The sequence below is a fragment of the Alexandromys fortis genome, unplaced genomic scaffold (genome assembly GCF_014885135.2).
Source record: "Alexandromys fortis isolate MF-2015 unplaced genomic scaffold, M_Fortis_MF-2015_v1.1 scaffold_75, whole genome shotgun sequence".
Lineage (NCBI taxonomy): Eukaryota > Metazoa > Chordata > Mammalia > Rodentia > Cricetidae > Alexandromys > Alexandromys fortis.
In genome coordinates, this window is record NW_026067956.1 from 751,264 (window position 1) to 895,042 (window position 143,779).

The 143,779-nt window shown below is 48.2% G+C and overlaps 2 protein-coding genes across 2 annotated transcripts in view; both read right to left on the reverse strand.

Annotated features, from left to right (window-relative positions):
• Positions 1-23,848: 23,848 nt before the first annotated feature.
• Positions 23,849-116,022, reverse strand: Scara5 (scavenger receptor class A member 5). Its single transcript, XM_050152353.1, has 9 exons — positions 115,686-116,022; positions 110,656-110,790; positions 92,022-92,150; positions 56,507-57,181; positions 50,652-50,732; positions 48,735-48,833; positions 46,888-46,935; positions 31,363-31,557; positions 23,849-25,930 (listed from the first exon to the last, which is right to left on the reverse strand). Exons 2-9 carry the CDS (start codon positions 110,765-110,767, stop codon positions 25,794-25,796), a joined length of 1,476 nt encoding a protein of 491 aa, XP_050008310.1. The 5' UTR covers positions 110,768-110,790; positions 115,686-116,022; the 3' UTR covers positions 23,849-25,793.
• Positions 116,023-123,359: 7,337 nt separating this feature from the next.
• Positions 123,360-143,779, reverse strand: part of Nuggc (nuclear GTPase, germinal center associated) — a 35,657-nt gene continuing 15,237 nt past the window's right edge. The window contains exons 8-16 of the mRNA XM_050152281.1: positions 142,019-142,124; positions 141,117-141,250; positions 136,536-136,700; positions 133,038-133,195; positions 131,657-131,795; positions 130,396-130,504; positions 129,756-129,892; positions 126,727-126,817; positions 123,360-123,632 (exon numbers count right to left, since the gene is read on the reverse strand). Of these exons, the coding sequence (XP_050008238.1) occupies positions 123,487-123,632; positions 126,727-126,817; positions 129,756-129,892; positions 130,396-130,504; positions 131,657-131,795; positions 133,038-133,195; positions 136,536-136,700; positions 141,117-141,250; positions 142,019-142,124 (1,185 nt within the window). The 3' untranslated portion in view covers positions 123,360-123,486. The remainder of the gene's footprint in view (positions 123,633-126,726; positions 126,818-129,755; positions 129,893-130,395; positions 130,505-131,656; positions 131,796-133,037; positions 133,196-136,535; positions 136,701-141,116; positions 141,251-142,018; positions 142,125-143,779) is intronic.

Genomic DNA, 143,779 nt, shown 5'->3' on the forward strand with positions numbered 1-143,779 from the left:
GAAGCAGCTAGGAGGCCTGCCTCTGGGCAGGTCTGAGAGACCATTAAGGAAGGATTAAGAGAGGGGAGAAGATCTTCTTGAGTAGAGCGACACCCTCCAGCACTACCCAGATAATGTAACCCAGGAGTCAGAGGGCCTGAGAGATGTGACCTAAAAGCCTCTTTTTTCTACCTAGCTGTGACACGTATGAGCCACAGAAATGGCCAGCATGGCAAGATATCCCTAAGGGTGCAATGGTGGTCCTCTTGTCTTGGCAGTAACCAACAGCTGTCTAATTGGACCCGTGGCCTCCTGAACAGGAGGGCAAACGTGCTTTCCTATGGCTGTGATAAGACACCACGACCTTATAAAAGAAAGCATTTTATCTGCCGTTGAAAGTCATTGTTACCCCAAGGGCACTTGCTTTTCACCTGTGCTATCTTCTAGGGGTTTCATCATTTTCCATTATACTCTGGAATCTGTGATCCGTGTAGTTAGTTACGCTTTGTAAAGGCTGTGAGTCTGGGTGGCTGTGTCAATTTCCCTCTCAGCATGTGACTATCCAGTTTGCTCCAGGCCATCCTGTCTCCACTGTCCTGCTTGTGTTCCTTTGACGTGGTCGTCTTTTCTGACCCAATGATGTCCTTGTCTATTTGCCACTGAAAAGGATTACGGTGGAGAGCAACAGGGCGGACCCGGCTATCTGCTTCTGGGCTCCGTGCACATGCTTGGTGTCCGTGCACATGCTTGGTGTCCGTGCACATGCTTGGTCTTTGTGCACATGCTTGGTGTCCGTGCACATGCTTGGTGTCCGTGCACATGCTTGGTCTCCGTGCACATGCTTGCAAACGTGGGCACTTGAGCATACATATTTTTATCTAATGCCTTAGTGTTGGCTACATCTTTACTCCTACTCCCCAAAGCAGCCTTATCCAAATCACAAGCTTCGGAACCTGTTGGCCTTTTAGCTCCAGGCTCAGCTTTCTCTCTTCTCACGTCTGCTGGCTCATCTGGAACTTATACATCATTTCCACTTTCAGAATTGTTGAGTTTCTGCCCTACCGCCACTGGCTCATTCTTATGACTATATGGCTATGAATGATTTGCATTATTTTAGTTTCACTAGGGCTTGGGGAGTCAGTAGAAGAAGATGCATATGTCCAGTCTTACAGCTTTGAGTTATCATCTTGATATCATACATACACACACATACGCACATTCCCACAACATACACATACACACACATATGTAGGTGTGTTGTGGGAATGTGTGCGTATGTGTATGGATATTCTCATATGTATATATGTGCATGTTTAGGGGAGTGCATTGTGCATGCGTGCACACATGCGTGTATGTGTGTGTTTGTGGTCAAAATTTATGTTAGGAGTCTTCCTCAGTGGCTCTTCCCTTTATGTATGGAGGCAGGGTCTCTTGTTCAACCCAGAGATCATCAACTCTGGCTAGTCCAGCTGTCAGCTTTTCCCTGAGAGCTCCTGACTCTGTCTTCCAAGTGCTGGGATCACCTGCAGCTGCCATGTCCGCCCAGGGAGTCTGAACTCTGGTGTCCATGCCTGGATGGCAAGCATGCTGTCTACTGAGCCATCTCATACGTATGCTTTAGTGCCCTTCAGCAAATATTAACGGAATAGAATTAAGTTCTCCTGAGTTTTCTTGAGATGAGTTTCTTTCACCCCACTGAGGTGGGGTTGCCCTCTGTATGCTGTGAATATGTTTTATTACCATTGGCTAATAAAGAAGCTGCTTAGTCCTATGGCAGGGCAGAATAAAATCAGGTGGGAAATCCAAACAGAGGTATGGGGAGAGAGTAGGAGAAGACAGGAGACACCATGTAGCTGCCAAAGGAAAAGAACCAAGACTCTTACTACTAAGTCACAGCCTCATGTCAATACACAGATTAATAGAAGTGGGTTAATTTAAGATGTAAGAGTTAGTTAATAAGAAACCTGAGCTAATAGGCCAATCTGTGTTGTAATTAATATAGTTTCTGTATGATTATTCAGGTCTGAGCAACCAGGAAATGAACAAGCTGCCTCCACTTACACCCTACTCCCTTTGCCTTGTGTGTTCCTCATTACTCGGGTTTCTAAGACCCCAAGTCTGTGTTCCCCTAAGCACCTCTAGATTCAACACATATGCAATTGATCTGGACTTTCTGATTCTGTCAGAGTTGGACTCTTGCTGTAGTTTGATAGGACTTATATCCACCAAAGGTTTGTGTGCTAAGAGTGTTGAGCATCCCTACCCCCAGCTTTGCAGGGTTAAGATGATGGAATGTCATCACAAAAGTATGGTGAGATGTCCTCCATATTCTCGGATATCCAAATACTTGGTCCCCAGTTGGTGATACTGTTTGGGTAGGTTTAGGAGATGTGGCTTCCTAGAGGAAGTATGTCACTGGAGGAGGGCTTTGAGTTTTCAAAAGCCATGTATTGTTTATAGTGTGCTAGCCACTGCCTGTGGCTAGAGATGTGAACTCTCAGCTGTCCCTGCTGCCATGTTCACACACACTGTAATGCTTACACACCTTCATGGTGATGGACTCTCATCCCTCTGGAACCTTAAGCCCCAAATAAACTCTTCCTCCTATAAATTTCCTTAGTTACAGTGTTTTGTTTCAGTAATAGAAAATTAACTGATGCAGAAGATAACTAGGTCTTCGGTTCCATCCACGGAAAGGATCCATGCATGCCTCCTGGAACTGGATTAGTTCCTTTGGGAATGGATTGTCATAAGAGAACTTGGCACCTCTCCAGGATGCCTCTCTGCATGTGCCATTTGCCACTCTTGTCTCGGCTGCCACCACTGTGATGTGATTTTCTGTGCTCTCATGCCAGAGCTAAGCAGAAGTCATTCCATGCTCTTGAGCCCCCTGAACTGTGAGCCCAAGAAACCAGACTATCCAGACTCAGATTCGATGTAACAACAGAACGTGGATCAACACAAGTCTTTCTGTTATTGCTAACCTTGACATGGACTGACTGGTTACCAAAACGATACCAACAGCCCTTCCTCATTCCTAGGTTCTGTTTGTTAGGTTTGGCCAGCTGTGAACCACAACCAAAGCCCTCAGATCTGCAGAATCCCTGATCCATCCTTACTCTAAGGCAGGCAACCCTTCTCAAACAGGAAGAGAATTTCATGAAAGGGCCTTTCTACCCTATGAAGCACGGAACAGCATAACCTGGATTCCGGCTCCATCAGGATCTAATCTTGCCTCCTTGTTCTAATTGTCATAGGAGATCTTTCCAGAGTTATGATCTATTTCTAAGGATGTGATGGCCTACAGAAAGTTTTAAAGAAAAGACTTGACACTGTTTGTTTTGAAAGAGATTTTTATTTTGCCCCAATTGATCTTGCTACTCCAAATAATTTGCAGGAAGAGTGGATGACTTGATTCCCCTCGCTAAGAGGAAAGATGGCAGAGAAGATTAAAAACCCTTTAGAGTTCTTTGGAGGCACAACATGAAATTAGAGATGGAAAACGAGACCCCAGTGGCAGGCTGTTTACCTCTGGGGAACATGACATGGGGATGCCTTGACCACAGACGTGCTCACGCCAGAGGGAGTGCCCACTCTCTTTGTCTCTCTTTGTCAAGTTCCACAGAACTTGATTCTGCTCTTAGCTCGTACTGCCTGTGGCCACTCAGTTACTGGAAACCTGCTGTGCCAGTTCTCTGCTAAGTGGCTTTGGCAAGGCCTCAGCTAGCATTTAATCACCGTAAGAAGCCTCGGGAGGCTTCATTAGATGTAGGACGGCTTACAGAAGATGTTAGCCTGAGCTGGATGAAGTCCAGCGCAGCTGCAATATTCTTCAAGTACAAAACTTCTCAGAGCGATGTTAAGCTAGACGAAAAGCATTCTGGGATTTAGCCTCAAATCATATTACTAAAGATCACAACTATCCCATCATTCATAGCATTCTTGGACGCTGTTATGTAAATCCTACTTTCCCATTCAATATATTTTGATTTCAGACATGCTTAATCGGTATTCATGGCTAAATGTCAATGTATATACTCTTATCTCTCTTCCTGGAGAAATTCCTCTGGCTTCACAAAGTTTCTTTGGCAGCTAGTTAAATACGACAATGTAAACACACCAGGGTGTCTATCTAGTTAAAGGAGTACTTATTGAACATTTTTGGTAAGTGAATATCCATTTAGGGTTTTGCTATTTTATGTGTTACGAGAATTAAGCCTTAGCTTCTCCCAGAATGTTTAATTTGGCTCACTTAACCAGGCGAATTTCACCTTCTAAGAATGTAAGCCATGGTTTGAATCTGGTGTCCCCTGCAGGTTTGTGTTTTGCTTGCTTAGTCCCCAGCCTTGTGGCACTGTTGCGGGCCACAGAGGAGGTACGGTCTGGACGACAGAAGGAGGTCACTATGGGTTTGCCTTTGGAGTTTTACTTGCTTTGATTTGGCCTATTTCCTCTGCCTCTTCATCAACAGCCCTGCTAACCAGCTCCTGCCACTCACCTTCACTGCCATGGAGCAAACCCATTGTCCTTTCCCTCTTTGAGGGGATTCTGACTCTCTGAAAACATGAGCCCAAACAAGTCTTTTTTTTCCTTGAGGTGTTTCTAACTGGCATTTTGTCATGGGAAAAGGAATGACTGTAGAAAACAATACTGTCTTGGTTAGGGTTCCTATTGCTATGGCACATGACCACAGCAACTCTAAAAAAGGAAAACATTTCTTTGAGGTGGCAGCTTCAGTTTCAGAGGGTCAGTCCGTTATCATCATGGTGGGGAGCATGGTGGCATGCAGGCAGACATGGTGCTGGAGAAAGAGTTTAGAGTTTTACAGCTTGCAGGCAACAGGAAGAGGTCTGTCTCACTGGGCATATATAAGACCTCAGAGCCCATCTCCACAGTGACATACTTCCTCCAACATGGCCATATCTACTCCAACAAAGCCACACCTCCCAATAGGGCCACTCCCTTTGGGGACCATTTTCTTTCAAACCACCACAAGTACCAAGGAGCGGTGTCATTGCTGTATAAACTCAACCATTTGGTCTTTTAGGCCTTGGAACTAGACTGTAGGAGGAATACGAGTATGAATATATTGAATATATATGAATATAGTCCTAGAGTACTATAAGCAGAACCTAATGAACCATTCTTGTGGAAGTTCAGAAGACCAGACTAGCACCGGAAATATGGACAGTAAAATTGTTCATGAGGTTAAGATAGTAATAAGGACTCTATCAGGAATTGAAGTAGAGACCATTTGTGTTACCTCTGGCAAAAAAAGAAAAATCTGGCTACATTTTACCTATGTCCTTAATTTTGTGTGAGTTGAATTTACAAGTAATGAATTCGTCCATCAGCAGAGCATAGCAAGACAACATACATTCTGTGTCGCGGTTGATGATGCCTGCATTTAGCAGGGTTTTAGAGTAACCAAGAAGATGTAAAGGCATGCCATTTGGTAAGGAAAGGAGCATGGGCACATTTAAAGCTGCAGGTATAAGGTGACTGTCATTAGGATTGTTAGTTCTGTTAAAGAAAACCTGACCTTGCACCAGGACACAGAAAAGGTCCTGGAGGGACCCAAGGTGCCCAAATGCAAATGCCTTAGAAAGATCTTCTCTGGAGAAGAAAATATCTGGGTCAGAGGTATAGTTGGATGGTAGCGCATTTGACCAGTACGTGCAAGCCCCTGGTTTAATCCCCAGTAATACGAAGAAAAGGACAAGAAAGGAGAGAGTGTCTGAAAAGAAGCGGTCTCGGGACGCTGAGAAGGAAAGGACCTGGGAAAGCATTTCCCTCTTTCTGTCACCCAGGCACCTGGAGGCCACTGACCAAAGCTATTATAAAAGGGGCCCTGTGCAAGATGTGGCACATGCTTGAAAACCCAGAGCTTGGCAGACGGTATACATGATAAATAAATAAATCTTATAAAATATAATAATAAAAAAGAACTATCAAGAAACAAGCATAAGCTCAAGGCCAAGCATTCCTAGCCAATATTAAGTCTCTGTGTCATGATTAGGAGCTGGTTGGTGGTCTAAGAGAAAGCCTGCGACACTGAACTAAACGCACTATACAACCTTCACACAATAGTGTCCAGCCGGGCGGTGGTGGCGCACGCCTTTAATCCCAGCACCCGGGAGGCAGAGGCAGGCGGATCTCTGTGAGTTCGAGGCCAGCCTGGTCTACAAGAGCTAGTTCCGGGACAGGCTCCAAGCTATAGAGAAACCCTGTCTCAAAAAGCCAAAAACAAACAAACACAAAACAATAGTGTCTAGCTGGCCGAGGTAGGTCACTACACACATGCTTTTGGAGGTTATATTTACTTCAGGTTCTAGCCTGTTTTTCCTCTACCTACTGGTCAGTGGCCACGGGAACAAGTTACTACCACACTGTCCACCACCAAGGACTGAGATGCTTTGCTTTGCCATGCTGAACTATGACGTTCTGACCCCATGAGCCAATATAAACCTTTCTTAAGTTGTTTCTGTCACGTATTTTATCCCAGCAAAAGTAAGTCACACAGCAAACACAATGCTTTTGCCTGTGACTAATGTCTACTCCCAACAGGTGGCAGTGTTTTCGATACTGACTATTCAGCATTCTAAAATAATGTTTTAAAATATTTCATTTTAAAAATAAGACGATCAGTATTTTTTTTTTATCTTTTTGAGACAAGATCTCCTGTAGCAGCCCAAACTTACCGTGTAGCAGGTGACCTTGGAACTTCTGGCCCTCTGCTTCCACCTCTGACGCAGAGCACTGGGATTCCAAGTGAGTACCACCACACTCGCTGTGCACAGCGCTGGAGATGTGTGCACTGGACAAGCATTGCGCTACATCCGCAGCCCCGTTGACTGTAGGTATTTTCCTTTTCAACTTAGCCTACTTATCACCTTATTTCAGTGCTTGCTTATATCAATTTCCCTTCAATGGGAACTCTAGTCCTCTGCACGGCACTTTTCTATGCCACAAAACAAATGGCCACACTCTTATTACCTTAAAACAACAAACACTGTGGTTTCCACTCACTGAGCAACAGGTCCCCAGCCAAGCCAACAAACTGGTGAAGTTGGTGGAGTCAAACTCAAAACTCTGGAAATTATCCTAAGGGCAGGCAGCAAATAAAGAAGAGTTTATTCAAGAAAAACCAGTAAAACTTGTTTAGAGGAGTGGGAATCTGTGAGGGTTGAACCCTGATTCCCGTCCTCCCCAGACCAGTTCACTGTGTCAGAAACTCCGCCCTCGATGGTGACGAACAGGCTGCCACAAGTCTCCATGCCATCTTCTCAGCCACACACTGAAGCCCAGGTGAATACAGTGTAAAGACCAAATGCTCTCTCCTCTGCTCAGCATCCGCCTAAAGGGTTAAGATTCCATAGCAGAAAGATCACAAATACAAAGGCTCCAATCATCTGGGCCCCAGCTCCTTGCTAGGGAGAGGGTTTAGTGATAGGAGGCCAGCCAAGGAGGCCAGAGGTGACCACTTCCGCCCTGTCATTTGCTTAAAGCGAGGTGCTACTCACAAGAGAAGCAGGCCACTTCCAATTCAGCAGCTCCAGGCTTGTGGCTTAGAGATTTCATTAAGGGGAGAGACAGAAAATGCCTCGCTTGCCCTCAGAGGACCCAACTTAATTCAAAACAGACGGTAAGGAGGTTGAAGCCTCAGCAGCAACTGGAGGTCTGGATTGGAAGTAATTAACACGAGTGTGTTAGCTTCATCTGTTTACCAGAGAGCATCAGGGAAGGAGCTAAGAGCATTCTTGTTCTCAGGATAAAACCCTGGCATCAAAGCCCATCCTTGCGAGTGTCCCCACCTTGTTGGATCAGACTGTGATGAGGTTTCTAACCCGGAGCATTAGTAGAGAAACCGTAGAGCGATACACAGAATTGTCATGATATATTTCAATCACATTCTGACAATAAAGTTTGCTTTGAGTCTTAACGGAGCTAGCCATTAGCTGACCAAAATTAACCATAGAGGTTTTGGAGGGCTGAGGACAGATAGGAGACAGGATGTAGTAAGATGGGGATGAGAAGATCTCAGCCCTTTTGGATGGAGGAATGGGAAAGAGAGGAGCTCACTGGTGGCTTCTCTGCCACTTCTCTGATCATTTAGGTTCTTACGCCAATATCTGATTCCTGATTTTTTTTACAGTTTTTTTAATGTCTTTATTGACTCTTTGGGAGTTTTACATCATGCACTCCAATTCTGCTCACCTCCTGATCCCCCCCATACCCTCCCCTCATCCCTGCTGCAATCCCACCAACAAAAGGAAACAAATCAAAGTAAGCAAGCAAGCAAACAAAATCAAAAACAAACAAAAACACCAAAACCAAACCAAAACATAAACCACCACAACAGAAAAATCTCTGCTTCTCCTTTCCTGCCTCTCCATCACCTCTTCATTCATCCTGGTGACATTGGAGGCTTCAGTGTAACCTATAGGATACCTCTTTGTCCCATCAGTTTTACTGGCAAATGTTCATTGCCAGTGAGTCACTGGTCTAGTTCAAGGCTTCTGGTTTCTGGTACACCACCATCTCTGTATCCTCACTGGAACTGCTCTAGGACATCCTGTGGCTGCCATGAGTCTTGGTGATCTTGCAGGTATTGTTCTACAGGACTAGTCCCTTAAAAGCTCCAGCAGGTCCAAAATGGGGTAGGTGCCATCGTTGGCCAACCCAAGGCCCGACTGTGGGCCTGGGGTGGCAGCCAAGCTGGTCAGTCCGGGCCCCTGGGACCACCTGCCTAGGGCAAGGTGATGGAGTCTGCCCTCTTACACATGCATGCACTGAGGGTCAGTTAATCCTGGCCGGTGGTGTGGGGTGGGGGCCATCTTTTCAACAAGCAGGGGCCAGCTTTCTTGCTGTAGTAGCCAGGCAAGGCCAGCTTTCCCAGGGCCAGCGAAAGGCGGGATGGGCTCAGCATGGCGCTGATCTCATCTTGCATGGTTCCTAAGGCCTCCTGAGGTGACACAGGCCACAGACATCCACACAGACCCCAGTTGTATCTGGACCACAGACCCAGACATGGCCTTTGGCTGCAACTTGGTCCCAGACAACATCCTGGCTCTGTGTGGAAGAAATGGCCCCTTATGTGGGAATGGTTCTGGTGGCCATATGACCACCAGACACCGCCAAGGCCTCAGGATGTGGCCCTGACCCTGGACCTTTATGTGACCTTTGGTGGCAATTCAGGATCTGGACTTCAGCACAGACCCCAGCCATGGTAGAACCATGGACCCCAGCATGGTCCTTGGCAGCAGCTAGGTCTTAACTCCCAATTTTTTATTGATAAAGAATAATTAGATAAACGTATCACAGAATTAGTGTAGCCTAGAAGATTGGTGTGGCCGGGGAAAGAGATGGCCAAAGAGAACCCTGAAAAATAGCTCTCCTCCCAGGAAGAATATGAGCAAGCCCAAGGCCGTGTACCTGAGGGAAAACCAGAAGCTTCACAGCTCAAGGAGCCGTGGGCTGGTCAGAATCCCGTCCTGGGTTGGGGAGGGGCTCGTGAAGCAGAGGAGTTTCTGGCATTGCTGGTTGCTGTGGGAGGAAGAATCAGAGTTCCTATGGGTGTGTGGCTTCTGGTAGATTGTCCCTGCTGGGAGCACTGCTGGACTTAGGTAAAGAAAAGAGCACGAAGCTGGGAGACTGCTGTGTCCTTCTAAACTCTTGGTGAAACTTATTCCCTAGTCAAGCATTAAGAGGCATGCTCTAAAGAGGGGAATAAGCCATGTGGGCTCCACCTTCATGAGTGGGGTTATTTCTTCATAAAAAAGCATGAAGCCAAGTTCTGGCTCCCACCTGTAATCTCAGTGTCCGAGAGGCTGAGGCAGCAGGATTACCATGAGTTCTAGGCCAGTCTAGACTGTGGAGAAATGGAAACTTGTCTCAAAATTAAAAACAAACAAACAAAAAACCACATTAAGCAATAGTAGTGGCAACAACAGCACCACCACAGAACAGAGGGCTGAAGAAGGCACGCGTGGCCTTTCTATTCCCTCTCCTGAGTGAGTATACAGTGTGCATCGCTCTTAGCTTCCCAGGTCTCCTTCCCTCTGAGGACACAGTGTCCTCTTCTCCAGAGGGCACAGCAACAAAATGCCATGGGCTGTTGGCTCCCTGAGAAGCGGGCTCTGGAAGTAGGGTTGTACCTGCCCCAACTCAGACCCAAGTGTGTATTTCAAGTGTCCTTCAAGAAGCCTACTCTGGAGAAGGTCTGGCACCCTGAACTCTGGGACAGAGAGAGAACTCTGTGAGAGAAGGGAACAAAATGACCCAAGAGTAAAAGCACAGGGTCCTTCAAAACAGAGAGAGGGCGAACCACGGTTCATAGTTGTTTACGCCACTATGTGAGCATGCCTGCGCGAGAAACAGACGCTGCATTTCAGCCATGGTGGGAGAGCCAGCCAACTTCCTCAACTCCCCCAGTGGGTTTCTGCAGGATGCTACGAGCATTTGTTGTGATGATGGCCTTACTGATTCTGTTTCTTCTTTTACTTGGAAGCCTCATCCAAGGAGACTCTCTGGGACTCTTTGTCAGAACCTCCAGCTGGCTGCCTTAACGGGACGTTGTTGGCTGATTTTCAAAGGATGTTTTGAGTATCTGATTTAATGATCGCTCTCTCTTCTCTACTTTATTTTTGCTTGCAGTATACTTATTAAACTCACTCACTCAAAATGCACAGTATGGCAGGCATTCATTCTCTGACTGCACAGAGCAATCATTGATGGAGCTGGACTTTGCAGTGTTTCAGAAGCTCATGGTAGGGACTAGGGGCTGCAAAAGCTTTGCTAGGGATTCGCCACTATGGGGGTTGGAAGGATAACAGGTATGAACAAAGGCCCCAGGAGCGTGCCACACACAGGGGAAGCTGGACAACAGAGTTAAGTGGTGGCTGTGTCAACCAGTGATGTGGCCAAGGCCCTTTTGTCCTACTTGAATAGATATTGGCTATAAGCAATGAGTAGCTTTTGTAGCATGGGGCTATTGAGTATCAAAGGCTTGTGGGTGGGCCTGAAAAATGTAGATGCTCATAGCCTTGAGAACTAGAGAGTCATGTCTAGATACTCAGATAGGAGGCTTAGTGATCCGGGATTTTGTTGCCAGTGGGTTCCTGGCACTTGGCAATGGCGGCAACAGTCAATAGCTGTTAGTGCCAGCCAGCTACAGCTCCTAACCTTGGTGTCAAGACCCTTGGCCTCCAAGGTTTAGCAGCTCCCTAGTACTCTTCCAGAATCCAGGGCTAGTGATCTGTTTGAACCTTAGATCTTTTCCTTCCTTCCTTCCTTCCTTCCTTTCTTCCTTCCTTCCTTCCTTCCTTCTTTCTTTGTAGACCAGGTTGGCCTCGAACTCACAGAGATCTGCCTGCCTCTGACTCCCAAGAGCTGGTATTAAAGACATGCATCATCACCTGCTGGCCTGACTTTGGACTTTAACAGCCATCTGACTCTCCCTTTCTCATTCTGTACCCCCGCAGCTTTTGTTATCCCCATCACCTACACGCTTTGCCTTTTCTGCTCCCCACCATGTCCCCCTCTAGAACACGTACTCATACCTCTGCTGCTGCCCTCACTGCTACAGTAAGAATGGAGTCTCCCTCTGGGTGGAGACGTGCCGTTGTCTCTTCCAAGTTCAGCTGGCCAGTCACCTGGCCAAGGGACCACCCCCTCAGGAGGATGAATCTACCTTAAACCATGCTGAAGAGATAAAAAAGATGAATAATTATCCCTTTAATGAGATAATGTGTGTTCCCCCCTCCCCCACCCCTTCCCAGAATTCCTGTCCTCTGTGCAGTCGTCCCAGGGCTGCCATGGGGTTCTGTCGGGTCTGCCTCAGAAACAGTCACTTTTCCTTCTTCTGTCTTCTCACCTATATTTTTCTTCTGGATGTTAACCAGAGCCTAAGCAGCTTTCCTAACCCTCCAGGCTTTGATCTTTCTCTAGCGCCCTCCTCCTTGACATGTGACTGCCTTGTCCATCAAGTGCTAACCTCCATGCCGGCTTAATGCAGACAGGCAAACAGACATGGGCGTTTCCTCCTCTTCCCTGTCCTCCTCCTCCAGGCACCTGCTGAGATAGACAACTTGTCTGCCCTGGCTGTAAAGGTAAAAATAAAACAGTACCGTTCCCCCAGTGCTGGGACTAAAGGCATGTGCCACCACTACCCAGCTTCAATTCCTTTTTTTAAAAACAAGATTAAGAATCTCTGGACAGTGGGGAAAAAAAAAGAATCTTATAAAGAGACACTGGTTTCTATGGTAACACGCAGCAACTCCACCAGACTCCCCCAGATACTCAGCAAAGCTGCCACTGAGGCAGCGGCTGCTGTCACCTCTGTGGCTTGACCATCGACTACGTCCTCTTAATGATACTAACTCAGCCTGTCCTAATTATGACAAATTCAGAGGTGGGTGAAGAAATGACCCTTACACTGTTGTCACACCATGGGACAGCACCCAGTTCCACATACAGGAGCATGGTATGGCGTTAGTGTGGTGTCCAAACGTGGTGACCCGAACACCAGTTGTAACACAGCTTCCAAGCTCTCCCATCTGGCGACTACAGGGTTTCGCTGATTCACAAGAATGGTCTCCCTCCTCTACTATAGTCCCTGCAAAGTCCAGAACAGCCTCTGGCAGACTCCCGTAAACTTGCTCCATGCTTCTCTTGCTTGGGCTAAAGGTTCCTGTCACAGTGCTTCCAGAAAAGTGCCTTAATACCATAAACACCATTTCATCTGCGTGATGAAGCGTAATACCAGTCCCGGTCCCTAGGGAGAGTTCTCTGGTTTGCCAACGCTGTAGTCTCTGGTGAGCTTTGGCTTATCTCAGTGGCCCTGAACGAGAAGAAGGATTGGAATCTGCTGGTCAGGGCATGGGAATAAGGAAACGGACCAGGCAGAGCATTGCGTTTGGTATTTGCTTTGAAGAGGAGACAGGACCATGGTTGGAAGTACAGTCAAGAAAACCATGTTCTTAAGTCACGGCCAGCAAGTGAAGGTTCTATTTGCTCATTTCACTCAGCGTTGACAGGGTCTTGACATGTGCCAAAAATCTGTGCTGTTTGCTGAGGAGAGGATGCTGAGTGGGACGAGGCCCCAGGTGACAGGCAACTGGCTGTATACACAGTTTTCTCAGAAACACCGGAGAGGAAAATGGCCTTGAGTGTGGCATACAGGACAAAAGAGTTCTGTCTCGTAGGAGCAGATTTTTCTGCTGTATTGGTTTGGCAGAGTAGGGTGTTTGGGTTTTGCTGTTGCTGGGTTTTGGTTTTGTTGTTGTTTATGTTTGTGAATTTGTGTGTGTGTGTGTGTGTGTGTGTGTGTGTGCACCTCACAATGCATGCTTTGCTCAGGGGACAACTTGTGTGAGTCGGTTCTCTCTGTCTACCATGTGGGTTGTGGGAATTAAATGTAGGTTTGTGTGGCAAGCGTTTTTAGCTGCTGAGACACCTTGCCAGCAGGTGAAGAGGTTTAGCAGTAATACAATACTGGACCCTATAGAGAACAGAGATACCATCTAATTCCAGTCCTTCGTTTTACAAACACAAAAATTGAGTTCCTCAGAGGCTAAGAAGCTTTGCCCAAGGACACATTCGGCCAGTGGCCAACTCTGGAAGAAACCTCTTATCTTCTTCTCTGCAGAGAATTTTCCACTGCCCTGTGCCAGATTACACACACACACACACACACACACACACACACACACACACACGTCACTTCTGCAGTCTAACTCCAATACCTTAGCCACTTCTTTAAATGGTAATGTTAGCAAATTCCATGAGCCAGGGCTCATTTTCCATATTCTGCCCATTAATTGTGGTTTGGGGATAATCTGTTCCAAGTCCCTTGGTTATAAAACATGGCATTGGCTAATCTGTTTTTCAAGGTAATTCATTCCAAAGTTTGGATCAATTATACCTATTATAGCTGAGGGTTAGCTCAGTCTTCCAGTTAAACATCAATAGTGCTATTTGTTACCCTCATGGCACGATTCCCGGGAGGAACTGTTCCCCGTTCATAGACAGGATCTTACTCCGTAGCCCCGGCTGGTCTGGAGCTGGCCTCGAACTCACAGCAATCTGACTGTCTGCCTCCAGAATGCTGGGATTAAAGGCCTGCACCATCATACCTGGCTCTGGGAGCCACCACCACTGTGGGTGCGGGCTCTCCACAAGACATGGTGACATAGATATTCTGGGGAGTGAAAAGGGTCAGGATTGAAGGAACCCCGTCATCACTTGGTGGGTGACAGGCAGGAGCAGTCTGATGTCTGCTTTCTTCTATGGTCTGCAGCCAGAGGCCACAGAAAGAAGGACCCACTGTTATTTGGAAGCCCCATGCCCCCACTTTCTCCCAGTAGTCTGCAGTGGGTCACCACCATCTGGAAAATAGGAAATTTGTTTGGAAGACAGAAGCACCTTCCACTGCATCTAAAGTGGGTTACTTCCATAGCCAAAGGCACATCCCAAATAAGAAAACAATTAGCTATTGTATCAACAAGCATTTTCATAGCCAAGACTTCCGGCTATCAAATTCATTTCTGGTGGCCTCTGCCTCACAAACCACTCTCTCTCAAAGAGGCAAAGAGGTGGTGTACACTCGAGGGAAGAGGTGGCTTTATGGGCCAGGATGTGTTTATTTTTGCTGGGTGTTTTTTTNCTGGACTTCACTCTGTAGAACATGCAGTCTTTTAACTCGGAGATCCGCCTGCCTCTGTCTCCTGAGTGAGTGTCTCCCACTCACTCACTAAACACACCAGCCAGGGTGTGTTTAGACAACATGGCACTGATATGGCTTTCCCTTGGTTTCCAGTGTGGGTCAAGAATGCATAAAATACCTTAGTGTGGTGTCCAGGCTGCTAGGGGTCGTAAGTCATCTCGGGTGATCAATTTAGTCCCTACTGGTAGAGAGGGGAGGAGGGACAACCTTAAAAAGTTCTACACCACTCTAGGAGGAAGGAAGGAAGGAAGGAAGGAAGGAAGGAAGGAAGGAAGGAAGGAAGGAAGGAAGGAAGGAAGGAAGGAAGGAAGGTAGTTTCAGTGTGTTTTTCTTTCAGCTCAAAACAGTCCTTATGTCAAAGTGGCGTTTGTTTTTGGGGGCAGGGGATGTATATCCTACTGCCCTTTGAAAACCTTTCTCATGGTTCTGGATTTCAGAAGGCTTGGGACATAAGGCTTAGGAAACGAAACACCAAATTGTTTGTTGGAGTACCCACTTCCGCTCTGCAGCTTTCTCACCTATAAACAAGAAAGCTGGTTAAGACAAGCTCTAATATCCTTTCCATCTCTGACAGTTCTTGCTCTGAAAGCTTTGTTGAGCCTTGTTGCTCCTTAAATGGCTGTGGGCAAGCAGCTGCAGCAGCACCTAGGAGCTTCTCAGAGACGCAGAACGCTGAGCCCTGCCCTAGTACTTCCCAAGGAACAGTGTGGTGATTGCCTTGTGCTTAGACCTGGCTTCACTCTTGGTAGGCGTTTCTCAGCCGGCTCCAGTCTGTTTCTCTCATGAGCTGGTAGATGTCACCAGAGAGCTGACAGCAGGTTTGTGGAAGCAGGAGGTAAACTTCCTGAAACACAGTTTGATTTGCCCCCTGCCTTTCAGGGAATTCTCTTTTGCTCTCTGACCAGATGCCCTGTGACAGTACAGAGAATAGAGCCCCAATAAGAGTTTCGAAGCTACCCACACTGCAGACACGGAAGTGCCTGTCAATTCAGGAAAGAGCTGCCCCCAAGGGCCTCTGAGTAGACAACTCACACAAAATGATTTTTAAAAAAAAATAAAAATTCTGGGCCTGGCGAAGGTGGCGCAGGCCTTTAATCCCAGCACTCGGGGGGGAGAGGCAGGCAGATCTCTGTGAGTTCGAGACCAGCCTGGTCTACAGAGCTAGCTCCAGGACAGGCTCCAAAGCCACAGAGAAACCCTGTCTCGAAAACCAAAAAAAAATTCTGGTGTGTTCTCTTTGTTTTTTTGTGTTTTGAGATAGGATCTCACCATTCCCAGCTGACTGAAGATAAAACTGAAATTGATCTTGAACTTCTGATTCTCCCAACTCCTCATCCCAGGGGCTAGTACTACAAGCCTATGCCACCACCCTCACCTGCTTCCTTGCATTGCTATGCTTGCTGGCAAGCACCCTAGCAACGGATCTATATCCCTAGCCCATCCATTTATCCATCCATCCATCCATCCATCCATCCATCATCTATCTACGTATCTATCTACATATCTATCTACGTATCTATCTACGTATGCATCTATCTATCTATCTATCTATCTATCTATCTATCTATCTACTTCTTTATTTTCAAATTTAGATAAAACTATGTTGGATGTTTTCACTCTAATAATGCCATCTAATGAAACACAGTCTATTCTGGTCCTAGAATATTCATGAAGGTATCTATGTCATACATTAGTTTTTTAAAATGCAATTTGTTTTATTTTATGTGCATGGGTGTTTGGACTGCATTTGTGGGCATCATGTGTGTGTGTGCCTGGTACTCAAGACCAGAAGAGGGCACCAGAGTCCCTGGACCTGGAGTTACAGATGGCTGTGAGCTACCACGCAGGTGCCAGGAATTGAACCTGGGTCCTCTATAAGAGCAGCCAGTGCTCTTAACTGCTGAGCCATCCCTGTTACACTGTATTGGACACCAATTCCCCACAGCTTTAAATGATAATGACTCCTCTCCCATTAAGCCAGAATCTTCCATGTTATCCAAGCTGTTATTTATATAATGCTTCGGAGTGTGCAAACCACTTCCAGATGAACACTTTCAGCCCTCTTCACTAAAGGTGCACAGGATACATAACGATGACCCCGAAGCCATTGTTCGTCCATGAGTTTGTGAAAGCACACTCAGCATCTAGGTCCTTCAACCCCATATTCCTGTCAAATAAAATTTTATAGGAGACATTGATTTGGCCTAAGCCCAACAGTCAAGCAATATGGGCTTTAATCACAGTAGCAGGCCTTTATTTAGCTCATGGCAGGAGGCTCTGTAACCAATTATCTAATTAAGCTGTAACCAATTAAATTGTCTCTCACAGTTCCATTCTCTATAAATGTCAGGTTACGTTGTTGGTTGGCGTTCTCAGAATCTGTTCCAGTTTTGGAAGCAGCCTGATTCTTGAACCGTTTTTTTGGCTTTTGCTTTTCCTTTTGCTTATTTTTGTTTGGTTTTCCTTGCTCACACTAATTTCGCTAAATGTAATCGGTCACAGGAATTTTCCTTTCAACATTCCATAATTTTTTTATTACACTAACAATCTCCACTAATTATAATAAAATTTCTGCTCTAGGATGATGCCAAGACGTAGTCACCCACCATTGAGAAGTTTCATGTGTGGACTTAATATCTTTATTTTTGTGTTAAAACTCATCATTATTGTTAATATTACTACTACTACTACTATTATTATTATTAGTGTGATGTATGTGTGTGTGGACATGCACATGCCACAGTGTGCATTTGGAAGTTAGAAGACAACTTAAAAGGGTCAATTCTCCCCTTTCACCATGCAGTCTGTCTGGCTGAATTCAAGTCAGGTTTGGGAGGCAAGCACTTTTACCGACTGAGCTATATCACCAGCCCTCCATCTTTATCTGCTAATATTTTTTCAACAGTAATGAAGAAGGTAGGTACTACCATTCCCAAAGATGACCCCATTGTGTCTGCAATTGGGAAGCTGCTTCCGGTTTTGAAGGTGATGTTCCATCAAAAAGTGATGACATCTACCTAGAAAGCAAACCACGTCCCTAGTTCCCATGTACCACCATTCTTTTCTCTTCTTTCCAGGGCAACGAGAACCCCCTCCATCTCCCTTCATGCTCAGATACTAAATCTGAGCCTCCGACAATGTGGGCTGTGGTAGCAAACTGCCATAACTAGTAGCTAACAGAGAATGGGACTCTATCGCTTATAGTTCTGGAGGCTAGGAAGCAGAGCACCCAAGGATGGACAGATTTGATGCTTGGTAAAGTCCCGCTTCTGGCTCAGAGAGAGCCATTTTCTTACTGTGGATGTGACAAAAGACTCGGCCTCTTAGAGGGGGCCACTAAGGAGGGTACCAATCCCTGCCCTAGCCACTGCCTGAGGACTCGGATTTCTACCATCACTTTGGGGGTTAGGATTTTAATGTATGCATTAAGAGGGCACACAGACATTTAGACTTGTACCCAGAACGGATGGCACAGTGAGTGACTACCACCCTGTTCCTGCCCTCACGGAACTGTCTATTGCAGTTGGACACTGGGCAAACAGAAGTGGTAGCGTGGAGGGAAAGGATGGGGTTTCATGACAGCTAATAGCAAGGGGACCCCAGCATGGGAATCAGGCAAGTGTGTGGTTCCTGCTCTCCGGTGGGGGAAGAACATGGTTGTCTCTTTTCTCTCAATACTTGTTTCTTGGTTTTTCTAAACATCCAGTTAAGACTCTATCAGGAGTGAGGAGACTTTGAAGTTTGAAGTTTAAATCTTCGTTATACTCACGCACAAGGAAGGTGTCTTCATCTTAGCAATTTCCCATTGGTTGTTCGGTTTTGTAAAATGGTCTGTGTGTCGGGGCAGGGTAGTTGGGTGTTATGTGTGCACAGGAAGTGGACAGAGGAAGATATCTGAGACAGGGTCTGGCCCTCGATTGGCAGCCGGTATATCTTAGCAATCCCTGTCTCTTTCCCCTACAGTGCAGGGGAAAGCACACAAAGCCACGCCCAGATGTTGACATGGGTGCTGGGGATTTGAACTCAGATCTTCATGCTTTTACCTACTGAGCCATCTGTTGAGCTCCTTATTCGGGAGTTTTATAAATGTGAGTCTCTCACCTATACACGCTAAAGTCGGTTTTCTTCCCAGTCCCCATAGCGTTCCTCTCCTTGCCGTGCATGCCGGCATCTCTGGACATGGTGGAAGAACAGCAAAGACAGCCTGATGCTTCTCTCTGTTTATTTCCACGTTCACACTTGAAATGTTTACGTTCACATCTGTTTCTTCTCTGCTGTTGACAGAGTTCTTAATGGGAAGTCCCCACCTCTCCTTAGCCCATTAAAAGTTCTGATTGCATATAAATATTGAATTTTCTGTGTTTACTGAGAGAGTTGTTTATTTTTCTCCTTGAGTTTGTTAATGTGAAGAATTACAATTATGGAATTTTATTATGTCAAACCAAGTTTGCATTTCTAGGAAAACTCCAGCTCAGCCCGTACGCATAATTCTTGGTGCTTGGTGGGTTCTGTCTACTAAAATGTCGTTTGTGGCTTTTGTATTTGTGTTGGTGAGTGAGAATGGCCTGGAATCTTTCTGCTTTCCTATGCTTTTGTCTCATTTTGTTATGAAAGTGATTCAAGTTTCACAAAATGACCCAGGACAGTGTTTTCCCCCTTCCATGTTTCAAAGCTGCCTGGACAGTGTTCTGCAAGGGCTGGGGTTCACCCTGTAAGTCACTGGATGCTGCTTCCTTTGTAGGAAGTGTTTTCAACGACAGATTCTCTTCTCTTGGACTGACTGCACTATCTTGATTCTGTTTCCACATGTGTCTTAAACTATAGTCTCATCTAATCTCCCAAAATTGCATTGGCATAAACTTGCTCATAATAGTGTTTTGCCATGTTTTCCTATGTGGCTACACCTCTTCTTTGCCCTCATTTGCATTCCAAATATTTTTATTTACTTTATTTATTTACTTTAAAAGTGTTTGGATTAGATATTATTATTATTAGTTTGCGGTAGGAGGGGCTGAACTCAGGTCTTGCACGTGCTCTGTCAGCACTGTCCCGGAGCTGCATCCTGGTCCTTTGAGACGTCTATTTTGAAAAGGCCGTGCTCACTTTACTTGGGTTAACCTTGAACTCACTATGGAACCCAGGCAGGCCTTGAAGTTGCAATGCCTAAGTCTCCTGACTAGCTGAGATTACAGACTAATATGTCACCACACCCAATTTATTTTTAATTTTAAAGCTTCATGACCAAAGCGACCAAAGCGATTTAGGAAGGAAAGGGCTTCTTTGACTTACACTTCCACATAACAGCCTATTATGGAAGGAGTCGGGGTCGGAGCCTGGAGGTAGGCACGGAGCCAGAAGCCGGAAGGGGAGGAACACTTGTAGTCATTGTGCTTTGCGAACAAGCACCTTCACGTCCCTGTGCATTTCCTGTCGATGGATAGTATTCTCCATGGGTGGTCAGGGTTGTCTGAAAGGCAGTGACAAGAACAGTTTTTGTGATCATAAGGACCAAACTTTACACGTGTGCACCTTTCTCTCTTGTCCTTTTGCAAAGAATGCCAGGCAGGTCCTGTTGACACCTGTTAATCATGGTAAACGGGCCTCATGCGTGATGGATACTCAGTAGCTCATGATGAGTGAATACGTAAACAAAGGGCGTGAGAACTGTGTCGGCGCTACTTCCCCATGGATGGGGCATGAGTTTCTGCAAGGAGAGAATGCTCTCATGGTGCCCACGAAAGTGAGTCTGCCTTTGTCCACTGCACATGTGTGAGGCCTGTCCTCAGGACCACAACCACGTCTCCAGGAATGGAGCTCAGGGGGACGTCAGGGGAACAGGCACTACCTTGGTTCACAGAGAACACAGCTCGGGGAATAGGAAATTGCCACTGGTGAGTACTGTAAAGGACCTGAGAGGCTAGCAAGCTGGGGGAGGGGCCATCCAAGTGTTACCAGTTCTTTGGGGCCACAACACAAGCAGCTGCTGTATAGCCTACTTGGACATCTTGTCTGGTTTAAACCCGTTGTATCTGTGTGGAAATGATTTCCTTGTTGTTCACCCGTGGCTTAGGTCTTCAAATGCTAAAGGAGAACCGGTGGAGAGCCTTGGGACTGACCTTCAAAGGGAGTCTAGTCTGGGGCAGAGGGGCTGAGAGGGAGACTCTACGAGGGAAGGTTACAGGAAACTTTTGCTTGTTCAGTCACCCCTTCCTACCAGATCTTTCCAGAGCTCATCTTTGCCAAATGGTGCTGTGTTTGAACAAAAACTTTCCCTTATGATTCTCCTGGACCAGTAAGTAGCCACAGGGAAGGCTCCCGGCCTTGTGGGACACTTACCAGAATTACCCATCTTCTGACATAATAGGAAAATCGCAAATTGCCCAACTTTCTTGAAACCTATCATTTAAGACATCGAACAATGAGTAAAGCGAAGACTGTGATCCCCGAGATGAGGTGAGCAACTGGGCAGATCAACCTTGGCCTAGATTCCTTCCCGGCAGCCTGAGGAGCAAGCCAAGTCTAGCAGCTGTGTGGAGGTGAGGGCTGATGACCGGGGTTCAGAGGCCAAGGTTCGCAGAATTTCTCAGTATGTGAGAGAGTGGAACGGCAAGGTGAAAGTTCCAGAAAGGTGCACGGGCATCCCTGTGAAGCCTTGGCAACTCAACATTGATCAGCACATAGGTGAAGCTCATGTGGCCAGTACAACTTCTAAAGAAAGACCTATGAGGAGAGCCCACACTACTGACTCCACTTGGACTTGCTCAAGGTTTCCCCCTTTCTTCTAGAAAGTTCCTTTACCTATTCGGCTTGGTGGATAGGGTTGACTAACAAGGCCCTGGCAGGCAGAACCAGCTTCAGCTCCTACAGGTGGAGGAGGAGAGAAACATAAAGCTTGGGTGAGGTGTGTTCTACGGAAGGTTATAGGGAGGCCCCTAGTTTACAAACAACCAAACTGATCCACACCCTGGGCCTGTTATGGAATGTTTACAAGACTTTTATTATTTTGTCCTCAGAGTCACTGAAGAAACTAGGGTAGGGACTCCAAAACCTTGTCCATTACACACATTTGTGTACTGGAGGTGACTCTGTTTGACTTCTGGACAGTAGAGAGAACAGCAAAAGGTGGTGGGTGCTGCCTTCCTCCAGCACCCTGTCCACATAGAACCACTACGGTACGTATGGGGGGCCAGGCCACCATTCAGGGGGGCAGGCTACTATTCAGGGGGGCAAGCTACCATCCAGGGGGGGCAGAGAAAATAAGTAGGAGAAATCTAGGGGAGGGAGGGAGGGGGAGGGGAGGGGAGGAAGGAAGGAGGAGGAGGAGGAGAATGAGGGAGAAAGAGAGGGAGACTGGGACATAGAAAGAAAGGTAAAAAGTCCCAAGGCAAAACACAGATGAAGAGAAACAGATTAGTTTAAGTTAAAGAAAAACAAGCTAGCCAGAACGAGCACAAGCTAAGGCTGAGCACTCAACTACGGGACTATGATGCTCAGACCTTCCCTCACAGGCTACTGTGGTTCTGTGCCTACGACATTCCCGCCCATCTTTAGACAACAGAGTCCAGGAACTGCACACCCAGTACCTAACTGGACCACCTTAGCACCCATGGGACCCCAAGGGAAGCATGCTCCCATGTTCTAGAGGTGAGAAGAAAAATACAGGTGTCCTTTGATGGTGGTTTGAATGAGAAGGACTCCCATAGGCTCACAGGGAACAGCACTATTTGAAACGATTAGGATATGCTGACTTGTTGGAGTAGGTGTGGCCTTGTTGGAGGAAGTGTATCCACTGGGAATGAGCTTGGGGGTTTCAGAAGCCCAAGCCAGACTGAGGATTTCTCTCTTCCTGCAGCCTGCCAATCCAGATGTAGAACTCTCCACCACTGCTCCGGCACCTTTGTCTGCCTGCGTGCTGCCCTGCTCTCCGCCATGAGATAATGGACTGAACCTCTGAACTGTAAGCCAGCTCCAGCGGAGTGTTTCCCTTTATAAGAGTGGCCGTGGTCATGGTGTCTCTTCACAGCAACAAAACCCTAACTGAGACACTTTTCCTTTGTCGACACAAACACGAATACTTCCTTTTGACGTAGATAAAGTGAATTTCAAACCCATCCTGTCATGAATGGGCCCTGGGGGCTGTTCTCCAAATGGGGCTTAAACACCATGGTTCTGCTGTGATTTGAGTGTGTCCCCCACGCACGCATGTGTTGGAACCGTGGTTCCTCAATATGGCAGTTTGGCGGGGTGTCTGGGTAACAGGGGTGGAGTCCCCCTGGATGGGTGAGTGCCTTTCTCCCCAGAGGTCACAGGACTAGTTTAATGATGCTGTTCCTAGTTTGTTCTAAAACAAGCCTGTCTCCATGCGTGGTCTCTGTGGCACAGACCCATGTGTCATCTTCCTTCTCTGGTGAGTCGAAGCAGCATGGGTCCCTTGCTAGATGTGGCTGCTACCTCTTCTCAGACGTTCTGTTACAGCAACAGAAAACAGACTACACGTCCTATCAGTCTGGCCAATGTGTGCTGAGTATCTTCTGGAAGCATTGAGGAGTCTTCTAATGTACCGCACATGCTAACAACCCCCCTGCTGGAGGATAATCAGATGGCTTTACCATCCTCCACACTCCCTGGGTCTTCATGATAAAGAATATGATGGACCACTGTGACGGCTACTCCTGGTTGTCAACTTGACTGTATCTGGAAAGAGTTATAACAGAGAAATGGAGGGCACGCTTGTGATCTGGAGCTTGAGGCCCGAGGACACATGCCTTTAATCTTGAGGCTGGAAGGCGCACCTTTAATCTGGGCTGCCCCTTCTGTTAGAATGCTCTGCTTTATAAGGACGACAGAAGAAGGGAGGATGTTCTTAGCCTGCTTGCCCTAACCTCCATCAGCCCATTCATTCCTTCTTTGAAATCCTAGCAAACCAGCTGAGACACCCAGCCTCATGGGACTGAGCAGCTACTAGATTCTTGGACTTTCCATTCATAACTAGACATTGGTGGACTGCAGCCTGGAAATCATTCCAATAAATTCACACACACACACACACACACACACACACACACACACACACGTATAGAGATTCATTCCATTAGTTCTGTGACTCTAGAGAACCCTGACTAATTCGACCACTCGTCAGTGACATCTTTTTCAAACGTTTGCTTTATTGAAATTCTTTCTTACAAAAGGTCTGAAGTATTTGAGGCCTAGTTTCCATTAGTCCCTGAAATACAGTCCACGGTCATTTCCATGTCCTCATAGGTAGGTCTGTAAACTAGTCGACTTTTATTTTTATGGTTAAAATACTTTTCAACATCTCTTTTATAGATATAAAACCAAACTTGTGTGTGTGTGTCCCCCCCCCCCCATGTAAAGACCAAGTGAGAAAGTTACCTAAGTCTTCATCAGTGGGGTAACTGGGCTCTTTCCCAGAATTATCAAAGTGATATTTATGCAATTTTAAAATATCTTTTTTTCTAAATAAAGACAACAACCTTTAGTATATCTTTTAAAACATAACCATTGTGATGTGCTGAGCTATGTGAAAAGGAGAGCCACACTATACAGGCATACATACATCGGCTCTGGAAGAAGATGCATGAGTACATGCATGTTATGTAAACATAACAGTTGGTCAGATCATGAGGACAGTAGTGAGTAACGCAGCTTGCAAGCAAGAAGGATCAAGATCACATATAGGCTTAGTGGCCAGCCAGGATCTCTCGGGAGAACTGTACCTGGGGGTACCTAGGTCTTCCTCCCAGCAAGATAACGCTCACTTCATGGGATATGTGACTGTGTCTGTGGCCCTGCTATAGCCAGACAGGTCTGCCTTCAATTGCTGTTCCCCAACCCCCAGTTCTGGAACACACATACCATCTAGTTCAACCTCCTCCTTGTGTCAATAGCAGAACGGGGCTCTCTCTGTAACCAAGAGGGGAGGGTGGCTCACAGGATTCATTTCCCATGAAAGGTTATAGGGAATTCACACTTCTTCCTGACCTTGGGGGATTTATCAGGACCCTTTCCCCTCTGATCACATGGTTATATTTAAAGGGGCCTGGAAGGTACACTGTCACCAGCTGCCCTAGGACAGAGCCTCTAATGACTGGTGGCCTCAGGTTACTATAGATGGCTTCCTTGTCACCCTCCAAGTCAGCCCTCCTGTGGGGATATTTGACTTGGAAACCCATCCTGTCTGATACATACTTGCTATAAGATCTGGAGTACACAACTTTCCAATAACCAATGTCTACAGCCCAAGCTTGTTGCTCAGGCCTAATAAGGGTATACCAAGGTTCATGGGGGAACCTTGTCTTAGTCTTGATCATCCCTGGTCTTCTAACTGGAGGCCAGATGAATGGGCCAGGTGAGCACTACCTGGAGGCAGGGTCCTGCCCTGATTGCCTTGTATTAACACAGCAAAGTGGTTAAGTGATGTCAGCACCCAAGATACAACGTAGCACAGCACAGTAGTCACTCCCCTCTCTTCCCAGCTCCAGCCCGGTTTCTGGCTTCTTCCGGCAGCTGGAATTTTCTTAGGTCTCCTCTGCCCCTTCCTCAAACTAACATAGAGTGTGAAGAGGCAGAGGAAAAAAGGGGAAACAGAGTCAGTAAGGGTTTCACGTGCAGGGGAGGTGGATGGTGAAACTCTGGAATTTAGGAATTACCTGTAAAGCCAATGACCCATAACCCCTCCCACCTCCATTGCAGCTCTTGCCTGTGACATCATATCAGCATCCATCTGTAACCAAGAGACCGTCTGTAACATAGATTCCCTAGGCCTGTGAATAGTCTTCAGATAGCTGAGCATACTGGTGGTTCAGCTGACTAGCGCCCCCCATGTAGAAACCCGCGTGGAAAGGAAAGACAGAAAGTAGGTCCCGCTGAGCACTTTGGAGCAGTCGTCTGGAAGGACAGTGACAGCAGGTCGCCTTGGAACCAGAGTAGGGCCGGCTGGCAGCAGGGTTGGGGATGGTGCTGAACTGGGCATGAGCCACGGTCAGGTGGCTCCAAGCAATCCTCCTACCTCCCCAGAGACACAGGAATGTGGTCGAGGCCGGGCGCTGGCCTTGGGCTGCACCCACTTTCAGAAGGTGGTACAGGTCACCCCGGCATCCTCGGCGTGCCCACAGTTTGTCACTCCCCATTTAGCAAACTGGCAGTGGAAGATGGAGAGCTCGATTCCCTTGCAGTTCACGTCATCCATCCAAATCTTCCCTGTGCCTGGGGAGAGAGGTGCACACAGCTCCTTAGCAGCGATTCCGGAGGCAGAAAGGAAAAGGAGGGCTATGCCTGTAAATGACATCACCGTGGCCCATTTGGCCCCGCAGGCTCTCTCTAATCCGGTAGAGGCCATCTTCCCTCTCTGCTCTACTGAGAATGCATCTTTATTATAGGCTTAACTTCCTATAGGTGGACAAGCAATAAGAGATGATATTGGCGTTTGCATCTTCTATGCGTCAGGCCTCTTTCAGGGAGACTCTGCAGTCCTCACCATTATACTCTGGGGCAGATAGTAAGAAATACTTATGCTCAGAGAGCCATCGGGAGCAGATTACACAGTTTGCCACAGGCCGGGTCTAATTTCCAACTCAAATCTTGCCACCCAACCACCTAGCCCAGATTCACACCTAATGACTGACTCGCCCTGACACTGAGATTCAGTGCCTTGAAGCTTTTATGAATGAACAGTTTGGCAAGGCCTAATCAGAAGGGTAATGTCAGACAGACCCTGGATTATCCCGTGGCCCAGAACTGATATTTTAGAACCAAATTGCTACAATGGTTCCACTCTGGGAGTCCCAGACCATAGTTCCAGAAAGATAAAGGGTCCCCAAATCTGACATTATAGTCAGACATCCTCAAAACATTAAGTCATTGGATTAGTCCCGCTAATACAGAGTCCCTAAGACTCTGCTAGGGATGGGTCGGTCTGCTGGTCTGAAGGTGAGCACACATGGAGCTTTAGTGGGTTGTCACAGAATAGCGTCCGAGCTCCAAATGGTATTAATGTGGCACTGGTATCTTTCTAGAATACCGGGGCTTAGGGCAGCTGGGATAACCTTCCAGAGTGAACAGAGGGCTTGCCTGTGAGGAGAAGGAAGCAAGCTGTGCGAATTACCCTGGACTCCTACTGATGAACTGGGCAGCAGGGGCCTGGGGGTGGTGGTGCCAGTGAACTCTTTGTGTTGATGTCTATGCCTGGTTCTAGATGCTGGCGGCCTTCCAGAAGGATGACTAACGCCATGAGTCCCATGGAAGCAGTAGGGTCAGTGTTTGTATCACCAGAACTTGTAAGAGATGCAGAACGATGGGTCCCACCCTGTCCTGCTAAGGCAGAACCTGCGTTTTCAGGGAAGCTGAACTCTGCTACTTCGTAAGCCCTGGTGACAGCAGCAAACGCAAGCCCGCACCGCACCATGCAGCATGCCTCAACCCAGGGCTCAGCACCATGGCAGGGGTACGCTTTGGTTTTCCTAGTGGGCGGAGTCTTCCAGGATATGGGATTTTTCCTGTGAATCCTGATATGACCTGGGCAAACCTGCACAGCTGCTCGCCCCAGCACCCTGATTGGTTAGTCCTACGATGTGTAGTATAGTATGAAGCGGAAGTGTCTCCCTCCCAGGGCCTTGTTCTAAGCATTTGTTTCTTTGAGGTGGCCCTGTTTGGGGAGGCTGTGGAACCTTTAAAAGGTGGGGCCTATTTAGCAAAAGAAAGTAGGTCACTGAAGTCCAGGCTTGTTGGGAGCAGTGAGACCCCAGATCCTGAATTTCTTGTAATCCCCTGATCTGAGTGCCTACAGCTGCTCTGAGCACGAGACCTTCAGGAGTTCCTGATGGCAGGAGAGTGGTTTCTGGTGGTTTGGCTGGAGCGTGGCTATCTCTATATAATCTGCCCCTGAACACAAGAAAGGGGGCATTTTTGGGGAACTCAAGGATGACCCGTGTTGCTGTCTCTCTGTCTGTGTGTGTCTGTGTATTTTAACCTCCAGCCCCCTTGCCCGAAGCTCGCAAACTGGGTGCCAGCGCACAGAGTACAGACACGGGGGAGCGGTGTGTGGCACAGGCTCTGGAAGTTATATGCACCCCCTGGCTCCGGCCTGATTTCTCTGTTTCCCCGTCCACTGGGATGCAAGAGGGGGCCACCTCCCCACTACCACTAGGAGTGGTTGTCACCAAGCTTTCCCGACCAGGATGAGCTGCAACTCTCTGAAACCAGGCTTTCCTTCCTTGAGTTGTTTGTGTACGGGATTTTGGTTGCAATAGTAATAAAAAAAAATAATGAATACAACAGAGGAGCATAAAGCACAGGGTTGGAGGTTTTAACCCAGGTTCCAGTGTCACTGGCCTTGTCACCCCGCAGCAGTCAACACGATGTTTCTGTATTGGGAAGGACTTTGGTATCCATGGTAGCCAATAGGAGAGGTAGCCAGGGACTAGACCTGTAACTGACGTCCATCCTGTGTCCTCCCCCACAGCCAGATAATCCCTCCTTTTTTTTTTTTTTAGTGGAATCCTTGAGACTATGAAAACCTCCAGCTTTGTCACCCGTCCTAGACCCGCCCACAACATCGCTTTACATAGAGGCTCAAGGGACTGACTAAGCCACGGTGCTCTTGATGAAACCAACTACATGAATGAAGCAGCCTTAGACACTCCATGGAGATGCCCAGTGTCCTCTGTCACAGGATTGCCGTGCAGTGTGAATCCAGGACAGGACAAGGAGTAGGGAGGGGCCTCCTTTCGCCGTCTGCTTGGGCCCCATCTTCACCAGAGCCTTTATCTGGCTCTTACACAATAAAGCCCTTTGAGGCCCAGCAATAGCTTGCAGATTAAATGTCTCCTGGAAAGCGCATCACTTCACAAATTACCCAGGAAAAGGCGGCAGGCCCCGGAACTCTGCGGGGTTAGTCACACCCAAAGCGAATAAAGGGAACTAACAAATAGAGAACTGGCCAAAGGCCGCGCATCCCAAATGTGCATGCAGGATGTGGACACTGGAAGCCCAGCCTGGGGCTCTGCCAGGACTGGCCAGTGTCCAGCCTCAAGAAGGCCAGTACACTTGGAGCAGGGTCATCTCAAGAGTAGCCTCCAAAGTGCAGCTCTGACAGGCGTGGGGCACTGCTAAAAGAAGCTGCAGACATCTGTGTCCCCCAGCCCACGTCACAGAAGCCAGTGCTCTGAAGACACCAGGCACTCATCGTCACCTCCGGCTGCACAAGGTGAGGTTCCAGGACCAGCCTGGAAACTTCTTAGGACTTTATCTTGTCCTGGGTGATCCAGGGATCTATGTAGGTCTGAGGAGCCCTGTGCAGGCTAGGCAGACTCCACCCTGGTTGTGTCTCTTGAGGTTCACAGTAAAGCTCCAGGGCCAAAGGGCTCAGCACAGAGCCTCCTGGTGAACAGAAAACAAAACAAATGGGTGCTTCTTACCATGGGGTGAGATTGAGACCCAGCCCAGGCTGGTCTCATAGAGCACTAGGTTGAAGGTGACCATTCGTTCACCAAACAAATAATCTGGGGGTCTCCCCTCCACTCGGTGCTCTTCTGGGTGTTTAGAATAAACCAGTGAACAGCGTGGGTGACAAGAGACATGCAGAGTATGCCACAGGAGTTAAAGCGTGTGTTCATCATGAGCTGAGGAGGCATCAGAGAGCCTGGAAAGCTCCTTCCGGGAGACAAAACCGAGCTGACTTTTAGAGCTGATGGGGAAAGGTAATGTGCAGAGACAGGCTGACAGGAGATAGCATCAGGTGCCTCTGAGAAGCACAGTAAATAGAAGCGCCCTGTGACAACTGGTGAGTGGTAGGAGGTGGCTTAGGAAGGGCTTTGGTCAGGGAGGGCTTGGTAGTAGGGGTGCATACTTAAAACTCCTTCACCTGGGGGAGGAGAAGAAGGATTGTGTCTTAGAGAGTAGCCTGAGCTACATAGTGAGCCCAAGGCAAGCCTGAGCTATATCATGAGACTGTCTCAAAGAATAGTTAGGGGGAGGGGTTAAAAAGAAGGACTTTGTTGCTGAGCCAAGGGAAGCTAATCTGATCCCAAGAGCAATACAGGCCCACTGAAGAGTCAGAACTGGGCTAACACAGGCACCCACTCATCTTAGGCAGGCGGCTGGCAGCTAGAGAAGGCAGGCCCACGAACTGACCTGCAGGTTGTGCCGAGACAGCACAAATGATAGTGGTGGCTAAAATCTCAGAGCTACTATCAGGTCCCTTGGGCCAACAGCCATCTTCACACAAGAGAATAGTGAAAAGAGATGAGCCATGGTGCCGGCACCATGCTAAGAGGTCAACACACACAACCCCATCTACCACCGGCAGCCCGTCCTTAGAAAGAGAAGATGCGTGGACAGGTTAAGGAACCTGCTCAAGGATGTCACTGGATTCAAGCACAGGAGTCTGAGTCCAGTTTCCACCCTAAGCATTCCTCTGCACTTAGGAACACTGTCTAAGGTGGGGCAGTCAGGAGGAAGAGGAAGAGGCAGTTCAAAAGACCCTGGACAGGTGGACACTGTTGACTCTGTAAGACTTGAGGATGGAGCAGACAGGGAGTTGGTGATGGGGTGAACGTGCCCAGGGCCTGGTTTAGTTGGAGTCTAACAGAAGATGGTGCTAGAGGCCCTGATAGAGGTAAGGATCTGGTGGGAAGAAAGTGTGGCCCATTTGACAGGCGCGTGAAGTGTCTGAGTGGAGCTCTCTGGACACAGAAGGGCCTGAGGCTCAGGGGCCTATTCCAGGGCAGAGAGAATGAGCCAGTCGTGACTGGAGCCCCAGATGTAGAGATAAGCTCCTGGGACAGCCTGTGGAGTGTAAGGAGAGGCTGGGGAGGAAGAGAAGGAAGTAGAGAGCTCAGGACGCAGGGGTGTTGAACTGGTGGTCACTCATCAGGTGGCACCAAGAACCAATACACAACGGGACTCTGCAGACGGCTCCCAGAACTAGAACCGCAGCAGTCTATCACAGGATAAGAAGCTAGGCAGCTGTGAGGAGTGGGGACCTTCGGGGACAATCCATTTAGCAGAGGACAAGCCACCCACCCTCTCCCCTCAGGCTACACTATGAGTCCCTGTAACTATTTTAGCTCAGAGGAACAGAAAGCTTAAGCCTTGGGCAAGGTGGTGGGCCTGCCCGGTACCTCACGTCCACTCCAAGCCCCTATGGTGGGCATCTGCCACTCTGAGTGTCAGGTCACCAATAGCTGATGTGATCTGATGAGCTCAAATCCTGGTCCCCTGTGCACGGGAAGGCAGGTGTTCATGACAGCTGAGCGGCAACATCTTAGCTCCCAGGGGCCTAGACTAGAAAGCATCCCAGAGCCTGTAAGCCCCTTTCCCAGACAAGCATACCAAGATGCAGAATGGAGAGAAGCCAGGCCCAAGTGCACACAGCTCAGGAACAGGGAACACAGAATTGAATGGGCAACAGATCTGATCCATGCACTGGGAACTATTGTTTTGGATTCGAGTTCACCCAAGTTTCTCCATGTTTAAAGAAATCGTTTATCGGTATGAGGTGTGTACTGAGAACAGGAATGAGGGATGGGGCCCCCAGGGCACAGTTGGCTAGATCACATGAAGGTGATGCAGGCCTTGGTGGGAAAAGGCCAGGCCTGGAATCCTTCGATCACTTCCCCGTCATCTAATCCGTACCTTACCTTGCCCAAAGCGAGCTGTCCGGTACACGTCCTCAACGCCATGGAAGCCCAACATGCGGCACACGACAGCCCCATCCTTCCTGTCCCAGCCGTCGTCACACACCGTGCCCCAGCGACGCTCATGGAACACCTCCACTCGGCCCTCGTGTGGTCCAGAGCCATTCACCAGGCGAATCATTGTGAAATCCACACCATCTGCCAAGAGAGTCACCATGACTACCTGTCTCTGGGCACTCCAGGACCCCACCCAGGCCTTGTCAATGACCTCCACACTATCTGCCAAGAGAGTCACCATGACTACCTATCTCTGGACACTCCTGGACCCCACCCAGGCCTTGTCAGTGACCTCCACACCATCTGCCAAGAGAGTCACCATGACTACCTATCTCTGGGCACTCCAGAACCCCACCCAGACCTTGTCAATGACCCTCCTTCCATACAGGGCTAAAGACATGAGGTCTCAGTGTGTCATTCCTGCTTTTTTTGGTCTGTTTGGTTTGTTTCGAGACAGGGTCTCATGTAGCCCTGCTGACCCTCCAAATGCTTGGATTACGGCTGTATGCCACCATGTGCGGCTTTTGTTTTAGTCTTTGACATCTCTCTTCCTGACTACTGATTTCTAAAACAGAGTTTAAGTGTATAGCAGAATTGACTCGAAAAACCTCTTCTCAGTATTGAGTTTCAACTCCCTGAACCAGTTTCTATTCATTTCGTGGATCAGACAACTAGCCACCTCTGAGAGTGACTGAAAACCCAGCTCCCACCAGCACTCAAGGGGGACACGGGGTGGGTGGGGGAGTGTAATGGGAGAACACGGGAACCTTGAAGAGGAAACTGTGGTGGGGAGGTGGAACCCAGAGGCTACGTGTGACCAGGGAAACTCCCTGGGGACTGTAGGGAAACCAGTGACGCCAGAAGTCAGGTGAGATTCCTGCCTGAGGCTTGACCTCAGACTGGCTACAGGTTTTCCCAGACCTGCCTTGCCTCTGTCAACACCAGGTCACTTGAGAGTGCGTGTATCATCCTATGCAGTGAGGCTCAGAACAGAAGCCTGTTGAGGTCAGAGGTCACAAGCCAGGTAGCCTTGAGGATCAGGTGAGAGCAAGAGCAAAAGCTGGACCATGACAGGGCGGTGGGGTTGATGTTCAGGGAGCCCCTGATTTAGTCTTGCTTTGCTTTGTCTAGACTGGCCTAATTCGGTTCCCTAACTCATGGAGCCGAACGAATGACCGAGAATCTGTTAGAGCACAGTGGATACACCTGTGTGTAAAAGATGTGCCTTCATGAAGCTGATGCTGGAGCAGGGTCGGGGAGACTGACAAACACCTAGGAAACAAGTGGTAAAGCCAGGTGTCATGGCATCCATCTCTAATTCCAGCACTTGGGAGGCTGAAGTAGGAGTAGCATTAGTCCATAGGCTAGCCTAGGCTACGTGCTAAGAACCTGTCTCAATATATGCATTTCCAAGTGGTGTTAAGTGCATAGCTAGGGACAGAAGATGGGAATAGGAGGTGTGGAAGGCATCATTTTAGAAGTGTAGACAAGGAAGTGGGTGGAATGAGGTGAGGTACCATCTGGAAGGATGAACAAGAGAGACACAAACACTGAGGTTTTCCTGGTAAGATCCAGACTGCCCAAACTCAGGGACTCAGGTCCAGAGGTAGGTCCCTCGACAGTCCTTGACCTCCTGGGCTCTGAAAGGGAACATGGAGGCTACGGATACACAACTTCCATCAGTGTATCTGGAGAGTCACCAAGCCTTTTGCTGAGAGTCTGTCTCTAGCCCAAGTAGAATGCCATGTCTCACTTAGAAATTTAGGTTTTCTCTGGGTAGAGGATTTCAACCCGGCTTATTCCCAGCAGTTTCTTCCCCAGCCAGAGTTTTCCTATTAAACAATCTCACATCATCCAGAAATGCTCCTGCCCCATCTTTTATAGATCAACCTCCACTTAGCCAGATCTGGTGCCTGAGAGGCAGCCTCAGCCAGTGCGATGGTTTGAGTGCAGAATGTTCCTGCAGGCTACTGAGTCTGAAGGTCCCAAGCTGGCGGTATTCTTCAGAAAGTTTTGGACTCTTGGGAGGTAATGGGAAACTAGCCTGGCCTAATGTCCTGTTTGCTCTCTGCTTCCTGATGGCAATGTGACCAGCTTGGTTCACTCTCTGACCACCATGCATTCCCCACCACGACTTCCCTGCCCTGCTGTTCCGCAGCTGGGAAACCCCAGTTGCTTAAGCAATCATTCCTCATCTGAAACATGACAGACAAGGGACGTGATCTTAACTTGACAGCTTGTCCCCAACCTGCAGTTAACAGCTCTTGGGCGGAGCTCCCCCTCTGTAGCCTCCACCTTTTAAGCTTAGCTGAGATACCAAGATGCCCACAGGATTGTACATCAGTTCTTTTCTCTTCTGTTCTAGGGTTGAGGATTGTGGACACCACAACGCCTGCGGGTAGAGGTTTTCCCTTTTATACTGAAAAGACTGCAGTTACCCCAAGCCTTAGCCCAGAAGCATCCCTGCTTGGAAAACACTAATCAAGTAACCAGGGCAGGGGGTTGGCTGCTTGCAGCCATGTGGCCACCTTGCTCTTGCAGTTCAGTGGCTCATTGTTTGCTTAAAAGCTTCCTGGGGTGTCAGTGGTTCTGACCTCTGCTTATGCCTTTCTACTTTGCTTCCCCAGCTCCTAGAAACTGCCTCCTGTTCCTAGACCCGCTGAATTGCCTTGCCCATTACCCAGGCTGCTCCTGGTGAGGGCTCCTATAGCCCTCACCCACGCTGAAAAATGTCTTAGGGTTCCTACACCCAGACCTCCCTCTCGAGTCAAAAATGGAAAGGGACACACTTGGGTCAGGTCATGGAGAAACGAGTGGGTCCAGACTAGAAAGTTCTGCAGTTCCCGAGACTGTGGAGGGCAGCATCTTGCTGCCGTTTAGCTGTGGGCTTCGGATGTCCCATCATGTAGCAGCAGCCTCACGCTCTCCCAGGCGAGCACTAAGGGCAAGACCTCTGTGTTCAGCATCTGTCCAACAAGAGCTGCCTGCTTTGATAACCATCAGTTACCAAGCCCATATGGGCTGCCCTGGCACTCCTCAACTTCCTTCCTTTTGTAACTCCCCTTTCCCAGCCTTGCCAAGCCCTGCACCTCCTTCTTGGCCCCTCTTGCCTTTAGTGCATGTCACCGCTGTCCAAATCAATAGAGAACTCACTTGGTGCCAAATTCTTTTCCCTGTGGCAATAGTGACTGATGTTTGGATCTGCTCAGCACCTTGCCACCAGTGCCAGTTTGACTTTGCCAATTAATGTGATAAAGCTGTGACATTTGATAATATGATCAAGGGGTGTGCTGTTCCCACAGTCCGTGGCACTTCCTTCTATGTGGGAAAGGTCCAGAAGAGAGGTTTAGCTCGGAACATCTGTCCAAGCCACTGTAATGAAAATTCCAGAATCACTTAGAATCTATCAAGAATATGAGCTGGGAACTGTGGAGAGAGGGAATTGGAGGCAGGAGCAACAAGTCTGAGAATCAGGAATTGGCGTCCCCAGGCCAAGTCTGAGATGAGACACAAGACGAGCTGACCCCTTAACTTACGGCAGTGGCCCAGAGCCTCCTTGGGTTCCTTCATTCCTGACTGTACGAGACTTGCCAATATGATGGGCCTTTTCCCAGACCCATTATCTAAAGCGACTCAGATGACTCTGATGACTCCCAGAAACAGCTGAAGAGGACAGAACGCGGAGCAAGGCCACACCCACCCGGGGGTTGACCTGCCTCAGAGAACTCCCTTTGTGAGCAGAGGTCTCTGCATAATGTCTAGCAGGTGGCCCTAATCACAGAAGTGGGCCTGCCTCTGCCTTCAGGGCTGGCTTAGAGTGTTAGTGTCACTAGCCAGTTCCACCTCTGGACACATAGGTAGAATGGTGCCAGTGAAATCACTAGTGGGTGTCAAGGACTTAGAACATCCACCGTGAACTCCAGAGGATCATCCAGCAGCACTGAGGTTGACTCTGGGCATCTCCATGCCCTGTGGAGGACACTCGGATAGCAGGGGCCGCATGCAGGAAGCCTATCAGCACACCATCAGGGGCTGCTCTCTCCAGTTGGACTGGTCTCCTCATTTCCTCTACTCTCCCCAGCTTCTGGCTCCTTTGCTTGCTAGAGGGGAGGGAGTGGGGGTGCAGAAGCCTGGCTGCTGCTGTCAGCAACTCTCGGCACACTAATGCAAACTGGATGTGACTTGTAAAGCAAGGCAGTTCCGGAATGATCTGGGAATTCCGCACCGTGGCCCAGGCCATTCATGGGTGGCTAACACAGTCCTTATAAATCTAATGTGTGTGGGGGATTCTTCTCGCAGAAGCATTGCTTTGCTCTCGCTATCCTGTAGGAGAAGCAGGAACCTGGGGAAGAAGTCAGGATCTGGGTCACTGTTCCCTGAGCCCCAGGTGGGAAGTGGTCTTGGACTTGGGTCCTTCCCCAAAGCCAGACTCAGATTACTGATCTTTCCAAGGGCCCGACAGCTGCTTACGCTACCTCTGCGTATGGGAGGGAAGGCAGAGTATCTCTGGGGAATCCACCCCAGGACTTTCTAACTGGCATCTGGTTTTATTTATAGGGTGCTGGCATCTCTGGCTGTCCCTGGCATTTCTTCATCCACGGGCTCCTTTACCTTGTTAGCTCGCCCTGTGTGGGGTGTTTCGTGGCTTCTACTGGGGGGCACACTGTGAACTATCTTTCTACTCTCAGCATAGCTGAGCCAACTTGCTTCAATCCCCTGCTGCTGGGCAGATCTGGGAGGGTCACAGAAATGGCCCTGTAGCTGCCACCCCTCAGAGATGGTGTCCGGGCTAAAGCAGGTCTGGAACTCCCAGCATGCTTTGGTCAAGAATGGCTCAGAGCTGTCCCCAGGCCCGACCCCATCAGAACCCAGTCCTGGGGAGGTTTCGGGTAAATCAGGAGCAGTGCAGGGAATGGAAGTCTGTCAAATGAGTGCCCGAATGCCAGGTACGATGGCAAGGTGCCCCATACGTGTATCCTGTGCCGTCCACAACAACTCCATGAGTTAGTCGTCATAGCTTCTCCCATTCGACAGAAGAAATGGGCCCAGAAGTGTCAAGTGATTTGCCAAGGGTCACACAGGGGTGCTTAAAACCATAGCCTCTCCTTTGCCAAACAGAGCGAGCCCCTGGCCTAACACTGGTGGCCGCTGTCTACGAGCAGCCCTCTCCAAATGTAAGGTGCTTTTCTCTCTGTTTAGGAGTCCCATTGGGTCTTCAGCACTTCCTGTCCTGAGATACAGGGTATGTCTCCGACTTAAAGCCTTGTCTGACTGCACATAGGAATCAGCCAGGGAGATTCGGAAGCCTCTAACACAAGGACAATCTTGAACAGTCTGGAGTACTATGAATACTTTGAAGGAAGTCTTCATGCACAGCCACAGCAGTATTAGAGCAGATCAGTATTAGGTCAGATGTAGCTATATGCTCACGACCTGTCCAGCCTTGTCACACACATAGAGATCACCTCTGGGAAGGCTTCCCTGAAGGGTGCCCCCTGTATCTGCGGATTATTACACTGCAATTTCCTCTCCTGGATTCCTGTGCGCCCCACCCCTCCACTACGTGTGAGACGATGACAGCCACCCAACATCCCGTTGTGTCCCCATTTACACACAGAGACCCTGGTGTGGCAGGAAAGTAGGGGTGGAGAAAGTCATCGAGATTAAGATACAGGGTTAGAGAGATGACGGTTCGGTGCTTAAGGGCGCTGGCTCCTGCTGCTCTTCCAGAGAACCAGAACTTGGTTTCCAGCACTCATGCTGGACAGTGCACAACTGGTTGTAACTTCAGCCCCAGGGGTCTGACACCTTTGTCTTGCCTCCATGGGCACTGCACACACACACACACACACACACACACACACACACACGCACACACGCACACATGCACGCGCGCACACACGCACACATGCACACACGCATACACGTACACACATGCACACACACAGGCAAAAATAAATAATAAATCAGATCTTTAGAAAAAAAGGTTACTATAAGAAAAAAGAAAAACAGTTGGCAGAAGGACTGGAAAACAAAACAGGAAAGTCCCATCTGGGAAGTCAGTGCTGTGTAAATGACCTATAAAGGGTCATAAATGGGCGCTGAGAGGACTCAAGGCTTTTGAGTCTGGGACCTGTCCCAGCTCTCCAGTGCACTTCCACTCTCAGGAGTTCCTCCCTCTCCCCTTATACCTTTTCTATCGCTATTCATGGTCTGTGTCTTTGTTCTGGTACGCAAGAATATGGAAATCGTAGCAGGTACCCTCTGGACGCAAACCCAAGCTTTAGCAATGGCACAGCGAAAGTATTCAGTGCATTGCACGGAATGAGAAAGTAGATGCGTTGGATGGGTGGGTGAGTGGGATCCAGATCACTGTTTAAGGGCTCTAAGAACAGGGTGGAGTACTAAGTAACTCAGAGCCTTCTGCGGCTAGGTATGGGAGGGTCCCAGAACCCGGAGAACTCTGCTTCTAAAGCGAGCCCAAGCTACGGTCAAAATAGTCCAGCCCCTTGATGTTTGTTTTTCCTGCCTTGCAGTCCCCGCTGCCAAAGCCAAACAAGAAGCAAGAAAGGAGGTTGTGGAGAGTAGAAATAAACACACGGGGCTGGGAAAATGGGCTCTGCAGTTTCTGCAGCTGCGGAGCGGGGCGGGGGGTGGGGGGCCCAGGGATAATTTGGACCATCTGCCCATTGAGAAAGTTGAACTTTCATTCTCTTATAAAGGAAGAACTCCTCATGCCCTGAGCTGGCCTGGAGTCCCCTAACCCCTAGGCTGGGGTGACACTTCTCAACAGGAAATGTGATCCATATGGGAGCCTGGGAGCCATCCCTGAAGAGAAGGAAGGCGTTTCTGGGAGGCTCTCCTGGAGGGCATTGCCCGAGGGTGTGGGTGTAGGAAACACCATTTGTGGGGGGAGGGGGTCTGCTCTGATCCTAATGGGGACCTGGTGCCTCTTCAGGGTGTTTTGTTAGAGGTTCTAGGTTGGCCAGTGCCACCACCCCCTCCAAGGAGAACGAAGAAGGGAGAAGACTCTGTCTAGGTCACCTGAAGAAGTGACCCCTCCTGGGCTGTCCCTGGGCTGTGTCTCCCTTATGCTGGGTCTCCGAATGGATGACACTCCAGGATACTAAGGACTATTAGGTAGAAGATGCAGCAGCTATAGCCCCTGAGGTGCTCTGGCTGCTATCTGTCTGCCTGCCTGCCTGTCTGCTTGCCTGCCTGCCTGTCTGTCTGTCTGTCTGTCTGTATGTCTGTGTGCTCTTGACTATGGAGGCCAGAGGTTGAAGTCAAGGGTCTTCCTCTCCTTTTCTCCATCTTGTTTTTTGAGTCAGTGTCTCTCCCTAAGACTGGACCCCACCGTTCAGCAGGACTAGCTGGCTAGAGATTCTGTTACATGCGTGCCACCCACCATACGAGGGCTTTTCAGGTATGTTCTGAACTCAGGTCCTCATGCTCACGTGGCAAAGACTTTACCATCTCCCCATTCCCCAGTACTGGCCCTTTAAACTGCTGACTCCTGCCTTTCTCTGCTGGATTTGGTCACATGGTCTCTGGAAACTAAGTGCCTGGCTCTCTGATGCTACTATTGCTAACTGTCCTGGTTCCTGATCTTTGTCAATAAAGATGTGTCTCGGGGCTTGCGACATGTCTCCGTAGGTTAAGGTGCTGCCAAGACGGACAGCCTGAGTTTTATCCCTGGGACCTACAAGATAGAAGGAGATCAGACTCCTGGCATCAACATATACACACAATAAATAAATTAATCTAGTTTTCAAAAGATGTGTCATGGGGCTGGAGAGATGACTCAGCGGTTGGGAGTGTGTTCTGCACTTAGGGAGGACATGAGTTTGGTTCCCGGCACCCACATGAATGGCCCACAGCATCTATGATTCCAGCTCCAGTGACTGATGCCTCTGATCCAGGTACCTACACTTGTGTACACGCCAACAAGCACACACACACACAGTTGAAAAGAGTAAAACTAAATCTTAAGAAAGATGCATCTATCAAATAATAAATGAAGACCTCACCTTGCCATTTGGCGCTAGGAGCTCGCACCACGGCAGTGGGAGAGGGTCGAAGCCCAAAGCTTCTCACAACTGTATTTATAGGTATCTTCCAAGCAGTGGTGTGGGTAGCTGAGGCTATCTACTGAACAGCTGTGTGGGTAGCTGAGGCTATCTACTGAACAGCTGTGTGGGTAGCTGAGGCTATCTACTGAACAGCTGTGTGGGTAGCTGAGGCTATCCTCTCTCCTCCTTTTGTTTTCTGGCCTTTTCAAATGGAACCAAGACAAGAGAGTCAATAAACCTCTTTTTTTTTAATTTTAAAATTTTTTTTTCTGGGTTAGAAAGGAAGCCAGGAGAGCCAGGAGACATTCAAGAGTGCTGATTGCTCGTGTCAGCAGGCCTTGAGCCTTACTCAAGCCCTCCAGGGAGAGATGCTGACATTTGAAAGACCTCACTTGAAAGGCTTTCTGGATGCGTTGCTGAACCAGCGCCCTATCCCCTCAGGCCCAGTGGCCACTCTGGGGGGACTCCTGGGGATGTTTTTTTCTCCTTCCACACACCGGTTCCTATGTTAGTTTGGGTCCTTCCCAGTCCAGGGTTAAGCAACCCCAAGTCCATATTGTAAATCCTCACCTGGAGACTCAGCTTAGTACCAATGCGGCCACCCCAGGTGAGGACGTGCCCCTCGGTAGTGTCTGCCTCCGTTTGAGGGATGACACACAGAGAACTCAGTGACAAGGGTGGTCTGTGTTTGTGTTGTGAAACTCAGCCTGAGCCTGAGGGAGGATCATGGTGGGGACTGTGGTATGGTGAGGTGGCAAGTGACCCGCCCAGGCTGAGTCAGCAAGGAAGCCAACGGGTAGCCTTACCCCCACAGCACCCACAAGACCTCCTCGGAGGTCTTTTCCCGTTTCTTTCTTTTTCCATCTAAATCCCACTGGCATCTCCTTGAAGAAAAGAAGCTTTCTGCCACCCATGGGGGAGACAAGAGACCACAAATACCCTCCAAGGTATCTTCCCCACCCAAGGATGGAGAGGGCCATGGAGTTAGGACGTCAATCAATGGCAGCCCTCAGACTTTCCAGCTTCATCTGCAAGGTTCTTGTTTTACTCTACACCCAGCAGTACCATGGGAAAGAGAGAGAGAGAGAGAGAGAGAGAGAGAGCGCGCTCAGGGTCCCAGGGGCTGGGAGTCACTCTTGAGTTTGTTTGAAATGTTTTCTAAACAAATTGTCCAGTCATTCCTAGTTTTTCTGTATATCTCAACTTTGCTTCAACTTAAACCTTATTTGTACAAACCCCACATCAATGACCTCAACTTCGGTTCTTTAGTGCTTGCAAGGCCTTTAAAAATATTAGTTTACTTTTTAAAAATGTGTATGTCGTGTGCGTGTAGGCCAGAAGACAGTGTTGGATCTGCTGGAGCTGGACCTAGGCATTGTGAGCCACCCACTGTGGGTGCTGGGAGTCAAACTTGGGTCCTCTGGAAGAACAGCAAGTTGGCTTAACCGCTGAGCCACCTCTCCAGCACCATCAAGAAGTCTTTGTTCACCTTCTGCCTGAGGTTTGGCTCACTGAGACTTTACTTGCAGGACAGATCCCAGAAAGTAGACCTCTGAATCCTAAGGGAGCTGCTGCTTCCAGGTGTCGGGCAGAAAAACTGACGGGAACAGAGCCAGGGCGATGAGCTAGCAGCATGCTGGACTCAAAACAGTAACCTGGTTGGCTTGACTGGCCGTCATGGATACCCCCACAAGAAAAGCTGTTCAAAGCAGCCAACTCTCCCAAATCCGGAATATACCCCTGGCTGCTAACTCTTGCTTAGTACGAATGCCAAACATTCATTTGTTTATTGTTTCCTAACTAGCTGCCCTGCTCAGGCACTGGCTCTCGACTCCTGTATTCACTTAAATGTGTTGAGAATACAGATATTAGCGGCCTGTCAATGACCTCACCACGGCTGTGTTCCCAAGGGGACTGCATTTCTTTTAGCATTGCCATCAGCGTTCGTTCCTTGACTGGGTACAGGACCCATTCCTGCCTCTCTTCAGCTGACCTCCCTTTACAGGGGGAGAAACAGGAGGAGGAGCCAGCTCTGTGAAACATTTTAGCAAATGACTGAACTCAAGGAGGTCACGAGACACACGGATGTCAGCAACTGGATCTAAAGTGAGGACCCTGTGAGTCTGAGCACTGAACCTATGGAGTCCATACTGATAAAATAGACACCTGGCTGGTGCTAGAAAACTTGCGGTATGGGCAAAGTCAGCTTGAGGTCATAGCATGTGGACGAGCTGGGAAGAAGCCAGAGTTTTTCTCTGAGCTGCCCCATGGCTCATACTGTTTGTTGGGAGTTTCACGGAGTTTGGGTCTTGTCTTTGTTTGGGGTGATGTTTCTGAAAAAGACCTGGAAGGGCCCACCTGGCATGCCTCAGATCTTGGAAACGAGGAGAGCTATCAGGATGACAAAGCCTCTGGTCTGTTTCTCCCCCAGTCATCTCCCAGTGCTCAATTCTACAGAGACCCTGCTGGTGGCTTCCCAAAGTCATAGAGGGTCAAGGTAACCTCCTGGACCACTGCAAAAGTTATGGGAGGGTTTTTCTCTTGGCTCCTGAGCTTGGATTTCGTTTCTAATACCTTAGACTCTCACTCAGCCTGTCTACAGGAGTACCAGCTCCATGTCCAGCTCCCAGCATCCGGAATGCCATTGTTCTTCCCAAGTGCCTACCGGACCTCAACTTTCCCTTTAGTGTTTGGGTCAGAACTTCTCTTTGACCTTGTCCCCACGTCTATAGCTCTTCTGAAGGCCACCTGTAACTGTTAACAGGTCTCTCTCCCCCTGCTAGATGGAAGCTCCTGGTCCAAATACTCAGTAGACATTTGCCAAAGGGACAGGCCCCTCTTCACTCCTGCGTATTCTCCTCACTCATGCTTTCCTTCCGTCTACATTACCTACCTTCTCGTTCTGATACAAGTGAGGGAGGCCAGTTCCCACTCCCCGAGAATCCCCTCATCTTCTCTGGCCTCTACTCTTTTTCAAGTCAGTTCTCTCCTGGTCCCTGGGTCCCAATCCCTGTCTGCCCTGCAAACAGCTCTGCTCTATCACATCTTGATCTCCACCAGGCCTCCTTCAACCTTGTCCTTGTTCTCTCTCTCTCTCTCTCTCTCTCTCTCTCTCTCTCTCTGATTCTTTCCCATTTCCACATAGAAATTACCAGACACCAGGAGGACAAGGAGAATGAATGAACTGGTGAAGAGCTACCCTGAATGAATGAGTGAATAAACACCACAGAGAAACGCAGATGACTCTGTATCCGGGGTATCAGTCAGCCTCCACCATCAGGAAGCATGCTAAGGGCATGAGACAGAAGGGCTTGACTGGCAGATCCAGAGCCTGTCCTGCACAGGTCTGAGCCCTGCTCAGAGCCACGGAGACAGGAAAGGACAGTCTTAGCTTGGCAAAGTGCAGAGCAAACAGAGCAGATTCCCTAAAGGTAACTAAGACTTGCTGAGGAAGGAATTAGCACCTTCCACCCGAACTACTCAGGATAGACACCATGGCCCAAGGAGACGTGAGCTAAGTCAAAGATGATACAGAAGGATTGATGTGTGGACTCAAGACCAGACAGGCCTTCCTCGTGTCCTGGACTTCCCTTACAAAGAATGCCAGGGATCACTGGGCAGGTTCCTTTCAACCTCCAGTCCCCCTTATCTCCATATCATGGGTATAATAATTGTGATTCTTACAGGTCACTGTGAAAACTAAGAAATCAACGCTTCCAGAATCTCTCTCCTGCCTCCCAGAAAGAGTGAATATTAGCAGTGTTATGCAAGTGGCCCAGTTTTCTTACCATGGTTTCCCTTCAGACACATTGTTGCTGAGACATACAAGTTACTCAAGGATTTTAGGTTCTAAGCATGGCTAATAAAGTGCTATTATTTGTTCACTGAGGAAGCAACAACCCCATCTCTTCAGGCCTGAGATAAGATTGGCTTTTGGTGTGACATTATTCTCCAAGGCACAGGTATAGGAGGATGGGAATCTACATACTTCAAGGAGTCCCTTCACCGTTTTTATTTTAAACAGAAGTAGCCAACATCTCAACAGCCACTGGAAAACTACCTGGAATCACCCTCTGTTGATCACTCATTCATTCTGTGGTGTGTGTGTGTGTGTGTGTGTGTTCATGTGTGTGTGTTCATGTGTGTGTCTGTGTGTGTGTGTGTGCGTGCGCGCGTGAGTGCGCGGCGCGCACCCACATGTGCACAGAGGCCAAAGGCTCTGTCGGTCTGTACTTTACCCTCTTGAGACAGGACCTTTCACTGAATCTGGATCTAGACTGGCAACCTCCAGACCTCAGTGATCCTCCTGTCCCCACCCCCACAACACGGGGCTGCAGGGGCACACAGCCCACACTCTGTGTGTGCACGTGTGTATGTGTGTGTGTGTGTGTGTGTGTGTGTGTCTGGCTTCCCTGGAACCCAGAACCCCCTTTACTTAAACAATAAAACACCCACAAAATATTAAGTATTTCCCCAGTGTTCTGATCCTCCAATGATAACTATCAACTAACACTTTCTTGGAATTCACTCCACATTCGGCTGCATAGTTTTTCCCATGTGAAATCAAACTGAGAAAAATTTTTAAAGCAATCCGAGCTTATAGACTGCTTAAAATTCATGCCCCGGGATTTAAACAAACCTTTACCTATACACGTGTATATTTATCTTGCAAATAAGCCATATAGCAAGGTAAAACAAACGCCTGTCTTCCTTGAGACGTGCGTACGGATCTTGTTTTTTCCCTGGCCCAAATTTCCAAACGTCAAATATTTAATGGGATGATTGATGTCTAAGGCCCGAGGGGAAAATAAAATTCTTTACTTCTCATCAAGAAAAATACCCAAAGATTTGGATTCTAGACCCAATGCAGCCATCATCTAAGAGGGTTACCTTGGAATCCCTCCATGTCTCTGTTCTTGGTGTCTGCTCAATGACCTGCAGTGGTGGGGCTGGGAATGGGACAGGAAGTGATTTGAAGCCTATCCAAACCACCAAACCCCACGACTCCACCTTCAATATGGATAAGATTTTTGTTCTGAAAAAAATACCTTAACACTAACTACAACCATGGTTCCTGGGAGATTTCTATAATACTATGCACTGTCCACTAGCCAGTGAGAGGCGTCCATCTTGATGTTGTCATGAATACTGTTACTATAGCAACACTCCCTGTTGCAACCTTGGGTATTTGCCATGCAGGTAAACTTGAAGTATTTGGTAAAGGTTTCAAGTCTCTGGCAAAGGCACCAGTTACCAGAACTCAGCCTGGCAAGCTGACCCTGCACCACCAGCTCAGGGCTTTGAGGCTCTCTGGCACTGAGAACTTACACTTCCTACCCCATAGGTCCTACAGCGGAGCTGCCCAGAGCCCAGGGAATGACTACGAAAGCCAGCCCTAGAAGTAGGCACTGTGCCTGTCAGAATTTCCACACTTTCTGAAAGATGAGCTGTGAGCTTCTCCTCAGGGACAGGAGGGTTGTGGAGACGCAACAGGAGTCTCCAGATGACCTGTCCTGAAGCAACCTGGGAAGCGGAGGCTGTGGGAAGGCAACCCTGCTGTCTCACAGACTCAGACCACAGTTCGGAACTGAGCCAAAGGTTCCATCAGCCTGGGCTTCTACCAGCGTCTAGAGCTACGAGGGAGGGGGAGCACACGAGGAACTTCGGGGATCCCCGCTCTCCCATCCAAGACTCCACTGTCCCAAGACCGCGGCCTGACTTTCCATTCCAGAATCAGAAAGCCACCTCCCCCGTGTTCAGTTCAGGGCCTCTGACCGTGGGGAAGGTAAATGACAGCCTTCCAGATCTGTGGTTCTAGAATTCTTGTCTGTGCCCTTCCTCACACTGTGGATAGCTTCCAGCTAGCCAAGCCCCTGACCTTCCAGTTCCATAGTACAAGACCGTTTCTGGGGTCTTTGAAGAGAGGCTAAGCGTTTTGTACAAGCTATGGCTTGGGCTTTCTAGATGAGCCCTGGGCTCCAGTCTGGGTGTAGTCTCCCCAAGATAAGAAAGAAACCTTCCTTCCTCTGGAACTGACGTCAGTCCCTGGCTGGGCAGTCCATAGGCTATAAGGTTAAGTGGAGGGGCGCTTTTCCCCAGACTCTAGCTGGAAGCCTCACGCCATCCAGCTTTATCTTCTACCAAACCTGCTCTGTCTGGGTAGATAGTGACCATGCTCATTCTACTGGCTGTGACCTCCCGTTTGGGTTCTCAAGTCAGCTAAGAGATCAGCTGGCAGACAGTTCCTGGTGAGACCCCTCTGGTATGTGGGCAACATTTCTGATCTCACTCTCAAAGGTCATCTTTCCACACAGTTCCTCCCTTCCTGCCCAGCCCACACCAGTTGTTTATTTCTCAGAACTAAATGCTACAGCCCAGTGCTTCTCAGCCACCCCGGCAGCATTTTGTCACAATCACTCGACACTAAGTGCAGGAGCAGGCAGTACCCTAAAGACCACATTTGCTACCCTGTCCTTTGGGGGAAGTCCCCCCAGTAATGTTCCAGATTGTACTTCCCCAGCTCTGGTACCCAGGCCACAATCCTGAGGGTAATGCCCAGAGAACAGGTGCCCATAGACATGCTAGCCCACCCATGAATATAGACTCAGAGCCAATGGCACCACGTACTACATGTTCTATTCTTGTTTGGAACTTGGCTACAAGGGTCTATGCATTCTTCCCTCAGTCTCCCTGGAGCAGCACTTTGGAGGAAGATAGATCTCACAGACATGTGGCTCGGCTAGATCAGCCAGCTTGCAACAAATACAGAAAGGGTTTCAGCAGAGGTGCCCGTTCCCCTGTAAAATGGCAGAGTTTGCCTGGGAACGTCTTTAGTCTCATGGCTCCAGAAGTAACAAACGCAAAGACGGAAGAGGTTGCACTGAGCCGCTGCACTCTTCCCTGAACATAGCGTGGACTGTTTCTGCAAAGTCTGCAGCTGTGTTTTACCAAATATCTCCAGTGATTTTAAGAAGAATGTCCGATTTGGTGTATGACATGGAATATTAGTGGCTGATACTTCATGGGCCCTGAATCAGGCATCTGGACTCTGTCATACATGAACCAGCTCGGTCAGTTTTCACCGTGGCTCTGAGAGGTCAGGGCTGACCACCTCCACTGTATAGAGGAATAATGGAAGCCCAAAGATTGTATATAGGCAGTTAGTGATGCCGGGGGCAGGAAACCTCCACATCCTTTCTCACAACCCCAGCCCAGCACCCCTACGGTTTGTTGATGCCTATTGCTGAGCCAGTGGGGGCGAAAAGGAAAAAGAAAAAGGAAAACAAAGAAAAAGAAGAAGGTAGATTCATTGATATTCAAGTTCTAGCACCTGACCCCTGACCGTATAGGGCTCCACTCTATCCCCAAAGAACCCAGTAACCCAGCAGAACCCCCTTACCATTTATCTCTCCTCTCTCTCCTTTCTCTCCCTTTGGGCCTCGGTCACCTGCAACAGAAGGGAAACAGGCATTAGGAGTGGAAACAAACCTGATTTGTTAGTGGGATGTTATCTTTGGGTTTGCTAACCCACGGCCAGGCAGCAGCCGCCAGAGGGCACTGTAGGGAAGAGAATTATGATGTCTGCTCTGGTCCTGCAGGGAAAGAGTGAGAGAGTCTACTACTCCCTCTAGTGAAAGTACCAGAAAGCCCCTGCTACCACATACCACCAAGGGAAGCCTGGGACGGGGCAGGTGGGCAATGGAGCAAAGTCAAAGTTGGAGAGAAAAATACACCCAGGTTCACTCCCACAACCGCAATACGGAAGGGGACTGAGCTCCAGCGGTCATGGAGACAGGTTATATGTCAGGCGGTTTTTTTCTGGTAGGGGAGACTGTAAAACATGAGGCAGAGTTTCCAAGGACTTGTGGAATTTCCTTTCCGGGGTTAGTTAAAAGATCAGAGCTTTCCCCAGCTTCCTCCTCTTTCAATAAAGCAGAATGTCCTGGCACTGCTCAGGGGCCCAGAGAAAGGCAAGGGGGATTCTAGTTTACTGCTCTCCAGACAAACATCTGCGAGTCAAAAGCCCACTGCTAACTGTGGGTGAAGAAAGCAGATCAGAAAATGCCAAGGGAGAGAATTTACTGCGATCCTGGGTTTGAAACAAAACAAAACAAAAGCAACCACATACGTGGCTGAATACATTTAGGGAAGCATCCAGCAGCATGTGCTCCAAAGAGCTCACAGTGGTCACTCTGAAGAATAAGAGCCAAAGGGGCCAAAGGAGAAAGGGCTTCCTATTTACTTTGCCCTTCCTACGTCTCTGTACTACCTAGCTATTTTTCAGCAAGCATGGTCTATCTTTACAGTCTTTAAAAGTTACGTGTTTTCAAATTAGGATCACAAAAGAAAAAAACTCAGTACTTTTTATCGCTAAAGAGTAGAATATGGCTCTCTCTCTCTGTCTGTCTGTCTCTCTCCCCCCCTCCCTCTCTCCTTTAATAAACGTTTATGCCTATAAAAAAAAGAGTAGAATATGAATTTCCAATAGTCTAGAACGGGAGACCTCCCAGATGCAAAGTGGGAATGATGAGCAGTACTAGGTTATCCTGATAATAAGTGAAACCTGGGCATCTGTGCAAGGAACATCAGTTATCCTTGTCTTCTGCAGTGATAAAGGGAGGTCTGTTGATCTATCATCTATCTATCTATCTATCTATCTATCTATCTATCTATCTTCTATCATCTATCTATCTATCTATCTATCTATCTATCCATCCATCCATCCATCTATCTGAGAATGGTTTCTCCATGTAGCTCTGGCCTTGGAATCAGAGAGATCCACCGGTCTCTGCTTCCCGAGTGCTGGGATTAAAGGAGGGCATCATCACACCTGGCCAACCTGACAATCCCAAATGGAAAGGGAGCCATAGGGACTGACTCTGAAGTAGGTTCCCTTAAAAACGAGCAAGGGGAATAGCCAGAGAAAGAAGAAAGAAGCTATAAGAAGAAACAGTGCCAGCTAAGTCAACCTGAGACATGAAATAAATGGATATCCCATTCAGGTACTCATAGCAGGCACCAGGGGAAGCATTAAGAGTCTTGCAGAAGGCGGGGAGGCTGGTATGACTAGTGAGGAGGGGCAATACGGGCTTGCAGTCTAGTTTTCTTCTGAGAGACCCCTCGCTAGCCTTCGTTGCTCTTATCTCTGGGTTGAAACCTGTACACACACACACACCCACACCCACACACACACACACAGAGTTTTGCTGAATGGCAGCTCCAAACTGCAGCGAGTTTCATTGTTACCTTTGAATCCGCGCAGGCCCATGGGACCTGTGGCCCCTAACTTCCCATCATCACCCTTGGGGCCAGGCAGTCCTGGGGTACCTCTCTCTCCGGGCAGACCTAGGGTGAGAAGAGACAAGGGTGGAGCTACAGATTCAGAAAAGTCCTTTAGATGCCAAAGCCTGGTTTAATAATTCATGTAACCTCGGTCTCCCATCACCTCTGCGTCTTCTTGTTTGCATCCTGCAGGTCGGCTCAGGGCATCTGTATATGCACCTTAACCACCCTTCCCTGGCCCTTCATCCTTGAAGGCCTAGTAGTGCTGCAAGTGGATAGTAGTGCCAGTCCCATCCAGATACCCATACGCATGTTGGACTTCTAAATTCTGCACACATCTTTTGGATTTCTTTCTGTGCGCAGGGGATAAAGAATCTCATTTAATCCTCGTGACCAACATAAAGGTATTATTTCATCCATGCTACAAATAAGGAAACTGAGGCTCACAGATGGTAAGTCACTTGGGCACACAGCAAAGGGCTTTGGAGGCAGGCTCTGAGTCTTGGTCTTTCTTACAGAAACATCATGGTTGGTCACCATCATGTCACACTTCAGGCTGAGGGGTTTGCTGGTCCTTAGGGAGGAGGGGATGCTATGGGGATGACATTAGTGAGTGAGAGAAGGGTGAGGTAATGCCTCAACCTAATTAAAGACAAACAGACCAAACCAAACACTCCCTTTCTTTCCATAAACAAAGAGGCAAAACTGTGAGGACGTCCACAAAACCAATCAATGGGTGCATAGCCTGCCATCCCATTAGGCCCTGGGCTCCAGGTTCTTGGCCATCAGACCCCGTGGCCACAGCCTGTACTGAATGCACCATGGTGAGCCAGAATCAGCAAACACTTTTATGAGCAAGAGCCCAAGGCCCCCAAGAGTCCTGACCCGAGTCTAGTCATCGCTGCGGAACACAGTTCTCTTAATCAACTGCCTAATTGTTCTTTCCTGCTTGGAGAGCAAGCTGCTTTTCATTGGGCCCCTTTTTTCCACAGCACGAGAAACCTATCCCCGAGTCACTACCCCAGGGCTACTATCAAATGACTGGGAGAGGACAGTGGCCTCCCAAGGGTGTGAGGACATCAACAACATTGATGGAATGTCTCTCTTTCCCTTCTTGACACGATGCATCTGTTCCCAGGGTCTAAGAGTCCTGTGGCAACTGAGCTCCAAGCCTAAGGCAAGATGTGCCCAAAACTCCCCACCCTATGAATCACTGGGCAGGAAAAGTGGCTCTGCTCTCCTGGGAACCTCAGGGCATCCTCGGCCATGGAACTGAGGACAGAACAGAGGTCAGGCTGGAGACCTCCCCTTCCAGGCCCTGTCTTCTCTTCTTTGTCTGTAATATACCTAGTGATTTGGCAGGAACAATTCCTAAAATAAATAACCAGAACCCTCCCCACGAGGCTTCTTCTCCTTGCATCATTTTGAAACCTCCTCACTCTGAGGAATGCCACATGTGACACTGGCTCAGCCATGGGTAGACTCACATGCTTGACGGAGTCCCTGATAAGAAACGCCTAAGACCAAGAGCCAAAGGAAAATATAGTCTTTCTAGAAGGTCCTAAACGCCCCACCCCATCTGCCACCAGCCATGGGGAATGGGATATCAGGAAGTGAGATGGGGCAGAGGCGTGTCAGACTCCTAGGATCACAGAACACCTTCCCGTGGGGGCAGTGATTTTGGGGACTCTTGTGAGTTCTTGCCTTAAGATCCTGGTATTTTTTTTTTTTTCAGGAAAAGCATTTGGCCTGTTCTGTGACTAGACTGACAACTGCTTAGTCACCCGGTGGAAGAACAGTGGAAGTTTATTATCCCTAGGAAGAGAGGTCAGGGGTGGACTTGAACTCCCGCCCCAGGTTCCTCCCAGGGTATCCCATTACCTCGCAGTCCAGGGAATCCAGGAGTACCTGGCTTTCCCTCCTTTCCTTCATTGCCCTGGTCACCTTTGGGTCCTGGTGGCCCTGAAAGAGGACAACAGCAAGGTTAGAGGGTGAGAAAGCCAGGACATCCGCAGAGAAAGCAGACAGCTCCCCCTGTAACGAGAGGAAGAGCCAGGATTCTGCTTTGGAAGCATGGAGATGCCAGTTACTCGGCTCTGGGGGACATCAGGGGAGGTTTCCTGAAATCTCAAGAAGAAACAGGTATAGCTAAGTAAAGAAGGGGGGACAGTATTCAGGGTTATTGATGACCCTCTCAAATCCATATGTTGAAGTTCTTATGGTTTGGAAAGGGGGCTGTAGGAGGGGACTGGGTTTATACGAGGTCATGAGGATGGGACCTTTCTCAGTGCCATTAGTGGCTTTAGAAAAGGAGGAAAGTCAGCTATGGCGGAGCACACCTGTAGCCCCAGCACTTACTCAGGAGGCAGAGGTAGGAGGATAGTGAGCTTAGGGCCAGCCTGGGCTATATCATAAGCTCCCGTCTCCTATCTGGAGCTTGGCACTAGTACTCATGTATGCCTTTCCTCTGCCTTCATTCCTGTCCCCCACATCTCTCTCACTCTCTGCCCAACTAGGATACAACAAGCAAGAAGCCATACATACACAAGGAAAGGAAGCCCTCACCTGAACCCAGTTATGTTAGTACCCTGACCTCAGTCTCCTAACTTCCAGAACAGAAAAGAAAGAAATGCCTGTGGTCTAAGCCCCCTCAGCCTCCATTTCAGTGGTCAGGGCTGACCAAGCCAGCGTGAAGAGGAAGCAATCCCTACAGGAGCTGAAGGCAAAGATGCAGCTACGTAAGCTATGGCAAAACTAACAGCAGGGGCTCGGTGGGCTGGGAAAGTGGGGGTATTGGGGGCCTAAGTGCTGGATTTGACCTTGACCCGGGAGTACTAGAAGCCTTGGAAGGGGTCTGGTGGGAGAGCCACATTAGATCTGCATACAAGGAAGGCAGGAAGACGGCTGGGCTGTGTGTGAAAGAGGGATGGTACAGGGGGAAGGTGAGAGGGGCAGGGAGGCAGGAAGGCAGGGAGGCAGGGGCTGTGGTCTAATTAGGTGGAAGGTGGAAGAACCGTGCGTGCGTTAGGAAAGTGGCCATCCGAGACATGGGAGAATGGCCAGGCTGTTTAGAAAGTAGGATGGCTTTTGCTCCTCCTGGGGAAGCAGTGGAGGAGGCCATGGGTAGCAGTGGAGGAGGCCAGGTGAAGCAGCGGAGGAGGCCGGGCGAAGCTCAGGTTTCCAGCTTGGCACCTGACCGGAGGATACATTTCTAATGGCTTGTGAGTAGGGCTTCCTTCCCGGAGAGGCTGCAGTGTGGCAGAGACTCAAGTATACATGACTGAATTCAGCCTCCAGCCTCCATGTCTGTGCCGTGTGTGGAAGTTCCTCGTCTGAGGCCACACAGGCAGCCAGCTGGTGAAGGAGCCATGCTCACGGTCCAGGTCTGCCTGGCACTCATCCTTTCTGCCACACCCATGAGACCAGACATCTCGCCCGTCCCACCTCTTCCTGTCACTCATTCTGACACCTGTTGTTCCCAGGCTGGTGAGCACAGAAGCCCCCCACCCCTCGTCAGCTCCATATGTCTGCGAGCTGGGTGTGCTTCTTGCTGCTTTGCTGGGGACCCTTTCTTGGTCCCATGGTTCCTGCTGGAGAAGCAGACCTGGGGTGTTTTGATGCAGCCCTCACAGAGCCTTGTCCTGTGGTTCTCTCTTTTCTGTTTCCCAAGGGCATCCTGAAAACCTGCCCCTGCTGTCGGAACCCAGACTGCAAACACTCACGTCTTTCTCTACTGGCTGAATAGTGCTCTCGATGCGCCCATCCCTAGAACCTCCTCCCCTTTCTTAGGACACTGGGTTTCCGTGGATGTGATTAGCTGAGGTCATCCTGGAGTGGGATGGACCCTAATCTTGTGACTAGAGACATGGGACAACAGAGGCAGAGATGGGAAAGAGGCATCTGCTGACCAAGACTGCCCCGGTCACCGAAAGTTCAGAAGACACGGGGAGGACCCTCCCTCTGAGTTTCAGAGCCATGAGACCCTATAGATGCCTTGGTTAAAGACTCGTAACCTCTAGACAATAAGCTGCTATTTTTAGCCCCAGTCTGTGGTGGTCTCCCAGGAAACCAAAACATGCAGGCCCGCAGCAGACCAGGGTCTTGCACAATCGATATTTGACAAACGAACGAGTATATGAGATCACAGGGTGTTAATACATACAAAACAACACGGCTGCCAAGATCGAGATGTACTGATACATTCCACAAGTTGGCACTGTCCTCAGCCCTTAACCCAAGCTGACAGCCATTTAACAACTCAATAGCGTGAGAACAAGGAAAAAGCAGTCAACTTTTTTTTTTTTAAATTCACGAGTGATAGAAAGCATTCAAAAAAAAAAAAAAAGCTAAAGGTTTTAGGCGCCATCTTATTTTTGACCCCAATTCTCAGATAACAGGATCAAGATATGAAAACTGTTTTACCAAAAACTACACACCCAGTAAAAGACTGGGCTAAGATTAAAAAGAGCTCCATCACCCCTTTCTCCATGCCCATTCTGAATCCAGAAGTCTCCCCTCCGGGTCAAATTCAACAACAAAGGGAACTCGGCTCAGCTCTCTGTTGCTAATTCTCCACTCACCCCAGACACTTCACCCTACTTCACTCTTCATCTCTCCCTGCCAGGGAGCCTGGGCTCTAAGATCTGGGCCCGCTACAGCTCTGCCAGCCCACATCTGCCATTCTGCTTCTGGGCAGTATATGCGGTTACAACCTCAGTTGTGGCCAGCCTTGCCCCTGTGAGCCTTTTTACTTCTCTGATTCTTATAGTCACGTGTCTTGGTTTCTGTTTTCTGAGGTAGATCACAGTGTGGAGGGGGTTGGGACAAGGTCTGCCTACCATCTGAGCCCACAAGAACCCTGCTACTGACTGCTCTGCCTCAGTTTCCCAAAGCTACAGGGCCGTGGACATCTACTCTTCCACAACATAAGTGCAGGGTGTCCCTTTCCTCATTCAAGACATCCTGAACGAAGAAAAGGGCAGAGCAGAGAATGCCAGCTCCATTCCAGAGCCAGGAGAACAGCGCCTCCAAGAAGTTCAGAAGCGACCCTGCTGGAAAGACCCTCACGGGCAATGGGGACAGGATGTATCGATCTACCATCCTTCTCAGAGTATCCTTCATCTACTTTGAAGGTGGGAGGGTCATATAGCCCACCAAGGACCTGAACACATACCCCAGTTCTCCTAGAGCAGATAGACACTTGTCTTACAAGTGGCCCCATTCACAGCCATGGTCCACTTGTATTAACTGGAAGCCAGAGTCCCCTTTGGCAGACCTAGAATCCAGCCCCACGCTCCACCCCTTAACTCCACAGACCGAGGAGGGCTCCCTCCTCCATCCACTAGATGGTGTTTTCTATTGAAAACACAGCAGCTGCCAGATGAAGCTGCTTTGAAAACTTGTTTTCACTAATTAAGAGGTGTGCTTTCTTCATCTGGCATGGCATTTGACTTGGAGAAGCCGTTTCCCCTCTCAGGGCCGTGGGATTCTCCGCTATGATACAGGAGGATTAGACCAGATGATTTTAGAGGCCCATTCCCATTCCAAAGAATTTTAGAAGGCTTGCCTTTTAGCTATCTGCATGTGGCTGGGTGGCCTGCCTCAGGGCTTGCTGTACCAAATGTTTTCTGGCTTGTCTCCCCTCTCTGACTTTCTTTTCTCCTCCAGGGATATCCCCGTCTCTGATAGGCTAAGTTCTCTGTGCCTTTAAATCTCACAGACGGATTTTTGACGGACCTCCTTGATGCTGAAAAATCCAAAGCAGAAGCAAAAAGCAATGCTCTGCTGAATGTCCACAAGGTGAACTGAGGTTAGGCACAGCAAAGCGAGAGAATGAAAGCCATTTGGGGGAAAAGCTCAAGGATCGTGTAAATGCTCCCATCTTTGAAAAGTACATGCACTCGAGTATTTGTGGATTCTGAGTCAGAGGAGAGCAAAGGGGAGGGCGTTGTATATGTGTCTGCCTATATGGATGCATACATGTGAGTTATGCATGTAGGTATCTGTGTGTGCATATGTGTCTACCCATGGATTATGCATTCATGTATGTGTGTCTGTTCATATGTGTACATATATACTGAATTATGTATGCCAGTGCTTGTGCATATGAACGTGTGTATGCTCCTGAGTTATGTACAGAGGTGTCTATGTGTGTGCCTGTGGATGTATATGCCTATGTGTGTACATTTGAATTAGGTATGTAGTTGTCTGTGTATGCTTGTATAAACATGTGTGAGTTACATATGCAGGAATCTGTGTTTGTGAATGTGCCTGTGTATATGTGTGTGTGCATGCGAGTTATGCATTCAAGTGTGTTATGTATTTCTATGTGTATGTATAGGCATGTATGCATATGTGTGCGCATGAACGTATCCATGTGGGTTTAGAGAGGATTAAACTAGAGAGGAATGAGATACAGGAAGCCGCTCCAACAGCAGTATAGAAAAGCATGGAAGCATACAAGAACACTCTGGATATGTACCGCTGAAGGCCTCCAGGGCGGTTACAGCTTCCTGTGGTCACTGTGGCAGCTCAGAGGATTGACCACAGCATGAGGAGGAGAGGACTCAGGGCTGAAAGTGAACTGGAGAGCTGCAGATGGTTCCATCTACCTCTGTAGGGGAGGGCAAGGTTGACGGGGCCAGAGGGAATCCTCCAGAGAGCATACCAGGAGCCATTGAAGAATGGCTCACGCAGGCCAGAACCCACACTGGACCCTAGTTCCACCTCACCTTGAAGCTTCCTGGGTCGCACTGCCCATGCCAACACACAAGGGGACAGTGGCACATCCCCAGAGAGGTGCCGCTCTTGAGAGATGCTGTGTGGCATGTCCTTGGTATACCCACATGCAGAAGGTGTGTGTAAGAGGATAGTTTCAGCTGGGCTGACTACTAGACCAATCAGGAGTTCATGAAGCCCACAGCCCTGACAAGGGAGAGGCCGGTTTATCCGGAAAGAGCAGAATCAGGTCTCTAGGCTAACAGTTGTTGGGTGTGCTGGCTAGTTATTTATGTCAGTTTGAGACAGCTAGAATTGTAGGAGAGAAGGGAGTCTCATCTGAGAAAATGCCTCCATCAGATCAAACTGTAGGCGAGCCTGTAGGGCTTGTGGGTGGTATAATGCCAGTGTTGGCGGTTTGGGATCTATAAGAAAGCAGGCTAAGCAAGCCATGGAGAGCAAGATACTAAGCAGCACCCCTCCATGGCCTCTGCATCGGCTCCTGCCTCCAGGTTCCTGCTCTGCTTTAGGTCTTGCCTTAACTTCCTTTAATAATGAACTATGATGTAGAAGTGTAAACCAAATGAATTTCCCCAGTTTGCTTTTGGTCATGGTGCTTCATCGCAGCAATAATAACCCATTCATTAATAACTTCATTCATTCACTCCAGCTGTTGATCTTCCCACCTCCCTCTCCAGAGTGCTTGCCTACAGGCATGTGCCAGCACACACAATCAATTGTATTCAGGAAATGAATCGAGTGTAGTCTACCTGGACAAACAATGTATGTTTCTAACATATTTCTAGTAGGCCAAGTTCAAGTGTGGAATTCTCCAGTCCTTGGAGCTACACTCATTTGGGCAGAACATTCCAGAGTCATATGGCGTAAGACTTAAAGGTGAGGGTATAAGTTTAAACTGCCATTTTGGGATGGGTCCTTGGGAAGAGCTTTGGAGGGAGATCCCTGAGCAGAAAGGGCAGTCAGGAATCACTATGGGCTGGGTTGGGTCACTCAAGTACCTTTGGCAAGGGTGATGTTCCTCAAGGCAATGGAGTGTTCCCAGTCCTTGAGACGCAGGTCTTCCGTCACTACATTGAGCATGGCCAGCTCTTGCTTAAGTTGCATCTCCATGTACATGTGCACTAGCCTCATGCGGCGTGTGTCCGCGCTGGCATTGCTCACCAGTACCTGCAGGTCCTGCAGCCGCGTGCTGTGCAGGGCCACGTCATAGGACAGGCTGTGGTTGAGGCCACGCAGTGCCCCGCCTACATCAGCCAGCTCCTCGCTCAGGACGCCAACCCTGTGCGCCAGCCCGTCCAGCAGGCCCTTGTGCCGCTGCAGCAGCAGCTGGCTGCGATTGCTCTCCACCTGCAGCTGGTAGAGTTCCAACTGCGCAGAGTCACTCTGCTGTCCTGTGCGGTCACGCAGCAGGGCCACCGCCTGCTCGGTCTGTGCCGCCTGCGCGTGTAGCCCCCACAGCGTACCCTCCAGCCGCTGCACCAAGCCCGCCAGGGCCAAGAGCGAGTCTGTTTGGTTCTGCAGCGCGTCCTGAACCTTCCACACTTGTTCCGTCAGGTCCGTCTGCAGCGGAGCCTGCAGCAGCCGGAGCTGCATGTCCCGGAAGCTCTCATTCAGCTGGTTCACATTCCGAGTCAGCGCTTTCAAGTCATCGGGGGAACTTCGAGGCCTGGACACTGTAGAGGAAGTGAGAAATGAGAAGGAGTTGGGTAGGGAGGTCCAGATAACAACAGGCAAATTTACGGCATATAATAGGTGCTCAATAAAAAGTGAATGAAAGGGAGGGATGGCTGATCCTGAGTACTTCAGTAGATCTTGGGCACTGGGCTTAACAGTGTCCCCCAAACAAATCTGCCACTAAAATCATTTGCAGATATTGTTAACATCAGGTAGGATGTGGACTTTGGAACTTTAAAAGATTCCTAGTAATTCTAGGTTGGAGCCTGGTAAGTAATAGGAAATGGCAGGGTTTTTCTATTGGATAGATATTGGATACAGACAGTTCTGTAAAACTCAACTGAAGATATTGGTTATTCTCTCCAACGCTCAGGGAACGTCCTGGAAGAGGGGACGGAAAGAATGTCACTTCAAGAGGAAGGGTTGGTGTACAAGGATGTCTTCCAAGTATGGCAGCGCCTTTGTACTCAGGAATCAACAGAACCGCACAAGACTGGCCTGCCAACATTGTGTCCTAGAGGAGAGAGGGCTTCACGCGGTCCCATCCTCCTTGAAGACCTAGTGGTGGTTAATGGTTGCTGGAGAAGGGAGATGCTTTCTTCAATGGTATGGCCTCTGGCTAGCTGTCCAAGCTCCTCTAAATACTGCTCACCATGTTCCTGTAAGTAACTGTAATTAAACTTGGTTTAAACACACACACTTAGAGAAGGAGTATATTGTCTTATGATCCCTTGTACCTCAGGAAGTGGGTACCAGCAACCATCTAAAGTTCTCCTCATGCACCTACAGGAACTTAATAATCTAATTGCCAGTGACAACATTAAGAGACACGACCTTTTGGAGGCGACTAGGTCATGTGGGTAGAATACACTATCACAAATACGATTATGACTTATACATGAAGCTCAAGGAAACTGTCCACCCTATCCCCATAGCAGGACGTACAAGAGGTGCCATCAGGCATGGTATCATCCGGGGCCTTGATGCTGGACTCCCAGCCTCCGGAACCATGAGCAAGAAATTCCTGTTGTTTATGAATTATCCAGTTTAAGGAGTTGCATTATAGTGGCTCAAACAGACTAAGCCAATCCCATTGGACCTCCATTTACAGCTAGACCTATTAATATGGTCCATGATAACACAGCAAATCCTACCCCAGTGGGGTAGCCCAGAACTGGACTTTTTTCTATGCCTTCCCTGGAGCTGCTTAAAGCAATCCCATCAGGCAACAGGCAGAGCCAGGCTGATAGCTACGGTGCCGCCGGTTTGTGGCTTCCTCTGTTCAAGGTCCCACCTCGTTCTACTGCAGCAACAACATCTAAGGGTATGTGTGTGGGTGGGGGCGAATTCAGACCTGTTCCTTTCCTTCTCTGCTCCCTTCTACCCTTTTAGGTTCTCTACGTTCATCCCCAGCAAAACGAGCCACTCCAGCCCCCTCCCAACATTTCCCTGTGGATAGCGGTCCTTTCCTTGGTTGTGAAATATCCAAAGAGGAGAAATCTTCTTCACTAGATTCTAGCATCACAGTGTCTCCTGGGAGCTTCTGCAAACTGGGTGCCGAGGTATCGAGGGAACGCTGCTCTGCTTTGTAGAGTCGGGAAAGGAAACCAGCAGATATGGTGGGACTGGGGCAAGAAGGATGAGCTAATTCTGCTTTAGAAATCTTGAAAACCAGACGACCAGGAACTTAGTGCAAAGCTTAGTCCAACAAGAAAGCAGGCATACAACTTCTCTTTGAGGACTCTGTATTGGGAAGTGATAGGAGTCAGGAGGGGTATGGCGGGCATGCTTATATTCTGTATCATAGAGACACATTTGCACTCCCTGTAGTCAAAAGGAAGCAACCCATACACGGATTACTAGCTCAGCATCCACATACTGCTGGGAGTTTGTTTGTTCGGAGATACCTCCCCCACCTCAGCCCAGACACCCTTGGAGAAATACAAAGTCAAAACCAGCAAAAGCTGACTCGACTCAGCATTTCTAGAAGTTCTTGATTCCACACAGCCACAGAGTGAGGGGGAGAGCACAAGGAATAAGGAGAGAGGCACAGACGTCACGAGTCTCAGAAACGTGGCTGACACCTGAGCAGGGGGCAAGCAGAGGAGGACACCCGAGCCCTGGAAGGATTGACAGGCTTTGCTCTGTTTTCTCCCTATAAGCTCTGCTGACTGGAAAAGAGATGGAGTGAAGGTATCGAGGGCACATCAGTCCGCTGTCGGCGCAGATTGCCAGCACTGTGGATAAAGAGCAACGTGAGGATTCGGTTCTTGTCTCTGATTCGGAGCTCACAAGTATCACGGAGAGAATTCTGATTGCAGAAAGAGGAAAATGGGTGGTGAGGGTTCTTGGGTCACATGACCCGCAGCTGTACTCCCTCTGGGATGTCCCTGGAATCACACCGCACTTGTGGTGAACACAAGTCGCTTTAGATAAGGTTCTGCGGTGTGGAACTGAGCGAAGCCTTGGATGCCTGCTTCAACTTTCCCCTTCGCTTTGACCACGAAAGTCACTCTGCCAAGTGCTCACTCAGCCTCCCCACCGTCAGTTAGTTATAAATATTGGAATGTTTTGCGTTCTGTTCATATTTGAGTTGGCCATGCCAGAGTTTCTATCCATGGATTTTTCCCTTTGGTAGGATGTAGAACCCATGCATGTTCTGACAGGGTGGCCCTTTAGAATTTCAAAGAAATGCATGGGTCTTTTCTGCTTAAAATCTCCACTTCCCTCATTCATTTTCTCAAGGCCAGGCTTAACCTCCAGACATTCTGGATGCCTTCTGTACTTGCTCTAGCTTGTCAATCACACCTTGATTGACAAACTAGTTTAGACAGATGGAGCCTAGCAGAAGGATCAATTCCTTTATTTTGGTCATGAGACTTCTGGTGAGGTGGCCCAAGCCAGGCATGGTCAGTCCTCTCTGGGCTCTGCAGCCACTGAATGGATCCCCACAGTCTCTGGTGAATGGGATGTTTCCCCATTCTACTGATGAAGAGACCAAGGCCAGAAGGTGGGATGACCATTAATGACCTGCCTCCTGACCCCTGTTCCCACGGCCCACATCACTGTCGCCCTCTGGAAGGTGACTATAGAGTTGTCAGTGTAAAAGCAGCTTCCAGGGGAAGGAAAGAACCCATGAGCAGTCGCAGCCAGGAGTCCACAGGACTGTGAACTGCAGGGATCACAGCAGGACAGTGTGTCTGCATGCGCCCCCCTCCCATGCCCCCCGACACACATATGGGGTGTAGCACTGAGACAGGGCAGGTGGAGAGCAGAGATCCCAACACTTCTCATCAGTCCCTGCTGAGGACACCCCAGAGCTCGGGCAAACCTCAGTCCATCAGAGGAAGGAAGGCCACCCTGAGGTGTGAGCATTCATTGTGCATCTGCTGTGTGATTGGGAGCAACCGGGAGAAAGAGTGCCAGCCCCTTGGTTGAAGTTGCAAGTGGGTTTAAGGTCATATTTGCCCAGAGTCCAGGTAGTGCGCCAAGCAATTTTTTTTCCTCTCCCTCCTTCCCAGCCCTGAAAGCCCCAGGCTCTGCCCATCGACTTTTCTTTGGTACCTGGAGGCTCTAGGCCTTTCTCTTTGTCCAGGGAATGAAGCTAAACCTGTGTCCATATAGGAACAACAGACAATTGCCTTCTCCAATCCCAGGGAGTCCCTGGAAGTCCTTGATCCTTGCACAACCAATCAGAATACAAATCCAAACTAGAAAGAAACTCCTCCCCAAGCCACACCCTCCTTCAAGGTTCCCCCCCCCCCGCCACACCCTCCTGCAAGGCTCCTCCCACAGTCCACACCCTCCTTCAAGGCTCCTCCCACAGTCCACACCCTCCTTCAAGGCTCCTCCCACAGCCCACACCCTCCTTCAAGGCTCCTCCCACAGCCCACACCCTCCATCAAAGCACTGTTTGCTTTGCTTTTCCAGCTCCATTCATTTGCATACTCAGGCTTTACAATGCCACTTCTGCAGAGTTCTCCATTTAATATTATAATTATAATTATTTCACAAGAATGTTGCCATCTTTCTTTTATTCTCTTATAATTCTGTTGACTGCAAAGAGGTTCGGGAGGGGACACACTATTATCCCAGCAAATAAAAGCAGACATTTTTCCTTTTTTTCTCTTTCTTTCTTTCTTTCTTTCTTTCTTTCTTTCTTTCTTTCTTTCTTTCTTTCTCCCTTTCTCTTTTTCACTTAAGATTTTCATAACAATAAAGCCTCAGAAGTTGAATTAGTAGGCCAAAAGATATATAGATATTTTTATGACTTAAGAAAAATCCCATAACCAGATGTGGTGGCTCACACCAAACACAAAGGAGATTGAGGCAGGAGGATTGTCACAACTTTGAAGTCAGCCTAGGCTACATGATAAATTATAGGCTAACCTGGGTTACAGACTGAGACCACCCTCCCCTCTGTCTCAAAAACCCAAACCAACCAAACAGTAAAATCACAGTCAAGGACTCTCCCAAATTATGCTAATTCTTAATACTCACAGCGTAGATGTTTAAGAGTGTTTCATTACATCCCTCATTGCTCATGTCACAGTTAGCACTTGGTACCTTGCTATCAGGATAAGTCTGTTACAGAAGCAGCCTTTTCAAGGTGATGTGCCTATTCATTGGAATGGCCTCGTTAGTTTAGGTATGTAGACCAATCAAATCACTGTTTGTGGAGTCAAATATTTTCTGGGCCCCGACTCATGCTGGCCAAGCCTAGAGCAATGTCCTTCCTTTGAGACCATTTACGCACAGCGGAGTGAATTATCTCCTTCCAACAGTGTTCTCTGCTCATGACCCATCCCCTCCCCCCTTTAATTCCTTCCAGATGGTTGCTGTCCTCAACAGGGAACAATTCTTTCTTGAGTGTGACTCTCTTAATTCGTGTTTATGCAAACAGCTCATTTATCTCCCTCCCTGGCTTACCTCCTTTTAATGTGTTTTAATGATTTCTTCAACTTCTATGCTTTCACAAGTGGGAAAGTAAACCATAAACTAAAGACAACAACCCGCATCTCCTGCATTCTCACTGTGTGCTAAACACTCTTCTGCATGTCTTCCATGCTAATACAAAGAATCTCAAAATCTCAAATACCATTAGCATCCTCGTGTTCCAAGTGGGGAAACTGAGGCAAGCAGAGGGTAAGTCATGCACAAGATCACAGGACCAGGAGGCAAGGGAGAATGGCTGGACTCTGGAAATGTGGCTCCAGGGTCCCCAGTATGAACATCTTTGCTCCTCAATGAATGATTGAACGTGGAGAACTAACTGTGGCAGACACACTGAGATGCTGAGTAAATATGAAAGATAGTGAGCTCCTTAGCATAAACCCAGGCTGGAGCTAGGGTTCTCAATAGGAATCACACAGCCATTTAACTCCAGAATGTGACTTGTTATTGATTGCTGGGTCCTACTTGATGAATTAGTGCATATTTTGTGACAATATATAGCCAGTGTATGCACGGATGCCTGCCTCAGGCTGCAGGAGGATCAGGGTCTTGAATAAGCCCGTTTCTCATAACTTCCACTGCCCCCACCTGGCCTTCCATCCACACTCAGTTCTGAGTCAGCTCCCTGGCCACAGTTGTCCTGTTCATGAGTAAAACCATCATCTTCAGGATCAGTCAGGGTGTTCCAGATGTGACCTGTCCAAATTGCTATTCCCCAGCAAAACAAGAACAACAGTGAAGCCCATGTGTGTGGCAGGCAGGAAGGCTCTCTAGGCCACTGGGGATTTAGGAACATGAACATTGGGCATTGGGGTTAAACCCAGCCTGTGTGTGTGCGTGTGTGTGTGTGTGTGTGTGTGTGTGTGTGTGTGAGAGAGAGAGAGAGAGAGAGAGAGAGAGAGAGAGAGAGAGAGAGAGCATGTTCATCAGATGTATGTGTGTGTGTGTGTAAGTCAGAGGTCAGGGTCTCTCACTGGGACCCGGATCTTGCCAGTTTGGTTGGGCTGGGCTGGCCAGTGAGCCCCAAGAATCCTCCTGTCTCCACTTCCCCAGAACTGGGTTTACAAATTGATGCCAACATGTCCCAATTTTTATGTGGTTGTTGGGGATTGAACTCGGGTCCTCATGCTTATAAGCCAAGCACTTTACCCACAGAGCCAGCCCTTCAGCCCTGTCCCGTATGTTACATAGAGCCACACATCTATCCTGCTGCTTTATCTCAACCCACCTTTCCCTGAGAGGTGCCGAGGACAAAACCCATACTCTTATTCTTCTGAGATGCAATGCCAAGAGATTGAAGCACAAAGCAAGAGGGAACGTGGGCCATCTGCCCCTTACTGGTTCTCTCCTCTGAATCTGTTACGAGGGTAGCCAGCCCCTTGCCAAACCCAGGCAGGAGGAAAGGAAATGGCAGCTATCACCATCTACCGTGTGTCAAACAGTCCTGGTTTTTAGAAGTTGTTCTATTGCACTTCCCAGAAAGCTTGGGGAGTAGGAATGGCCACGCCCCTTTTCAGGTGAAGCAGATCCTAGAGGTGGCAAGGTGTGTGGGCAAGGTTGGCTGCTGGGCAGGGAAGGCCCTAGAGCCATAGCAGGCCTCCAGCTCACAAAGCTGCGTGGGGCATCCGCTTTCTTTTTATCTAGAACTGGCCCGGAGGGAGGCACTTTCCCAAGTGTCCTTCAATGTCCCCGTGGTTCTTCCAGTCTTGAGGACAGACAGTGCCATTGTTCACAGCTGGGAAAATCTAAAAATGAGCCTTCCAGTTACTAGCTCAAGGTCACCCTGATAATAGGAGTAGGGTGTAAGCCTAAACTCCTCCCAAGGTTCCAGCACAAACCCTGCCTTATCATCAGGCCAGTGACGGAGAAGACAGGCAGGCAGGTATCAGAAGTCACAGAACATTCAAGGCAGCGTGTGGGAGAGGATGAAGCCGGTAATGGCCATGCCAGCATGTCCAAGAAAGTATGAGGAATGAGAGGCAGGCTCTTTAGACGGGCTGTGGCACTGGGCCATGTTACCAGAGGTCGTGGTGAACGATTTGAGTGAAAAAAAAAATCATTTATAAGCAGAGGTCATGGGCAGGGTCACGTACTTGCTTTGCAAGCATGAGGACCTGGGTTCAATGCCTGTGTAAGAACATCATCTGAGCGTGGTGCTATGAGTTTGCGGACCTGGCACTGGTGAGACGGAGACAGATGGACCCTGGGCTCGCTGACAGTTTATCTCCAGGCAATTTCAGTTCATTTGAGGCCAGTGAGAGACATTGACTCCAAAACCAAGCTGGAGAGCTCTCAAGGATGCTATAGGAAATCCTACAGCCAGTAGTAACCCGCCCACTGGGGCGTGGCCTCTTATACTATTTATGCAGATATAGAGCATGCATCTGGCCTCTTTTCTGTCTGCGGGATTCAGTTTCTGTTCTCCCTTCCGGCAGAGGATTCTGATTTGTGAGTCTACCGCTAAATAAATAACTGTCTATTTTTCTCAATTCTGAGCTAGTGTGGGATTTCTTTTAAGCATCCTTCGTCACAAGGGATGCCACCCCATGGCTGGCATTTGACCTCCACCTGTGCCCTCGCACACGGGCACGCACACCCATACTCACACATGTACATGCATATTCATACTTGAACATATGTGCACTCACCCATACTCACACACATGTACATGCACATCCATACTGCACATGTGCACACATACCCATACTCACACATGTACATGCATACCCATACATGTACACAAAAGTAGAGCCCAATATTCTTTCAGCACTTTCAATGCGGAATCTATCACGGAGCTGTGACATGGATCGTTTTCTCCCGACCCCGAGATACAGGACAGAACCAGGAGCAACCTCCCTTTGTGTGTGGCCAGTGCAAACACATAGGACCCAGGCTTTGCATTCAGTCCTGCCAAGACCTCTTTCTGCAACTGGACACCTTTCAACTTTGCTTTCCCAGTGAAATACCATGGGAAAAGAGATACGGGGCTCATGCAAGGTCTCTGCGTCACATCATTCTCCTCAGCACCAGGATGCACTGCATCTCCTCACCTCCACCCATCACCTCCTCTTTGTCCATGATGGGAATGGTCAGGGTGGCTCGGGCACTTGTGGTGGGTGCTGCAACAGGTCCAGGTAATTACGATGGGTGCTTACATGGCCCCTGGAAGCTGCATGGCCCAGTGTGGCCCAAGGAAACACAGCAATGAACCAAATAAAATTCCTGGCAGCTTTTCCCCATTTTCAGGACAAAAGGCCTGCATTTTTGCTGTGTGTTGGGCCCTCAAATGATGCAGGAGGGCCTGACCCAAACTCACCTCTGTCACTCTGGAGTTCAGATAGCAAGTCTGACAAAACTAGTCCTGGGGGACGTCCTGGAAGCCAGCTCCACTGCCATGTGAAAGACCACAGACTGGGAAGCTCACACTGGAGGTTGGAAGTCTGAGTTCAAGGTGCTGCCGATGCTGGGTTTCTCCGAAGGCCTCTCACTGGGTGTGCAGGACACTCACACACCTGCTCTTTGCTATTGTCCTTAGAAGACCCTGGATCGTGACCCACCCTTATGACCTCATTCCTCCTAAAGTCCCTCCTTTAAATCTCATCTCTAATTTTAGTCCTACTGGGCATGGGGCACAACTTCAGTTCAGTCCCCTAAAGGGTCCTAGACTATGCCCAGTGAGCTGGAGACACACAGGCATGGAGCATGGGTTTCATCTGTCTTCTCTTCCCTACCAGCAGATGGAACCCATCCTCGTAAGATGGCAGACAGAGAGACGTGGTGAGATCAGGGCAGATTCTTAATAAGACTGTGGAAACGCACTCCGAGTCTATAACGTAAGTATATAATTAGCATAACAAATGGGAAGTAACTGGCTATTGTTGTTTTAAATTGTGTGTATGCATGGGTGTCTGTGTGTGGGTATGTACAAGTAAATTCAGGTACCTATAGAGATCAGAAGAAAGTGCTGGACCCTTAGAGCTGGAGTTAGGGTAAGGAAGGAGATGAGGAGAGCTAGGATGCTAGCTAGCATGGACTCAGAAATGTGTGACAGGTACTTATGGTATCAGGGGCTTTGGCATGCCAATAGGCGCCATTTGTTCCTTCTGCTGATGATAAAGGAGCTGGCTCCTTTTGATAGAAAGGAGCTAACTTTACAAGTTCCTGAGGAATTATGGATTTTGTCTAACCATCAGAATTTGGGGAAATGGAGTTTCCTTGGGACCTGATAGTTCTGGGCTGCCAAATGCAGGTGTTAGAAAACAAACTAGGATCCCCTAGGAGAAGCATGTGCTCTTGACTGCCGAGCCATCTCTCCAGCCTCTTGTATGGTTGTTTGATTTGTTTTGCTTTTTGTTTTGTTTGTTTGTGCTTTGTTTTTTGAGACAGAGTTTCTCTGTGTAACAGTCCTAGCTGTCCTGGAACTAGATCTTGTAGACCAGGCTGGCCTTGAACTCACAGCGATCCACCTACCTCTGCCTCCTGAGTGCTTGGATTAAAGGTATGTGCCACCACCGCCCTATTCTGTTTTTTGTTTTTAAGAATAAAAAAAAAAAAGATGTCTACACCATTTGACCTACTAATCCAACTTCTGGGAACTTACTATCAGGAAAAATTTTCAAAAGACGGGGAAAGGTTTCTATGTTTATTTACCAAGCTTAAACAGGGGAATCACCAGGAAAAGAATGGGTCAGTTACAATGTGTCCTTGTGTTATTGCAAAATATGCCTTTGTTCTTCACCCCCTTCCTGGCTAAGGAGTGATAACCACTTCAGATCTGCACAATATACCAGAAGGGTCTCCTGGGACGGTAATGAAGTGAATGATGGTTGGCCACCAGGGGCTTCAGGAATGGTATCTGGACACGAGAAAAAGGCAAGAAACAATTTGGGACAGTTGGGATATTTTTGGTCCCAGCACATGTGCACACACACACACACACACACACACACACACACACCCCAACCTTTAGGAAGGAGGAAGTGCTGAAGGTTGAGAGGCTACCACTGGTCAGTGCTATAATCAATCATGTCGATAAAAGGAACCTTCCAAATCTGAAAAGACTGAGTTTGCAGGGTTTCCAAATAGCTCGAAGATGACATGGCAAAGAACTCGGATGCCCTTGGCACCCGCATTGGGCGGCTCACAACTGTCACGTCCAAAGAAAGCTGCCTGCTGTGCCCCAGGCACATCTTGGTCTCCATCCTTGGTCATATCCTTTATGATAGCGATCATTAAGCATAGTTGCTTCCTTGGATTTTCTAGGAAGTGAAAGAATCCCAAAGGCAGGTTTCTGGAAACCCTGGTTTGTAGCTCATCGATCACAAGCACAGGCAAAACAAAGCTGGGCCTGAGTCGGGCAGTGGAGGTGGTACACCCTGGAGACCGAGTCCTCAGCCTGTGCGGACTGGCACTGTCTTTGGGGAGAGAGTCAGAAGTAACTTTAAAGGCATGCAACTGGTATCCTGGCAGGACCTCTTGCTTGCTTGGTGTGGGGAGGAAGACTCGCTGACATCGTGTGCCATTGTCTCCTCTGACTGTTGACTGAGAACCAGAGAAGAAAGTTTGCTTCCCCCCCCCCTCAGGGTTCCCTTGGAGGAATCTTTTCAATCATTAAAATTATAAATGACCAGGACAAAGACGGTAAAATTCTCATGAGGTCATTATGCTAATATTAGGTGGGACAGCACCTCAGAAATGACATTGTAAAACCTAGATATGGAAAAGGGCGGATCTGAGGCAGAAGCAAAACAAAACACTGACTTGATGTAGGGTGTGGGCTTAGGGAGGAACTTTTTCCCTTAATTTGGATTTATGGTCAAACTAGTTGTGCAATGATGAAGGATCCACTCAGCTCCTCGGGGAAGCCGACTGTCCATTGTTCCTGCATGAACAGAGTCTCAGCACCATGGCCTGTTCAGAGAGAAGGACTCGGAGCTGGAAGGTTCTGAGGAGAGCTGGACAGGCAAGGCCTGAGACTTCCAGGCTTCCAGGGGCCTGCCTGGGACCAGCTGGCTGTGGATGGAGAATGAGGAGCTGCTTATCTGGCTACCTGGTCTGTGGGCAAATATGGCCTTAAACCACCAGTAGCTTCAACCAAGGGGCTGGCACTCTTTCTCCCAGTTGCTCTCAGTCACGCACCAGAAGCACAATGAATGCTCACACCTCAAGGTGGCCTTCCTTCCTCTGATGGACTGAGGTTTGCCCGAGCTCTGGGGTGTCCTCAGCAGGGACCGATAAGAAGTGTTGGGATCTCTGCTCTCCACCTGCCCTGTCTCAGTGCTACACCCCATATGTGTGTCGGGGGGCATGGGAGGGGGGCGCATGCAGACACACTGTCCTGCTGTGATCCCTGCAGTTCACAGTCCTGTGGACTCCTGGCTGTGGCTGCTCATGGGTTCATTCCCTTGGAAGCTGATTTTATATTGACAACTCTATAGTCACCTTCCAGAGGGCGACAGTGATGTGGGCCGTGGGAACAGGGGTCAGGAGGCAGGTCATTAATGGTCATTCCACCTCCTGGCCTTGGTCTCTTCATCAGTAGAATGGAGAAACATCCCGTTCACCAGAAACTTTGGGGATCCATTCAATGGCTGCAGAGCGCAGAGAGGACTGACCATGCCTGGCTTGGGCCACCTCACCAGAAGTCTCATGACTAGAGTAAGGGCTCAACCCTTCCACCACACTCTGCTCCACTTGTCTTCATCTTGGAAAGTCCCCTTTGTTCTGCCCATCATCCACAGATAGGTCCTGTCCTTGGCACATTGCTGGTATACAGACTAGATAGGATGCCTGGTCAGAACTTCAAAGCAGGCCAGTCCCACCAATGTGTTTGTTATTGTCCCTGGAGGCCAGGCTGGATACATTGTGTATACTGTGTCCTGGAAGAAGGGTTGCCTCATCCTGATCCAAGCACACAGTGTCTCTAATCGTTTCTGCTGATTACTGTGAAAATGAGATCCAAGACGAATTATAAACCAAAAGCCTCCTAACGATGAGATTAGCCCTGGCTTCCCATTTTGGAGGCTAAACTGTCTGAAATCATGGCCAGCCATTCAATACACACACACGGGAGGGGGGGAAGCTTTACTAGGCACATGTACCTTATAGGAAAGCAACCAATGTCAGTCAAGACGCTGAGACCAGCACAATGCTTGACACAGAGCCTTGAGCTTCGTCGGCGATGAGTAAACAGTTGTCAAAAGTGTTACTGAATGATTGAAAATGCAGAGTGTCATGAAACAACAGTGTCCTCTGCTCTTCCTAGAAAAAGAAGGGCTTGGACTGACTGCTTTGGCAAGTTGTGAGCTGTGCCTCCAGTCATCTGCCAGCCTTTGCCGCCAACTGTGTCTGCAGCACCCAAGTCCCCGAAAGTGCCACCTGCTGTACCACAACCCAGCCACCCTCTCCATCTCGAGTTTTCTGTCTCCAGTGCATCTGGCATCTTAGAAACATGGGGAATGGTTTGAGAATTATACTTTCACACCCTCGACCCCTGGGAGATCCTGCTGGATGGAGGCAGGAGCCAGATAATAAGGCTTTCTTGGAACAGGCAGCTGGAGGCTCATGTGACTGGCTCCTTAGATAGCAGAAAGGGGTGGAGTCCCAGTGGAGACCAATCAGAGCCACGTGCTTCCTCTAGTTCCTGGTTTATTCTCCCCGCCCCCCATCTCCTGCCACATCTCACACACAGCGATGAGGCCACCACCTTCTGAGGCCACCGCCTCGTACTCTTGTTCCACAGAAATCCCAGGTCAAAACGAGAAGCATGCCTTCCTCCACCCTGTCAACGGGTCATCTCAAACCCTGTCTTCCTTTGTGCTTTTAGGCTTCCCAAGAAGTCTTGAGAAACCATATACAAGTTTGGATTTAGGCTGTAGGCTCACCCACGTTTTAAGTCATCTGATCCACGAGTGTGAGGTTCCTACCCACTGTGTGAGTCTGGCTAGGAAAATCTGGGGTACACATGAGAGACAGGTACCAATTCCCATGTTCATGACAACAGGCAGATTGACCCAGGATACTCAGAAGGCTCTACAGCAGTGGTTCTCAACCTGTGGGTCGCAACCCTTAGGATGGAACAACCCTTTCTCAGGGGTTGCCCAAGATGATCAGAAAGTGTATATATGTGTATATATATTATGGTTTTCTGTCTCTTTAAGAGACAAGCCACTCCCACTCCACTCCCTCCCCCATCCGCTGAGGCAGGCTGATCTCTGGCTTCCGGCCTGAGCTCGGCTCTCTCTTCCATCTTCCTCTCTCCTCTCGGAGAGGCAGCTTCGCTTCTGCCTCTCTCCCCACTTCTCTGCTTCCCCCCTTCTCTGTCTCTTTCTCCTCTTCTCTCTCTCTCTCTCTCTCTCTCTCTCTCTCTCTCTCTCTCCCCCCCTTCACCCTTCCTCCTCCATTACCCCCTGAATAAACATTCAACCTCACCCTGCATGTCGTGTCTATCCATGTTTCTGTCTTCTGCCCACCCGCCATGTGTCTCCCTGCCTGGGACCAGCCATTGCTCAGTGACCAGTAGCCGTCTCTGCCTGGGGCCCACTGCCTGCCGCCACATGGCCCGCCACCACAGCTCTGAGACCAGCAGCCGTCTCTGCCTGGGACTGGCTTCTCCCAGGGACCGCTGTCTGACGCCACATGGCCCGCCACCACAATTTGGGACCTACAACATTTCTGCTGCCTACTGTCGGGGGGATCTTGCAGCATTTTTTAAAAAACAACAAAATATATATCACAAACAAACAAAAAAAGAAAGCACAGATATTTACATTACAATTTGTAACCGTAGCAAAATTACAGAATAATATTATGGTTGGGGTCACCACAACATAAGGAACTGTATTAAAGGGTCACAGAGTTAGGAAGGCTGAGAAACACTGCTCCACAAAGCCTTTCTGAGTCTTTTGACGCCTGGTGGCCTGGTATTCCCAGAGCTAAATGCATCTGCCAGTCATTTGCCACCCTCGGGCTTGCACTTGAGGGATCCGACCATGGCCATTCAGAAACTCACGACTCCTCCAAGCGGGCACCGCAGCGTGAGTGTACATCACACGCTGACCTTACTTCAGCATGGTGGAGAGTTAATTAGTTCATTTAGTGGCACACCTTTAATCCCAGCACTGGGGAGGCAGAGGCAGGCAGATCTCTGTGAGTTCGAGGCCAGCCTGGTCTACAAGAGCTAGTTCCAGGACAGGAACCAAAAAGCTACGGAGAAACCCTGTCTCGAAAATCAAATAAATAAATAAATAAATAAATAAATAAATAAATAAATAAATAAATCTCCCGTGGAGAACCTTCTCCATAAGACAATGCACGCCACTGGTATTGGTTGCAACAGTTTCAAGAAAGTCACTCTCAATGACTGGCTGACGGAGCACTTATGACAGATATACAAAACTAAATGTCTCCAAGCAACTTTAAACCCTGTGTTCAGACCCACCGGACGCAGGGTCCCACCTCGAGAAAAGTGACAAGCTCACTGACCTTCCCAGATTTCTCAGCATTTCATTCAAGCAAAGGTTCCCAGCTGGCCTGTGACAATAAAAAGGTCCCCTCCCGCGGTGACGTCACACACAGAGACATGTGTGTGGATTGCTCTCATCGAGCCCAGCACTGAGTTTTCTTTCTTATGTAAGGCGTTTGGGGTGGAAACAAGCCTGACAGGCTGGAGCTCATATACTGCTCAGCCCCTTTCCATAAATGGAGCACCCACCCATCATAAAAACAGTTACTCCCTTCTGGCATTTTATTTCATCACTGAGTTAGCAGAGTGATCATCTACACATCTTAAAAACAACCCCATGGCTTAAGCTGTCTGAAGAACTTGTGACGTCATTTTATTATTTTACGTTATTCTCATTTCCCTCCTTACCATTGATTCTTTGAGAATTTCAAGCAGTATTTTTTTATTGTATCTTTCCCATTCCCCTACTTTTCCCAGATCCCCCCTCCCCTACTACCCATTCAACTTCATGTCTTTCTCTCTCCTAAAAGAAAAAAATAAAAGGAAAAAAAAAAACCCACCAGGAAACACGAAGTCCAGTTTGTGCCGGCCATCTATTCCTGACCACAGGGTCTGCCCTGGGGAGCGGTTGCTCCAGCCAGGATCTCTCCACTGAAGAAAACTGATTTCCCCTTTCCAAGCCGTTCTCATTTGTGAAGTTTCTCAGCTAGGGGTGGGACTTTGTGCCCACGTCTCCTGATGCTGCGATTTCTGTCTGCTTGGATGTTGTTCAGGCTCTGTGTGTGTGTGTGAGAGAGAGAGAGTTTATATGTGCGTCTGGAAAACCGCCTCTGGCTCTCCCAGTCTATCCCCCTCCTCTTCTGTGCAGCTCCCCGAGCCTGGAGGGAGCCTTCGGCCTGAGCACCCCAAAGTCTCTCGCTTTCTGCACATTTGTGGGTCTCTGCATTCATAGCCATCTACTGCAAGAAGCAGCTTCTCTGATGAGGGTTAAATCTGCAAATATCATTTTCCTCAACAGCTGAATAATATTCTGTTGTGTAGAGGTACCCTATCTTCATTATCCATTTCAGCCGATAGACATCTAGTCTGTTTCCAATTTCTGGCTATTATGAAAAGAGCAGCAGAGAACACGGATGAGTAAGTGTCTCCACAGCAGGAGGTAGAGTCCTCCTTGGGGTGTATGCCAGAGTGGTATAGCTGGATCTGTGATACGGACTTTCACAGTGACTGTACCAGTTGGCGCTGCCACCAGCCATGACTAAGTGTTCTCCTTTCCCCACATCCTCGCCAGCTTGTGCTGACACTTGTCTTATTGATCTTAGCTGTTTTGACGGTTGTGAGATGAAATTTCTAGTTTGTTTGGATTCACGTTTACCTGATGGCTAAGGATGCTGAACACTGTTTCTCAGACCTTTCCATTTCATCTTCTGAACACTCTGTTTAGTTCTACACCCTGCTGTAAATTCAGGTTATTTGTTTCCTTGACATTCAGCTTGTTTGGGTTCTTTGTATATCTAGATACTAACCATCTATCAGATGTATAACTGGTAAAGATTTTCTTTTCAATCTGTAGGTTGCCTATTGGCTCAAATGATGGTCTTCTTTACTGTACAGAGGTTTTTAGCTTTCTGAGTTAGCGCTGATTAATTGTTAATCTTAATGCCTGTGTTTTTGGAGTCCTGTGTCAGTGAGACCAATCATGTTCCCCAGTTTCTCTTCTGTCAGATTCAGGGTATCTTACATCGAGGACCTTGATCCATTTGGAGTTGAGTTTGTGCAGGTGATGGATATGGATCTATTTGGGTTCTACATGCAGACATCCTGTTTAACCTCACTGCTTGGTGAAGGTACTGACCTTTCTCCAGTGCACATTTTTGGCTTGACTACATTTTACTATAGAGCTACAACAGCTGGACTCTGATCATCAGAAGGAAACCCTGTTTATTCCTGATTTAAACTGATAGCCGGGCACTGTACTAGACAGTTTCACATGTATGGCATCACAGATATAGGATCAGAACTTTTCATTTTTATTTTTTAAAGACTTATTTGTAAATTACATAAAGGTTGGGGGGGTATGTGCCCATGACAGCAGGTGATAAATGGGGCCAGAAGAGGGTGTCAGATCTTCTAGTGTGCAGTTACAGGTAGGTGTGAGTCACCTGTTGTGGGTGTTGGAAACCAAACCTGGGTCCTCTGTGAAAGCAGTGCACACCCTTAGCTTCTGAGCCGTGCCTTCAGCCTGATTTTTTTTTTTTTTTTTTTTTTTTTTTTTTTTTTTTTTTTTTTTTGGTTTTTCGAGACAGGGTTTCTCTGTGGTTTTGGAGCCTGTCCTGGAACTAGCTCTTGTAGACCAGGCTGGTCTCGAACTCACAGAGATCCGCCTACCTCTGCCTCCCAAGTGCTGGGATTAAAGGCGTGCGCCACCACCGCCCGGCCCAGCCTGATTTTTTTAAATTTATTTTTATTTTTATATGCATTAATGTTTGCTCATGGGTGTCGGGTCCCCTGGAACTGGAGTCACAGATAGTTGTGAGCTGCCAAGTGGGCACTAAGAATTGAACCTGGGTCCTCCGGAAGAGCAGTCAGTGCTCTTAACTGGAAGAGTCATCTCTCCAGCTCTCAGCCTGATGTTTTTTTTCCTTAGAGACAGGAGATGTGTGAAACCTAGGGTCTGGCAAGATACTCCAATCACTGAGAAGAGGAAATTAAAGGTGGGGGAACAGAGACTTCTTGTGATCCATTGCCCCAATGGTGAACCTTTCTTCCTGCCCCATGAAAAGCTGGATCTACAGTCAGATGCTGGGGAGATGGGGGCTCTAAAGAGAGCTGCAGTGCAGGTGGCTGTGGAAGAGGTGGGCTCCAGGCTCCCACAGCAGGGACAGTGTGCTCTCTTGATCCAGCATCGGGCCGCCAACCCTCAAGCCGGTGGCCACACTGCTCTCTCCCATTTACCAGTGGAGCCTCCTGTCTCTGTCTTTTTATTATTATTACCTGTGTGTACAGGTGTGTACATGTGTGTGTGTATGCATGTGTGTGTAAGTTCAGAGGACAGAGGTAATGTCCCGTGTCTTCCTCAATTGCTTTCCACCCTATGCCCTAAGAAAGTCATCCACTGGACTGGAGAGCACTGATTTTGCTTGGTTGACTGACCAGTGAGTTACAGAAAAAACCCTGTCCCCACCTCCCCAGTGTGCAGTTTATAGGCCCATGCTGCCATAGTGGGAATAAAGATGGGATGAGGAACTTGAGGTCTAACTACTTGACTTGCGTGGACAAGAAGGGAAGCTAACACTAATGCGTGTCTACTCAGTCAGACAGAGAGCCCCTGAGGTCCTTGTTCCCTTGTCTGAATTTACATCCGAGGCTTAGCAAGACTGAGTGGCCTGTTCAGAATAACCGCACTCAAGAACAGCAAAGGCAGGGTCTACACTAGCCTGGCTGCCTCATTCTGTCTCGTGTCCATGCATGATCCACCCACCTTGCTCTAGCAGGAACCCACCAAAGCTGGGCAAGCCTCCTCCTGTGTTTCTCTGGGCTGCTTCCTAGCCTCCGGTCCACAAGGCTGGGATCGGAAATCATCAAGGGCAGCCAGCGTGCTTCTCCACTCTATCTTTTCGGACAGTTTGTTCCACAAGGGCTTGTTTTCAAACCACTCAACATCGCTCCCCCAGGGTGTCCACACGGCTTTTGGTTGGAGCAGTGTTGGCCACTCTTCTCAGATCCATGTTTCTTCACTTGTTGAGACTGTCATAAAGTATTTTAAGGAGGCTGAAAATTATCCTCACTAACCAGCGTGAAAGGCATCTGGGCCAGGCTTGCCAGGAGCATAGACATTTATTGGGATTTCTTGCTCAGAACTCGAGGCTTGGAGCCTTTGAATTTCTCACATCACTGTCTTCCAAAAAGTGGACTGGGAAGACAGTAAAATCATGGATGCTCTGAGCTGGGAGTGACCTTAGTTTACTTCTCACTTTCAGATGAAGAAATCTTGACTGGAAAAGGAGGCATGACATGTTTGGGGTCACCTATATCACTGGTGACAACAGTCAAGACTCATGCACATAGTTTTGCAGACGTGGTTTATATCTCATTCTCCTGTACCACACAGCTGTCAAGAAAACCGGAATTGGGTGTCAATCCATGCATCATCTACCAGCCCATTTATTTATCCATCCAACCACACACCTGCTATCTATCACCCATCTACCCAACCATCTATTCATCCATAATCAATCCATCTACCCTTTAATCTATCCGTCTGTTCACCCATTCATCCACCGCCTATCCATCCATTCATACAAATGTGCACTCATTCATGAATCCATCCATCCACTCATCTACTACACATCCATTCATCCATCTATCCATCTGCATACACATTCACCCACGACTTATCGACCTACCCCGTAACTAACTCATATATGCATACACCTATCCCCTTAGCCATTCATCTGAATCTCTCCTGACAATACAAAAGGACATTTCTACCTAAACAGTTGGGATCTTTCCAATTAAAACCATTAACACAAATAATGATTTGGGAGGATTGATTGGTCCCCAGAGTATTTGGCATTATAAAATTTGCGGGATTTCTCCAGTATTGCAAAAACATTCAGTGTTGCAAAAGGCTTGAATGAAACTGTGCCAGCAACAGTCATCGGTCACAGCATGGTGTGAGATGGATTCAGAGCCTTTTGAACCAAACAGAACAATTTTGATGACAACCTTTAACATGTTGCAATAAAAAAAAAACAAAAACCTATTACATGCATGCCATGTTTACAGTTTTTCAAACTCGAGCAGCTTTGTGTGCAGGGTTACATAAGGGAAGGGGGTTTAGAATATTAGAGTCTGGTGGAACGTGAGGTACAGCTAAGTCAGAAAGGAAGGGATCACTAACCTGTAATCTAAGTAACTGGGTTTAAATCCTATCTGCCATTACTCTACTACATTCTCCTCAGCAAAGGAATCGTCTTTCTGAGTATCTCATTTTTCATATAAAAGTGCAATTACTGATATCTGTCCCAGAGAGCTGTGTGCGAAGACTCAAGAAGAGAATGAACTCTAGGTGAACATCTTCTATGACCCAGGTTCTGTGCTTTGTGTTTTATGCAGATTTTCTTCCAGTCGAGGAAATCAAATACGAGAGAAGAAGATTTGGCATATATATTTGAGCTCCACTCAAATCCAAGCCGTGGCCGCGGCCACCATTAACATCCTTTGGAGCTCACCCCCTGCATTCTGATGACTCCCTTCTCATTATCAACTCTGTTGGCATTAATACTCTAACACAGAGCAATGGACACTTTGCCAGCCTTCAATAGCCATTTATATCAGATAAAGAACTGAGGCTAATGAGAAGAAATAATATTCCCACTACTGGTCTGTGACAACCAGACCCTTAGATGGGATCCAGGGACTCTAGATCCAGATGTGTGTTTCTCTAGCCCTGGTCTGAGATCTGTGACTTTTTAAAAACCTCGGTGTATAGTTATTTACTTTGTTTACCCAGGTGGCCACAAGGCTAGCTCCCCCTAGGGCTTGGTGATCACTTGATGGTTTCCAAAGAGGCTCAGAACTCTGTCTTCTCCTTTCAGTCCACCTCTGCTAAAGCAATTCTCTCCCCTACTACACCCCAAACTACCCTTTCTCATGCATGCATCCATTGAACCATCCAACCATCTACCCATCTAGTAGTCTGTCCATCTACCAACACATCCATCTATGCATCTGTACACACATCCATTCATCTATATATCTAGCAATCCATCACTCACTCACTCACTCACCCACCCATCCATCATCATCCATATAGCTACCCACATATTCATTCATCACCTACGAATTCACTCGTGCAAGCATCCGTCCATAATTCTACCCACCCACACATTGTCTAACCACCTAACCGCCGACCCATTCAACACCTATTCATCCAAGCACAAGAGGAATGTTCTAGACCTGACATGCAGTGCTAGGCCACAGTTGAAACACAGACACACTTAAAATGTTATAAAATTACCAACAAACTAAGTGTTCAAGGTGCACGTGAAGCATAAATGGGGAGGTAGATGCAGAAGCGTTGACATTCTCTGTTGCTTCTACTTTGGTAATCACTGCCATGCCTGGAGTCAGGGCTGTGCATAAATGCCCTTGTCTTCTACATAACTTCACTACTTCTAGACCCATGAGTGATGGACCTTGGTGCTGAGGTTGCAATTTGTACCCTTATGTTTGCACAGCAAGCCATTGACTAACTGGGCTTGCTCCCTAGATTCGTAATGCTTCCTAATAACAGATAACCCAAGATGTTTTTGGCAGTAGATAAATCTAACTGTATCATTTTAAAGAAGGATTTGATTTACCACCACTCATAAAAGAACAAATTGGGATAATCTGTTTCCTGGGCAGGATGTATTGTGAATGCCAAGAATGTCTAACCTACATCCGTCATGGGGAAAACAAGCAGACACAAGCTGTAGGAGAGTATGTCCAGCAACTGGCCTGTCTTTTTCAAAAACATCAGTGTCATGAAATACAGTGAGGGGCCAGGAGTCTTTCTAGATGGAAGAGCAATGAGGCACAACATTCACATATATGACCCTAGACTGTATGGTGCCCCAGGATCAAAGTGATGCTATAATTGGCATTACTGGAGCAACTGAAGAAAGTTAACCTTCATTGTTAATGAATTCTTACTAAATACAAAGGAGGGTGAGAGAAAAGAGATAAAGAAATAAGAAAGAAACAAAAATGTAGCAGAATATTCATAGTTGATGACTCAAATAAAAAGATGTGTGGGTGCTGGTTACAGTGCGTCCTTTCTCAGTAGCTTTAAAACAAAGGGAGTCATAAATACACAAGGCTAAACAGGAAGGTCACACCCCAGTCCTATGCACAGTATCTTTATTAATGTAACTCTGGTGACAAGAGCATCAGGTGGCATCTGTGTCTCCTTTACTTATGTTGAGCATAACATCGGCCTTAAACCCAAACCTTGCCTTAAAAACTGTTGTCAAACATGAATCAAATATGTGCATGGTGGTAATTTACATTCACAGGCCCAGCACTTGAGGGACAGAGGCAGGAGATTAGCTTCAAGTCTGAGGCCAGGGTGAGAGCCAGGCCAACCTGGGCTACAGACTGACACCATGTCTCAAAACAAACAAGCAAAAATTTCCCCACGGTACCCATAAGTATTTCAACTATTCTTGTCCATTAAGCATTAAAATGATTGTTGTTGCACCACAACCACAACCTCCCCATTTCTGTGATACCACTTCAGCACCGTCAGTATTAGATGGCTGGGTCTGAGCTCTCTCCCTCTCTTGTATTCAGGCTTATGCTGGATTCAGATCCCCCGTTCCTTACAGTTCAGGACAGAACTCCAAGGACCACCAAGAAGGTTAACATGTTATTTAGGATTGAACTACGTAGAACAAAATAACATTGCACAATATGCCATTTGAAGAAGAAACAAATAAATAAGATGTGATGGTCAGTCATAACCTTCTGGGGGACAGGAAGCAAGCCGTCCTTGGTCGCCCCATAGCTGCCTATGATGATAAACACATCATATTCGAACAATTGGCTTCATAGTTCACAGTAGACATATGAGAGATTTAAAGACTCGGTTCCCCTAAGCTGTAAAATTCAATTATTAAAAATGGATTTAAAAAACTTTATGAGATCATTATCTAGCAAAAAAAGAAAGCAAAACAGAACAGGAATTCTCTCGAAATATAAACGGCCAGTGCTACCTCATGCTGGTGAGACCACAGTGTTTACACACTGCTGATGACTGTGCAAAATTCTCTTGGAGAATATTCTGGCAAACTGCATCCCGAGCCGTAAAAAGTGTTCGCATTGCTCATAAACTGTTTTCTGTCCTGGGGGTTACCCCCCATCAAAGGATCCGAAAGAACAGAGATGTGTCTTACATAAGAGCATTGAACCACATGCGCAGCTGTAGCAAGGAGAAGTATACATGCGTGTGAACACAGGGCGAAAGGAAGCTGCTGTTGTGAAGGTGACTGAGGTCAGAGTGTGGGAATGATGGGTGGGTTCTGATGCACCCACACGGTGCTGCTAGAGTTGGGTCACATAAGGACTTTGAATAACTAATCCCATATTGACTAAGGGAGGAAAGAAGCATGTCAAGGGTTGAACTGCGTCTCCCTCTAATTCATACATCGAAGCCCCAGAACCCAGCCCTGCCTACCACATCTGCAGAGAAGGCCTTGAGAAAAGTGAAAAAGTTTACAGGAGACAGTGAAAGGTTTCCTAATGCATATACATGTGTTCACACACATGCAAATATGCATACATGGAGCACACATAACACACACGCCATACACTAAACATACCACACATACACACACCCTCACTCCTTCTCTCCCTCCCTTCTTCTTTCTCTCTCATACACTCACCCTCACATACACACATACACACACACACATGCACTGCACACACACCACATATCCCATTCTCTCTCACACAACACCACACATATACCATGCCATACACACATACTGTACCACACATACCATACACACTATACACCACACAATACTATACACACACACAACAGACCATGCACCTACCACACACACTACACATACCACAACACACACAAAGAGACTGAAAACTTGGGGACTATGAACAGCGGAGACTTAAGCAGACTATTAGACACCCCTGTCCACAGTGCTATTTGTTAGAAGGCAGAAGCGACTCCACATGCCTAGCGTATAACTGATGACCCTTGATTTTAGTGAAAGCAACCCATCACAAACAGGATCCGTCATTCTCCACCTCAGGAGGAACCTAGCGTAGCCTCAGCAAGTGGATGGAGATGGCCAGGGACTAACAGAGGGAGAGAGAGAGTGAGTGGTTAGTAGCACAGTTCCCTCTTGAGAAGCTGAAGAGGGTCCTGGAAATAGAGCTGGTAATGACAGCCACACAACAACGTGGATACACACAATATTATTACTGTGCGGTCAAAGGCTGGGTGTGGTGGTGCATGCCTTTAATTCCAGAGTTCGGGAGGCAGAGGCAGGCAGATCTGTGAGTGCAAGACCAGCTTCATTTACATAATGAGTTCCAGGCCAGCCAGACCTACATAGGGAGACCCTGTTTCAGGGGGGTAGGGAGAATGAAAGAAAAGAAGAAAAAAAAAACTACACTTAAAATGGTGATTAGGGCAAATTTTTCTGCCCCGCATTTTCCCACAGTGAAATGATTCCAGAGGGTAATTTGAGAGGGGTGTTGAGTAGGGCGGAGGGTGGGAAGATGGACTGAAACTCAGTCTGGGTCTTGAGATTCAACCTCAGGGATGATGGAGGCAACTTAAGGGAGAGTCTGGCTAGATTCAGGCAAGCTCTCCAGGCAAGCGATTACTCAGCGTCAGCCCGTCCCACCCAAGTCCACATGATGGATGGGCCAGCTGGGAGGGACCCCATGAAGCCTCAGCTCAGCTTTCACGATTGAAATTTGGGGACCTGGCTCCCAGCCCATCGGCTAGAGTCTTCGCTCTTCACTGCCTCCCATCCCTTCTTGCGTCAAATAAAGAGGTAGCGAGGACTGGGTTGGGCTTCTACAAGCTTGTTTGGAATGAGGGGCTAGCCTCTCTGCCCAATAGGAGAGGAAGGACACGGCTTGGGTACCACATGCTTGGGGTTTGTGTGGCTGGGGACTTTCGAGTTCCTCAAACGTAGGTACCATTTCCAAGCCCCTCACCTAGGGAAGAAAAACAAACAGCCGAGAGCAGGCAGCTCCAGCTGCTCCGCATGTCCCCAGGCTGGGATGGGGAGAGCTAGCCCAGCCCCAGATGTCTAGTTAAAGGGAAAACAACAGGCAACGGGAGGGAATGGGAACGTTTCCATAAAGCCATTTTATCAAGGAAATTTGAAAAGTCATCCCCGAGAGCTCGTGGGTTTTGCTTGTAATTTCAATGCGGGACTATGATCGGACGGCACATCTGTGTGAGAGCATGTGCCATAAAGCAGGCCTCATAAAAAACCCACACACCCGGGCTGCGTGTGCTGAGCCCAAATGAGGGGAACAGAGAATTGGCTCAGGGCTTGAGTCCTTGTGGAAAAATCAACCCCGTGTCAATCACTTCTGGCTGCCGTGTTTCTCCCCCAGTACTTGTGAAGAATCTAGGGGATGACGGAAGACCTGAACTCTGGCTCCGCGTGATCACGTTTGAGGAGAGCTCTGCCTGGCCTGGGTTCTAGGTCCAACTGATCTGTGTGCCCTTTGTGGAGGCCAGGTGTAAATCGTAAGTAGACAATGGGAGGGAGCTTGTGAGACAGGCTTTGAACCAAAAGCAGGGTGAACCCCGGCCCCCCACCCGAACCACTAGTTGTACCATTTAAATTGGCTGAATTCCTGTGCATCTAATTTTGTTATTGTTGGACATGATGTGTGTGTGTGTGTGTGTGTGTGTGTGTGTGTGTGTGTGTGTGTGTGTATTTTAGTATGCACTGGGACTACAGGAACTCCACTGGGTACTGAGTTCTTTGAGTTTAAGAGGGATTCCTGTGGCATTTTAAAGGGGGCTCTTTGATTACCAGCACCAACAGAGTTAGAGAAGACCAAAAATGAAAACTATGTCCCAGCAAACCTTGTACCCACCCGACACTATGCTTCTCATGTCTCCAAGTTCCCTTTCTTTATCCTTTTATATACATATTTACATAGTGGTCCACTACGTGTATACAAACTAGGGGCTCTCTTTCCCCTTCTTATGGCTCTCCTTGGTTGCTGGCATATACATATCTACTTTTTTAAGGCACTACACATTAGGCAGGATTTTTTATTAGATGGAGACTGGGAAGAGTCAAGTGAGAGAGGCGGGTGTGTGCTGATGGAATGATGGGACAAGGACGAGGCTGTCTGAGGAGGATTCCTCTCTCTCTTTGAAATCCACACTTGGGTAGACAACGAGCCATTTGCAGAGATGCAGGATACTGGGGGAGGAAAAAAAATCAAGAGTGTTGTCGGTATGCCAAGTTTACTGTGCTTACTAAAATACCGAGTGCTCATGGAATGTGTTAGATTGGGATCCAGGAGAAAAATCAGAGGGAAAGACAGTCATAATTTGAGGGGCACTGATGTGGGCTTCCTCTTTATATGCGGTAAATATGTTTTATTATCATTGGTAAATAAAAAAAAAAGCTGCTTTAGCCTGTTGCAGGTCAGAATCTAGGAAGGTGGGAAAACTAAAATGAATGCAGGGAGAAAGAAGGCGGAATCAGGCAGTGGCCACATAGTTGCCGAAGGAGAAAGATACCAGAAGCTTACCAGTAAGGCACAGCCTCATGGCGATATACAGATTAATAGGAATGGGTTAATTTAAGATGTAAGAGCTAGCTAGAAATACACCTGAGCTATTGGCCAAACAGTGTTGTAATTAAAATAGCTTCTGTGTCATTATTCGAGTCTGGGTGGCCAGGAAAGCAACACACCATCTCCTCTTCCAGGGCGCAATAGTGATGTCAGTCACTAGGGAGACAGTTCAGCTGCAGACACTAAAGAGGGCCCAGACTAAACTCCTTGTTCCCAAAGAGGTACAGGTGATGCAGGTTGGGGCAAGAAGCCAAGAGCACCCAGTGATTGTTTGGACTGAACTAGAACTTTTCAGTATCTTAGAACACCCTGTTGACCTCAAGGAAGCATTCACTGAGTGCCTGGTACAAGGCCGGGAACATACAGAGGCTCTTTGGAGGCGACAGCCTGGAATGTAAGCAATCACTCACATCCCCATTTTAATGCTTTTAAAACATGAAGCTCTGGAAAGCTTAAATCATTTCCCCATCTTGCAGACCAAGAACAACTCAAGCAGGGGCTGGAGAGATGGCTCAATGGTTACTAGCAGGTACTGCTCTGCAGAGGACCTAAGTTCGGTTCCCAGCATCCATGCTTACGACCCCCTGTAATTCCAACTCCAGGGGGATCAGATACCTTTGACCTCAGTTAGCACCTGCCCTCGTGTGCACCTGCTCTCACGCAGAAGCACACATATACTCATAATTTTAAAGGTAAAAAATTAAAAAGAATAATCAAGCTAAGATGCAAACTCTGGTTTGCTGGACCTGAACCATCTCTGCTGGTTCTGTCTGTTTCACTGCTGCCTGCTCCCCCACCAGGTCTGATCTCTATGGCTAGGGCATCTCCTTGGTCCTCTCCTTCCTCCTGCTCCCCACCAGGTCTGATCTATATGGCTCTAGCATTTCCTTGGTCCTTTCCTTCCTCCTGCTCCCCACCAGGCCTGATCTCTATGGCTAGGGCATCTCCTTGGTCCTCGCCTTCCTCCTGTGTCCCACAGTGTGTGGCATATGGCTGGCATTTGGTAAGCAATAAGTTGGATGTGATGAAGGAAGGCTCTGTGTCCTTGGGTGTGCCCACTACGCCATCTTGCCGACAGGATTATCACAGAAATTCCAAGTGTTTCTGACTTCTCACCAATAGGGTGGAAGTGAAAGCATGCCAGTTGCTCGGCTTCGATCCAGGTTCAAACTCACAGCCCCAGGTAGGGGAAAAATTTCCTCAGTAGCCCTGGGCACCCCCCAGCAGAAGGCAGAAAGCCATGTAGATTGCACAAAGGTGCTACAGCTGAGCCCTGAAGAAAAAAGGCAGGCCACAAAAGAAGGGAGGAGCTAGTCCCCACCCTGCCTCCTTTTCTCTTTGCTTAGAAAATTGTATTCTTTAGGGAGGTCTGTGCGCTGTACAGAGTCTCCAGTGCCCTCCTCTTCTGTGTCTTGGCAGAGACTCAATGCACGTGATCATATCTGTGAAGCGTAGCGAAATAAGATCTAGGTTCTTAGTTAGAACCATGGCAGGAATGCCAGCGGACTTACATGGCCAAGCACCAGGAGAGGCGACTTGTTGATAGGATGAGTTAGTGGCAACCTGGCCACGAGGGTGAGAAGTGCAGAGAACTCCCTTCTTCCTGGATAGGGGGACTAAGGGCGATGTGTGTGTCCAGGGAGAAGAGTCCTTTCCTCTTTGTGGAAGGAGACACTAAAAATCAGACCCTTGGAATAGCTTGTCCACGGTCAGTAGCTAAGCCACGATCCGTTCCCCTGCAGCCGGCTAACTCCAATGTCCCTGTGCTTCCCCAGACAGTAGATTCTACCTCACACCAGGAAGTTCAGGTCAAGGAAATACCATATTCTCCTGATACCCTCCATACCCCAGACCTGACACCCAGCCCTGTGGGGACCATTGTCCACAGTGTCCGAACCCTGCATTCCATTCCCATCATTCTACAAATAAACTGTTTCCTAGATTCCTTTGGTGTTATGGGTATGGATGACAAAATCTACCCAAAACTCTTTGAAAATTGTGAAGCATGAGGCTGAGGCTCTGGGAGCTTCAATTTGACCAGCAAATTGTCGGAGCAGAGCTGCCAAAGCCTTCCTCCTAAGGGTCAGGCAGCAAGTGCTTTAGGCTCTGTAGGTTATATAAGGGCCATTACCACTGACCTGGCTTTGACCAGCAAATTGTCGGAGCAGAGCTGCCAAAGCCTTCCTCCTAAGGGTCAGGCAGCAAGTGCTTTAGGCTCTGTAGGTTATATAAGGGCCATTACCACTGACCTGGCTGCTACAGAGTGAAGGCAGCCATAGATATATGCAAATGAATGTGTGTGTGTGGCAGTAGTCTAATAAAACTTTATTTATAAAAAGGTGGTGATCATATGTGGTCCTTTGCCTGAAAGGATTCCAGCGGGACATAGATGAGATCCCGCCTCTGCTCTTCTGTCCCTGTTGTGCAGCCAGGACTTGATTGGTGACCCAGAGAGAGAACTTAGCCAGCATGCTGTCACCGTTCTGTCTGTCTCTGTCCCCTACCTTTCTCACCTCAAGGGAAGTCAGAGGCATCATCCCGGGTGAAAGAATTAGGGTTGGGGGGGTGTCACCATGTCAAAGTTATCCTGGTCCTTCTTTCCCTACCACTTTAGCCCTAAGAGGGGATGGGAGATGCTCTGATAGCTGGGAAACCCAGAAGAGTCAGGTGGGATTCAGGGAAGCGGCAGTCTTTCAGGTGGGTGCTGGCCAAACCTAAGGATCCTGGAGGTTACCTGTCTTCCCTTGTGGGGCACAAGGGGAAAAGTAAAAGTGTGGGCTGGTGAGCCCCTGGTCACGTTCTCCAGGGAACGGCACATGTGGCAGCAGGCTACGGAGTGCGGTTTGGGTTGGGACGCTGGCACAGGCTGAAGGGGAAAGCTGAATGACAGATGTCTGCAGCCATTGTCAAATTGGTGCAACAGGCTGCAATGTTTGGCAGAATCCAGCGTGATGACATCTCCTTGGGATCCCTGACAACATCTGCATTTAACTTGAAACAGCAGCAGGACCAATAAAGCTTGTTTTCCCATCAGAGAACTGAGAACTCTTACCAGGAAGTGTGTCATTTGAAAGATCTAGGGGCTAGGGCAGGAAATGACTATGATTGTTTGGGGCTGGATAGTATTCCATACTTAGATCTACATGGGCCAGACCACAGTCGGCCTAATCTGGTAAATGCTGCCCTGGCCACACCACGCTATGGATAGTGTCTATTTATGTTTATCAATCAAACCTAGAGCTTTTTTGGGGGGAATGGGTATTGAGAAAGAATGGCATATTGTGCTTATTCTATCCATTAATAATTTAGTATTGGTTGTATACAGGAAATTAATAATACAAGAGGTAATGCCTCATCAAGAAAAAGTTCTCTCAGAGTGGAAGGAACAGGAATCCAAACCAATCATGTCTATCTGGAATGCAAAGAGGCCTCCATACCTAGGGGTCTCCAAACCTTGTCCTTTGAGCTACTGCTACCAGAGGGGACGGGCTTGCTCACTCTGGGGGTTGCACCCAATCAACACTACAGACAGCATGAGGGACAGCGGGAGGCATAAAAATGTTTTTCTCATTTGTGGCTGACCTTCAGGCAAAGTCGAATACTTTATCTGCCTGGGGAGTGAGGAGGGAGGGAGGCTGTACAAGATGTCCTTGGAGGCCCCTTGCAACACTGAGCCTCGGTGCCATGGGTGGGGCTGGCACCGTGGATATGGCACGAGTACCTTCTCCGCTCTAGACCCACAAGTTGGGAATGCTGTCCGGGGTCTGAGCCAGGAGCCCTTAGATGGCATCATGGGGCTCTTGTCTTGGTTCATTAGAATCAGATGGGACTTAGGCACATACTGCACAAGCGTAGCCCTATCTTCAGACAGGCATGCGTGCTCAGGCTAAACCAGTGGGTCGCTTAATCCTTTGCTCTTCTCAAAGCAAAATCCCTCTGAGTGTGTTAATAATAACAATCTAATGGTCACCAAGTTCTTTTGCTGTGCCAAAAACTAAGCGCTTTCACGCATTAATTTGTTTAATCTTTGCAACAATCCTACAGGGGTGTGGACTATTTTACAAACGAGGAAATGAGAAATATCGAAGGTTGTTACTCTTTTTACTCCCAAGATGACACAGACATTCAATGGTGGAGCCTGGAGTTTAACCGCAAGTTTGGCCTCAGGGCCCAGAACCTAGTGGGAACAGCACTCTTTTTACAATATGCAAAAGACACAGAGAAAAATAAAACTGTCATTTGACCCAATATTTTTCAGACTATGGCTGTGTTCCATTCAGAGATTATGAAATGAATGGCTGGGTTGAAGCTGTTTTAAAAACAAAAAAGAAGTGAGTAGAATAGGGTAGAAAACCATCAGTGAAATCAGGCATTTCAGTGTTGGGTTTGTGTGTGTGTGTGTGTGCGTGCGTGCGTGTGTGTGTGTGTGTGTGTGTGTGTGTGTGCTGGCTGTTATGTGAAATGCGCCTTAGAGAGAGAGAGAGAGAGAGAGAGAGAGAGAGAGAGAGAGAGAGAGAGAGAGAGAGAGAGAGAGAGAGAGGGGGGGAGGAGGAGGAGGAGGAGGAGGAGGAGGAGGAGGAGGAGGAGGAGAGAAGACACGGCAGTCATGTCCGTCCTGCTGACGTTACAAATGATTAGCGTAATATCCAGTTAGCACAGAGATGTCTTGAGAGTATGGGACACTGGCAGAGGATCCAAAACTAACTTCCAGTCTCCATTTCTCCATTATTCATCTCAGCGAACTGCCAAGGAAACCAAGGAGAAGAAAGAGAGACACTATCAATGGCACCAATAGTACCAGCCCCGCCCTCAGCCACACGTGCTGGGTACCGACCGCCTTCCTGAGTGCTTCAGATATAGCGACCCTGTAACCCTCACAGCAACCCAGGGAGGTGGGTAGGAATGTCAGCTTCCTCTGTTGAAATAGAAGGACCGAGTACAAAAAGGTCAGGTGACACGGAGGTGGAGAAGCCAGAGTTCAAGCCCAGATTGTGAACCACGGCACAGCTCTCTCTGTCCTCATACTCTCTCTGAAGACTATAGGGTCAGCATGTACTAAGATGAATGTGTGCTCTCACCCTAGGCTACATAAGTATGTCTCCTAGACAAATAATTTTTGTTTGTTTCGAGATAGAGTTTCTCTGTGTATCCCCAGCTGTTCTAGAATTCACTTTGTAAACCAGGCTGGCCTCGAACTCACAGAGATCCTCCTGCCTCTGCCTCCCGGAATGCTGGGATTAAAGGAGTGAGCCACCACCGCCAGGTGCCAAATGTTCTTGACGGGCAATTCCATATTCATATCCTTTGGAGGCTAGAATAAGGTGAAAATACCGTTTCCCCCCCACATGAGTGTCTTCCAAAGTTGTCTTGCTCATTTATTCTCTCATCTATTCATACAACTGAAAGTAGACCCTTGAAAAATCAAACAAAACAGACAAAAAACTGTAAGGCAAAACTAAGTACCACGCCTGTCTTTGTCCTAAAGGGACTAAGGCTGATGGTGCGGAGACTGAGATTCCCTGTGACAGAAGAATGTGGGGCTGGGCTAGGAAGAGCAAGTGTAGAGGCCCCAGATGGAGCATGAATGAGGTGCCCCGAAAATCCCTTCTCTGTGGTCTCTGTACTTGCTTTGGGTGAACCCCAGATCTGCCTTTCGGTTCTCATTTTAATTACTTTCAAATCCCCACAAGGTGCGATGGGGTGACAGCTGACTCTACCCATGTTAACTACTCCTCGAAAGTAATTTTAATGATGTAAGATTCCCCACCTCCCCAGGAAGAAAGAGAACTAAAGCCTCATAGATGCACGCCTCTTTCCACTGCAGGGGAAGGAAAATTCTCTCTGCTGTCCTCAAAGTCAGGATTCTGTCGCACAGTGAGCAACGTCCTTGACAGCGGCTACAGACACAGGGTGGGATGCCTTGGGACTGTCCAAATAAAGACTGATGACATCATACTCTGACCTCCACGATGCATGGTGGCATCGGCATCCACAGTGCAGATGGCCGTGTGCTCTGAGGACACGTCATTGTCTGCAGGTTTCAGGGACCAGCCTGCTTGAAACAAGGTAATTGAAATAGCTAGTGCTCAGGTCAGATCTCCCCTAGGCAGAGGACTCTACAACTCTGGCATTCCGGAATGGGGCATTCTTTTCGCATAATTTGCTATACATAGCTACATTGTGGGGGGGGAGAGGGAGAGAGAAGGGGAGAGAGAGAGGGAGGGAGAGAAAGAGGGAGAGAGGGAGAGAGAGACTTTAAACTCATCCTGAGCAGCAACCACACCTCATTACCTTTTTATCCCCATGATTGAAGATGATGACAGCAATTGTTAGCTGTTGCTATTAAGAAAGAATTAAAGCCATAGCCCAGGACTCAGGAGGCTGAGGCAGAAGACTGCCAAGAATTTGGGGCCAGTGCAGGCTATGTAGTGAATTCCAGTTCAGGCTGAGCTACAATATAGGAGAGCATGGAGGGTATGGATGGCCAGTTCTGCCTGAGGTGAAGCACCCCTCAGTGAACCCCAAAGGGAGCCAGCCAGGTAAGCTCCAGATCACCTCCTCCAATTCCTATTATCTTGGTGTTTGCTAGGGGGGGAGCATCCTTGGAGATATTCAGTCAGGTGGCCCAAGAGCCCTCATCCCTGAGACGGGGAAGAGCCTCCCTAAGTACCACATGCTCCTTCCAATGGGAGAAGTCACTGCTGCCTGAACTTCCATGGGCTTCCCTTACAAAACCTCTCCCAGAGGCCAACTTGGTTGTCCAGACAGGAATCTAGGCAGTTGATAACAGCCACACCCCCTGAGCCAAGAGATTAGTTCTGATCCGCTCTAAATTTTCATCGCACAGGCAATAATCCGTGACTCCAAAACTCACAGGCTGAAAGGAGACAGTCATGACCCAAAAACCCTGCTCATGTCTGAACAACTTGAACAACGAAGGAAGGCTGGCGGTGTTTCCACAAGATTGGGAAACCACATCCGGCCCTCCTTGCTGAAGCTTCCGGGATGTCATCATAAATCCCATGAGAACACTTAGCAGAGAGAGAGAGAGAGAGCCTTTCTGTGTCACGCTGCACAGCGCTGTCGTTCACAGAGCGCCTCTCTGTGCTGAACGGATGGCTGTCCGTCTTCACAATATCCACTCTTAGGTTTCAGGTCCATCCTCAGCCAAGCAGAATGTGCCTTACCCTTTTCTATGCGGCAGCCCTTCAGGTATCAGAAGAAAACTTTCCTCCCCTGCACGCTTCTCTTGAGATGAGATGGTATCTCCCTGTCCCCATCCTTAGCCTCCAAGGTCCTATCCCAAGTCCCCTTCCACCCTTAGAAACCCCTTTTGGCCACTTAAAAGTTCCTGTTCAGAGTAGTTGTAACACCATGGCTTTCCTGCCGGGCTGGGACACTTTCCAAACATTCCAGAAATTTGTTATGGTCCTGGCAGCCAAAACCACAAAACCCAGATCCCAAGAACATGTTAAAATCATCCCCTGACTGGCTTGGCCCATGGTAGACCTTGCTGGACAGCATCCTTGGGTCGCTGGGATGAGTCAAGAGTTGCTCTCAGTGTTGCTGTTGGCCATTCCTCAGTGCAGGCCTTGGTGAGACAGGCACCACCCCTGATACCCTGAGTGTGGAAACCTGGAGGCACAGGCAACACCAGCTATCCTGTTACAATGCCCAAGTAACTGGTTCCACTTGACGGGGAGTGAGTCAAGACCACAGGGAGGTCCTGGGCATCGTTTCAGCATTTCCAGCAAAGGGTCATCTGTATGGGCGGAACCTCTAGTTAACTCAAGGACCCCACCCTGCGCACTCCAAGGCAGCTCTACCTGGTCCACAGTCTCACTCCAAACAGCCCCACCCTCTTCTGTGCAATAGCCGTTTCCTCAGAGTGTCCCCACTCCGGCAACGTTCTGTACCCTAGCACAGTGCCCACTGCATGTCTCCTGACCCAGGGCTCTGGTCACCTGACCCTGGATCAGCCTCCTTCAGAGAATCCCCTGGCTCTGACTGAACTGTGTCTCAGTCTCGGCACAGAGCCTGGTACAGGGGAGGGTCTCATCTGATGGAGAATCCCTTTGACCTTCTTTGCCAAGCTGCCTCCATTGAGAAGGTGGAAATGAGCAGCTGTTCCTCTGGAGAGAGCCCGGAAGACACCGCCAGAGCCTGACTTTGCTGTCTCCATCATGGTGGGATGAATTGCAGGTGGCTAAACTGGGCTGCTCACAGCACAAAGCCAACAGGCTCCCATTGAATCCCTTTCTTTTCTTTCTTATTTTTCTTCCTTTATCTTTCTTTCTTTTCTTCCTCCCTTTTTTTTTTTTTTGAGACAATCTCTTTTTATATAATCTTGGCTCTCCTAGAACTCACTATGTAGATCAGGCTGGCTTTGAACTCACAAAGATCTACCTGGCTCTGCCTCCCAAGGGCTGGAATTAAAAGTGTAACAACACCCGCCCCCCCTCTTGAACCCTTTTTAAATCTGTCAGCTCTGCCTGGCCCTGGCTCTAGGATGTACCCCTTCCCATCCCACCTATCAAAGGCCCATCTCATAAGCAGTCATGGGGGAAGAACCGTGAGCTGAAATAGAAACGATTCTACCTCCTCTACCTCCTCAGAATTGCAAAGGAAAGCAGGCTAGGGTTAGGGACAGGGGTAAGCCGTGATTAGCCGCAGACCCAAAGTGCTATATGACTGTTTTGATGACACCCCAGAGGTTGGGGAGTCCTTGTGTAAGGCATGTGTCTCCTGATGATGCAGGGACAGTCAGAAGCCACTCTAGGGAGCTGGATCTGTCCTACTGGCTTCAGAGATTCCACACCCTCAAATGCCTCCCCTTTCAATCCACTCCACACAGAAACAGGCAATGCTACCTAAGAAGGCATTCAGTCAGAAAGACCAGCCAGCAGTTTCCCTCTCCGGTTTCCATAGCAACAAGGTGGCCCAGCATCTTCCTCTCTGGGTTTCTATAGCAACAAGTGCAGCATTCGGGCTTCTAACAGTGGGAGTGGGGAACGGAGGCGCTGAGTCTTCCTCCCTCATCCCCAGAGTCCTGGATACAGAAAGATTGCTCTTACCTGCTAAGATGAAGATACCCACAAGAATCAGGAAGACCAGAAGGTAGAGCCCCAGGACTGCATGCTTCAGTGCTGACAGGGAGCCCAGCTGGGTACAGCAGCCACCCACCTTCCGTTTGTGACATGGACCTAAAAGAGAAGAAATGGAACAGAAGCGATGTTTGAAAACAGCTTCATGGACTGTTCTTACGAGGTCTTGCCTCTCCTTGCATACAGACGTTTAGGCTCTCCTGAACGTCTATGGTACAGGAACTTTTCAGGACCACCACAAGCTGTTCAGCTTCTTGTTCTCCAACCGCCCTCTATGAATAACCCAAACAGGTTTGTGTGGTCCCCATAAACACATCTCCAAGTACCAGAAACACACTAAGGCAGGCTTACCATGCGTTCTTTACCAAGTACCATTACTTCCCACAATCCAGGGAATATGGAGAAAAATCAACATGAGAATTGCTGGCTCAATGGATGAAGATGCCTGGTGCACATGCCTGGAGACCCAACTTCCACCCCCACAGAGAGAATAGGCTCCATGGAGTTTCCCTCTGACCTCCATGGTGCACAGTGGCATGTGCACCCACACATACACATCACATGTGCATACATGCACACATGTTAATAATGATTCTATGATGGAGGAAGGTCATTGGCTAATAAAGAAACTGGCTTGGCCCATTTTATTGGTTAGAACATAGGTGGGTGGAGTAAACAGAAGAGAATGCTGGGAGGAAGAGGAAGTGAGGTCAGAAGTAATACAGCTCCTCTCAGAGCCAGAATCCTCAAACAGACTCCATAGCTCCTCTCAGAGACATACGCGATGAAGCTCAGACCCAGGATGGAAGTAGGCTAGAATCTTCCAGGTAAGCGCACCTAGTGGTGCTACATAGATGATAAGAAATGGGCTAAATTAATATGTTAGAATTAGCCTAGAAGAGGCTAGATAGAAATAGGCCAATTAAACACTAGATAGAAGCAGTGTTTAAATGAATACAGTTTGTGTGTTGTTATTTCAGGCATAAGCTAGCCAGGCGGCTGGGGTGCTGGGGACGCAGCCCCGCCACTCCTATTTCAACAATTCTAAAAGATTAGGACTTGCAAGTGGTTCTGAGAAAATGGGAAGGAGCACAAAGCTCTGGCCAGACTGTGGACAGGTGCACCTGCTCTGGAGGAAGTGGAGGGCTACATAAGACTAGAATATTGGGGACGAGATAGAACAGTGTTCTCAACCTTCCTGATGCTGCGACCCTTTAATACAGCTCTTCATGTTATGGTGACCCCTAACCATAAAATTAGTTCATTGCTACTTCATACCTGTAATTTGTCTACTGTTATGAACCATAATGTATATGTCTGATGTGCAACCCATGGGGGTTGCGACCCACATGTTGAGAACCACTGTGCTAGAAAGCGCTGCCTGCCTCCTTATCTTTAATGTCGTCAACAATTAGAAGCTAAAAGCCATGGAGGGCATAAATAAAACAGGTTTGGAAGCCACGTCTGATCACCAGCTTGCAAACGTGGGTTTAACCAAAAATCGTAGTAACCTCATTCTGTGCAGTTAGACCACAGCGTCTGCTGGAGAGAAGACATTGATTGCTGTCATGGGCTGTACAGACAGTGTGTCCATGTCTTTGGGCTCACATCCAAAGTCAGTTAACTAAATGCCTGATGCATTATTTGCTTTTCTTGTTGTTGAGATAAAATTCCTGACAAAAACAACAAGGAAGAAAGACATTATTTGGTGCGAGCATGTGGTCCACATTGCAAGGTGTCTGTCATATGACGTCATAGGCATCCACAGCCAGGAAGCAGGGAGAGATGAATGGCAATGCTTCTTTTTATTCAGTACCAGAAGTCCAGCCCATAGATTGATGATACCTGTATTCAGAGTAGACCTTCCCTCTTCAGATAAACTTCTCTGAAAAGGGTCTCATAGGTACACCCAGAGGAGTGTTTTTATGGTGATTCTAAAACCTGATAAAGTTAGCAACCAAGATTAGCTATTATAGTTGGGCATAGTGGAACACACCTTTAATCCCAACATTCAGAGGGCAGAGGCAGGAGGATCTCTATGAGTTTGAGACCAGCCTGGTCTGCACAGTGAGTTCTAGGACAGCCAGGAAGCCACACAGAGAAACTCTGTCTTAGGTGGGTGGGGGGGGGAGATTAACTGTAATACCTGTCTGTAGCGCCTGTGGTACGGGACAGTTCACGAGTCAGGCAAGGGGATGAGATTAAAGTACACTAGAGACGTGGGTCATTCACGAAGAGAGAATGCAGAATGTCATTTATTCAACCTTAGAGAAAGCCTTATATACTTAACTGCTGCACAGTAGAAATCCTCCAGGCAGGTGGGAAATGACCAGACTCAAGCAGGGGAGCAAACAACTCCCCTGTAGCTAACCACCAGGGTGGGCAAAGCCAGCACAGGAACAAACAAAATATTTTGCCAGAAACTGTGGGCTATCCTCCATATGAAAACTAGGAGGAGGGGTAGACCTGTGGGCCCTACACCTGTCAATACAGATATTGGAGAGACTGAAGCAGGAGGATGGCAAATTTAAGATCGTCTGGGCTACATGGTAAGTTTAAGAGCAACCTGGGTAACTTAGTGAGCCCTTACCGCAAATAAATAGATAGATAGATAGATAGATAGATAGATAGATAGATAGATAGATGATAGATAGATAGATAGACAGACAGACAGACAGACAGATAGATAGATAGATAGATAGATAGATAGATAGAATAGAAAAATAAAAAAGGCAGTTGGTAGATCAGTGGTAGAGTGCTTGTCTAGCAGGCACTGGGCCCGAGGCCCCATCCTCAGGACCGCAGATGGCAGCTACTGCTAGTGAGAAACCTTGCATTGGGACTCAGGGCATCTATCGATAAAATTTGTCCTTCAAGGCCAGTCCTTCAAAGCACACACAGAGACCAGGAAACTTACAGACCTTCTACATCAATCAAAAGAGGGACTCAAGGACCCCTTTTCCATCCCATCTCAGGACAGTTTATAAGAATCAATGTACAAAGTTCTTTTCAAAACACAAAGTCTCTCCCTCTCTGCTCCATGGAGGTGACAGGCCCCTCCAGAGGGACTGTCCTTTATAGTACACTGCCACTGATTGAATGGGTATGGGGAAGGAAAGGGTTGGCAAGAGAAGCTGACCCTTGGTCATCTCATTGACTTTGAGGCACTTTGAGAGCTGTGTTTTCTCTCTTGAGCATCCTCTGCAGGTTTGGTTACCATGGGGACATTGTGGGTGACAACTGATGCCTTTGGAGCCAAACAGAGATGCCTGGATCCTCAGAGGTGTGTTGACTTGCACAGCATCTTCCCATTCATATCCTCCACTTGATTGCAAACACTGCCTTTAAAACACTGCACAGGACGGCTGCGCAACCAACCTCTCCATAAAACAACAGGCACAACGCAAAACTAACTGCCAAAGAACAAAAAGCCAACAGTCCTTCTTCTCAATCCTTAAATGTTAGCAAAATCTGAGAAATCAGGCTGCTTCTCCACAAGCATTTGAACAGAGATCATCTTTTTTTTTTTTCTTTAACGTACCTGGAATTTTCTTTCTAGAATTTTCCATCTCTTTTTATACCAGGATGCAACTGGTTTTAGTCCTGCATTTGTAGGCTCTGGGAACACTTCATCAACCTCTTCTGGTGAGAGCCACTAGCTTTCTGACTGCCACTTAACAGAGAAAAGCCTGCCTCCTGAAAGAGCCAGGGCAGAAGGCACAGCTCAGTATAATCTTATACACATGTTAGTTCTCATTACCACAGTGGGAGTTCCAGCTGCCCTGCTCTGGGTCACCCATGCCTGAGTCTCAAAAGAAGAGCAGCAGAAGGAGAATCACAGCCATGTATACAGAGACAAGGCGAACTTTTGCCATTTGTATTGTTATTGTATTGCGAGCTCGCCACAGGAGGATGTCGCGTGCACATTGCATGCAACACTCTATTTTGTGTGTGTGTGTGTGTGTGTGTGTGTGTGTGTGTGTGTGTGTGTGTGTGAGAGAGAGAGAGAGAGAGAGAGAGAGAGAGAGAGAGAGAAGCCCCTTTCCTTGTATCTGAGGCTTCTACTTACTAGTGAGTACCCCACCTGTGATAGATCCCTTTGTCGACAAACATGAGGAAACTTGACCTCCCTTTGAGAGGGTGTGGTTTCTTTAGGAACTCTTAATCCCTTCCTATGCTAAAGAAAACTATTTCAAATGGAGCAGAAGAGGGGCTTCAGGCATATATTTCCACAAATGGTAGGACAAGCAGAACGTGAAGACCATGACGAGATGCCTAGAACATATGAGAATATGTCCACAAGGGAAGGAAAGAGAAATTAAGACAAAGACTAACAAATGGAGGAACTGTTGTTACTGTGTCTGTGTGTCTGTATGTGTGTGTGTGCACACACACACATGCCAGAGGTCAGCTTTGCCTGCCTCAGTGCTCTATTTTATGAGACGGGTCTCTCACGGAATCTGGGACTCACCCATTTGAACAGACTGAAAGGCCAGAGAGCTGGAGGAGTCTCCCTGGCTGTCCTGGAACTGCAGGTGTGTGCTGTCGAGTCTGGCTTCTGCCATGAATTGAAGGGGATCAAACTCAGGACCTCGTGCTTGTGTGGCAAGCACTTTACTGACTGAGCCATCTCCCCAGACCATAGAGAAGCATGTTTTTATTGTTGCTTGCCTTTTTTCCCCCTAGATCAAGTGAGGAGATGTATTTTCAAGCAAATTCTTTATCTGAAAAAGATGGCAAATTGTTGTAGAATATTAATTTAAGATGTGCTATATTTGTTTATGCTGTGGAATATTTGTTTAATGATGCAAAGATGTGTTGCATTCTTTTATGTTGCATTTGTTTAACTCTGTGAAGCTGTGTTACTCTGCCTGTCTAAAACACTTGATTGGTCTAATAAAGAGCTGAACGGCCAGCAGCAAGACAGGAGAAAGGATAGATGGGGCTGGCAGGCAGAGAGGATAAATAGAAGGAGAAATCTGGAAGGAGAGGTCAAGGAGCGAGAGAAGAGGGGGCCAGCCACCCAGCCACACAACCAGACATAGAATAAGAAGGAAGGAAAAGATATACAGAAATAGAGAAAGGTAAAAGCCTAGAGGTAGATGGGATAACTTCAGTTAAGAAAAGCTGGCTACAAACAAGCCAAGCTAAGGCCAGGCATTCATAAGTAAGAGAAAAAGTCTCTGTGTGTTTATTTGGGATCTTGGATTCAAGTGGTTCTCAGCCTTCCTAATGGCCATGTTGTGGTGACGTGTTATTCAGCACATTGGTTGAATGAAGGCAGCCACGGCTCTGCAGTAGCTCTCATGGGACCAGAAGAAGGCACATGAATAGTGAAGAGGGAAGTGGAGCCTCTACTGGCAGAAGAGGTGTCTCCATATCTGAGGAAGAATCTGTATAGGGGAATGCCATGCCCTTGGGCCTGAAGGGCAGGCTTGACCACGGGGCTTGTCTCTCCTCTCCCTCCAGCCTCGTGGGTGCATGAACAGCTGTTGTAGATTCAAAATCTGGGACTCTGAGAAGAAAGTGTTCTTCCCAATGTGACAACGATTCTGCAGCGGGTCCTGGCAAAGCTGCTAGCTATTAAATGTTGTTGTCGTTTGCAGCCGAAGGGGCACTGGCCACCAGACTGATGGAGAAAATGATGAAGGACAACAAAGCCTTCCAAGCCAGCCGCTCTCAACCCCCTTTGGGGTGCAATGACCCTTTCCCACGGGACACCTATAACCCTTGGGAAACACAAATATTGATGTTATGATTCATAACAGTAGCAAAATTACAGTTAGGAAGTGGTAACTAAATAGTTTTATGGTTGGGGATCACCACAACATGACCACTAGGAAGGCTGAGAACCACTTGAATCCAGGCTCTAAGAGGGTTATGGGGGAAGTTTTTTCCCTCTGGATAAGGCCTCCAGAAGAGACAGCAGCATCTTGGAGACCAGGAAGTGATCCAAGAGGTCATGAGAGGGCAAGGCTAACAGCTCTGAGCAATTTGAAAACTAAGCCCACATAAAATGACTTAAAGATCTCAGTGTACCAGCATCGGAGAGTGATCTAGGCTTAGTATGTCAGCGTAGGAGATGGTAATCTAGGCTCAGTGAGCCAGCATAGGAGACAGTGATTTAGTTGAGGAGCAGGTGGCTACTCATGACCCCTGCAGTGTCCCCATCCTTAAAAATCTGCATCTACCTGCTCCCGGTACTGTTTGCCCATGGCTGGGTATCCCAGGGCCTTGCCATCTTGACATCATCCCACTGCTGAAGTTAAATTTATTTAGGGATAAAACTGCATCATCGTCACCAGTAGAGAGTTCCTAGGAGGTAGCTAAATAAATACCTCACTATTAAAATGGCAAATACGCATCTGTGTGTGACTCAGTCACTTTTAGTGCCACTGTGTTGAACATAGTGGGAAACACTGACTTTGGTGATGGTAACACACACACACACACACACACACACACACACACACACACACACACACCATGGTGGTACAAGTTTACAGGACTGGGGAGGTAGAGACAAGAGGATCCATGGGGTTCACTGACCAGACAGCCTAGCTTACTTGATGAGTTCCAAACTAGTGAGAGATCCTGTCTCAGAAAAAGAAAGAAAGAGGGGGGAGGAGGGGAGAGAGGAAGAGAGAGAGAGAGAGAGAGAGAGAGAGAGAGAGAGAGAGAGAGAGAGGTGGACAGTATTTCAGGACATCTATGCACACACAGACACACGAGAATATTCTGGAAGGTAGCACATCGAGGATTACTAAGCACAGCAAGAGAACTATGCTTAGGACCTCACACACATATCTCCTGCACTGCCCTCATTATGTGTAACTGTCGGGGTGCACTTCTGTCCACCCCACGTGGGTGGACAGCAGCAGGGCCTGGGGAGGTTCTCTGTAGGAATGGACACATGTGACCACATTTATATTTTCTGGAAAGGTCATCTCTTACATTTGCCTCATACAATTAAATAATTGGCAAATTCTACTTGGCTAAAAAAAAATGTACCTTGGAGCAAAATTTTGTTTTGAAAGGGAGAATGAAGGCGTAGCTCTCCTCACGTACCCAGGACTTCGGAACATCACTTAGTGCCCATGTAGGTGTACCACGCAGTCAAGCCCTAGCGACTGAGCTTTTTTCGACATTCTGTGGGTTGAACTCCACCCTGGACAGCCTCATTCTGCTCCAGTGATGAAATCACAGATCTGGGGCATAGAAGTCCATGGTTCTAGAGTAAAAACACTTGTCATATCAAGAGAGAATGTGAAGACACATTCTTGGGCAGAAAATGAATTGTCTATTGTAAGAATTCATTTTACTTGGGGGATAAACATTTGATTTCTTTTTTTGATAGGATATATTCAAAATAAGATTGTCTTAAAGTATTTTATTATTCCCCGAGGTTAGATGTGTGGAGTGCTTTTAATAATGGGAACAAGAGCATGCCCAAAGAATATTATCAGGCAGCCCAGCCCCCGTCCAAGCCCTGCCAGGAGGTCAGGCTTGGGGTGGAGCCCTTTGTAGGGAGATTTAAAGCCTGTCTGTCACGTAAGGGCTGTGGGACATGAGGAAGCATTTCAAGCTGTCCCTCATCAATATGCTCTTCCCCTGAAAATGGAACATTCCATTTCTCTAAAAATAATGTTTCAGAATTTTAGTTACAACTTTAGACCCTTTTGGGAGTTATCTGCTTAGATTTATTTTTCTTTCAATCACTTGCAAGTCTGATAAACCAGGTATTTATCTCCAAAGTAACTGGGTGGAAACAGCACCCAGGGGATGGGATGGTTCTGAATCCACCAACTTGAGTTTTAACAATCACGACGGTCATTTTCTTTGATTCTCATTGGTATTAGTTCCAGGCCCATAAACAGCAGGTGGGGCCGGCTTTTTATTGCTGGGAGGAACCCCCAGTGCTCAGCCCGTCCAAAGATCTCCAATAAACCTGCCCAAGTCTGACTTCATTAGGATAAGCTTCATTCTCACACTGGTTACTCATCGCTCCCGATGTTTTCATTGTACGACATTCATGATGAGAGGCAGCCCCAGATGACCTCTGGCTCCGCTGCAATGTGTGCTTTTAATGGGGACCTCCATTGAGTTTTGTTCATAAAAGTGAAGAGGACACATATGTGGCAGGGACAGAGTCAAGGAGGGACAGAGTCTCTGGCCTGAAGTGACATTGGGCTATGCAGTAAGTCTTACCGGGATCTGGAAGGGCCTAAACATCTTAGATAAGATGATGCATACAGTGGCCTTCATTGTATATGCTAGAGATATCTCCCCAAACCCTTGTAACCTCAAGAGTGAACAGGTCTTTTGTACATCAGTAAGATAGTTGTGGGCACCATGTAGCTTTAAAATAAACCTGGCCACTAAAACGACCAAGGTACTACACAGAAAAGGGTCAACGTGGAGCCCACCCCCCAACCACTAAGAAGGGAAAAGGGATGAAGGTTAGTCAATAGCCAAAGATTACTCAATCATACTAGCTAATACAGTTTCCTGGAAAACCCAAAAATATTGGGTTCTGATGGCTTCTGGATAGCTGAATTTGTGGACTATGGTTCCTAGGAGGTTATGTGGTTCTGCACCCTCTCCCATACCCCATCCTATGTAACGCTTCCATGTGGCTGTCAAGCAATATCCTTGGTAACACCCATTGTAATAAATGGGGACGTGTAATTAAAGTGTTTTCCCGAGCTCTAAGGCACTGCAGCAAATTAGACTGGAGGGGGGGGAGATCTTGGGAACTCTGGTTTATAGCCAGGGTTGGAAGCATATGCCATGATCTGGGCGCATGAAGGGGATCTCTAGTGGGTCAGGGCTGTGGTGAGTCCTCCATCTATGGGATCTATACTGTCTGCAAGAAGATACTGTCAGAGAGGAGAATTGGAGGACAGCTAGGGGGCGCCCTATGACAGAGCTGGTTATTGGTGTAGAGGGTACCCCACCCACCCCCACATTTTTCGATGAGCAGAGTTAGAGTATTCTATGTTGATTGTGGAGTGGGAGGGTGGGAAAAGAAAACCCAACACCACCACGTGGCTTGGTTTTCCTGTCTCAGCACAGTCAACTAGGCTATAGTGAGCAGCTAACATAGTGACCCTGTTTGCCTCCAGGCCTTGTTTAGTCCCTGGGGAAGACAGGCCAGAAAAGAGGAGGTGCAAGGGTAGGGGTGGATGTAGAAGTGATCAGCTCCATCATTAAATGAGTCTGAACCTTTCACATTCAGTTTTAAGAAAAGGAGAGAAGATGGTTAAAATGGGGAAGGCGCAGCCTGAGCTAATTCCACTAAGACTCCACGGGGCTCTAGGACAGTTCTTCCTAATACTTGCAGTTTGTCGTATAATTTTGTCAGTTCCCCATAAAGCTTCTGTGTCCCAAGCTCTATCTGTTCCCAAGGTTACTCTGGATAAAAGATTCTTTGAAAACAATTGATGGCTTGTGCTTATTTTCCACCAACACAAGAACTGCCTGCTGGCTGCTGTTCATCTGCTTTGAGAGCTAAGACTCAGATGGAAAGAGAGTCCAGATGTGGCAAAGGCGGGGGAAGGAGAGTCAGCTAACTACAAAGATCCAAGTGGGATGGAGAAGGCCATGGAGTCCTATGCAAAGAATGAATGACTTGAGGGAGGGGGCTGGTGGAAGGTACTACAATTTTTGTCCCAAATAAAATCATATAATCTCAGGTTTACTTGAAAAAATGTACATGATATATGTTTGTATATACGTATATGCATGTATGTATATATCAACTGAAGTTATGCCATGTGTGGTGATAATAATCTACCCAAAAGCCATAGACTAGCTAACAGAATTACCAGTGTCAGGCATGGGAAAATTCCCTTCAAGTTGCTGGTCAGGAAAGTCAAAGAGACTCCCCAAATCCTCCAGGCTTTCACCCTTGTTTGTCTCTCAGAACTTGAAGGTGAGACCTTACTGTTGTAGACACCGTGTAAGTTTGACACAAGACTCAGAGGAATAGAGTTGGAACTGACCCGGAAGTCACTTCCCTGAGGATTATCTGAAGAGTCTATGCCAGCTGCCAAGAAAGAAAACTAAGCAATGTTGTACCCAGCTGTAAAGCTTACAGACCACACTAAGGACCAGCACGGCAAGATAGCCCCAAGGGTGTAGTAGTGGCACCTGTGTCTTGAGGGCAACCAAGTTGTCTAAATTGGACTTAAGGCAAATTCAAAGGAGAAAATTAACGTCTGATACATTAAACCTAGTCAACTACTGACCACCCGTGATTGGTGAAGCCGCAGGTCCTAAAGGAGGACCAACTACTGCCACATCCCTAAACTAGCACGATCCCTATCTGCGCTCTAACTGCGTATCCTTATGTTCACAGTAAATGAGCTCTCGCCCCTCATCAAAGAAGCTCCTTTCTGGGGCAGATGGAAACCATTCCAGAAAGCCACAATTAATCCAAATGAAGAGAACTGACTGGTTAGGGTGTCCAACCCCAGCTGATACCTCTACAACACAGCTCCCATACAAATGGCGCAGAGGGCATCACAGAAGAGGGGACGGAAAGAATTTAAGAGTCAGAACAGAGATGCTACACCCATAAAATCTCATAAATTTGGTCACCTAAACAAGACTGGTACAGTGGCAATGTGGATGGGGGTAAATCTCGCAAGACCCTACCACGAGATGAAGAGTTACAGGTGACTGATGGCCGCTGGGAGAAGAAGATCAGCTTCTGTTGGAACAAGAGCCTTGTTGGGTTATCTGGTGCACAGTGGCCAGCCCTAAGCATTTGGGAGGAGTTGGGGGGGGAGAGTGAAGGGGGGAGGATGTAAATACAGTCCTCGTGTATGAAATTTGAAAAATTAAATTTTAACTTAAAAAAAATAAATGAAAGGCAGTGCCCTTGTCTTAAAAGGATACTGCAAGTAGAGGGGAGATATGGTATCTAGACGTACAGGGACTCAAAAAGCATCAGGACTTAGGCCAAAAGGTCCTCTTCTTGGGCTGGAAGAATGGCTCAGGCAGTAAAGGGCTTGCTTTGCAAGCACAAGGACCGTGTTCACCCTAGAACCCATGGAAACAGCTGGAATAGCGGTACGTGCTTATAATCCCAGGACCAGGGAAAGGAGGTCAAATAGACCCCTTGAGCTTACTGCCCAGCTGTCTTAGCCTACCTGGTAAGTTTCAGATCAGAGAGAAAAACACGATGATGCCTGAGAAATAGCAACAAAAAGTTGACCTCTGACTTAGACACACATACATATGTATGCACATACATACACATGGTGCACATACACACATGCACACGCATACACACATTCATGCACACATACATATACATACATATGTACACACATACATACACATGCACACACATATACGCACATGTACACACACCACATGCGTGCACACACACATTCCACAACAAACAAACAAAAATCCCAGAAGATCACCAGCTTGTAGAATAGCCCCCAAATGCCAGTAAAGATTCCAAGTTCCCGTCCCCAGCCAGATGCCTGAGCTGAAGATGTTTGCTAGGTGGAAATGGGGGTCGCAGCCCGGTCTCCATCTGCACCATCATTCTTTCCAGAACTGTAAGGCACCCGCCCTCCACCCTGCTGTGATGGGCGAACTGGCTTCTCCCTTGAGCAGAGAAAATCAGGCTTGAAGTCCCTGCCTTCTCTCCTTTTCTCCAAGCAGCTGCAAGCACACGTCGGAAGGGTCACAGGGTGTCTGCTTTGGAAGACAGGAGGGCTGGGCCATCTGAATGGGACTGAGCTTGATGTGTCCCTGAAGGCTGCAGCTGGACCACCTCTACCCCAGAACAGAGCAGGGTGTGCCACAGAAGGAAGCCCAGCACATCTGAGCAAGGGATAAACATGCCTAATGCTGGGTTTGTCTGTGATGTTGTGTTAAAGCCTCCCCTTCTTCCTCCTCAGGACCTCTCTGTCTTTCCCTTCCCCCGCCTCCGCAAGGGTTTCTGGGTCTCTCAAACAGGTAAAGACAAAAGCACGTGGCACTGAGTGTCTACAGCTGTGCATGGTTCAGTCACACCCTCCTCTGGTCCTGGAAGGACAAAGACATTCATCTTATTTAAGGATGAGGTCTCTGAGCAAAGCCACACCCCCCGCCAGGGCAAAGGATGGCCCTGTCTAGCAGACAGACTCCTAGGTTTTAAAAGGGAGTCTATGCAATGGGAGGCAAGGATATGAGACACTCGCCAGGGACAGAACGGGGTCCTGGAGCTGCCACCACCCTTGGGCCTGAGAATGTTTCAGGGATGAAACAGAGTGGCTGGAACTCAGAAAGAATAAGATCCCCCAGAAAGGAGCCTAGCCTGAGGTAGCCCTGCAGAGCAGGCTTTGAGGAATGGTACATACCCAAGCCCCCATGTCTTCCCTCCTCCCATCTCCTACCAGGGTCCCCTGGTACCTGAGCCTAAGGAGGAGGTAGGGTACAGAACAGGGGCAAGTGGGATGGGGGAGGAGGTACACAGAGGCTTCTGCACCCAGCCCGAGGACTGTGCCCAAGCTCACAATGGTTGTGTGTGGCCTATGACCTGAAAAACTGCAGTTCTGACCTCTTTCCCCCCTCTCTGAGTCTCTTTGTGTTGGGGCGGTAACCCACTGGGTCACCAGGCCACCAGCATCCCCAGTGCTCCTGACCTCATCTACCAGTACTTGGCTCTCCACTCTTGCTTACCAGGACATGTCCCCTGGTGTTACAGTACTGAATGAGTTAAGGGACCTCTTCTGCTCTAACCTATAAAGGGTGGTGACCCTCAATGAGGTCATAGCCAGACCCTTGCGTAGCCGCCCAGCAGCCCTCGGCTACACCAAATGAAGCAGGGTTGTCTGCTGGACGGAAGGTAGATGTAGCAGGTCCCCTGGGAGAATAATTTAATTTTATGGGGAAAGAACGTGGGACCGCAGAGTCCAGGCTGCAGGCACCCCGCCATCACCAGAAGCACATGTAACTCATTACCTCCCCTGGCTTCCCGTGGGCAGCCATGGATGACGCCACACGTGCGTGCGGCGGGGCGGGCTGAGGCCAAGGGGAGAGAAGCAGGACCGTGTTTTTCTGACACTAACACCTCTCTCAGGGCCTCACAAACCGCTTCAGAGGAGGCGGGCTCAGCCTGGAGCCTACCATTCCTAGGACTCCTCTGGGTCCTAAAGCCAGCGGCAGAGCCTAGAGGGGTCCCCAGCTGGCTGAGCAGGCAGGGGGAAAGGAAGGCTGGAGGGGGAAGGTTGAAACAAGAATGAGGCGAGGTTGAGGCAAAGGAGAGGAAGGAGCATGGGAGGGAAGAAAGAATAGGGAGCAACCCTGGCTGCGCCTCTTTTGAGTCTCTGGAGGGATGACTGAGTGAGACAACATGGTAACATGCCGGGGCCCTTCGGGTCTTCTCCGCGATGGTTCTTCTAAGCATTTCCGATATTGCATCCCCTATGCAGTGGCCTAGCAGGTTCTAGTCCCTGCCCCTCGGCTTCTGGTCTACAGTGGGCTCCAGGGAGGCTGCTGAGCGATAAGACATAGAGAGGAAGACAGGGCCTCGGAGATAGAGAGGACCTGAACTACCAAGGCCACTGGAGGGTAGGCAGCTGGACAGATGTGAGGGTGAGAAGATGCCAGTATTAGAAAGGGGGGCCTTCCATGGAGGGGACCAATGGCGTGCCACAGTCCCTCTGCTCCCCTTAGCAACTGTGAAGTAAAAAGAAATTTAGGCGGGGAAGGAGAGAAGAAGGCAGAAGCTAGGAGCAAGCAAAGAGAAAGGTGGGGGAGAAATAGAAGAGTTGGGAAAGAAGGGGGCAACAGTCAGCAGCAAGGTGACCCCGGGAGATGATGTTGGCAGAGGGTCCCTTCCTTGGCACCGAGGACACTCCCTGGGCAATGCCTCCCCCCCCCCCCCAATCCAGCATGCAGCACAATGCTTCGATCCCCAGACCAGATGCTGTTTCATGCTGTGGAGTTCCGACCTCTGCCGGCATAACAGGAACTCTCGGCCTTGCGGCCTGTACTGGAGACACTGGCTCATTTGATGAGATGGAGTCCTTTGTCCCTGAAGCTCTGGTGAGGAGGGTAGGGGGTGGCGATCAAGCAAGGATCAGTACCAGTACAGCCACACATCTTTCTGGCCGGGTGAGCCTTGTCTTCCCATGAACGCCTGCCTAGGACTCCACTGAGTGAGCCCAGCTCAAGCCAGTGGCCGACCCGGGCCACATCCCTGAAGATAGGGTTGCCAGGTGAAAGGCAGATTCTGTGTTTTAATTCTCATCCACCTCCCAGCCAATTTCCCTATCAGAATTTAGAGGTGAAGATCAGTTCTTAATCACTAGTCCCCTTTCCAATTCCTTTCCCAGGAAAGACCCCTGAATTATAGGCAGGGAGGTCCTGAGTAAGGCTTCAGTCCTTTACTAACTACTTGAGTGGCCTTGGGTAAGTCACGTGCTGACTATCCCCGAGATTTCCCGAGTGCCCATTGCCTAAAAAGTGCCTGGAGGACCCAGAGAAGAGCCTATCACCTTACCTGGCTTCAAGATATTTGTAGTACAGTAAGGATGAGAAACTTTACACGCACACGCGAGTGTATGCACAGACACACACGCACACAGACACACACACACGCACACACGTACACAAGAGGCCTGCCAGCCAGAATACACTATATTTTATACAATGATTAGTTATGGTTTGTGTCCCCCAAAAGACTCAGGTGTTGAAGCCTTGGTTCCCAGATGGTAGATCTGATCCTTGAGAACTGAGAGGCTCCCAAGGGCCCTTATCTAATTGGTGGGTTGGCACAATAATGGGCTCATAGTTGATGACATTATTTGTAGCTGATGGAAACTTCTGGAACCTACATTGGAGGCTTGCCCTCAGGGGCTGTAGCTTGTCCTGGACTTATTCTCTGCTTCCTGGCCACCATGTAGTCAAAAGGTGGGCTACACTATCTGTGTTCTCACTGTCGAGATGCTCTGCCTCACCTCAGACCCAAAAGCAAGGAATCCAGCCAACCATGGGCTAGACCCGTTCCAACGGTGAGCCCAAGTAAACTCTTCTCCTGTGAGTGGTTTCTGTCAGGGGTTCTGTGGCCGTGACTGGACACCAGCACCACAAGCTCTGAGATCCAAGCAGGGCTGTGCCTGGGGAAGGGATCCATGGGACTTGAGGTGATGGCTGGAGCCCAGGTAGGTGTGGGGTGGGAAGGCTGTTGTCAAGAATGGGATGGTACAGACAGAACCCATGGGCTCACGCTGGGAGTGATGGGCAAGGAGGCCAAGACAGAACAACCTGGAAGTGTTCAGTCAGGGCCAGACCTCTGTCTAACGTGAGTATTTACACCCATGGTGCTCATCTATTTTATTTTATTATATTATCATTTTCTAGATATAGGGTTTCTCTGAGTAGCTCTGACTGTCCTGGAACTCAATCTGTAGACCAGGCTGACCTCAAACTCAAGAGCTCCACCTGCCTCTGCCTCCCCGCCTCTACCTCCCTCCCAAATGTAATTTTTAAATAATTTATTATTTTAATTTTATATGCATTGGTGTTTTGCTTGCATGCATGTCTGTGTGAGGGTGTTGGGTCCCCTGCAACTGGAGTTACAGACAGTTGCGAGCTGTCGAATGGGTGCTGAGAATTGAATCCACAGTCCTCTGGAAGAGCAGCCAGTGCTTTTAACAGCTGAGCCATCTCTCCAGCCCCCACCCACAGTTATTTAAGTCCCACCTGCATTAAAATCTGAGTCACACCTGAACAGCTGGGCTGTGCTTCGAGGATCTTGCTCCATGCCAAGACCCAAGGGATCAGACTCCAACAAGAAGAAACACAGCGTCCCGTCACCCTACATTTTAGGAGGCCGCCCTCAAAGGGGCTTGGAGTTCATCCAACATTTCGCAGTTTTAATCTACAGAAGGCTTCCTGGATGGACCTGGCCCAGGTTTTCCTCCCTTTGCCACCTCTTTCCAGTTTCTTCTTTCCTTTCTTGACCTCGCTCCTCTTGTTCCTCTGTTTCACTCTCCAGAGAGGAAGATCAAAAAAGCATCAGGATCCTTCCAAAAAAGATCCAGGCTGTCTTGAGTTTCCCCACTTCTGTGCCCCACCCCCAGAACCTACCAGCAGGGGACAAAGAGTGAAGGAATGCAAAGAACTCAGAAGTGGGGTTCAAAGGCATTTGCTTAGCTACTTTCAGATGTCAAGGTCCTTGTGCTCTTATTATCCACTTGCTCCTTGGCTGGCTTTCCTGTGAACATTTAGAGAGTGCTAGCCCCCGGGCCTGGGAGGCATCAGAGAACAAAGCAGCCCTCCTGCTTTGGAGGAGTTGCCAACCTTCCTTCAGCCTACATCTTACCACCTGAGCAGAGAAGAAACAGTATAACGACTGTGAATATTGCCAAGTGTGCGGAGAGAGAAAAGGCTGTGGAAGTAAGGACAATGAGAGCTGGGAGCAGAGGTGGGAGGGGTAGCAAGACAGGAGGCAGGAGAGCAAAATCCAGAGTTTGGGAGGCCTGATCCGAGGGCAGTGAGGACAGTGTATGCTCTGGAGAGAGCGTCGTCCTCGGCGGCAGAGGCTAGGGAGAGTGCTGGGGACCCCATCCTGAAGGTGTCAGCCCAGGAGGAGAGCTTGGGTTCCTTGGCCATATAATCAGGGCCCAGGATTCGACTTGCCTTTAAATGGGGGTAGCATCAATCCCCGAGACTGGACTTAAAGAACCACACCCCGAATGCAATGACCTCAGAGATACCCACTGTGTCTCATTCTGGCAGACGAAGACGCAGGCCTAGAGTCAGTCTGGAATCCACAGTTCTTGCCATCACTGCACCAGAAACCGGGGCCCAGGGAACCCTTCCTTAGGACACTAGCGCAGCTGAGAGCCTCATCAATCACTGTATCATGGATGCTCTGGCAGATGCATCAGCTTGGCGCCACTAAGCACAGAGCCGGGCCCACTGCTTGGTTTTGTTTCTCTGGTCCAAAGGAATGATTGTTTTTGATCTGAGATCCAGAAAACAGGAAAGGGAGATGGGAAAGGGGGGAAAGAAAATGTGGTGGCCACAGTGACACCCCACTGCAGGCTTCGCTCCCACCCTAAGCCTGGTGTCCCAGGTTGACCTTGGAGGACTCCCTCCAACTACCCTCAACCCCAGTTCTTTCTGGCCAAACTTGGCGGCCTCCTTCCTAATGCGTCAATGAGAATAGAACTGAATCAGGGGCATGGTTCAGCATCACCCTTGCTGATATCCTGAACAAGGCAGCACACACAGACACACACACAGACATACTTGAATGTGTGTGTGTGTGTGTGTGTGTGTGTGTGTGTGTGTGTGCGCGCGCGCACCTTCCTTCTCTCTCCCTAGTCCGGGGAACATGTTGACTGAATCTTTTCGCACCTCTTCTCTTTCAAAATTTTTTGTGATGGTTTGTCTTGATTGACAACCTGATGGGGCTAAGAATCACCCTGGAGACACATCTCTAAGTGTGTTCATGAGGATGTTCAGACATGTTTAAATGAAGGGGGAGATTCACTAGCACTATCCCAAGTAAATAGCGGGGGGCCCCAAGTAAATAAGATGGAGAAAAGGGAGCTTCACACCCCCATTTGTCCCTCTCTGCTTCCTGAGCCACCCTGCCATGCATGACACTCTCAAACTGTGAGCCAAAATCAGCCCTCCCTTCCTTAGGCTTTTGTTGAACATTTTGTCACAACAGAGGAAAAAATGATACAGTCATCCTTCAGCCCCTTTCCAGGAGCCATTTCCCTGCCTGGCTTCAGCATCCACCCTGAGGGGACTGCTCTCGGGCCAGCTCCTCCTCCCACCAGTCACCCTGAGTCATCTGAGGGCAGGCGCTGGTCCAGTTTCCTCCAGAGCTTCCCCGACAGCTTGCATACAGACTAGACCCGGGGGAAGAGATAACTGCTCAGCATCCCCACAGGAGGGTCGAGGAGCCCTTGCTCAGAAACTCAGGTCCCCCTGTCTGTCCCTCCACTGGGGCGGTCCCCTCTTTCCTCTCTCAGACACGGCTTCCTGCCCTAAGTCTGCTCCCATGAGGAAAAAGACAAGAGCCATAGCTCCTGAGAGAGGCGACTGACAGGGTGTCCCCAAACCAAATACTGTTCTGGGGATTATAGCAGGGATGAGGGACTGTCTCTAGGCAGTCAGCTTGAAGGGACAGTGTCCTCCTGTTCCACGCAAGCCCCGTGAAGAGTGGATCTGTGCATGAAGCATGCTTTTATTAGAGACAGTACTCAGGGACAGTACAGACATCTACTAAATGGCTGCTTGCTGGTGCACAGGGATATGGAGCTGTTAAAACGCCCTTGTTCCTCGGTCTCCAGTCTGAGGAGCAAGGATATCCCGTGCTGGATCCCCTCTGAGGGGCTGGTGAGTGATAGAATCTTTAATGTTGTTCTCAGTCTCAACAAGCCCATCTGTAAAACAGGTCCTCACCTTGCCGATGACATAGGCTTATTGAGATGAATGACAGAAACCCCACAGAAGGGACCTCCAAAGATCCAATATTCAGCATCTGCTAAGATAGACAGGAAGGCCAGCAGGCGCTGGGATAACCAAGGCCGGGGAGGGGGGGGAGCAAGGGTCCTTGACAGCTTGAAGTACTCACCATCCTCGCACAGGTTCAGCTTGGACAGGCTCCTGCCGTCAAAGGGCTCCTCGAAGATGGAGCCGCTGTCCCGGTCATTGACGGTGTGCATGTACATGGCTTTGTTGTCCATCCTGTCCTAGAGCCTTGGAGACGCTGGGTAGCAGAAGCGACAGAGGAAGGAGACACCTAGTCAACTATGCGGAAAACAAACAAAGGGTGGATCCAGGTGCCCGCCCGCAGGACCCCCCAGCCTGAAGTGTGGTCTTTTCTACACCTGCGGGAACAAGGTGCACCGTCCAGGTGCAGGACCCCTCCAGCTCCAGCCTCTCCCTGTTCAGTGCTAGAAGGCCAAGCCCTGGCTGATGTGGGAGTGATTTCTTACTAATAAAGAAACTGCCTAGGCCCATTTGATAGGCCAACCCTTAGGTAGGCAGAGAAAGCAGAACAGGATGCTGGGAGAAAGAAGCTGAGTCGAGGAGTCGCCATGGTTCTCCCGCTCCAGACAGACGCAGGTTAAGATCCTCCCTGGTAAGCCAGCTCGTGGGCTACACAGAATATTAGAAATGGGTTAGAACAATATGAAAGAGCTAACCAATAAGAAACTGGAACTAGCAGGGCCAGGCAGTGTTTGGAAGAATACAGTTTCCGTGTAATTATTTCTGGGCATAAGCTAGCCATGCGGGCGTCCGGGTGCCGGGGACGCAGCCCTGCCCCTCCTAATTCAACACCTGGCCAGTTTTCAGCTGTTCCCTTAGCAGCTCTCTGTGGGGCTGGAGCCATAGGCCCGAGACACCGTGGCCATGCTGGACAGCACCTGAAGAAAATGCTACTACCCACATGGTGACTACAGACAGCTTCTGACAGAGGTTCTCAACCTGTGGATTGTGACCCACTTTGGGGTCACATGACCCTTTCACAAAGTCATCTAAGATAGTCAGAAAACACAGCTATTTACATTACGATTCATAACAGGAGCAAAAGGACAGTAATAAAGTAGCAACAAATAGAATTTTATGGTTGGGGGGGGATCACCACAACATGAAGGAATTGTATTAAAGGTTAGTGGCACCAGGAGCTTGAGAACCTCTAAGGAAGCCATCAGCAGTTTGGGAGGGTCAGACAATTGCATAAGGGAAATTAGAAGCACAGGTGCATTGAGAGTTTTAGGGTCAGCGGAGGAGGTGGGAAGGCACCCTATTTCCACAGTGGGCTGAGGCAGGAATTCATCTCCCAGGGAACCTAGAGGGTGAGCAGTCTCAGTGAAGTCTTAACGAACAACTCTTGACCCCGGGACTTATGCCTATCTGATCTCCCAAGGCTGAAGCAAGGTCTTGAGCTCCGGAATTGGGAAATCCTTTCCCCTGAAGGGATCCAGCCATGGCGTTTGCACAGCCGCGAGGCCTCCACCAGCCTCCACCAGCACATTCTGTCCCGCGTAACTGTGTGATTGGAAGGCCATCCTCAGGGCCTGCGCAGGAGGATGGCTCCAGGGCAGAGAGGCATTGTGAGACCCAGGCTGGAAGGGATTTTCTGAGATTTTCTAAGACACATTTGCATTCTTTGTGTAATGAGAAAAATCCTTTTCATAAAACCAAATTGCAAAGTGTTTGTTTACACAGAACCCTTTGGCTTTTTCCCCCTCACATATATGCCCTATAATTTTACACGCTGCTTTCAACACAGTCCTAACTGGCCATGAGTTTATATCAACTGGTTTTCCTGATGCTTTTTAGCTGTCTGGCTGTTTAACCAAAATAAAGAATGGGGGAGGGGAGGAGGGAGTGGCGGGAAGGAAAAGGACATAAAGGAAGAAGAGAAAGTAAGTCAGATGGGGTGGTGTTTATATTTCTCTTTAAAGTGAAATTTGGAAAATGAATCCCAGCATGGAGGAGACCCACAGAGAGCCTGAGAAACAAGCAAGCTCCCACGAGCTGGATGGGATGGTACAGTGCCTGAAAGGCCCTGGTAGGGAGACTGCAGTGGGTCTTAGGGGTCAACCCATCCCATCTTAGAGGCAGGACCTGAAGGAAGCGTGAGTGGGGATACAGAAGGGGAGGCAAGAACTTAGTCTCCAGAGATGAGGCCTTTGGGGCTGAGAAGAGGCTGGGACTGAGCAGAGGATGTTCAACTGCCCTTCCAATGAGCCAGGAACGATGGGGTCTCTTCTATGCCCTCACTCCAAGTAATGAGACGCCCCGTTCCCCACACTGGCTCGCTCACTGGGGCACATACATATACACACATGCACTCAGCTTCTTGGTCTTTCTTCCAGTCTCTAGAAGGGACAGGAGATGAAGATGGTCCTTGGGTCTTCCAGGACCTCTCACACAGACAGCTCCCACCCAGCCTCTCTGAGCCTCTCCCCATAGTGTCCAATCTGCTACTCTCCTAACATTGGCTCTTTATCCAAGCCCTCCACCCAGCAAGGGCCTCTAGGTGGGGCACTGGGTGGCTCCAGCCCTGCTCAGCCATAGGGGAACCTCCCTGGTCTCAGGATGTGTGTGGTCCCTTCCCCTCTGGCCCCGATCTTGAGGAGTTACAAAACAGAAGGCACCGTTTCTGCGGCCCTGGCTCTGCCAAAGGCAACAGCGTCTGCAGCCAGAGGGCCCCAGAATCCACAGGGCAGGGAACCCTACTTTCATACCACCTTTCTTCTCTCCAGATTGGCTCCAGACCACCGTGATCTGGAGTGTATCCACAAGGCAACCCCCCTAGCCATCCTCCTAACACCTCTTGGCTGGACTAAGCAACAGCCTAGGGGAGCCGAGAGAAAGGGGCTGGGGCCGAGCAGATGAGAGAGGAATGAGTTGGGAAATGCTCAACTCTTCATTAGTTGGGGGAAAAAAATGTAAGCATGTTCTGCCCGTTCCAGTTTTATGTGGGGCTGGGTTTTCTCCTCACGAACTCAGGAGCAGGTGCTGGACTCTGAGACCCCATCTATTATGACCTTTAGGCCCAGTTTGCATTCTCAACCAAGTCCCAGCTGACCATCTTGAGTGTAAGCGGCTAGTGCATTGTAAACATCCCTTGGGCCTCAGACGAATTTCCCTAAGGGACTTCGCTGGAGTTTCTCCTGGGAACACTAGGAGCAGGGCAGCGAGACAGCTCATTGTTTTATCATTCCCATTGTAAAGATAACCTAACCAAGACCAAAGAGGCAAGGATGATTGTAACATGAGGGCCAGTGAGAAAGGTACCGAGCCATGTGGCTAGCATAGATAAGAACAATGGGTTAATATAAGCTACCAGAGCTAATAAGTAGCCTGAGCTAATGGGCCAATCAGCTTTATAGCTTATAGAGATCTCTGTGTGATTTTCTTTGGGGATAAACAACTGTGGAGAACTGGGCAGGACGGAAACCCCAACAAGCAGGGCCCCCTTAATGTTACAGATGATGATATTGGAAATGAGAGTGGAAGATGAAGTGATCAGATCATTCAGGAGATCCTCGCACACAGCACTGACTCAGCCATGGCCGCTGTATCAAGGATATACATGTGCGTCAGTCACTTTCAGTGGCCATCTTCGGGGCTACTATAAGGCAGCAGAGATGGGCACACCTTGGAGGGCCAGCCAGTGCACCCCTGTAAGGGCATGATCAGAGGGAGGGGCCTGGAAGGGGAAACCTGAGTCGCATTGAGGGACCCACAAGTTTTGGTGCTCAAAGAGCCTGGACTTCAAGCTTTGCCGATCAAAGAGAAGCCACCCTGAAAACAGGGAGGGGCGTTCTACTGACCTCCAGGGGATGTTAGGATTCACTCCCCGCAAAGGGTAGAATAGGGTCAGAGTCTGTATCTGACAGCTGAAAATGCCATAGGACATCCTTGCATGCTCTGCATGGGTGTGGGACATTGTCACATGTTCTGCACGAGTGTGGGCCATCCTTGCATTCTCTGCACAGGTGTGTGGGGGACACCTTCACACAGGTGTGGAAGTGGGGCAGTTCATGGCACAAGGGTTCCTTTTTCCATCTTTCATTTTGGGAAGGTGGCCCAATCTGCTGGTCTCATCTAGCCTTCTGCACTATACCCCTGAGGTGTGAAGTCCAGGGGGTATGGTGAGGCTCATGGGAGCTGATGTGGGAGAGAGGACTTTACAATGTCTTATAGAATAGCTGGAGAAGGGGGTCCAAAGAGAATCCAGTCTCACTGGTTGGGTTTCAGAGTCCTGCAGACTCCCCATTGCTCAAAAAAAGTCCTAGAAGTGAAGCTGTGTGGAGTTCCCTTTGCAAAAAAAGCAATCTCAAATGTGGCATAGGACTGAGATTAGGACCCCGGTTCTGGAAGTTTCACCGGGAGCACCAGAAGGGTCAAGATGGATCAGGAGCCTCACTTGCAACTCGGAACTAGTTTCTGTGTGCTCTGGCTTCTAACTCGGCAGGGCTTACAGCTTTTCTTTGGATTGACAAGTTTCTAAAACTTACTTAAACCAAACAAGGTCACTGCAAATGTGGCCTCTGAGAAAAAGCTGCTAGGTAGATCTTAAACCCTTCCTTCTTCTAACTGTACTCAGTTCTCAGCTGGAGAGGAGCAGATGCTCCTTCAACAACCTCCGCATCATACATAGTATCCTGGTATGTATATGTGTGCATATATGTGTGCGTGTGTCACATGTGTGTACATAGATACATATATATGCACACACATACATATATACACATGCATACACATGCATCCATATATTCAACATACACATAACATACACACACACACACACACACACAGAGTGGCTGTCCCCTGACCATTTACTCACTGAATTGGCTCTGGGAGGCTATGACATGATAAGATTAAACAGAAATGAAATTGAAATAACAGCATCCCTCTGGCATCAGAGTGCAGGCTCATGTTCTACATCCTTAGCAGCTGGGTCCTCGGGCCCAGGTGTCTACAGGCTCAGCTCACTGGACCCCTCCCACCTGAAGCAGGCAACGCTAGGTTCTGTGTCTGCAAGACCCCCCAGTCCTCTGCTTCATCAGATCATCGTTCCCTCCACCTGCCTTTTGCAGCTTTACCACCCCGTAGCTTCCAGGTCAAAGCGACACGACTCACCTGTGTGCCTGTGTGGAGGCTGGAGCCCGCGCCTTCAGTTCCCAGCAATGGCCATGATAGCCAGAAAGTTGACTGCTGTCCCACGGAAACCCAGGCAGTCTCTTGAAGCTCGTCCCCACAGCCAGCCAAATCCAGATGGAGTCATAGAAAGAGGCTTGCGGGGGTCACCTAGTGACCTATCTCAAGTCAGGGCCACAGGGTCCCTTCTGTAGGAGAAGCAGTTCAACCTGGTGGCTGAGTGAAGGGTCTGCACCTGGTTCAGCGGTCAGCCTCAGAAAGCGATCCGGAGATGTTCTGTGGAGGCTCCCGCAGCTCTGCTAGGTACTGACTGGGTGGGAGCTGCTCCAACCTCCAGTCTTTAAAAAAAAAAAAAAAAAAGTTCATAGAGCAACAGCTAGACGGAGTCTGGACTATGCTCGCCCTCTTGTGGCCACTGTCTGAATTACAGCTATACACCGAGCTTCCCGCCCCAGCCAGAAGAGCAAATCAGCATCGGCTTTGGGATCCAGTGCCTGTTCTAAAAGCGCTCCTCAAAAATACTTTTTGGACAACTTCTGGGAAAACGGCAGCTAGGTCTGGCTTATGACACACCCGAGGAAACCAGATTTTTTAATGCATTGTAGGGCAGAACTGGCATTTCTCAATTCATTCATTCAGCAAATTTGGCATTTCCTGAAGTCATATCCACTCCCAAAGGACTTGGACACTCACACTGGAGCTATTTAGAATAATGTCTGGGGGCTCTGAGAGAACTTCCCAAAGTCAAGTTCAAGACGACTCGGCAACAAAGCCAGTGTCTGTGGAGCCCAAAAACTGCAGAAGAGCAAGAGACCAGACTAAGAAGCCAGTCAGCTGCCTGGGAGCCTGAAGGCACCTCTAAGAAACGGAAACAGCAGCGCAGACAATTGCTTTGTAAAAAGAGCTGCACCGTCTGGGAGATAACTGCGTCTGCTGGCCCTGACCTCTCAAGCAGGAGGACCTGCACACATTTAAAAAACAAAAAAATGGGTGTGGCGGCACACGCTGTGCCACGCTCCCCAGTGCTGGGGGTGGAGGCAGGAGGATGACTGGGCTCAGTGGCCAGCTACTCTAGCCTACCTGGTGAGTTCCAGGCAAGTAAGGGACTCTGTATAAAGTTCCCAAGACAGAGGAGGTTCCTTAGAAATGACTTCCAAGGTTGACTTGAGTCCCCCACATACATGTGTACACGTGTACACTCAGACACGCGTGCGTACATAAACACACACTAAAATAAGATACAAGTAAAAGAGATTAAAAGGAGATCCAACCGGATGTTAAAGACGCAATCAGGCTAAAGTGCTGGGGAGAGTGGGATAATATCAGAGAAACACCAACCCTCCCTCCAAAACCAGTCTGAGCCTTGAGCGGTTAGGTCACGTGGTGGATCTGGACCGCAGCACTCAGAAGGTTTGTAAATAAGTGTGGGACTGCCAATGCGCGCTGACTCCGAAAAGTCCTAGTCATTTTCAGTGACCACCTCACGGACTGTCCCCAGAGGCAGCTCCTGCAGGGCATGGTGTTATAGGAAGGAAAAAGCAGTGATTGTATAAGAGGCAGGAAGTGGAGGGCACAGCTCAGAAATGGGCCCGGAGGAAGTAGAAGCCAACCCTTGCTGTGGACTTCATGAGCTGCATCCTTCAGAGGGGCCCTGTGAAGAGAAGACAAGGTCTCCAGCCAGGCATTACCCTGGCTCTGTGGCTGTGGATTAAGTCATGGAACCTCTTGGAACACAGGTTTTATAGTCCCTAAAACCAGGTTCCTAGTTTTGGCTTTCCTGACTCAAGGGAATCTTTAAAAACATGGTCGGGCATCCCAAAGGTCAGCCACTGCTATTACTTTTCAGAGTTGACAGCTCCTGACAAATGGGACACTAATTGTCATGTGGGTGTCCACAGTGTCCAGCTGCTGACAGCTAGCATCAAAGCCAAGTCATGAAGCAGGGACCCCTGCCTTCCGGAGTTCCCTGCTCTTTGCCCATTGTGGAATCTGCCCAAGCACCTGTTCTGTCTCCCTGGCTCACTTGAGTTCATTCTCCAAAAGGTGTGATAGATTGCAGGAGACAGCCCGGGTTTCTCCACACTGGTCCAGAGTTCTAGGCTGTGAGGTAGATAAGCATCCTCCCTGGGCTACCTCAAGGGACCTACCTGGAGCCCCTTGCATTGTCAAACTCAGGGAGCCAGGGTGCTTTCCAGGGGCTGTATCTCAGAGCCCAGAGGATCCAAATTTTTCTTGGGAATTAGATAATGAAATTATTATAATATGAGCAATTTGTAGTTGGTAGCCAAACATTCAATCATAAGAAACCAGTAAAAACAGAGGGAGCCTTTGGGCCAAAACCCTTAAGAAGAAAGTCCTGGGATAAATGTAAACCAGACACTGGTGTTGGAATGATGTCCTCCCCATGAACAGGATGTGGGCTACCAGCTTCCCAGGGCACACTTAAAACACTTACTTTACATGACTCTGAGTAAGTGTGATTCACTACGGGTTTAAGTGAGGCAGAAGAACGGGGGTCACAGAGTCCCTGAAGTCCGCATTGACAAATTCATACACGATGGCGTGTTTGGTTCTGGATGCATCTGGTAGGAACCATAGCAAGGGTGTTGAAGGGTCCAGAAGTGAGCAAGCAAGAAAAGGGCGTGTTTGGCTCGGAGAAGAAATCACTCAGAGGAGGTTTGGGGTGGCCGATCCGTGCAGGGCTGCCACAGGAAGAAGCTCTGGATTTCTCTGAATTATCTGCAGAGATTCAGAATTTTCTCCACATGCAAAAGCCTATATTAGGTGTTTCTCTGTTGTTGTAATAAAGGATCGTGGCTAGAAGCAACTTACGGGATGAGTTTATTTTAGCTTAGGGTTCCAGAGGGAGAGTCCACAATGGTAGGAAGGGCCAATCCCATTTCATCCACATACAGGAAGTAGGACTATAAAACCACAAAGTCTACCATACGTGACGGGCTTCCTCCAGCAAGGTTCTATGTCCTAAAGGTTCCATACCCTCCCCAAACAGCACCATCAGTCAGGGACCCAAGTATTCAAATACATCAGTCTATAGGGGACATTTATCATTCAAACCACACCATCCTGGATCAGCACTGAGTCAGCTAGAACTGGCTGTCAGAACCGAAAATTCCCACCATGGACTTCACGTGATCACAGTCGGGGACTCTTTCCCCAACAGGATCCACACCAAGGATCTCCTACATCATGTGGCTTGCCAGACCCCATGACCTCTGATGCCTCCCCCACTTCTAAAGGGAAATGTGATGAAGCCCCTCCATTGTGCTGAGCGGTAACTCAGAACTGATTTTGCCGCTCTGGTCAGGGAGAGAAATTCCGTGCATGTTTTCAGGAACAACTGAGAACCGGAAACGTGCTGTCCATCAACACCACAAGCCTGAAGGTAAAGACATCTCAGCACGAATCATTCCAGGAAGGGCAGAGAGGAGAAAAAACAAAGGTTGAGAGAGAATTTTTAAAAATTTTTTAAAAAGAAGGAGTTGGAATTGGTAGCACATAACTTTAATCCCAGCACGTGGGAGAAAGAGGTAGGTAGATCTCTGAGTTCAAGGCCAGCCTGGTCTACAGAGTGAGTTCCAGGACAGACAAAGCTACACAGAAAATCTGTTGTGAAGGACAGGCTCCAAAACCACAGAGAAACCCTGTCTCGAAAAAACCAAAAAAAAAAAAAAAAAGAGTGATGAGTTAGTGTCTTTCTTTTCTTTCCCAAAGCATAAGTTACAGTTGGTGCAAAATGGAAATTTTATTTTTATTTGGATTGTATACTTATCAAAGGAAGGCATGCAAGCATTCTGCTGTGTAAGGCTTCCATAAGCAAGAGCTCCCTAAACTCTCAACCATCACGCCAAAAACCTGTTTCCCATCGGCGCTCATTCCAGCTCTCACGCTTACTTTTTATAGTTAGCTCCTGTATTTCTAAAAAGAAAAAAAAAATACAACTCAGACTGGATTTGTCTTCTCTACGGTCACAGAAATTGTTTTCAAATAGATCAGTAGGGAGGCTGGGGAGATTGCTCAGCAGTTAAGAGCATTAGCTGCCCTTGCAAAGGACCTGAGTTCTGCTCTTAGCTAGTTACCCACATGGTGGTCCACAACTGTCTACAACCTCACGCCTGGGGGATCCAACAGCTTCTTGTGGCCTCTGCAGGTGCCAGGCACACAGATGGTACAGATATATACATGCCGGCTGTATTAGTTACCCTTCTATCGACGTGATGAAACACCATGAATAAATGAAAAATGTGTTTAATTGGGCTTCAGGCTTCAGATGGTAAAGTCTTTGATGGTGGAGCAAAGGCATGGTGGCAGGAACTGAGATTTCACATCTCAGTCTGCAAGCAGAGGGCAGAGAGAGAGAGACACTGGGAATGGTGGCAGTCTTCTGAAACCTCAAAGCGTGTCACCACGGACACACCTCCTCGTAATCCTTCCCAAACAGTTCCACCATCTAGGGATCAAGCATTCAAATGTATGAGCCTATGGGGGCCATTCTAATTCAAGCCTCCACAAAGGCAAGGCAGTCATGCACATAAAAATAAATAAATAAATATAAAAGACAAAAATCTATCAGTAGACTCTCTAAGGAGACACGAGTCCTTGAAAAGACGGTGCATTCATTCTCTTAGTTCTGGAGAGAGAGGGCATTTTGCCTACAGGGGATTCTTTGCACGGCTCCTTCTCTGAGGCATCCTCTCTCTGCTACATCTCCTAAAGCTGGGCCCAGAACCAGCTGGTCTCCAAGCTGATGACAACATCCCAGCAGGCTCTGGACACACTGCAGACGGCTGAAACCCCAGTATCTAGGGCTGACATTCCAAGCCCACACGGATGGCCACTCTGAGCCCTGCAGGCTTCCAGGGTCTCATTGTGCTAACATTCCAAGTCTCAGCTCAACACAGGCAATCACACAGTCTCATATTACTGTAAGAGCCCGGCATTTGTTCAAAGACCACAGAGAGGCTCCCAAGCACCTCAAGCCTTCTTTATGCCCAATCCTTTAAGATGAAGAGGTGACCACGCTGCCCAGGGATGGGGGTGGGGCTGTCCTCAGCTGGACGCTGGAGAACACTGAACCTTCAAGGCTACTGCAGTTCGCTCCCAGTGGGAACTCAGGAGTGGAAGAATGCGCAGAGCTGGAAAGGTCTCCCAGGCAGCTCTGGGGCTGCTCAGCTGCATGAGTCCAAAGTGTTACCTGCCTTAGCATTTTCTGGAAATTGCTGGCCCCACAGTGACGCAGAGCCTCCGCCTGTTCTTTCCTCCCTATTCTTTCACCCAGCCCCACCCTCACCCCGAAAGAAAGTTCCTAGCCTTCAGAACATTGCAGCTTGGTCTCTCAGAATGGGAGGCTATAGCTCGAAGACGTCATTTGTCCAGGTGACCAGGCAGAGGATCTGAGGCACTCAATCTGAGACTCTGGACTCTGTCCCTTTGCTACCTGTATTAATCATTACGGTCATGGTTGTCGTCATCATCGCTGTTGCGATCAAATATCTAATCTTTATTTCTTTGGGCTCAAGAGTCAAGGGTACAGTCCACAAAAGTGGGGAGTCGTGGTGGCCGGGGAGGAGGCAGCTTGCCACATTGTGTCCGCAGTAGGAAAAGGAGGCAGGTTATCACATTGTGCCCACAGTCCGGAAGGGAGGCAGCTTGTCACGTTGTATCCGCAGTCTGGAAGCAGAGCTAGCGATGATGAATGCGGAAGCTCAACTCCCTGTCTCCTCCTAGCTCAGCCCAGAACCCCAGCCCACAGAACGCTCCCCCTACACTTATGACGGCTCTTCCTTCTTCAGTTAACCCAGTCTAGAAACCCCTTCAAGAACACAGGCTTTCTCCAGTACGACCCTAGATCCTGCCACATTGACACCAGCATTACTAATCATCGCACTGCCCGAAGACGCAGCGTTGGGAATCTGTCCAGATGCGGCATTTCCCTGTCCTGCCCAGACCTGCTGAGTCAGAACCCATCCTCAAACAAGACCCCCTGACAGACAGCTTACCCATGCCACTGAAGGTTGATGCATTAGTTATTCTTCTCTTCTCTGTGGACAAGTAACTAACATGAAGCGTTTACTAGAGAAGGGGTTTATTTTGCATTATTATACAGTGGAAACTGGCTTGAAAGCGAACCTTTCGCTTCAAACAGCAGTCAGTATCTATGACAATGAGGAGACGAGCCTGTAGGGGAAAACCTAAACTGTATTAAATCTGTGCTCACTGCCGTGAGCAGCACAGCTTCCCACCACTTCAGGCCTTTTCTGGGGACACTGGTGAAAGTGTTAAGAAACGTGACTTTGTAGGGGCTGGAGAGATGGCTCAGAGGTTAAGAGCATTGCCTGCTCTTCCAAAGGTCTTTGAGTTCAATTCCCAGCAACCACATGGTGGCTCACAACCATCTCGAATGGGGTCTGGTGCCCTCTTCCAGCCTGCAGGCATACATACAGACAGAATATTGTATACATAATAAATAAATAAATAAATAAATAAATAAGAAATGTGACTTTGTGAAATTGTATGATGAAAGGTGCCAACACTTAGAACATCTGTCTGATCTGGTGAACAAGTATTTTCAAAATGCCTTATGCTGTAAAACTGTGCAGTGGTTTCTAAAATGCGTTCACATTACAGAAGATAACCCAGATGTGGTGCTGGACACATGCAACTCCAGAATTTCAGAGCCGAGGCAGGAGAATTTAGAAAGAGAAAGGCCTGCTCTGTGTGTGTAAGACTACAGAATGGATTTTAGTGTAACGAGATTTAAAAACAAAGTTCACTGATTCAGTTTCAGCTCCCACACTGCAACCAGCCTTTAAGAAAATACCATTGTTGGGTGCTGGGGATATGGCTCAGTGGTTAAGAGCACTGGCTGCTCTTGAAGAGGATCCAGGTTCAAGTCCTAGCACCCATATGGTGGCTCACGATCATCTGTGATTCTAATTATAGGCAATCCAGTGCCCCTTTCTGTCTTCCATGGGTGCACCCACATCCATGCAAGCAAAACACCCATATACCTTAAAACATACAATAAATCTTTAAAAATAAACTACCATCCTTTAAGACCGCAGAATCAAAGAACTACCCCACTGATAAATTCAAATACCTATTAAAAAACATTGCCCTGTATTCCAGTTCTGTATTTGTCTACGTGGAGTGGAATTTTCTTTAAGATCTCAACCAAAAAGACTGGAGCCCAACAGGGATCTAACTGGCTTCTGTTTAGAGGGGAGCTGAGCACCGGCATTCATTCTCTGCATTTGGACGCCAGAGGACGTGAGCAGAGCCTCTGACTCCTGCCATGACGGATTAGTGCCCAGACTCCTGAGCCAACATAACTCTCCTTCTGTAAGTGGCTTTTGCCAGGGTTTGCTATCACAGCCGCAGAACGGTAACCAACACCTGGTCTCGGACCTATCCCGCGGGACAGCATAGCCTCCTCCTCAGGTCCCATCACTGTTAAAGTGGGAAACAGTCTGGTGCCTGAGGCCGAATTTTATAACGTTCTGCTTTCTAACGTGTAAATGTCTGTGTTCTGTGAAGTGTAAGGTTCTTGTCCTTAGCGCTCAAGAGTCCACTCAGGACTCAGGATGACAGATTTTCGGCTGTAAAAGAAAATTATACCAGAAATAATGATATCCTGGCTTTATGGTATATAGAAAGTTCAAAAGATGAGAAATGATTTTTATTCTGTTTCAAAAAACATGTATTAATAATTCTGGTTATTTGTCTCCAGGCTTATTTTCATCTCTTCAGGTTTAAGTCCTCCAAACTAAAGTGTTATCCCACGGGGGCCTGCTTTGCTGGGGGACATTCGCAGGAGGAAATCTTGCATGCCCCTCCGCAGCTGCGCGTTCTCGGCAACCTCCCTTAGGCTTCTGTGGAGCTTCTCCATCTCCTTCTGCTCACTCCTGACGTCTAGGGAGAAGCGGACACGCATGCGCAATCAGAAACGCAGACATGCACGCACCCGGTCAATGCTGCTCCAAGAACAGCCCTCTAAACGAAGCCCTCCGCAACCGAAATTTAGGACATAAGATCTGGAATAATCAGAAAACCCTGTATCCTTGTTTTATAAACATCCCAGTCAGCCTGGCGGTGGTGGCACACGCCTTTAATCCCAGCACTCAGGAGGCAGAGGCAGGCGGATCTCTGTGAGTTCAAGACCAGCCTGATCTACAAGAGCTAGTTCCAGACAGGCTCCAAAACCACAGAGAAACCCTGTCTCGAAAAAAAAAAAAAAAAAAATCCCAGTCAAGCCAGGGAGTCTCTTTGTCACCTGAAGACATCTCGGCATGGGTTACGGGGAGGTCATACTTAAAAAGAGCCTATCCCTCAAAAAGCCCTGGGTGACTGGAGAGCTGGCTTACTGCTCTTGAAGAGAAAGGATCTAAGTCCAGCATCCACAGCAGGCAGTACACAACCTCCAGGGGAATCCCATGCCTCTGGTTACCAAGGACACCTGCACTTATGTGCCTACGTGTATGTATACACACACACACACTTTAAAAAAAAATAAAATTAATCTTTAGGGGAAAAGTCCTGAGAACCTTCTGGCGTTCTCTTAGACCTCCTCAGAGCCTGGTGAAGAGAGACACAAGGCAGAGGACACGGTGGGACCTGCCCACAATCCCGCCAGGCAGATCTCTGTCCCCCAGACCTCCTTCTTCGCCCAACCTCTGTTCCCAGTGAACTTGCCTTGCTCTCTTTTGAAATCGAAGATGTTCATTTTCTAATCTGATTCTGATTGTGCTCTCACTGTGCTTAGCTTGCTGTCTGTTTTGTACATGTCTTTTGTTTGGTTTTGGTTTTGATTTATTTGGTGAGTTGTGTGTTTTAACGTTTTTGTTTTGAAATAGGCTGTCATGATACAAGCCCAGGAAACCCTCCGGCCTCAGACTCCCAAGTGCAGGAATTGCCGGCGTGTGCCATCAGGTCAGCTATGAGGGGTAATTTTATGGCAGCTTCCCAGGCCACGGTGTCCAGACACTCGTCGGATTTAGTCTGTCTGGGAGGTTCTTTTAAACTGGGGAACCTGGAGCACAGTCACCACCTCCCCTTAACGTGTTATGCCACCAGCTGAAGGCTGCCCTCCCTCTGAGGAAGAAGAGATTCTCCGATTACCCTGGCTTTCACCTGGGCAGTCAGTTCATGGTTCTGCAGAGACCACCTTTGGACTCCAAATGAAACTCTTTAGGGTCGCTGGCCTTCTACACTCTTCCATCAAATGTCTGATACGCCCGACTTCCACAAGTGAACGGACCTCTCCACATCCACACACATTCCCTGTGTTCCGTTCTTCTAGAGAACGCTGACCAACACAGTCCTCAGGGTAGAAACTTCAGATGAACCTTGGGTCTGATGCTAGCCATCATCGGCTCACCATGTGTGGATAACAGCTTCCCTCAAGGTCCAGCCTAGGCTAACACAGCTTCCCTGGTGTCCAGCCTCAGCTAACACAGCTTTCCCAGTGTCCAGCCTTAAAAAATCTCTGCATCACAGCTATACTAACCATCTGCTACTAGAATGGACCCTCTCCTTCAGGTCTCAAGTGTCATTTCTCATGAGTCCTCCCTTGAGCACCTTCCCGGACCATATATTCTACTTACTGGTTTGCTATTCCCTGTCTCTCTCTTGGGAGACCACATAGGTGACTTTACTCTATTGTTAAGTGAGGGGGAAAGTCTGGGCTCTTTAGTCTTGAAGGTTCCTTCCATACCGACAAACCAGGCAATACTTGAATGCACAGTTTGCCATATGGTCCTTTGCATCTGGCATAGTCTTCCATCATGATATGCACTTGGTATTAGGAGGAAGAGAACGCTTCATCTTGGCAGGCAGAACTTAGATCACACTTGGGGTAGTTGTCTGCAACTGGACAGTTGGAAGACCTTCAGCAAGTATGATTTCCTTAAAGGCAATCTATGATACAGTGACTATAAAAACTCGAGTCCCCCTGAGAAGTCCTCCACAAATGGCTATACACCACGCATGCTTTCCCGCATGGCTTTCTTCCTCTCCAACACCTGCTGGGGATGCTTTTTACTGCTGTGTCCTGGGCTGAGGTGCTTCACAGCCACAGCAGTTGCTCCGCTGCCCACTAACCACGTGTCTCCCATAATCTGTGCTGTGCTCACATGGGTTTGCGTTGTCTTGCCTTGGGGTACCACAGGCGCTGTTGCCATTTTGGGCATACACGGGGCTGCTGAGAGGGCAAAATCCTAGATTCCCAGGATGCTGAGCCTCAAGCCTGGGGAATTTTGGCTAGAAATTTCTCAATTACTTTTCTCCCGACTTGGCCACCATCTTATTTATACAAGGCAGTTCAATGAAGCTCTGGGTAGGGACACAGCCACATTCCCAGGGTTCCAGTATATCAAGAGAATCTTTTTTCTCTATCACTAGGAGATGGGATCTTTTCTAAGGCAGCATCTTGGAAAAAAGGCTATGGAGACAGAGGGGGAGCTTTTGGGTTGCTGTTTGCCAGTGGCCAGCTATAGAAACTTGGGAGTAAGCATGGCCTAGGCTGTCTCTTTTCTCTGCATCTAAAAGATGGAGCAGTGGCTAGTGTCTCTGAGGACTGGGGAGACTTACACAAGATGGCACCCACTGAGTCCAAGCACTTGTCTCTGTTGGGTCCTCGGCAGAGTGGGACAGTCAAAACCATCATCTGCAGAACTTGTTCTAGAAATTCCAACCTTGATGTCTGTGCTTCTACATTTTTATTATTTATTTTCATTTGTATGTGTGTTTTGCCTGCATACCTGTGTGTGCATCATATGAGAGCAGTACCCACAGGGGTCAAAAGAGGGCATCAGATCTCCTGGGACTAGAGATACAGAGAGTTGTGAGTCACCATGTGGGTGCGGAGAGTTGAACCCAAGTCCTCTGGAAAAACAGTCAGTGCTCTTAACTGCTGAACTATTTCTTCAGTCCCACCCACTTTGGTATCTTTGAACTCAAGCAGGGGCAACTGCACAACTGCCCTCCAATCAAACGTTTTTCTACTCACCTACAAGCTCCTTGTAGAGACCATCTCCCTGGGGGGCAGCAAGGGTCAGCATGGTAGTGAAGCTTCCCTTGACCCTCTCAGTGATTGCATGCTACATGACAAGAACATCAGATCGTTAGGATGGAGCAGCCTACGGGAAAGCGAGTTATAAAGAAAACCTCACTGGACCCCCACAAGCTGGAGATGACCCCAGAGGGCTATCAGCGGAAGGCATTCTCATTGGCTCCTTCCTGTCTCTGCAGCTCCCTCCTTGCCTATGCAGATGCACGGCAGGCTGTCTCCTGGAGGCAGCCTACTGAATCTGGAGCTAAAGAAGAGATGCAGCTTCAAACTCACAGTCCTCTCCTGCGTGAGTCCTGGGTGGGTATCTATCGCCATTGCCCCGTGCAGTGCACCTTGTTAGACAGGACCGACTCTTCTTCCCAAAGGCCTGAGGAATGTCTTTCTGCTGTTCTCAACCCTCCGAGCACCTAAAACCATTGTCGGCTCTCCTCTGTTTCTTATCTCCTGTGGCAAACACCAAGATTCCTTCCTCCAACCTGGTGGACTCTAGTCTTGAAATCAAATCTCACTTCCTAGCCTTATACTTCTTCAATGCCAGAACAAGGGCCCCTACCTTGACTAGTAAATTCAGCTCACTGGGCCTCAGCATCTTTGTCTATAAGATTAGGGAGAGGGAGAGCTATAGCTCTCTAAACCAGATATAGTTACCTCACTATGGTAACAGCAAATCAGCAAGCTGCATGTGGTATTTTGAATGAAAATGGCTTCCATAAGCTCATAGTGAGTGGCACTGTTAGGAGGTGTGGCCCTGCTGGAGGAAGTATGTCACTGGGGGTGGGCTTTGAGGTTTAATAATGCTCAAGCCAGGCCCAGTGTCACTCTCTTCCTACTGCCTGAGGATCAAGATGTAGAACTCTCAGCTACCTCTCCAGCAAGCACCATGTCTTCCCGACATGATAATAATGGATTAAACCTGTGAGCTGTAAACCAGGCCCCATTAAATGTTTTCCTTTATAAGAGTTGCAATGGTCACGGTTTCTCCTTACAACAACACAACCCTAACTAAGACATTGTATGACTGATCAGTTTAGCAGCGACTGATCAATACATTCAGTAGACTAGTCTTCTGCTCCTCAGCTTACGATAACATTATAAAGGGATCCACTTATCTTTATGTTTAGCTAGCTAGCTAGTCTATAGAGGGAGGCGGCACAGGCAGCAGCACACAGACAGAACCAGAAGACTACATGTGGGAGCCAGTTCTCTCCTTTCACTGTGTAGGTCCTGGGGATTGAACTCAGATCGCCAGGCTCGGCAGTGAGTGCCTTTACTTGCTGATCCATCTCATCAGCTCAGAGGTCAGTTTAAAAACAGGAACTTTTCCCACACTAAATATGTATAAAACAAAATTCCTTCCTTTTTTAAATAATTAAAAGTTGACTAATATTCTTTTCTCTTTTCTTAGTTTTTCAAGACAGGGTTTCTCTGTTTAGTCCTTGCTTCTCTATTTGGTCCTTGCTGTCCTGGAACTCACTTTGTAGACCAGGCAGGCCTCGAACTCACAGAGATCTGCCTGCCTCTGCCTCCCGAGTGTTGGGATTAAAGGTGTGTGCCACCACCACTCAGCAAAAGTTGACTAATGTTTTTGATTTTTAAAAAAAGTGAGAGGAAAGCCGGGCGGTGGTGGCGCATGCCTTTAATCCCAGCACTCGGGAGGCAGAGGCAGGCGGATCTCTGGGGGTTCAAGGCCAGCCTGGTCTACAGAGCTAGTTCCAGGACAGGCACCAAGGCTACAGAGAAACCCTGTCTCAAAAAAAAAAAAAGTGAGCAGATGGAGCACAAGATGATCTTACCCATTCTTATCTATCCACATGCCTATGATTTAAGCTATATATGCACATGGTCAGTGTATTAGTCCCTTTTCAGTAACGTGTTTCATTGAGTAGCTTTAATGATACCATTTCTGCATACTCGGTGGAGAACAGCTCTATAGAGTCTGGTCAGCTCCCCACATGTGTTTCTGGTCTGTGGTCCATGCTAACTGAGTGGAGCCAAACAGCTGCTAATAAACAAGATAGCTCTCACCTAGGCCAAGAGAAGTTCCCCGCTTTATACAACAGAGACTGGCTTTTCTGAAACAAATGGGGGAAGTTGGGAAGAAGCAGGAGAGACAGTCTCAGGGAGGTTAGTGAGGAGTTGGCTTGATGCTGCCACAGCTAGTTTCCTCTGGTGGGTGGGATGGAGGTCAGCCAAGCCTGAACTGGGACAAAGGACTTTGGAGCCTCATGGCCAGGGAGGGACTAACGAGACCAAGATGAAGGTTTTCTGTCATTGGGAAGGAGAAGGTAGCAAGCTAAGAAACCCAGAGCCAAGACATGTACATCTGACACATAGAGATAACAGGATATTTAGGTCCAAGAGGACTCTAAGGAACCATATCAGAAACAGATGGAATCAAAATTGAATTTGAGCCAAGTCCTTCCACTCACTGACCTACGGATATATTCTGATATTTTCTTACCAAAATTGTACTGAGCTGAGCCATCTTCCTTATTAAAAAATACTAGCACCATGTCACCTGGTCCTGAACCCTCTACGTAGCTCTGACTCCCGGTAACTGTGACCTCTTGGCTCATCTCTTCTGCCTGGGCTTGTTAGTACATAGAAGGAATACAGCGAGAGTACCACCTCACAGATTTGCTGGGGATTCAGTGAGGGAATTCATGCCAAGACCCAAGCACCCACCTAACTATTAAGGCCCACGTCCTACGGATGACTTTGCAGAGATGTGTGACAAGGGACAGAGCTGAAGGGGTTGTGTTTCTAAAGTCACAGCCCCATGATGTAGTGGACAGTAGCGTTTGAGGGCAGGCAGGGAAGAAAGGATGCTGAGCACAGTGGGCACTGTCTAGGCCCAGGACAGAGGGCATTCGGCTCTAGTTGGCACAGGTATCTACAATTTCTCCTGTACCAGCTCCCCATTTACACTCCCCAGGACTGAACAACCCGCTGCCGAGGCAGAGTACCTTCAGTTGTTGAAACTGGTGCCACATCCTCTCTTGAGCCCTCTCAAACATGCCCTCGGCTACCTGCCGCTCCACCCCTCTTCGGATGACATCCTTCATTCTCTCACAGGCTTTCCTGCCAGCAATCTGAGCTGCCTCTGACCAAGAAAAAAAGATAGCCACAGTCACATGATAGCAGGGACTGCTGAGAAATCTGTGGCATCAGAAGAAAAGCCAGACATGCAAGCAAGCAGAAAAAACACTATATATATACACCATACGTTATATAAAAAAAAAAAAAAACTATCCAAGATTTAGATTATCATTCAGAAAATCTAATGAGTGAGTTAAGCAGGTTACAGAATCACTTCCTAAAACAAACTCAAGAAGGGGCCTGAGAGTTGACCCACAAGCATTTAAAGAAGGCACAAGTGAACACTGTGTCCTAAGCTACAGGCCAAGGGCTCAGGCAACTTGTAGACAGAGAGGTCCCTCAGTTCCTTTCCCTGCATCCTGCGACTGTCTCAGCGTCTAGGCTGAGAGCAGTACAAGAACTCAGGTTGGAGGGATGGGTTCTTAGAAAGCTGCCGGCAGAGTAGGAAGTTGATAGGAAATGGGATCCCAGAAAACCAGGAAGAGGAAGTGCTTCCCTGGGGACCACCTTCATAGCAGGGCTTCAGGTCGTTTTGAATGGAGCTGGTGACAGACTCGTAGATCTTCCTCTTCCTCCGGAGGATGTGGCCCTCCAGGCCTCCCAGGAGGGCACTTATCTGAGAAAGCATGTTAACACATATTTGGGATGGTTCCTCCGACAGAGGCAGTCAGCTGTGCCTATGTGTGTGTGCCTATGTGTGTCCCACCCCACCCTCCTGCCTTCTGTTAGGCTGGCTGTTGTGATGACCAATATTGTCACCTTGACAGGATCGAGACTAACCAAGGAAACAAGCTTTGCAGAGGTCTGTGGGGATTTTATAGACATGAGGTTTAACTGATCCACAGAAACCATACATCAAATGTGGGTAACACCAGTCCATCCAGTAGGGTCATGGACCAGAAGGAGAAAGCAAGGCCAACCCCCATATTCATCACTCACTGTTTCCTGAATGTGGGTGTCATGTGAGTAGCTGCCACCATGATTTACCCTCAGTGGTGGACTGTACCCACAAACTGTGGGCCAAGATAAACCCTTCCTTCCTCAATTTGCTTCTGTCTGGATTTTATTGGAAAAGTAACTAGCACAGTTGTCTGCACGCCGTCCCGACAGCTCAGCTGCCAGCTCTCCATGGGCAAGGACTCTATCGAGAGTGTCATTATCCTTTAAAGGAGCCCCTGCACAGTACCTGGTACAAATCATACTCTACAAAGTGTGTACCAAGTAGAGCACAGACTCAGGGAAGGTCTTTGAGAGGCTAGGGGCGCTGGCATAAGTGCCAGCGTTGCCATGTGATTCGAGTTAGGCCTGGAGGAAAGTGAGTCACACGCAAGGGCCTGGAGTTGTCAATACTAGCAGATGATGATGATGATGATAATAGTAATAATAACAACAATAATGATGATGATGATAATGGCTGACTCCTCTAAGCTTTGCTTCTTTGGCTCATTCATAAAATTGGCAGAAATGATGGCGAGGTTAGTGCCAATCTTATTATGGGATGCACATTATTCTACATTTAAGTGTTCTGTGACTATCCTGGGGTCTGTGTCAGCTTCACCACTTCAGATGCCCAGTTAATTGCTTCTCTGTGGAACAAAGCTCTCCTGAGTGTCCTATGCCTCCGTGGTGGTCTTAGGACCTCTTCTCTCATCTGCATCCCGCCGTGTCTTACATCACACAGGGTCCTGGAGAGATACATCCAGCCCCTAGGCAATCCAGGGAGAAGAAAGCCAGGGCTCGTCTTTTCCACCCTCTCTGAGGAGCATACCTCCTGGATTAGGAGGCCTCTCTTGTAGCCATCGCATTTCCAGCCATTTCTTATCCCGGTTTCTGCCATCCTCTCTTCTAGGGAACGTCTGAAAGCATCTATGTGCACCATCAGAGCAGAACCACTCGGCTTCCCATCCCTAAGGAAGAAAGCCATGGAACAGATTAACAGACCATGGTGGTGACTCTGGGAACAAGACAAGCACGAGACACGTTGGCTCTCTTTTATTACTTGAAAGAAGAAAAACCAATGAACCGTAACAGCTGTCAGATCCCCCACCGTGTGCCAGACGCTGGGCTGTTCTAGGCCTTTGGCCTCAAGCCCTACATGTCATTACGACGGTGCCTATTTTACAGATGAGAAACTGACATACAGAGGGAATGGTCGACATGCCCAAGATCACACAACTGGTAAGGGGCAGAGATCGGGCTCCAAACTCACTGTCTGTGATCGCCAGTGCTTGCATTAGGGAAGGCGGGACTTGAACCTTTAGACACAGGTGAGATGGGAGGAAGTGAAATGAAGGAGGAGTTCTCTACTTCAGAATATCTGAAGAGGAAGAAGCAGCAGGCCACTAAGAAAGAGTATGAGCTTTGAATCCTGGGGTTTTTCCATGATCTGGGGTTCCTGGGAAAGTCTCACAGTTCTTCATGGTCCACTTGTTCATGTGTCAAGGACCAGAGCCACTCTGTAGAGTCACAGGGAGCATTTGCTGACTCACGCAGATGCTGATTAGCATGACAGATGCAGGTTGTACTGAATGATGCTCTATGTCTATCCCACAGGGTGGGGTAGAAGATGGTATGGCAGGACCCAACTGTGTTTCAAGAATAGTGGGGATAGAGAAGGGATACCTGGGACAGGCTGCTGCACTGGGGATCTGAGGAACCTCCTTCTGTTGATGGAGGGGAGTGAGAGGTCAGGGAACACAGCCCACAAGTCATGTTCATGAGCACGCATGCACCAAAGGCAGACAGCATCCTCCCTGGGCCACGTTTTCTTTTAACACTCAGGGAACGTTCCGAAGGCTTTGTGCTTGCTGTATTCCACACTCTCCAATCAAAATACCCTGTGCTAGGGCTCAGATCCCTAAGAAAACGAATCCCCTGCTGCACGTAGGAGATATTTGGAAAATAATGGCAATCATAATATTAGTCTGCAAGCAACATCTCCATCTGTACCCCAGGTCACCATGGGAAATTTTTAAGTAAACCAAACCAAGATGGCTTTTGTGTTGTGCCAGAAGCTAAGCTTTCCTTCTCAAATAACCAGCTACTCTTTACACTTGCAGAGCCAAGGAAATAAATTCTCAAATCCGAGACTCTGGCTTGATGTCCTGCAGATGTGTATTTATGAGAGAGCAAGATGAAAGATTCTTTACCTAAAAATGCCTCCAAACACAGGGTCGATCTGGTCATAGATAGGCTGAGAGAGGGCTCCGTTGAGGTCGATTCTGGCCAGAGTCCTGGAGGCATAGACGCCATTCTTGAGGCAAACAGCTTTCAGGGTCTGGTGAAAACCTTGGTTCCCTCTGCTTCTCTAAACAATTAAACGAATCAGCAAGTCAGTGGGAAGCAACTAGAAAGTCACAGGGTCAGATTCTCACTGTTATTGGTCAAACTTCGTTACTGAGAATCTCAGGATGGAAATGAGACAGCACGGTCTTGAAACATGTCCTCAAGGCAGTAAGCGATCAAGGTCACATCTCTAGGGTGACTGGGAGCCCCTGCCTGGACCTCCAAAGTGTCTCAGGTTCATGTCAATCACAAGCCTCTATGGTGAATAATACCGATTGTCCATGTGACAGACTCTCAAATCACTTAGGATACAAAATTCTGGGCAAGCTTAATCTAACTCTAGATTAAGTTAACTGAGTTAGGAAGACCAATAATAAATGTGGATGGCACCATTCTGTCAACCCAGGTCCCAGAACGAATTCAAAGGAGAAAGCAAGCAAGACACTGGCATTCGTCACTCTCTGCTTCTGGGCTGCAGAGTCAGTGTGACCAGCTGCCTCACACTCCTAAAGCCTAGCCATCCCCGCCATGATGTTCTGTGCCCTCCAAGTGGGAGCCAGAATGAGCCCTTCCTTCCTCAAGCTGTTTCTCACCGGGTATTTTGTCACCGATACACTAATTCACCTTTCCAGACAATTTCTGGTTTGCCCATCTCCTCACTTGTCAGTCTCTAATGCCAGAAAGTCAGATTGTTGAGCTCAGGCCCAACGTCTCACCCATCTTTATGTTCACCTCTGACAAGGACTCAAGTAGTGATTGACAACTATTTGTTAAACGAGAAATTATGGGATAAATGAAAAAGTGTGATACAGAGTAACAGTAAGTATATATCTTGGAATCCCCGAGGAACAGTATAAATTTTGATGAATATTTAATGAAATACAATTGGAGTCACCATCCCGCCAGCTAGGTTTTTATTTTCTTTTCTCTCCCAAGCCTATGTATATTTTTAAACATACTGTAAACCATTTAAAGGGCTTTTTTTTAATTTGTTTTTCTCTTTTTCTGAATCTGTCTTTACTGTATATCTCTATCTTTGACCACATGAGTTTTTAATCTGCTAAGTATCATAGCTAGCATTAAGAGGTTTTGGTGGCTGGCTCTGCCCCATTCCTTGGATTTCCTGAGAATCTACCTTCATGGCAGAGGTACTGGCAGGAGCCAGGTTATAGTGCCACAACTCTGCGGAGTTTCTAGGTCCATGCCACCACCAAGAAGCATGCTGCTGGCTGCTCATAAACACCACTTAAGTGTTTGGTAGCAGGGCCTCTTAAAAGAGCTGCTTTTGCTGCTAACGCTGAGTCAGGAAGCCTCTCATAAAGGAGCCGCACCTCTGCTTGCCTCTAGATAACAGAGCCCACCAAGAAAATGCTGCTACCAAGAAGTGTGGGCCCATATTTCTATATGGTGTGGCAGCCAGGCTCTCAGGCCATAACCTGAGGTGGTCACGTGACCTTCCAGACAGGCTGTGGATAACCTAACAAAAGGTAAGGATGTTGTTTTGCTCCTTTCTTTGTAATTTGGAGGATGCCTGATAGAGATGCTGATTCAAGCCTTCTTGATAAAGCCATATGAGTTGTGTGTGTCTTTGTTCCTGCACCTCCATGCCGGTCTAGGGAGAGAGAGTTTATGTTGGGGTCTGATCCAGAGAGAAATAATTTATGGTCTGGGCTAGCACCAGACCCTGACAAAGAAGCCATGCTTGATTCTGTTCTTTCATATCTAGAATCTCTTCCCAAGCTTTCTCAGTCTCCTGGGTTTTATGTGGATATAGCTACAAAATGTTGGGCGCCATTTGTTGACAGAAGTTTCTGTCTAACCTGGTCCTGCAGCCATTTAGTCACAAATAAGCATACAGAGGCTTGTATTAATTATAAACTGTTTGGCCTATTGTTCAGGCTTATTACTAACTAGCTCTTACAACTTAAATTAACCCATAATCCTTATCTATGTTTAACCACATGGCTTGGTAACTTTTTCCTAGCAAGGCATTCTCATCTTGCTTCCTCTGCAGCTGGCTTGCAATTCCTGATTCTACCCTTTCTCTTCCCAGAATTCTCTTAGTCTGGTTGTCATGCCTATTATTTCCTGCCTGGCTATTGGTCAATCCTCATTTTATTAATCCAATAGAAGTAACTTTTTGTTTGTTTTTTTTGAGACAGGGTTTCTCTGTAGCTTTGAAGCCTGTCCTGGAACTAGCTCTTGTAGACCAGCCTGGCCTTTGAACTCACAGAGATCTACTTGCTTCTGTCTTGTGACTGTGGGATTAAAGGTGTGGGCCACCACAGATACAAGTGACAAATCTTTATACTGAACAAGAGCATTACCCCACAGCAGAGACATTTAAGGAGGTCATTAAGGGTAAATGAGATCTCAAAGGTGGACTCCAAATTCAATAGAATGGGAGTCCTTATAAGAGAGACACTAGTTATGCAGCATGTACACACACACACACACACACACACATATACACACACGTGTGCATACACATGGAAAAAATATAAGGGGCACCACGAGCAGGTCACTGTCTCCAAGTCAGGGAAATAGGTCTCAGCAAACCCTGCCAACATCTGACTTTCCAGCCTCCTGAGCTTTGCCTGTTACTCAAGTCACCCTCTGTGCCTGTGACACCCTGTCATGACTGCTGAGCAAAATGACAGAACTCTCCTTTCACCCCTTAGTCTTAACAGAATTCTACCCCGCATTTACAGCTCCGTCTTTGAGAAACCCCACACATCTGACTGATACATAAAACTATTTATGCCAAGCAAGCAGCTTACAAGGGGTTTGTTCCTTCTGTCTAACATGACTGATAATGCCATCAGTGCCAGGAGATACTTAGGGCAGACACCTAGCATTCCCATTCTATAGAAGAGATGATCGAGAAATCTCTAAAAGGCCTTAACATACTGAAGGGTTTGTGCCTTAGCCAGATGTTACTGTAAATGACCCTCAAACTAAGAAACTCAAACCCTGAAGCCCAGCACTTCCGCTGCTGAACTGCAGGCTTAATTTTCCCAGCCACAGGTGAGCAACCATCTACGTAGAGGATTTCCTACACAGAATTTTCACACTTTCCCTGCTGTTGTTTGTTTTCTTGCTTGCTTCATTGACTGATTGATCTTGACTAGGAGTTTTTGAGATAGGAATTCACTCTGTAGTTCCCCCAGACTACTTGGGAACTTACTACAAAACCCAGGTTAACCTAAAACCCACAGCAATCCTCCAGAGTTAGGTAAGATTACAGGTGGGAGCAAGCCATGTCTTGCTTTCTTCTAGCTCCTTCTAGAAAGCAAGGTGATGGTATCAGAGGCATTTGGAGACCAAGTTGACCTTGCTGAAGAGAAGAAAAGGCCACTCACCACCAGGCATGTCCCGAGGATACGGCGGTAGGAAGCCCTGGCCACCTGGACGCCTGCCTGCAGGGGCTGCTCCATGCAGGCAAAGCACTGCTCAATAGCCTTCTCCAACAGCTCCATCTTCTCCTCCACAAATCGCCGCAGGCCACCCATGTTCAAGTGTTCAGTCTAGGGACCAGGTCACAAGGAGCATCAGATTCCCTAAACTCTGTTCTACGAAAACCCATCACTAGCACAAGCTTTAACCTGCAGTTCAACCAGAGGAGATTAATCCTTGCTGTCCGCAGAAGGCATCCTCAGTGCACAGACATTCTTGGGTTTCTTAGCATGGAAGACAGAACAAAAATGCTGTTGCAACTTATTTGGGGTGTAAAATCCACAGCCTATTTGAGGAAGTAACTGACTAACCATCTATACTCTGGTTTTTCTTCATAGTGCAGAAATCTTTCATCTTTTGCCATATGACAATTCAATTATTATGGAAACAAAATTTGGATACTGGCAAGAATAGACATGAGACAAGACAGGCACTGGGATGAATATGATCAAAATACATTATACACATATATGAAAATGTCATAATAAAACTCATTCATATGGATGATTAATACACGCAAATATAAAATGCAACCAAAACTTTAAAAGAAAACAGATTTTTCTCAGTGCCATCTGAATTGACTAGCATTTCAAGGTCTTTGGCTTTACACAAAGCCGTTTTGAGGGCAGTGTTTCAATGTGCCCTCCATTTTAAAATCTGAAGGCCTAAGTTTCCGTGTTCCTAGTCAGCTGCTAAGTGAATGGACCTGGACCTTCAGCCACAATTTGATGAGCAGAGCTGTAAGATCATAGAAATAAAGCCACGATCCCATCTTCCCAGAAGAATGCTGCCGACTGAGGAAAACAACATGCTCAGGCGTGCATTGTATGATGCTGTTGTCTGCAATAGTGAACTACATAGGTGAGAGCGACCTCATGACTGGGTGATAATGTCCGGGCCTAGGTGTGTGGGAAGCATCCATCTGTATTCATGAATAGAAACACGGTGAGGATTACACAATGATAAGGTTGGTAAGGTCTCAGTTCTCAGAACAAATCCCTGCTGTAAAGGGCTAGATATAAAACACAGTAAGAGGGGAAGCCGGACTTTATATGCATTAGTCCAGGGCTCATTTGACATCGAAATGTCAGGACCAACTTCCTGTCCATCCAAAAAATAATCACTTACTGAAAATCACTAACTATCCCCAGATCTAAACTTCTGGTTAGAAACACGATCTTGAAAAAAATGATGAAGCACACACATTTTAGGGTTGATTTCTTTCTTTCTTTTTCAGGAATCCAAAGGCACTGACGGAACTCTTGTCTTCCAACTTTCCATCAAAGAATTAAGACCAACATCAGAGGCCAAGGAATTTTGAGGAAAGCTGCTGCAATTCCCTTAGACCTCCCTCGGCGACATTCTCCTCAGCCCTCTGCCCCTGTGTCTTTATGGTTTAGGTTTGGAGGGGTGGATGAGCCCCCAGAGCCTGCACTTCTGAGTAGGCAAAGAACAGCAAACAGGGACAGACACTTCCAGGTTTGGTCCCCAAAATATCCTGTCCTTGTGTCTGTAAAACAAGCCGCCCACACACGCATCATGTTTGATTGATTTTCCATCGGCACTTCCAAAAGCAATCTAGTGTTGGGCAAAAAGGCAGATTTCACCCCGCAGAACTTTTTCAGGGAACTGAAAGGTCAAACCCTTCCCCAGCCATTTCAGAGGACAATAGTCAAATCAGAGATGGAAAAGAAAAAAAAAAATCTCAGATGCCCAGAATTTTGCTTTGTTTTGTCTCATGCAGCTAAGCCAAAACAAAGCCTAAGGAGAGTGACAAACAGCTGTGCTTGATTCCCCCTTTGCCGTCTTCCAAACCCGGCATTGGCCAACGCGCTGCTCTGCTTATTTTCACACCGAGGTCACGTCTCCAGTCTCCGACTCCAGTCTCCGACTATTCTTGCCACCTGTCAGGCTCAAGGCTGCCTTCCTTTCCCGGGCCAGGATCAGCCCCAGGACCTCTTCCAAGAGCCCGCTTAGCTCCTCCCCTTCCTGGACTAGTCAATCATATAGATCTGATGGGCAAATCCAAGCGTGGAAAAATAGACAAGGAGCAAAGCAAATGTTGTTTACTCGGAACCACCATTGCTTCCGTTTGGGGGGACAAGCCCCCGTGTGGTTGGTTAGTTAAGGATTCAAAATTGGCTTCTGTGCCCGATTAAAGGTTAGGGAAACTAGTCACTGAGGCCTGGCCAGTTGGAGCTGTTGGCTACAGAAGTTGTCCAGCTTCCTGGATTGTGACTAGAGATGGCTATCTGATCTCCGGCCAGGCTTCAGACTTGGAGCCAGCAGGCTGGCTTCCTAACTGGGTGCAGAGGGTAGGACGCTGATTTGCTGGACACCTGACAGCAGGGTATGAGTCTGGGCTCTGTTTTCACCCGCGGTCTGGTTGATGTCTGAACACTCAGTCTCGTAGAAAGAAACAACGCAGTTAGCGGCTGTAGAAGGGGCTGGATTTTCTACCTACATCTCCAAGTCTCTCTTTTGGCAGCTAGCTCCCTTCTGTTAGGGCGGGGCCATCTATCAGAGAGAAACCTGTCCATTTCTGTGACAAAACATAGTTTTTAGCTGGACATTCCCAAGGTCTGCATTCGAGACTGTGAAGAGAAATGTCTGGACTCTGGCTGAAGCCTCTCTTCTCCAGCCTCCTTCCTTTCACAGCACCGCTGCCCTTCCTGTTTGCTACATCCCAGTGAGACAGGTTCCCCCCACACACACACACACACAGGCCCCCATGATTCAAACACTAATCCCCATCTGGGAGTGCTGTCTGGGGAGGCTGTGGAACCCTCTGGACATGGGGCCTAGCTGGCACACACAGGGCCCTAGGTCAGCAGAGGTGGACCTTAAGGGTTATAGGCCAGCCTCCCTTCTTCTCAGTGCTCTCTGTTGCCTGTTTGGCCACCAAACTGTGAGCAAGCTGAGCTGCTCATGGCCCACCACCATGGCAGACGGTATCCCTTCAACTGTGAGCCACAATAACCTGACTGCCTTCAGTCAGTTTTTCGTTTTATTTGGCTTTGTTTTCTGCCAGGTATAGTCTAACAGCGACCAGGAAAGTAACTAATGCAGACTGGGATTCTGAAGGCAAGTCAGAGAAAGAAGCCCCCAAGGGTCCGTTAAGGTATACACAACATGACCCTGGTACAGATATCCTGTATGAGTCACTAAAACATGGACATCCAAGGGGCTGAGGGTCAGTGCAGAAAGGATGATGAGGCCTGGATGTCTGGTAATCCCAGAAGATAGATATATAAGCTGTTATATAACTGTTTGGGGCAGAGTTCCTCGTGTGTGTGTGTGTGTGTGTGTGTGTGTGTGTGTGTGTGTGTGTGTATGAATGTGACCTTGAAGTCAGAGCCTAAGCCTTTGCCTTTGTCAGCCTGTGTTTGCCAGTCAGTTACCTCCATGTGGTCTATGAACCGTCTACACATAGGCCTGTGCCTGCCTTTATGTGACCCTTGTGTGCCCGCGCCTGCCCTTATGTGACCCCCTTGTGTGCCTGTACTTGCCCTTACGTGACCCTTGTGTGCCCGTGTCTGACCTTATGTCAGTCATCCTTGTGTGCTTGGTTGTCCACCTAGCAGCCTTCATCTGATGGGAATCAAGAGTTCTTTTCTGCCTCTGCAGCCTCACACTCTCTCCACCCTCTGGAAGCCCTCCTGCTTCCCTGGCATGGGGACATGGACCGCACAGCGTACCAGGACACGAAGGGAACCAACGGGCAAATGAGCCTTCTTTTAGACTGTAAGTATCATCTCCAGTGCAATGGATAGGGGTCTATAAGCCAAGTCACCTAGCCATCATTTAAATACATCCCATCTTGTTTAGGTCTCAGGAGAAACACCACGTATCCAAGTATTGGGACATGTTCCTTTCAGTAAACCTGTCCAGGTAAAATATCCCTTCTCTTATACCCCAATGTTATGATTTTCACCCCTCAGTAGTCATTTTCTCCTCTGAGACTCTAAAGGCAATATATCTTCCTTTGACAGGAAAAGAAGAAAGCATCCTAGGTTAATTTCCTGGTATGGCAATGGAGACGCCCTACTGTTCCAGTTTGCCATCTTCTGTTGTGATTGTGATAATCACCATGACCAATTAGGGGAGGCAAGGGTTCATGTATGCTAAGGGTTACAGCCCACGATAGTGGAAGGAAGCCAAGGCAGGAGCTGGAGCAGAGACCTTGGAGGAACACTGCTTGCTCCATCTGGCTTACTCAGTTCTCTCTCTTAAACAGCCCAGGCCCACCTGCCTCGGAGTGGCGATGCCAAAGAAGGCTGGACCTCCCTACATCAAGAAAATGCCCCCCAGTCATGCCAACGGATGAAGGCAGCTCCACAGCTGAGGCTTCCTCTTCCCGGCTGTGGCAGGTTCACGTCTGAGCTAACTCTGACACCTGCCCAAGGTGGCGTATAAAACAGTCAAGGGGTCTTCCTAACGTACATGTGTTCAAGCAGAGTACCAGACAGCCCAGGGGTTTTCCTTACCAGCAGGCTTTCCTCAGGGTTGAAAGTGTCAGTGAGGAGCAGCAGACCAAAGGCTTCAGTGACATACTTGGTTACCAGCCTCCTCTTCTTGTCCAAGACCCTTTTTCTAATATATTCTCTTAACTTGGGAACTTCTGGAATTCACAAGCAGCACAGAAAATATTGAAAGAAAAGCCCAGGCATTTATAACAACAGAATCCATAAAGGTAGCTCATGAAGCCGTTGCCTGGCTTGAGGAACATGCCACACTTCTGCTCCCTAAACACCATGCATTCACCTGTGCACACATCTCTTAAGACTGGTGTAGACATAATCCCATTAGGCTCAGACTGAAATCAAGCTTGATGAACCCTCATTTAGCTACCAAGAGCCCGCGGGTGCCGATAGGCCTCAGGATCCTCTAGCCTTCCTTTGTGCTCATGGCCAATGCCACCTAAGTTTGGCTTTCCCTTTCATCTTTGCACATGGATGATCTTTGGCTCCGTATTTAGGCTCAAAATTATGCAAAGAAAGGAGCCCTGCCTCACAGACAAACATGCAATGTGCATTCATTTACTATGTCTGATGCCTATAGCCGGGCAATTGAAGAACCACAAGCCATACACTAAGGAAATAGCAACCCATTGTTGTCTTGACTGTTACTAACTCTGGTATAATTTGGAAGAGAGAAGAATTTTGGTCTCAGATACACAACAACACAAGGAGGAAAAAATTGATTATATGCACATAACACACACACATATTCACACAGCACATAATACATGCTAGTAGGCATAGAAGCTCTGGTAAGTGGGAATAAAACTCGCCTGTGGCATGGAAAATTCTAGAGCAGGATGCCTAGAGTGTAAGCTTATTCTTTCGAATGTCAGTGGTTGAGGTTAAAAAAAAATCTTAGAAATTACCACTTTCTTCCTCAGTAAGGAAGGACAGCTGCCAGTACTCGTGAGCGCTGACTGTGTACACCAGATCCGAGGCTTCCTGAACCTTGGAGTCAGCTGGCAGTTTTTTCTGCAGTAAGGGAGACATGCAGAAAGCACAAAAGGTCAAGTGTGGGGAAGGAAGCACCAGAGGCCGCAGAGGAACTCCTGGCAACCTCAGCTCACTCACTTTCGGTTCTGCAAGAGGGCCTTGGGGAAACGGCCGTGAGGCGTGAGCATGCGCACGTGTGCGCGCTTCTGCAAGCTGACATCAGGGGGCGATGTTAAGTATGTTTCTTAATTGCTTTCCACAATGTTATTACGATTACAATTCCTATTATTACTATCAATTACTATTACCATTGCCATTACTGTTAACTTGAGTCACAATCTATCGCTGAACCTGAAGCTCACAGGATTTCAGGCACTGGGGATCCAAAGCCAGATCCTCCTGCTTCACCAAGCGAGTCGCCTCCCCCGCCAACATTATTCCTATGTTAAGTTTTGCCAGCTGCCCACTCTTAGCAGGCTCATAAGGAAACTGATGTCTGGACGGAAATCTCTTAACTGTGAAGTTAAAATTTCAACTACAGCAGGAAATGCATAGAGAAAATGGCTCAGACATAAATGTGCGAAGAGGATCCTTCTTAGGAAAATAAATGTTCTTAAGTACCACGGGGCTCGGGGCGGGGTTCAGCAGCAGAATGCGTGCTTAGCAATGTGTGAGGCCCTGGGCTAAGTCCCAGAACCAAACACGGAAAGCCCAAAAATATGCGCTGTTGGCAGAGGTAAGCTGAAACCACTGCATTCCCGCTTCGGAGGGCTGGTTGTCACGTGGCTTCCCACCTCTGCCTGAGTGGTACTGATGGATAGACTAGCAATGTTGGGGGTATCCACAGCACAGGAGTTGGCACACAGTGCAAATCAGAAGGGTCAGATGCTACTGCTTTGTTCCATTTTGTTTTAAACAGCTGGTATTTAAACATTTCCCAGCATACGACCAGGCAAAGAAATGTCCTACAAAAACAACTTTCTTCATGTCCTACAAAAGTTAAAGTTTCCTTTTAAAATAATTTTTTATAAATTCTTTGAGAATTTCATATAATGATTTGTTTTGGATTTGTGATTTGGTTTTTCAAGACAGGGTTTCTCTGTGTAACAGTCCAGGCTGTCCTGGAACTCTCTTTGTAGACCAGGCTGGCCTCGAACTCACAGAAATTTACATCTGCTTGCCTCTGCCTCTTGAGTGCTGGGATTAAAGGCATGCACCACCACTGCCCAGCCATACAATGTGTTTTGATCATATTTACTCACAACTCCTATGTCTCCCAGATCCACAAAAGTTTCTTGCTGAATAATCATACTTATTTCAATATGGAGTAATTTACTTTTAATCTTGAGATATGTGCCTATATCCCTAGATTCCCTGAGATTTTATCATGAAGAAATGCTGGATTTTTTTAAAGACCTTTTCTGCATATAGAAGGATGGTCATATGGTTTCTGCTTTTGAGTCTCCTAGGTGGGGCATGGCAATATTGATTTACATATGTGAAACCATGCCTTCATCCAAGGTCTCTTGGATGAAGCGACTTAGTCTTGGTGGATGATTTTTTTAATGTGTCCTTGATGTCAATTTATAAATATTTCCCTGACTCTGCTCCAGTTAAAATTCCTTTGGCGCAATGAAAGCAGTGCTAAGAGGAAAGTTTATAGCACTGCATATAGAAATTAGAGAATTCTCATA

What these genes read in the sequence shown, in the direction of transcription:
- Scara5 (XM_050152353.1), bottom strand. Translation starts at nt 110,767, where the DNA reads ATGGACAACAAAGCCATGTACATGCACACCGTCAATGACCGGGACAGC. An exon ending in GGGTATCTTCATCTTAGCAG is followed by an intron (nt 57,182 to 92,021) that starts GTAAGAGCAATC and finishes CTTCCTCTACAG; the next exon opens with TGTCCAGGCCTCGAAGTTCC. An exon ending in TGGATTCCCTGGACTGCGAG is followed by an intron (nt 48,834 to 50,651) that starts GTAATGGGATAC and finishes TTCTCACCCTAG; the next exon opens with GTCTGCCCGGAGAGAGAGGT.